The 137,593-nt window shown below is 40.3% G+C and overlaps 17 protein-coding genes across 34 annotated transcripts in view; 8 read left to right on the forward strand and 9 right to left on the reverse strand.

The window, feature by feature from the left end:
* Positions 1–1,684: 1,684 nt before the first annotated feature.
* Ldd (lipid droplet defective) lies at positions 1,685–32,929 on the reverse strand. 3 transcript variants are annotated; one of them, XM_076764522.1, is made up of 50 exons: positions 32,407–32,929; positions 27,005–27,088; positions 26,698–26,921; positions 26,304–26,446; positions 26,105–26,235; positions 25,642–26,027; positions 25,255–25,569; positions 24,940–25,195; positions 24,677–24,865; positions 24,388–24,602; positions 24,059–24,269; positions 23,595–23,956; positions 22,382–22,670; positions 22,107–22,301; positions 21,831–22,048; positions 21,293–21,477; positions 20,688–21,217; positions 20,224–20,616; positions 19,535–20,155; positions 19,204–19,392; positions 19,064–19,146; positions 18,822–18,984; positions 18,579–18,760; positions 17,869–18,492; positions 17,674–17,804; positions 17,286–17,608; positions 17,031–17,223; positions 16,827–16,967; positions 16,432–16,755; positions 15,879–16,371; positions 15,690–15,810; positions 15,440–15,630; positions 15,227–15,365; positions 14,821–15,028; positions 13,866–14,006; positions 12,711–12,900; positions 12,255–12,452; positions 11,454–11,969; positions 11,189–11,373; positions 10,849–11,113; positions 10,688–10,787; positions 10,469–10,611; positions 10,192–10,392; positions 9,339–9,519; positions 9,158–9,270; positions 8,272–9,097; positions 7,812–7,960; positions 7,540–7,722; positions 6,127–6,370; positions 1,685–2,508 (listed from the first exon to the last, which is right to left on the reverse strand). In XM_076764522.1, exons 2-50 carry the CDS (start codon positions 27,065–27,067, stop codon positions 2,383–2,385), a joined length of 12,192 nt encoding a protein of 4,063 aa, XP_076620637.1. In that variant the 5' UTR covers positions 27,068–27,088; positions 32,407–32,929; the 3' UTR covers positions 1,685–2,382. The 3 variants fall into 3 exon arrangements, with proteins under 3 accessions (XP_076620637.1, XP_076620638.1, XP_076620639.1); XM_076764523.1 differs by lacking the exon at positions 32,407–32,929 and adding an exon at positions 31,346–31,687; XM_076764524.1 differs by lacking the exon at positions 13,866–14,006.
* Positions 32,930–36,964: 4,035 nt separating this feature from the next.
* LOC143341306 (glutathione S-transferase 1-1-like) lies at positions 36,965–41,844 on the reverse strand. Of its 5 annotated transcripts, none has more exons than XM_076764149.1 (6): positions 41,732–41,844; positions 38,984–39,145; positions 38,863–38,921; positions 38,650–38,791; positions 37,389–37,556; positions 36,965–37,308 (listed from the first exon to the last, which is right to left on the reverse strand). In XM_076764149.1, the coding sequence occupies exons 2-6, from the start codon at positions 39,125–39,127 to the stop codon at positions 37,171–37,173; spliced, it is 651 nt and encodes a 216-aa protein (XP_076620264.1). In that variant the 5' UTR covers positions 39,128–39,145; positions 41,732–41,844; the 3' UTR covers positions 36,965–37,170. The 5 variants fall into 5 exon arrangements, with proteins under 5 accessions (XP_076620264.1, XP_076620263.1, XP_076620261.1 ...); XM_076764148.1 differs by having other exon boundaries at positions 38,984–39,154; positions 41,732–41,841; XM_076764146.1 differs by lacking the exon at positions 41,732–41,844 and adding an exon at positions 39,837–40,022.
* An 868-nt stretch (positions 41,845–42,712) lies between these two features.
* Positions 42,713–47,624, forward strand: Vermilion (Tryptophan 2,3-dioxygenase vermilion). The gene is made up of 7 exons (XM_076764139.1): positions 42,713–42,996; positions 44,065–44,225; positions 44,352–44,557; positions 46,109–46,468; positions 46,554–46,803; positions 46,916–47,009; positions 47,158–47,624. The coding sequence occupies exons 1-7, from the start codon at positions 42,968–42,970 to the stop codon at positions 47,327–47,329; spliced, it is 1,272 nt and encodes a 423-aa protein (XP_076620254.1). The 5' UTR covers positions 42,713–42,967; the 3' UTR covers positions 47,330–47,624.
* Positions 47,625–47,721: 97 nt separating this feature from the next.
* LOC143341303 (cathepsin O) lies at positions 47,722–51,261 on the reverse strand. Of its 2 annotated transcripts, XM_076764141.1 has the most exons (7): positions 50,931–51,260; positions 49,397–49,535; positions 48,983–49,218; positions 48,769–48,917; positions 48,646–48,696; positions 47,852–48,120; positions 47,722–47,764 (listed from the first exon to the last, which is right to left on the reverse strand). In XM_076764141.1, the coding sequence occupies exons 1-7, from the start codon at positions 51,114–51,116 to the stop codon at positions 47,727–47,729; spliced, it is 1,068 nt and encodes a 355-aa protein (XP_076620256.1). In that variant the 5' UTR covers positions 51,117–51,260; the 3' UTR covers positions 47,722–47,726. The 2 variants fall into 2 exon arrangements, with proteins under 2 accessions (XP_076620256.1, XP_076620255.1); XM_076764140.1 differs by having other exon boundaries at positions 47,722–48,120; positions 50,931–51,261.
* A 553-nt stretch (positions 51,262–51,814) lies between these two features.
* On the forward strand, positions 51,815–53,242 carry Rps3 (ribosomal protein S3). Its single transcript, XM_076764143.1, has 4 exons — positions 51,815–51,962; positions 52,359–52,681; positions 52,759–52,946; positions 53,019–53,242. The coding sequence occupies exons 1-4, from the start codon at positions 51,930–51,932 to the stop codon at positions 53,201–53,203; spliced, it is 729 nt and encodes a 242-aa protein (XP_076620258.1). The 5' UTR covers positions 51,815–51,929; the 3' UTR covers positions 53,204–53,242.
* A 533-nt stretch (positions 53,243–53,775) lies between these two features.
* Positions 53,776–56,257, reverse strand: Kr-h2 (transmembrane protein 33-containing Krueppel homolog 2). Its single transcript, XM_076764142.1, has 6 exons — positions 56,050–56,257; positions 55,458–55,625; positions 55,213–55,394; positions 55,039–55,106; positions 54,793–54,926; positions 53,776–54,721 (listed from the first exon to the last, which is right to left on the reverse strand). Exons 2-6 carry the CDS (start codon positions 55,622–55,624, stop codon positions 54,508–54,510), a joined length of 765 nt encoding a protein of 254 aa, XP_076620257.1. The 5' UTR covers position 55,625; positions 56,050–56,257; the 3' UTR covers positions 53,776–54,507.
* Positions 56,258–58,544: 2,287 nt separating this feature from the next.
* On the forward strand, positions 58,545–61,023 carry LOC143341019 (polyprenol dehydrogenase). The gene is made up of 6 exons (XM_076763523.1): positions 58,545–58,874; positions 59,379–59,486; positions 59,761–59,934; positions 60,034–60,241; positions 60,315–60,513; positions 60,594–61,023. The coding sequence occupies exons 1-6, from the start codon at positions 58,703–58,705 to the stop codon at positions 60,786–60,788; spliced, it is 1,056 nt and encodes a 351-aa protein (XP_076619638.1). The 5' UTR covers positions 58,545–58,702; the 3' UTR covers positions 60,789–61,023.
* LOC143341020 (ras-related protein Rab-30) lies at positions 59,616–65,076 on the reverse strand. The gene is made up of 5 exons (XM_076763525.1): positions 64,457–65,076; positions 64,150–64,233; positions 63,864–64,047; positions 63,650–63,801; positions 59,616–63,571 (listed from the first exon to the last, which is right to left on the reverse strand). The coding sequence occupies exons 1-5, from the start codon at positions 64,541–64,543 to the stop codon at positions 63,461–63,463; spliced, it is 618 nt and encodes a 205-aa protein (XP_076619640.1). The 5' UTR covers positions 64,544–65,076; the 3' UTR covers positions 59,616–63,460.
* Positions 65,077–65,633: 557 nt separating this feature from the next.
* Positions 65,634–76,658, forward strand: Pcf11 (Pcf11 cleavage and polyadenylation factor subunit). Of its 2 annotated transcripts, XM_076763174.1 has the most exons (17): positions 65,634–65,758; positions 66,731–66,957; positions 67,632–67,757; positions 68,033–68,218; positions 68,297–68,536; positions 68,617–68,721; positions 68,806–70,024; positions 70,465–70,579; positions 70,834–72,213; positions 72,323–72,565; positions 72,648–72,997; positions 73,122–73,386; positions 73,495–73,721; positions 73,807–74,048; positions 74,178–74,192; positions 74,744–75,245; positions 75,383–76,658. In XM_076763174.1, the coding sequence occupies exons 2-17, from the start codon at positions 66,793–66,795 to the stop codon at positions 75,715–75,717; spliced, it is 5,715 nt and encodes a 1,904-aa protein (XP_076619289.1). In that variant the 5' UTR covers positions 65,634–65,758; positions 66,731–66,792; the 3' UTR covers positions 75,718–76,658. The 2 variants fall into 2 exon arrangements, with proteins under 2 accessions (XP_076619289.1, XP_076619290.1); XM_076763175.1 differs by lacking the exon at positions 74,178–74,192 and having other exon boundaries at positions 75,383–76,654.
* Positions 76,659–76,806: 148 nt separating this feature from the next.
* On the reverse strand, positions 76,807–78,923 carry Asnrs-m (asparagine--tRNA ligase, mitochondrial). Its single transcript, XM_076763177.1, has 4 exons — positions 78,733–78,923; positions 77,976–78,544; positions 77,440–77,887; positions 76,807–77,362 (listed from the first exon to the last, which is right to left on the reverse strand). Exons 1-4 carry the CDS (start codon positions 78,865–78,867, stop codon positions 77,102–77,104), a joined length of 1,413 nt encoding a protein of 470 aa, XP_076619292.1. The 5' UTR covers positions 78,868–78,923; the 3' UTR covers positions 76,807–77,101.
* Positions 78,924–82,912: 3,989 nt separating this feature from the next.
* LOC143340854 (limbic system-associated membrane protein) lies at positions 82,913–88,756 on the reverse strand. 2 transcript variants are annotated; one of them, XM_076763217.1, is made up of 10 exons: positions 88,583–88,756; positions 87,597–87,694; positions 86,851–87,069; positions 85,962–86,083; positions 85,708–85,849; positions 84,818–84,915; positions 83,770–84,072; positions 83,490–83,682; positions 83,347–83,400; positions 82,913–83,262 (listed from the first exon to the last, which is right to left on the reverse strand). In XM_076763217.1, exons 1-10 carry the CDS (start codon positions 88,624–88,626, stop codon positions 83,108–83,110), a joined length of 1,428 nt encoding a protein of 475 aa, XP_076619332.1. In that variant the 5' UTR covers positions 88,627–88,756; the 3' UTR covers positions 82,913–83,107. The 2 variants fall into 2 exon arrangements, with proteins under 2 accessions (XP_076619332.1, XP_076619331.1); XM_076763216.1 differs by having other exon boundaries at positions 82,913–83,280.
* A 14,612-nt stretch (positions 88,757–103,368) lies between these two features.
* Positions 103,369–116,429, forward strand: Dcma (decima). 2 transcript variants are annotated; one of them, XM_076763895.1, is made up of 6 exons: positions 103,369–103,771; positions 104,091–104,524; positions 104,786–104,952; positions 108,365–108,501; positions 109,583–109,759; positions 113,679–116,429. In XM_076763895.1, exons 2-6 carry the CDS (start codon positions 104,411–104,413, stop codon positions 113,849–113,851), a joined length of 768 nt encoding a protein of 255 aa, XP_076620010.1. In that variant the 5' UTR covers positions 103,369–103,771; positions 104,091–104,410; the 3' UTR covers positions 113,852–116,429. The 2 variants fall into 2 exon arrangements, with proteins under 2 accessions (XP_076620010.1, XP_076620011.1); XM_076763896.1 differs by having other exon boundaries at positions 103,369–104,506.
* Positions 116,430–117,730: 1,301 nt separating this feature from the next.
* Positions 117,731–119,016, forward strand: Atpsyno (ATP synthase subunit O, mitochondrial). The gene is made up of 4 exons (XM_076763671.1): positions 117,731–117,868; positions 118,053–118,097; positions 118,271–118,381; positions 118,456–119,016. The coding sequence occupies exons 1-4, from the start codon at positions 117,836–117,838 to the stop codon at positions 118,900–118,902; spliced, it is 636 nt and encodes a 211-aa protein (XP_076619786.1). The 5' UTR covers positions 117,731–117,835; the 3' UTR covers positions 118,903–119,016.
* Positions 119,017–119,134: 118 nt separating this feature from the next.
* On the reverse strand, positions 119,135–123,232 carry LOC143341071 (WD repeat-containing protein CG11141). 6 transcript variants are annotated; one of them, XM_076763667.1, is made up of 10 exons: positions 122,577–123,096; positions 122,431–122,475; positions 122,108–122,340; positions 121,748–122,035; positions 121,516–121,676; positions 121,305–121,440; positions 120,931–121,234; positions 120,702–120,861; positions 119,667–120,529; positions 119,135–119,578 (listed from the first exon to the last, which is right to left on the reverse strand). In XM_076763667.1, the coding sequence occupies exons 3-10, from the start codon at positions 122,330–122,332 to the stop codon at positions 119,490–119,492; spliced, it is 2,226 nt and encodes a 741-aa protein (XP_076619782.1). In that variant the 5' UTR covers positions 122,333–122,340; positions 122,431–122,475; positions 122,577–123,096; the 3' UTR covers positions 119,135–119,489. The 6 variants fall into 6 exon arrangements, with proteins under 6 accessions (XP_076619782.1, XP_076619783.1, XP_076619785.1 ...); XM_076763668.1 differs by lacking the exons at positions 122,431–122,475; positions 122,577–123,096 and adding an exon at positions 123,122–123,232; XM_076763670.1 differs by lacking the exons at positions 122,431–122,475; positions 122,577–123,096 and adding an exon at positions 123,152–123,169.
* Positions 123,233–125,886: 2,654 nt separating this feature from the next.
* LOC143341431 (nuclear exosome regulator NRDE2) lies at positions 125,887–130,667 on the reverse strand. Of its 2 annotated transcripts, XR_013079596.1 has the most exons (11): positions 130,323–130,667; positions 129,607–130,244; positions 129,172–129,535; positions 128,946–129,092; positions 128,602–128,870; positions 128,189–128,517; positions 127,577–128,117; positions 127,364–127,510; positions 127,114–127,289; positions 126,378–127,042; positions 125,887–126,284 (listed from the first exon to the last, which is right to left on the reverse strand). XR_013079596.1 is itself a non-coding variant. In XM_076764389.1 (10 exons), the coding sequence occupies exons 1-10, from the start codon at positions 130,396–130,398 to the stop codon at positions 126,790–126,792; spliced, it is 2,940 nt and encodes a 979-aa protein (XP_076620504.1). In that variant the 5' UTR covers positions 130,399–130,667; the 3' UTR covers positions 125,887–126,789. The 2 variants fall into 2 exon arrangements, 1 of the variants encoding a protein (XP_076620504.1); XM_076764389.1 differs by having other exon boundaries at positions 125,887–127,042.
* Positions 130,668–132,156: 1,489 nt separating this feature from the next.
* Mocs1 (Molybdenum cofactor synthesis 1) lies at positions 132,157–135,404 on the forward strand. 2 transcript variants are annotated; one of them, XM_076764390.1, is made up of 7 exons: positions 132,157–132,690; positions 132,868–132,985; positions 133,051–133,218; positions 133,284–133,510; positions 133,582–133,806; positions 133,892–134,126; positions 134,455–135,404. In XM_076764390.1, exons 1-7 carry the CDS (start codon positions 132,601–132,603, stop codon positions 135,015–135,017), a joined length of 1,626 nt encoding a protein of 541 aa, XP_076620505.1. In that variant the 5' UTR covers positions 132,157–132,600; the 3' UTR covers positions 135,018–135,404. The 2 variants fall into 2 exon arrangements, with proteins under 2 accessions (XP_076620505.1, XP_076620506.1); XM_076764391.1 differs by lacking the exon at positions 134,455–135,404 and adding an exon at positions 134,248–134,448 and having other exon boundaries at positions 132,161–132,690.
* A 115-nt stretch (positions 135,405–135,519) lies between these two features.
* The window catches only part of LOC143341433 (netrin receptor DCC), a 9,049-nt gene continuing 6,975 nt past the window's right edge, over positions 135,520–137,593 (forward strand). Inside the window, exons 1-2 of the mRNA XM_076764392.1 lie at positions 135,520–136,580; positions 137,364–137,527. Coding sequence (XP_076620507.1) covers positions 136,493–136,580; positions 137,364–137,527 — 252 coding nt within the window. The 5' untranslated portion in view covers positions 135,520–136,492. The remainder of the gene's footprint in view (positions 136,581–137,363; positions 137,528–137,593) is intronic.

The following is a 137,593-nucleotide window of genomic DNA, read 5'->3' on the forward strand; positions in this document are numbered from 1 at the left end:
TCCCGGTCCTCTATACCTTTCCACTCGTTTCGCAATTTCATCCTCAAACATGCCCAGACGTTTCTTATCGGATTAAGGTCTAGACTTTGAGCGGATCATTCACACACTCCACAGACTGTCGTACAACGAGCCATTCGTTTCGTAATATAAATTTCGTATCTGAAATTTCGTTGCAAAATATCGAAAAATAAGTTCGGAAACTTTCGTCCATCGGAGTGTGAATATCCACATTTATTCCGAATTTTCTCTCGTGAGAGATATCGGTTCGTGTCCCGTCGAATTTCAATTTGTGCTAGGAGAATTTGGGACAGTGCAACGAACGCATGAAATACGACCGAGACGAGGCGTAGCCGAACAATTTACCGTCTGTTTTTGCGTCTATTCCAGAAACGATTACGATTCAGGTGCGCCAGCAAACACGACGATATCGGGGAATTAAAGCCCGACAATTCGGTCCCGTCGATAGAAGAAATTTAAACGAATGTTCGGTCATCGATTCGATCTGCTTCGTCCCTAATTAGCCTCCGATATCTCTCCGCGAACCCTCTCTCGCAAGAAGTGTCGGCTGCTAATTGCCCGTCTTTATCGTTTGATTTGAACGCGACCGCAGACGGACGCCGTTTCTCTTTTAATCGAGGAATCATACTTCCGGTAGAAATCGAAACGAACGAATCGAGAGCTTTCGCGAAATACGTCGAAACGATTCCGTTTCTCTATTCGAGGTTTCGCTGACCACGACGGAAATCTTGTCTAGCGTGCTCGAATCGGCTCGTCGGGCAAATCTTCGACAAGAAACGCTATCCCAGACGTTTCTCGATCGCGGGGTTAGGCATTTTTACACCCTGGAGGCAACGATGACGCTCGTTCGCTTTCTAATACGTGGCTTGTTCGAAAACGTGCCATTTTTAGGTTTAAATAGCGATTATTTTTCCGAGGGTCCTAAAAATTGCTGTTTACGGAATCCATGGGATCGTCGTCGAAATTTTGCCAGTTTTAAAAATAGATGTATCTACGCTTTTGCGGAAATTTTGCCAGATTTCGCGTGAACGTATCGACGAATGATTGACGCGACGAGTTCGCCGCTAACTATCTCGTCGACGAGACGCGCCGTTTGCGATTGCCAATCGACATTGATCATTAACATATCATAAACGCGTTCTGTGGCGGTGAATTTGCAGGTCGGTTTCTGTGCTCGATTTTCGCACGATTTCGTGACAACGACCGTGCCTGGTCGCCGGATATCTATGCCTGGATGAATCACGTCGATAAGGATGCGTAATCATGGCGTATCTATAACGGAGAATTTTGCCCCGCGACCGACGGGGAAACGTTTCTCGCATGCACCGGATTCAACCGGTCGAATCGATAAACACGAGCAATCGAACGATGTTAGTTTTCGATGTTGCACCTGCGTTTCACCGGTTATGAATTTTAACGCGGTCACCAGTGACCGGCGCTTAGAACGACGTATCACCGAACTCTCGATCCTTGTTATTTAAGATATAAGATATAGCGATCCAAAGCTTCTCTAAAACAATGCAAAAATTAGAGACAGTTTTAGGAGGCTTTAAAAAATAGAGCCTCCGCATGCTTCGTCCCTGAAAAATAAATTATTAGATTATTGCATTCTGGCCTGTATCGAAGCGTGTTTTTAACGAGGAATTCTGATCCTGGAAATCCTGCGTTCCTAATTGTACGATAAACTTTATTCGTATTATCTTAGCTGTAAAATTGCTTATAATTAAGTAGTAACGTATTAAATTCTATGTACCTACGATTAATCGATACATCCGTCGGCTCAAGACAGGGAAACAGCAGAACGTCGATAAATGTTCCGTTTTATCGGACTACGTGGAAATGTTCAAATAGCTGACCCGATTCCTTCGTTTTATGCAACACGATCTGACTTTATCTTCCATGAAACGAACTCTTATCGGAAATGCCTCTGTGTACGACCAGTCGCATCCTAAAATTACGACTACGGGGTCTTATGCGCGCGATACGCGACGCTTAATTAAAAAGTCTAAAAGAATAATACGTGCTAAACGCACCGCGCGCGCGCCGCGTATCGATTAACGATAACGCGATTTATACGTCGCTCGTCGTGCGTTTATAAAAATTTGTAGGATCACGATAACCACGCGAATCAATAACTATAAAAACTATTTCTCCGTGAGATTAATGGTGCGCTTGTTCGTTAAAACGACAGTTTCAAGCCGTCGCCGTACGTCCAACGTGGCGTAAAAAAAAAAAAAAAGAGGATAAAGCTATCACAGAAGCCATCGCGATACGGATCTATAAATTGCGTACGGCTCGAATTAGATATGGATCTATGATCGGTTACGACCGATATACAGCGAGTCGAACTACACGCGTGACCGATCAAAACGTTTCCATGTGAATGGTGTCCCTGCTGGAATAGGCGTTCGAGATGTTGTTGCTGCTGCCCTGGCTGTAAATCGAGCCGTCGATCTCGTTGTCCATCTCCTCCGAGAAGTTAACGAGGACCTGGGAAATTAAAGTTCTTCGTCAGCTTGGCCCGCGAGCGCGGGAAAGGAAAATATCTGCTTTGGGACGGTGCCTCCTCTCGAGTTCTTTGCTCGTTCGTTTCAGTGATTGTTACTAGAAAACTACACAATTACTCGAGGTTTCCGTAGGCGAGACGTGAATGCATATTGCATTACACGCAGTAGAATTCGGAATATTTTAACCACAAATTCACATTGGATTTAATTTTCAAGAAGAGGGTAAATTTGAGTTGCGAAAAGTTAAATTCGGGACGTAGAACAAACGAAAGGAAAAGAACGCCGGGGGCGGATTACGGAAAATATTGGATTTCACGGCGAGCCAAAGGCAATTCTTCCCGAAGGGAACGAATTCTGTTCGGTGTCCTCGGAATTGCCGCAAACAAGTCCGTCGACGCGCGATTTCTGCCTCTTCGTGGGCGAGTTTGTATGTAAACCGCGTAAACTCGCCTCGTTTGCGGGAGTTTCGAGATTTTTATGGTTTCTCGTCGGAGGGAAAGCGTTTCGTCCTCGATGTCTCCGTTCCATCGAGTCCCTCTTCTTCCTATTTTATTCCCCGTCGCTCGACGCCGGAAACGAGCGTGCAATCCCCGTGCAACTTTCGCGATACGCATTTGCAATAATTGTCAATTTATCCGTCACGATACATTTCACGCGACCAATTGCCAATAAGTTTCGCCGAACAATTTTCGTTCCATAAACGTCGCACGCTGCGATGAGTTCGTGCGACGATGGAAAAATGGCCGCCATTGTGCGTTTCCCATAAAACTGATAATCCGTGTGTCTCCTACAACTACTTTCTACAGGCTTCATCGAGTACAGATTTACGTCGAGCTTAATTAAACGGATATTAAAGGGTTCCTAAACGTCTTTGCAACTCGAAACCTAAACCGAATTATGCGGGCGGAAACTATAGCTTGCCAGGAGACTCCTCGAGACGCGATAAACACGCTCGACGTTACTTTCGATTCGTCCAACAATTAAATTGCTACCGTTCGAGCGCCTTTGATCGCTCGGTTCTTCGTTCGCCGGAAAGAATTTACTTCCTACTCCCTTCCGTCGAATCGTCCGGTCGATCTCCCTTAAAAAGGATTCCCTTTCAATTTCGTTCCTTTGTCGAAGAATTCGTTTCGTTCGCTCCGAGTCCCTTCGAGCCGGGCTCCGGCACTGAAAAATAGCCTGGCGGAAACTATTTACCCTCTGTAACCGTGAAATTTACGTGCGCCGAGTAACTCGACTATTCGGTCAGTAGGCCACGTTCAGACTTTAAGGGTATATTAACAGATAAAAGAAAATTTAACGCCAAGTAAATATATGCACTCGAACTTTAAAGCGACGAATCGTGGAGGAGTACTTGCTCTATCATCGTCCCGAAAGTATTACGTTCGCTTCCACGGTCCCCAGAGTCGAATCCCTTCGAGAATTTATGGGATAAATGGAATCGCGAGATACGAACGACGCTAATACATTCGAAAGAACTTAAAAAGAGATTAGAAGACGAATGACGGCGATGAACGAGTCCAAAGTATCTGAAAAAGATTATTTTCTGTATGCCTAAACGATTGAAATATCTAACGAAAGTACGGTCTCGTTTAACGTTTATTGCTGGGTGCTCTAACGTCTGAATATTTTTGATGCTATGTTTACCAGGCCCTACGATTTATGACGATCGTTCCAAAGTATCACATTTGTTCCACGGTGATTTCGGAAGTTGCAGCAATTCGTTCCGCCGTGTGTTTTATTCGACGTCCGCGCGACTACTGACAAATTCGCGAACATCCTTAATTTTGCTATTAATTTCCGGTACGACAGGGTCTATTTTTGATACATTTTAAGAGACGAAATGGCGGAGGGGTGGAGCAGCTTTAATCGGCCAGTTGATTTTGGTCCGAGCATAGCTCGCGCTCTAAAATAAATAGCAAACCATCCGCGCGGAGCAGCACCGGAGAATAATACAGAGATTGGATTATTCAGCTGTTTTCATCGTTGGGCGAAACCGAATTATTATTCGGCTGGCCGTGTCGTTGGCCGCTTAATTAATATGCCCGCGTCGCCTCGGCGCAGTTAAATCACGCTCCCGCGCGATCGACTTCACCGAGGCTATCTTTCTATTTTCCTTTCATTATCTCCGGGCCATCGTCGACGCGTTATCTCGCTTATCATCGATAAAGTTACGCCGAGGAACGCGACGAGAAGGTCGGACGTTATCGTCGGTCCACCCCTCGAATCGTAGGGGGTTAATTAAGTCCTGGAAGTCGGGGGAAACCCGAAGAAACCCTTCGAGCAACGAAACCTCGATGGTATCGACCCCTCGATCGATCGACGATGATTAACGAAGCCTCGAGGTCTTTCCACGCAATTATTAAAGAGCAAACCCAGAGCGGACGGAAGGCACGGGGACGACACCTTCTCAGACTCGACCGAGACTGAGAAGGAGTAGTCTCTAAGTCGAGTTAATCTCCGGGGGATGAGCTTTGTGTACGGGTAAACATAACCGGATCAACAAATCCCGTGACAGCCGCGCGGGTGTATTCGGTCCGGAATCTTATCTCCATTAAGGAGACGCGAACAAACGACGCGAACGTGATTCCATTGAACGAGGCTAGACCCGCGGAATCTCGCGCTTATTCCAACGCCAGCCACCCTAATCGCTCGGCTATGAATTACTTAAACGTGCCGAGGCTTCGACAAAAATCTCTACAGAGATTATTCCACCTGGTGAATTACCAAATGGCTTAACCGGGACTTTATCTTGGATATTATTCTAGGCGAAACCGAGAGGCATAGTCTACCGTATTTTTAGCACTTTGAATCCTTGGGAAGCCATCGGTGTTGCGGCATTGAAATTCTTCCGGCTCGCGATGGGGGAAGATTAAATAGGATGAAAGTTACTTCGTTACGGGGAAATTAAATTGTTCCCGGGAAGTAATCAATTAGGGAACAGTTTTACAGGGCACCGCGGAGGAACAGTCGGACGCTAGTTGCGATAGGACGAATCGGAAAGCATTTAGGCGAGCTTAGACACAGACGTCGCGCGGATCTGGTCCTCCTATCTGGTCGTGAACCGTACAGACTACACACAAGTGCGAGCCGTAAGACGGCTGGGGTCCATTAATATTCCTCAGGCTAGGTGGGACGTGAACGAGAATCGTCCTTAGTCGAACGGATGGAGGCAGCGTGCACTGGCAGTGCATCATCTGTTGGAGACACCGACGTACTATATTGCACGCTCCCCCCCGGAACTTCATCGATTCCCGTTTGATTCGAAACGTTTGTTCGGAATTGTCCTTCGAACGTACAGCGAGGGATGAAATGCACTCTGACTCGAAACAATTTTCCCTTCGTCTGGACTCCAACGCGTTGACTGACAGACCAAACCCCTCAAATTGTCCACGAAAATGGAACTTTATTCCATTTGAGTGGCAGTCGATACGTTAAGAAAGTAACGATATCGAAATAACTTGTAACTAGTGGATATATGCCTCTATTTCGAGATTAATTCAGAGACGATGTGGGGAGAGTTTGTCGTTGCAAATTATCCTCGAATCGGTGTGTTTAAGACGCTTCGAAGAAAAACTTTTGAAACTTGTGCGACACAAACCTGATCCAGCGAACTTTGGGTCAGCGTGTAGTCGGTGGCTTTGAGTTCCTCGGCCAACAGCTTCACTTTATTGAAGCTGGTACTCAGCGGCATGTCTTGGCTTCGCGGTAGGAGCAGACGCGCCGCCGTGGCCTGCCTAGAAGAGACTATGGCCTGGGGAAGGTACTTCGTCAAGGCTTTCTTCAGGGCCTCGGAGGAAATCGGTTGTCGGAATCGCAGGAACGCCACGTATCCCTCGCCGAACCTGCGAGCAAAGCGAATCAAAAGACATATTACGGGATATAAACGAAGGAAAACGGAACCTCCAGTTCGATAACGAGAGTAATATCAGCCCAATAAAAAAGTAGTTTAAAACATTTAAAGCTTCTGATTCCATCCAATAACCAAACTTACTGTGCGACAGCATCGAAGCAGAGAACGTTCGATGAAATGACGCCAAAGTTCCCCGTCGAGCGAAAATATTTAACGACGAGGGTCGTAAACTCGATGTTTTGAATTTGATGGTATCGTTCGATAGGTCGATATTGGCGCCGAGTATTTCATACGCACCGGGAATACGGCGACGTTTACCTCTAAAAAAAAAGCCTCACAGGCAGGTTCTCGCTATTCAACGTTCTCTGGAGGATGCGGATGGATCGCAGAACGGTAGCCCAGGTTGCACACGTGCTCGAGATATCGTAAATTCTCTCGTGCTCGATGCCACGGAGGAAAGAGAAAACGGTACAGGGGGATCTAAGAGGGACATTTTCCCCCCTCGGAGTCGCTTCTGGAGAGCCAAATGGCGCGCGAGCTAAATATTTATGGCGCTGCACGTTATTCTGGAAAGGCAGTTAAACGGCCGCGCATTACAATGGCTCCGTGCAACGCTGGTAACACGACGCGCATCGTTGTAATAACTGGACGTAATCTCCAGCCGTGCGCTCCCCGGTTTGAAATACAATGGAACGCCGCCCCCGCGCCTGGGGATCGAGCACCGGCGTTCGGGCGTTCGGTGCCTCGGGAAATGATCGATGGAATTAAAAATCAATCGGCAGCACGCGCCCGGGACACCGTCAAATAAATTGTTGCGTTACGAATTTTGCCAGAAAGCCTCTATCGGGAGAACAAACCGACACGAACAATCCATCAGTTGAAACAACATCATTAAAATGCACCGAGTAAAATTAATCCTGCCCGGATACCGGGACGCTGCACGTTCGACTGGAATAATTGAACGCTCCGTTGCGATCGTTAATGGTGTATTATTATCGAATGGAACTTTTCAGTCGCTGAATCGTATATTCCAGTGAACTGTTCCATTCGAACGTTCTCTGCCACGGGTGTCAAACGTAAGCCCAACTTTGTTTATTCTATTCCTAAGCAACAGAGTTGCTCTAGACTTTCTCCTTATATTCAAGCTGTAGGGAAACTTACTTGTGCTTCAGATGCTGCGGCGTTCCTATGCACCTAAGACCAGCTTTGGCAAGAATACCGACTCTGTTGCACAAACTCTCGCACTCCGCCACGCTGTGCGAAGTCAGGATCACGCAGCTCTGGTTCTTCGTCATTCGCCTGATCGTCTTGGCCACCAGATCCTTCGTGGCGGGATCCATACCGCTGCGAGACAAAAATTCAAACATCGATGTAAAAAAAAAAACGACAAAGTCGCTATTGAAATAAAAAATTCCGCTTTCTCGAGGAAGTACCTCGTCGGCTCGTCCATGAGAACCACGGCGACGGGCGCCATTACGCTGAGGGCGGCGCACAATTTCCTTTTATTACCGCCGCTGAGGCTGCTCACCCTTTTGTGCGCGTACTTGAGAAGATCGAGCCTCTTCAGCATCGACTCGACCGCCTGAAACGTTTTTTCGCGCACGTTGAACTCCGTCGAGGGGGAAACAAACGACGAGGATCGTCCATCACGCGTGCACCGCGGAGCAAAGTTTGTCGGTAATCCCGGCGCGAAATAAAAAGGGAACGCGGTAAAGATTCACGCAGCTGCCCGCCGTCTTATATTCCGGTCGCTTTACGTTTGTTTCCAAGTTCGAAACGCGGAATAATTAAAAATACAATCCTCCCCGGGAACTTACTTAAAGGTCCTCGGGAGGAGCTAGCGAGCGTACGCGAGCCGAAAGTTTAAACGTAAATCAACTCTCTCTCTCTCACCTTGGGAACGTTGCTCAGTCCGCAAACTTCCCCGTGAATAGTCAGACACTGATGCGGACTTAGAAAACCGTCTAGACTGTCGCTCTGAGGGCAATAACCGACTTCCCCGTTGCAGAGAGGCCCCGAGCCGATCTGTTCGCCCTTCAGAATGATTCTGCCAGCCGTGGGAATGATCTCCGTGGTCAGCATCCGGAAGGTCGTGCTCTTTCCGGCCCCGTTGGTACCCAAAAGGCCGAAACACTTGCCAGCCTGCACGCCTATGCTCAGATTCTGCACGGCCACGTTGGTCCCGTAAACGCTTCTGTATTCCTTTCGAAGCTTCACCGTTTGCAGAACGTCGTCCGACATGGCGCCCTCCACCCTCATTCTCTCCTTCGAGACATCGTCGTCCTCCTGGACGACCTCGTGAGGACACCTCTGTCTCCTCCAGGTGGGGAATACTCGACATTCGATGATCAGATTGATGGAGAACAGAATGCTGCCCACGACTGCCAGTAGAACGTAATGGAGACCCAGCAGGTCCCAGCTCAGAGGCGACTGATAGGTGTTCATATGGAATTTTTCCAGCAGCTGAGCCGTGATGTCGTTCCGCGATATTTGCATCAAAGCGTCGCCCAGAGCGTATTGCGGGAATATCAATAAAATATTGTGCAAAACGTTTCTCACGTCCTCCGCCGTCTTGGTCTTGCCAAGAATGTCGAGCACCAAAATGGTGGCCAGCGAGGCCACGCCTATGAACGTGTTCACGCAGAAGAGCACCATGTTGGACAGACTCGAGTCGTCGAAGACCTTTTCTATCAGGTGCGAGAACGGTATCGCCGCCCACCTGTGAAAACCGAATGCGTTCGCAAGGGATACCATCGATGGAAATATCGCGGATACTTACGCGAACAGGAAGAGCATGAGGCAAATTCCTGGTAGATTGTCCCTGGCGACGTACGCTGGGAGACCAAAGATCTCGAAAACAATCACAGCCATGAGGATGGACAGGCCAAACACCTGGAAGATCGGGGTCGAATTCAAATTGGCACGCGATCTTTATTCCTATTCTCGTTTCGTCCACTCACGAATAGATCCCAGATTAACGCGGTCGTCCAGTAGGTGACAGGATGGACTCCGGCCAAGAAGAGGATCCTCTTCTCTTCCGACAGACGTTCACGCACCAATTCCTTCGATCCCTGAGCGGCCACCAAACTGAACGCTATTAAAAGGACCAGGGCCACGCCGACGTCCGCCACGTGCTGCAACCTGCGACCAAAATTTTATTAAAAATTTCCTCTGTTTATTCACAGAAAAAACTAGGGTCGCGTAGGTAGCCTGAAACTCAAGTTTTGGACTCTTTGATAGGTTCATTCTACCATCTAACGATAGAAACAATTTTATTCCGCGTTTTCCATTTATATTCCCTCGAAGAATCAACCCCTGCACGGTCGAAACGCTTTGTATAAATCGTACGGATCCCGATATATTTTCCTTGGCGTTGCAGGGATTGTTATTATTAAAATGGAACGGCAAATGCACGCGAAATCGTCCCGGATGAACAAGGTTTCGGTAATGGAACCAACGGCATCCAATTCGAACGTACGATGTCACGATCGCGCGAGCACGGCCGGGTTAATTAAAAGTAAACGCAACACGCGCGATTTTGTTTCGCAGATTTTCCAGCGCGTTCTGTCCGCGCGATAAGATCGCCCGCGAATGTTAATATCTGACCCGGGTAATTGGATCGCGCTTATTGCAATAAAACGCAACAGCGGGTGCAAACGGAGCTCTTCTTGCTTCGTCTTTCGCGCTTTTTAACGTCGACTAAAAATTCAATCCGCGCTCGTATCGACTGGACAAACTTTCGGGAAGAATGAAGAATGTTTTCAACTTGAAATTAAAAGCAACGAACTAGTTTGCACGTAGATCAGAACTTACAGAGTTGTTCGATTCAACTGATCGCTGGATAACCTCAACGGATGATTGAGCGTTGTTAGATGCCCCTGGACGCCGGATGCTCGTAGAATGGCTTCGTTCAGAGCGTTCAGGTACGACGGTAGAGCGTGGTGACCCTTGTTGTTGTACCAAACGACGAATAATGGTTCGCCTTTGGTGTGCGACAACGACCATCCGCCATACCTGTAAACAAAGAAAAACCCAGTCGACGAACCTTGAAATACCAAACGATCGTCAAGGTTTCGTCCATCGAGGATACCTCTTTTCTATGTATTCCTGGTGGGTGGACACTATCCAATCGAGGGTAGGTTTGCCGGGCAAAACTTGCAGAAGACCTTCGACGGCCTGGGACACTCCGTGACACGTCTGTTGGCCGTCCAGGCACTCGCAGGTTCCGGTATCCTAATCGAACATGAATATTTATTTCATCTAACGCGTTCTACTCTCTCAAAATTATTAATATCCTTAATTGTCGTACGTTTGGTAAGGTTTGCCAAGCGCCAGCGTAATCGTCCCCGAATCGATCGTGTAGCTGGAAGGACACGTGTTGCAGGAACGGGTCGTTGCCATTGTCGATGCTGTAGAGAATTCCCAAAATGATTTCGACGACGTCCAATGACCGCTAAACAATTTAATTACCTGTAGAAATGTGTTAGATGAGTGTCGTAGAGTTTCGGTGTGAGAGGCAACGCTGGCTCGTCTCCGGATGGTGGTCTTATCAAAGAGAATCCCATGGCGACTGCGACGAACACCGTAGGCAGGAAGAGACCGGCGAAAAATGCCATCCAATCTTTCCTGAAGTGCCATACCCTTTTCTTCAGCAAGGCCTTGGCCTGTCTAACGGGGGACGGGTTTAAAGAGGGTTCGACGTCGATCAAATCAACGTCGTCGGGCATCGATAGACCTGCGAAACGTCCAGGCTCGTCTATCAAGATGATAGATTTTAAATAAGGTTCTTTCCATGCTGTGCTTCGCGTACCCACGTGCTCGACGCTGCCGACGCTCGCGACGCTGTCCTGGCTGGCTCTGATAACCGACGATCCGCTATCCGCGCGAGAACAGAGGTCCAGGAAGACTCTTTCTAGGCTGTCGCATTCTAGGGAAAAGTGGGAATAACCTAGGATCTTTCGATTGTCTTCCAACGCCTTCGCTGCTTGCGCGATACTAGACAATTTAGGAAATTTAACATTGCATCAATCTTATTCTAGTTCTAGTCTATTTTAATTTAACGTAGATCATCTTACTTGTTGTTGATACCGTTCTTCCCCTGAAACGGAAGCGTGACGACGACCTCCGTGCCAGTGATTTCATTGGTCCACGCGTTGGACACCGCTTCTTCGATCACATTTTTTAGAGTCTCCAACTTCTTCCTCTCGATCGAGTCAGAGTTCCCGTCTCGTTCGCTAGGAAAGGACACCAGGAGTCTGTACCCGCGACCGTGCATCATCTTCAAGGACAACGGGGATCCCGTGCAGAGTATCTTCCCCTTGTGCATCACGACCACCGTGTCGCTCAGCATGTCAGCCTCGTCCAGATGATGGGTCGAAAGAATCACGGTCCTGCCGATTCTGTGCTGATCGATCAGCCGCCAGATCCTGCGCCTCGCCGCAGGATCCACCCCCGCGCCTGGCTCGTCCAGGATCACCAATTTCGGCGAGCCTAGAAACGCTAGAGCCACGCAGAGCCTTCTCTTCGTACCACCCGATAGACGGTAGACTGGCTCGTGCTCCTGTTTGCCCAGCTCCAAGGACGTCAGCATCCTGAGGATCGGAGAATCCTTAGGGGTGGGTCGAAATTTGGGAAAGAGGGTTTTCTAAAATTCAACGAATATGGGGAATGATCTGTACTAAACAGGGTAGAATAGTCCTGAGGAGTAAATCGGGGGTAAGGCTCTGCAAATAACTGCTTCGAAGTGTTATATTTAATTTATTTGTTATGGTAATTGAGTCAAAAGACAGAAGCTTCTCGGTGGATATTCATGAAATTAAAATAAGGTTTTCGATTGTAGAATGGAAAGAAAATAAAATAAAATTTAATCGACTTACTCGTTCACGTTTCGTTGCATATCGCCGTCGTCTTTGGGCCTCTTGAGTTTCGCGTAAAAGATCATATGTTCCCTGGGCGTCAAAGTACTGATGAGTACGTTATCCTGAGGGCAGACCCCTATGTCAGGTTTGCAGTCCTCTTCACCGATCAAACAAATCTCACCGGTGGTCGGAGCCAGCATCCCCGTCAGCATCTTGCTGAAACGAAAGTACACACTCAAAAGACGAGAATGAATCCGGATTCGCCGAGCTCACGGCTTGGAAATCCCGGAATCCGTTTGCTCGCGTTAAAGGGAATGGGTTACAACTTCCCTAAGCGACACGCTCGGAATTTGAGGCGCTAATCGCTCGTTTCACCCCCTAACTAAACGTTGTTGCCACGGTGGTAAATAGGATCTACGGTTTTCCTTTTAAAAAATAATAAAAAGGGGCTAAAAAAATGAAATATTTACGTACATGATGGTGGTCTTCCCAGCCCCGTTTCTGCCTAGAAGACTGGTCACTTCCCCTTCGCAGAGCTTGAGATTAAAATCGTCTACGGCCACAACTTCGCCCTGATCGGTATTGTAAACCTTCCTGACGCCTTCGAACTTGACTCCAGTCTGTTTCTCGTTCACTATCAAGCTGCTGACGTCGCTCTGCTCGTCTGTATACCGCGCGCCACAGAAAATATTGCGTATCTTAGAACCGGGAAATCGGGTTCGAGCGAGAAGTTGCTCGAAACGGAGAAGCAAGCTCTTACCCCTCGGTACAGCTTATCGAGTCCTCGAGGAAGCGTGTTAAAAACGGTTTTCAGCATAAAATCATGCGCTTTGGATAAATTTAGACCCCCGTTCGGGAACCTGGTTCGCCTCGCCTCGAGACGAGTCCTCGCGAGAAAAAGGAACCCGCTATTCGCATGCAACGCCGGGGCCCGCAATTTATATTTCGCGTCTTTGCATAGAAAACTACGGGGAAACGGGGAGAACTGGCGCGATAAAACACAACGTCTTAAATTGTTGCGCGTTTCGAAGGTTTACGTTAAAATCTAGGGGGAACCCGCGCATGCAAACTATCGAGAGGAATTTCCTGGAAACACCCGTTTCCCGATGCGACCGGACCGAAACATTGAATAAATTAAGGCGTTTCGCGCGCGAATTCTCATTCTCACGGAGGAGAAGCAACAACAAACATTTGCATACCCGGCACGATCCAAACATTTCGAATAGCTCCTTCCCGTGCAAATTTTACGAAACGGACGAACGTATAACGTTTATGCAGATTAAATCGCGTTACGTCTTACCGTACGTGACTCCGTACAGGGGGGGTAGAAAAATATCTAGACTATCGGGGGTGGATTCTATCGGACACTGAACATCCATCGAACGAATCTTTCGCGCGAAAGAATTTTTCCTCGAAAGTGTCGAGATTTTTGACGTATTTTCAGCGATCCAGAGGCGGAAGTAGAATCTACCCCCCATGGATCTATAAATTGTTATGAAATTTTGATCGGAACAAGAGGTATCCGAGCGTTTGGACCGTGTAGGGCGAAGCTGGGACAAAACGGAGTATAGAAATTGAAGCCAGAGAGGGTGAAATATCGTGCAAGAGCGAAAAAGCCGAGTGCGATACCTTGGTAAATGGCTGAGGGGTGGAGAACGTCGTTAGTGAAATAGAAGTTGTTGACGAAGGCGTGGTAGCTCGGCTTGCTATAGAGAGAACACGTGTTGGCCCACCATAAGCTACGGGACCTCAAATCGTGAAAGCCCCTGCCTGGAAAATTATTGGCCAATGCTCGTCCGTTTGTAAAAAAAAAAAAAATGACTCACCGGTCGTCGTCGATTTCTTTTGGGGGGGTACACGGTGCACGACCGTTTCGAGGACTCGGGGGATCTTTCGCGCTTCGATACCCGGTCCTCTTGGCTTTTCTCGCTCCGTAGCATCGGTTGCGGTTACACGCGAAACCCTCCCGTGAAATTTTCCGCGGAAATTTACGACGCTGCGAGCGTGAATGCATTATCGTCGCTCCGTTCTCTTTGCCCTCTTTCGCTTTTACCGCGTCATCAACGCGCAGAGGGTGCCGTGAAATTTGCTAAGAAAACTCGAGAATGCAATTCGGGACCGTGCTCAAGAATTCCTGATGAAATTCTCCGGCATGTAACAGAGGGAAATTAGAGCTGGGCTGTTTCGTAAATACATAGATATCGTTGTACGTCATTTTCCTTCTTTTTTCCATCGCCGTCCGTTGTACCGTGCAATTTCAGCGACGCGTTAACGACAAAACAGTAATTGTACGAAGGAGTACACGCGCACAGATTAGAATCCGTTTCACCAGCACCACAAACGCGAGGGTGAGATTAGAATATTATTGTGCGTGGACCGTTCGATTTGCAAAGGAACGACCCTGTTTGTAACAGTTACGGATAATCGTACGAATCTGCGGGGAAAACACGAAACAAAAACGTGAGAATAGAGAGGGTTTGCACAAACATTTTGCAGAACGTGACACCTCCACCGTTTGAAAGATCGATTGTACAGAGTTCCAAGAGTACCTGATGGTAAACGAAAAGCGTCGGCAAGTTTCTACCTGAATTGGTGTATCTGGCGATGAGATACCCGATCAGGGCGTAAATACAACCGTCCAGGGCGATCATCAGGAGCACCAGGCCCAAGGACATCGAGTCTCCGGGGCTGGATTCCTCCCACATGGCGCCCCACGTTAGACCGATTCCTTGCACCTCCTTTCTGGCCGCGTACAAGCAACCGTAACAGAAGCTGGTCGACATACTGAGACACTGGAAATTTTCCATCGATCAGTCCGCTGGATCGCGTGGCACCGCGAACCGGAAGCGAATAATAAATTGTTCTACTCCTCGATGGATAAATCGAGCAAAAGAACATGTTATCGCGACGCTCGCAGTTTGCGGAAATGAATTGTTCGAACGCGTTATGTATCACAGAAACGCTGTTGCGGCGGCGAAACGATAACTTACGATGAGAAGCTTATAACCGAGACCTATAACGGCTTCCATAGCAATGACAATGATGTACGGCATGAATGTCAGCAAAAACATTACCACGGTGGTAATCGCAGCCAAGCTCGCCGAGCTGCACACCGTCGAGATCATGTAGCTGAAAATTTATTCGCGTCCTTTAATACGGAGAAGCGTGTACGGAATACGGGAAATTCGTAAAACGTAGCTCACCAGAAGGTTACGACGGAGAAAGAATAATCGAGCATCATGATCAGAACCAACGAGGGATCGGACTTTGGCAGAACCTTTCCCCCAAGAAGAACCAGGGCGATGGAAGACATTATTATCACCAGCTCCACGAACGTGGTGATGAACCAGGCCATGGTGTTCCTCCATGGTTTCAGTCCCATCACGCTCATTACCTGAAGACCGATCGAAATTTAAATTCACCGATATCGTTGTTTAAAAATTGTTTCCGTACCATAGCGTTCTGCGATTCTCTCTCCCAAACCACGTGTCTGACTGCCGCCCCCACGCACATCATCAGCGCGAAGAAGAAGCATACTTGTATGCCCTGGGACTCGTAAAGAGTGGTCTGAAAACTACAACATCGTCGTTCTCAGATTCGAATTTCGCGAATAAATGGCAACGATTAGAGTTAAACGCTCACGGTACGTCCTTCCAACAGGGATACGGCATCTGTTGCGTCAGAGTCTGCCAATCCTGGTCTCTGTGGCTCTTCGTCTTTATGATAGCTCGATCGACAGAGTCCTGAAGTTGCACGAACCCTCTGAGGTACCTGAGATGCTCGATGAAGCTGCTCTCCGGGCCAGGGATCCAAAATTGGTTTTTCAATCTCTTCGTGGACTGCACGTAGTCGATGTCCATGCGAATCTTGTACACCACGTCCTGGGGCAGTTCGTGCTCCAGCGATCTCCTTGATCTCCCAGAATCTTCCAGGAACACAACACCGGCTAAAAACTCTCGCGTCTCCATCAGGACTCTAGCCTCCGCCTCCATTTCGTCCTCGCTGCGAAACCCTCGGATCCGATCCACCAGCACGCACCCCAATAAATCGTTCAGCATACCGATCATCCCGATGAAACGTTTGGACTTTTTCAGTCGCCACGAGATCTCGCTGAGATTCATATCGGAGAAGCTTTCTGCAAAAACGAGAAACGTCTAGAGAAAGCTGGTCGAATCGTAGCCATTCGGAGACCCACCGCTTTCGAAATTTCCACCCCCGAAGGACTTGATCGCGATCTTCATAACGTCCGAGGACATCATTCCTTGCAGGTCTTTCAGGCTGTCGCTCATTTCCGATAGGTTCACCAACGACGTGAGAGTCTTCTCGAAACTGTCCATCAGCGTCCCGAAGTTCTCCATTTCCGCGAACGTTCCGTTCGCCAGTGTCATAACTTTGTTTATGGCTGTCGTGTTCGGGGCGTAAAGGATCTGTCCGCGCAACAAGGGTTTAACGTAAGACCATATAATCTTCCCGCCTCCCATAGCGATCATGCTTTTGTAAGTGTCCCTACAGAAATCAGCTGCAACGAAGAGCTCCATTTTTATTCGCGTTTCACGATAAATAAATTAATTAAATATCGTTTGTACGTACAAGGCAAAGAATCGAGCTCCGTCTGGTCGGACTCTTTGTTGTTGTCCTCGAGTTTCGAGATGATTTTGTACAGGTCGCTGTTGTCGGTTACCATGGCTTGACCGCACAGCATTTCGCTAGAGTCCTGAAGGAACCTCGAAGCTGCGAAATGCATTCAAACGTTTCTAAGTCTAACAGAACTGGTTCGATTTCGTGTCGACTTACTGGAGACTGGTTGGTCCGCCTCTTCTTTCGAGTTCGCTTGCAAAGCTTCCGCCGCTGGCATCTTCGAGGCGAGTCGATCCCTGAAGAATGGTATCAATTCTGCAGCCACTCCAAGATTATCCAACACCATCTTCCCCTCCACCTCGGTCAAGTTCGCGTTGGCCATTATGTTCTTCACGTTCGCGCTCATTAACTACACCAACAAAGATCACCAAAGTTATCTCGATCAATTTTATCGTAGATCCTACTACTCACAGTTTTAAAAATATAATCAAAGTTCAAGTGCTTGATGAGCGCGATCGTCACGTTCTGCGTCTGCGAGTCCTCCAGTTGACAAATGGCGGAACTGACTTCTTCAGCGGTGATCCGACCGCCGTTGAAGCTCAACATCTCGCTGAGTTTGGTCGGTGAGCAAATTGTATCCTTCAAACTGAGAGCGTTTCTTTCTTTCATGAACACGGAGATCATGTCTATCTTCGCGTGGCTCAACATCGACGCGACGTCGTTCGAGACCCCGACCTTCTCCACCAAATACCTGCTCACCACGTCCCAGTTGTCGAACATGTCTCTGATGACGTCTGAAAACACAAGGATCAACCCCACGATTCTTTCGACCGGACGGAAAATAGCCACGGAATCCTACATTTGATGTTGAGTAGACCCAAGTTCTTGAAGATGTCCATCGACTCCAGCGCGTCTATTATTCTGTAGAGATCGTCCACTACTTCTTTGTCGGCTATGAACGGCTTCACGTCCTCCACGACTTCCTTCATTCTGCAGGATTAGGTTTCTTTTACGTACAGCGTTCTAAATATCGAAAATGACTGGATTCTCTTACCCGTCGAAAAGCTTGTCCACGATCTTGTCCTTCAAGATATTGACCACCCCGTCGACGATGTCTGGAACACCCAGGGCGTCGGAGACGTTCTCGAAGTCTATTTTACTGACCACGTCGAGCAGATCGCCGCTCTCCCCGATCACCACGGATATGTGTCTCAGGATCTCCTTCAGCCACGTCAAGTTCCACGCAGAGTCCATCCGCCAGCCCCTCAGCTCGCGATCTATGCGATCCAGATCCAAGCTCCGCGACAGTCGTTCGGCGATTTCGACCAACGAAGGGTAACCGGTCGCCTTTGGATCGTACTGGAACATTTTTCCCATCCTCTTGGAGCTCAAACGATCGTACAAAACCGTGGCGTTCCGACACTCGAGCTTCGTCCGACACAGGGAACCGTTTCTATCGTTCATGACCGCGTTCACGTTAATCATCGCGCCGGGCAAGAACGTCTCGACGTCGCCGACGTCCGACGCCTTCACCACGTCTCGAACCAACTTCCAGATCGGTACGTAGTTCTCCGCCATTACGGTCAGGGCCTCTATGTTCTTGTGGTTCCTCGCGGTGTCGAGGATGAACACGTTGCTCTGCAGGGAATCCAATATCGCGAGCACCACGGACACGTACCTTGATCGAAATTATTTCTTAAAGCTAATCTACGTCCAAAGGATCGAAACAAAATAGAAAATTCTTTGGAAGACTCGAGCACTTACAGTCCGGGTCTGGAAAAGGCGGGTCGTCCAAAGAACTTGTGATAGCACTGTTGAATTCTGTCGCTGTAGGTCTCGTTCTGGAAATTTACTACAATGTCGACCACCTGGTGCAAGATCTTCTCAAGACTGGACACAAATTCGTCCCTGGTCCGTTTAACGTTCAAGGACTTGTAATTCTGGATCTGGAAGGCGTTAAACATTGCATAGAAATCGCGAACGAAGGCGATGGTAGGTATCCCTCACCATGCTGACAGTTTCATTCCAGCGAAAATCGCGCATCAGAATGTCATGAATTTCCGATACGTGCAATCGATTCAGCTGGCAGAGGAGCTTCAAGTAAAGCTGATGGTTCTTCAGCTGAGAATCGAGGACCTCGAAGAGGAACGTGGAGCACCAGGGGCAGTCTCTGAGGTGGATAAAAGGCAATTTCTATCAACGCGTCTTGTAATAAACAAATTCCGCGGATGCTAACGCGAACGACTTACTCGGAATTCGCGCCAGAATTCAGAACGTCCCTCGCTATCGTCGAGAGTTTTTCCACCACCGAATGTGCGAGAGCTCTCGAGTCCTGTAATAATTCCGAAACGTTAGACGTACGCTGAAAATATGCTAGGTCGAACGTTACCTCTTTCTCGTACTGGGACAAAAAGTCTTTGTAAGTGCCCTCCTTGAACGACGTCCACCACGTAGGAATCTTTGGCTCCTTGAATCCGTCCGCCGCCACTCGAATTATCGTCGACTGAATGTGATCCAATCTTTCCTCCAGGTAGGCGTCGTTATATTCCGAGGACGTGTTCCGCGACGCTCGATTCTCCTTATAAAACCATTTTAAATTCGATTTTCCTTCGTCAAATTGTTCGAAATATAATTATCAACGCCGGCTAGACGTTGCTCTAACATGGTCCAGAGTATCGTGGGAGCAGTTAGATAAGCCAGAAAAAGATTAATGCAATTACCTCGTACTTGGCGTCGAGGGGCAATACATCGATCAACGTCAGCTCCCTGTCGGTGAGAACGAACTTCTGGCAAAAGTTGGTGATACTCGACAAAAGGACCTTCTTCCTGACGAAACTGGGCACGATCAAATATTTGTCCACGTCGCACGGGTGTGCTTTGCCGAGCGCGAGTTTCGCCACGAAATCGGTCAATCTGTCCGTCTGGACGAAGGTGTTGGCGACGCTGACGGCGATGTTCGGCATGTCCTCTATCAGAGTTAAGATAGGTTTCACCTTGGAGTTCTCGTAGATGATCCTAATCTTTTGCCAGACGTCACCGCCGGCCAGCAGATCGATCGTGGCGTCCATAAGCTGGTACATTCTGAACAATTTAACGAAAAAGTCCGGGGAATCCGATCGCTGGGTGATCCATCGACGTACCCAGACCTGCTCGGTTCTGCGTAGAAGCGACAAGGTTTCGTTGGAGAGGTTGCTCCAGGTCGTCGAGTCGAAGATCTTCGATCTGACGGTCAAATATGGCGCCGTAGACGATAGATTCAACGCGGTGTCGGCCAGCCTGGCCAAAGACGAGCTCAACGGCGTCAATTTCGTCAATGTGGATCTTCGTCCTGACACGGCGAGCTGTCCAGGCATTTCTTTGATATAAAAACTGCAAATAGGAAAATTATCGAGCGTTAATTCGTACTCACGTAATACTCTTCGCTGGTGATGGTCCTCAGCAACTGGTACGGATCGAACGAGCATATTTCGTTTATAAATCGTGTCCTGTTCGGGGTGGACCAGTAGCTCGAATTGAAGCGAAAATTGCACATGGTACGTCTTATGTCTTCGTAGGGCAAGAAAGCGTCCACCGTCGCGACGACCGTGCTGAGGCTAGCACCTAAAGAGATCGTTTCCTCGGGATGAGCATCGAGGATTTTCAATAACTGTCGCGCGTCGCCGCTTTCCACGAAATCCCACACGTTTACGCGATCGTTCTGCACTTTGATATTTTGCAAAGCGGTTGCAACGTGAATCAGTGCTTCGGAGACACCCTCCACTACCAGTCGGTAGTTCGTCCACTCGTAGGGCTGCTTCAACTCCTGGAAAAACGAATCAGTAATCTGTGATCCTTTTTTTCTAGGCCTTCGCTGGTCTCTCGAATATCTTCTACCTTGTAAATTGACTTTGTTTTATCGTAGTCCACCAAGCTGCCTCTCAATTTCCGTAGCAGATTCTGCAAATAGGTCCTCGAGAACGGAACCTCGATCGTCGCGTTACCCTGCGTGATGTTATTGACGAGCTTCGCGAGATCGTAGACGTCACCGATCGACGTCATCAAGAACGATCGGTATTTATTGACAGGCTTCCTCCAAACGGACTTCTCGGACATGTATAAGTCGGTGTAGGCGTTGAAATTGTCGGGATCGAGGTCGCAGGTGAAGTTCTTCAAGCTTCTGTACTCGTTGTAAGTGAGACCGACGAGGGAGTCGGACCACCATTCGAACAATTGCAAACAGGTGACGGCGGTGCCGTTGTCGAGCGACTCGACGATTCGTTTGTCCACGTCGGGATCCGATAATCCGGTCGCTAACGTGGCCAAGACGTACGGTAATCGATTGTAATAAATCGCCACGGGTGTACTGCCATTGAATCCCAACAAGGACAGCCAGTTGATGTACGTCGTGCCATTATTTATCGATCCTGGATCGGAAAATAGCGTTCCACGTAGCAAAAAAAAATTTTTAACAACGATTTTAACGATCGTTCGATACTCACTGTCGTGCAAAATATCGGTCGCGACTTTCGCCGACTTGTAGACAACGTGAGCGATGAATTTCGACAGGATGAGAACGCGATCCTTAATGACGATCTCCGAATCCCACATTTCGCTGGCCGAGAGATTGCTTTGGAACGCTGCCACGGTCTTGTCGAGCTCCAAATCGACGTAGAAGAGAATATTTCTACAAAATGTCGTCTCTTCATTCGCGTCCTCCGTGTGATAATATCAATAATCCCGTTGGATTTACCGGGGCGTACTTATTATCAAATAAACATTAATTTATGTAATTTTACTTGGTACAAACCGCACCGCGAAGCGTAAAAGTTTGAATTAATCTCTGTTTGATCGATAAATACGCGCGTGCTCTGGAAAGCCCGATCGATCCATCGATTTTATCGTGTTTATTTACGAGCACACGAGAACGAGAAAAAAGTATGGATTACGATGAAAAGAAATCGAGAAGCTCCGAGCATACAGACCTCAAAGGAGACCATGTTGGGAGATAAAACGTAAGAGACGAATAAATAAAGTTACCTTACGTCGTTTTTAACGTCAGACCATCTCTCCTGGAATACACTTTTAACTTCAGGCACCAGCGACTCGAGATTTTCCCAAAAATTCGGCTGCTCCACCAGAACTACGTCTCTCGCGTCGTTGATCAGATTGTCCAGCTTCTTGACCACACGGCGAAATCTCACGTAACCGTGGATCCAATCGAACGAGGGCAGTTGGACCTTAAAGTCGTCCTGGAACTGATTTTCGCGTGGATAAACGGGGCCGTATTTTATAAACGGAAGTAAAACTACTCACGATATGCCGCACGTTGATTAACAACGGCTGCTCCTTCCATTCTCGTATAAACAAAGCCGGATTGCAAGAGATTCTTTCTATCTCTCGTACTATTTCACGGGTGCCGTTTCGCAATTCCATCGCGGAACCGACGCTTTTCCTTTGTACGCAGGGCCATTGTTTCTCCTGAGATTTGTAATCGTCCAGGACGGATATCTGTAACAGACGTTGCGAGAGAAAGGAAACGGGCGGGTGAACGTAATTTCGGGGATCGAAAGAAAACTGGGGAAACGTACGAGGTGAATCGGTTTCATGGTGATAAGGTCCGCCACGTCGAGTATCAGGGGTGACAGATTTCGGAGGAGGGCGCTGAGGATCATTTCGGTCTGCGGCATGTCCCTCAGTATTTCCGGAAGCCTGGCAGTGTGATTGTTCTTCTGGATCTGATCGACGATCTTCTCGACGTTGTAGAATACCGCCGACGTCGCCCAGCCGATCGCGTGCATGCTCTTCCATCCGTTTCTCTCTTGTATGTTGAACAGCGGGCTCTCCATCACGCTGAAGAACTTGCAGATCAGACCTACACTGCAAAAAGACATAACGTATCGCTAAAGGGATAACAACGATATTATTTACGTCTGAATTTTATTATCGAGTAGCCCGCTCGCTATTTAGAATTAAAATATATTCGATTCGAACAGTGGATAGTTTCGAAAGATCAGCTTCAGCGACGTACTGCTGTTAAATCTAATTTCCAAGGGATTGAAGGGCTTGAGAGTAAAATTAAAACTAAAGCTCTACACAAGGGTAAACTAAATTATTGCATTAAACCAACTACGCTAAAAAGGACGGCAAAAGTACAGCAGGTTAAAGGGTAGATAAATGAAAGAGAATAGCAGTATAGCGATAAAAGGTTTTACAAAGGTTATACGTAGCGATTACCGGAAAAGAAGGCAGCCACGTGCAGAAGCAGAATAACACAATTATAGTGGCAATTAATGTTACAAGTCTTTAATTATGACTGCTTTTAAAATAAAGATGAACATGTGAATATTCCAGGAACTTTTCTTATTGATATGTGACGGGGATCTTGCATTTATGAGCGAATTCATTATTCAAACGACGTTTTGGTTCCCTGCCTTATGACCCCCTCGAGGTACATAATAGATACACTAAACGGTAGAAAATTATACATCTTGCTAAAAGGAACGCGATACAAATACAATATAACGACATATAAAACGTGTACACCGGAATTAGGCAAAATGTAATGTAGTTACATTCGCCACCACGCTATTATACACGCAATAATCATAATTGCGCTGTAATCACGCAGTGTTACTGCCTAATTGCGGCGTAATTATAATCGTAAATCTTTAAAGCACGTAGTAACTGTTCAATTGTCGCGATTACAGTGCAATTGGAGTAATCGGATTACACTTTGCCAAAACCTGGCGCATACTATACAGAATCTATCCCTTAGAACAATTATCTCCATTGTTCGCTTACCTGATCTGGAAAGCATCCTCCACCGCTAGATTGGTGGTCCAAGAGTCACTAAAGTCTCTCTTCAGTTTCTCCAAATTCGCTAAACTATCGTCCGGATCCTTCTGACGCATCAAAGCATCGATGTACCGATAAATCTCGATCGTCTGCGCGTTGAATCTCGTCCAGTCGAAGTCGTTCCCCCTCGGTCTTTTCGCTCCCTTCAAGTTGAAATCCAGCTTGCTCTGCACCGACCTCGAGAGACGACAGACCAGAGCTTTCAACAGAGTGTCGTGCGAGCGCTTTGGAAAATTTAATAAAGCCGGCGGACTCGGGTCCGTGCAGTAGCTTCTGGTGAAATTCTTATACTCTAAAATTTTCAAAACCTGCGGATAAAGATGTTCCGTGCTATGATAAAAAGCTTCTCGCGTTTCGCGATAGCAGAGGTCTCTGAATAATAAATTTCTATTACGCCATCGTTCACCGACCTTATCCCTGTCTGTCGCGGTCAAGTAGAACGCCTCGATCAGCTCCGTTTTGTGTTCCCTGACTTGCTCGACCCAGTCGGTGTTCACCGTTCGTAGATCCCGCAGTATCTGTCCACCCAACAGATCTATTTCCATCAGATCGCCCTTGATCACGTGGAACATGAAACCGCAGCAGACCATCTTTTTCACTATGCTCAAATGGATACCCAGGCTGCACAGAACGCGAAAAGAAAACTGTCAGAGCGAGATTCGATCGACGATCGGAGGTGCTTTCTTTGTTTTATAAGCTCCTCGATAATAGAAACGCCCAACGATTGACAAACGCTCACACGTCCAGTCTTCCTTGCGATTGAGTTTCCTCGAAAGCTCTCGTCCACTTGTCGTTAACCTTAAAAACCGACCAGTCGGGACCCGGTAGGGTCGGTGAGGTCAGGTACGACACGAATCCTTTCACGCTCCTGACGATCGACGTTAGATTCGCTTTTTCGACCGGAACCGGGTGGCTGAACGCCATGCTGGCGGCTGCGCCAAAAGTGTCCATCGTCTGTCGAAATTACTTTCAAAGCATGAGAACAATCGCGAGCCTTTACGCAGACATTAATGGAACACGATGCTTACGATGTTCTCGAAGTTCGTTAGCTCCAAACAGTTGTACACGTCGGAGATGAACTTCTTCCCGGAATCGCTGCAGAGTACATCGCTGATCTGTTTCGAGTCGTAATTCGTGTCTTTAAAATGTTCGAAAATCTCGTCCAACGTGTCGTTCCGGCAAAAGTAGACTTCCGGCTCCGATTCGTTCACGAATTTCTGAAAAGCGCGTTAAATTTCTCTGAACATTGGACGAGGAGCGAACCGTGATATGGAATACAAGGATTATCAACCTCGACAAAGCTTAATTTGGAAAACGATCGCAGCAGCGTTCGATAAACGTTCGGATCGAACTTCGTTAACAATTGTTCCACCGTGGCCCTGTGATTTATAGAGACGTTGTAAAGCCTGTTTTCCAGGTCGTCGTTGATAATAGCCGAGTGGTGAGCCATTCTGATGATGCTCTGCGCAAAGGCGAACGCGTAACTCAAAGAGTCCAGGATGTTCTTCGAAAAAAAGTTCCTGAGTCCGTCCAAAATTTCAGGTGGGCTGTAAACAAAATTAGTAGAATCTCGTTGAATATCTATCGTATTATTTAAGAAGCTCACAGCTGGATCTCGTCCTTGTGGCGATTGATGATCGTTTTGACGAGCTTCGCTTCGCTCTGCAGAATCGCAAAGGTCAGATCCAAAATTTGGGTGAGATTCTCGTCGATCCTTATGTTGGTGAACAGGTGATCCATGGGGCTCTTCAGTCGGTCCATTACAGCGAAAAAGTCGTCGGAAGCTGCAGTTTCTCGATTCCCGATCATCCCTTTTACCAGCTCCAATAATTTATTCAGTCTCAAGAACGCCTGCCGCACGATCGACCAATCGCGATCACTCGAGAACACCGGGTCCAAAACTGTCAGCGCCTTGTCCACGCTGGGGACACATTCGAAAAAATGATTGTTACGCCCCGATCACTCGAGAGATCGTTTCCAAACGAGTACTCACAACGTGAGATCGATCTCCTTGAACGTGACGTTCTTAAAAACCATTATCATCTTCGGTAACCATTGGCGTAGCCTTAAGTACTTCGGAACGTGGTCCTCCACGATTTGCAGATCCAAGATCGTTTCGACCGCTCGTTTCAAGTCCTTGAAGAAATCGTAGTCGCGAAACTTTGCCATTACGCGATCGACCATTTCCAGCAAGCCGGAGAAGTCCAGATGCTTGGACAAGTTCTCAAGGATCCCGGGTATCATTTCCGAGTCGATTCCGCAGAGTATCTTCGAGATCTCGACAAAGTCCTCCTCCCTGGGCAGTATCAGGTACTTCTTCAGGCTCTCCGGCGAACATATCACCCCGTCGATGTTGGACGAGCCGAACGTCTCGATAAGCTATCACGATAATCAGAAACAATTAAATCGTCGGATCATTTATTGGTCGTTTGGTTTTTTTACTCGACGATACTAACGTATAGCAATTTTATGGACGACTCGAACAGCTCGTCGATCAATCCTTCGCGAGCGTACGGCATCTGCTGCTCGAGGAGACTCTTGATCGTGTCGTGATCGTTGAACAGATCGCCCAACCGGATACCGCGATCTACGCAACGAATTCGACGATTTAAATGATTTTTCTCTATGTTGTGCGTCGAATTTCTGCACGCGTACCGAAAAGTGCCTTGATTTCCGGCTTGGTGAGTATCTGAGCCATCGATTTTAGGAGCTGGATACTGTTGGGCATCGTTTTCACGGCGGAAAGGATCGTCTCGTTGCCGAGCATCGGTTGCAGCTCGACGACCAGCGGACCTAGACTGTCGCAAAAATATATTTGCAACTCTACTTTTATTAATAGAATGCATACAAAAGATGTTAACGTTCATTTCAGTGTTATTTATGCAGGGTGCACAGATACCCTGTTGACTCGTTTGCGGTTTGACGAATGATTTGCAACGAACGTTAAAATTTAATATCGAGAGATACCCGGTTTACAGTAAAAATCGATGTAGAACCGCAAACGAGAAATAAAAGTGTCGAGCGTGTTGGTGTTCTTTTTTGGACTAACGTGGCGTTCCCGTAAGAAGGAACCTCTTCGTATTCCGTGAGGGGATCGCACGGGTTTCCGAGGCTGCAAATGAAACTCTGAACGAATGGAAGCAGACCGTTTCGCGGCATCGACCTCGCAGGAAATTGGCAAGTAGGATAGTACTTCGGGTCCACATTGTCGCGGATCGTGTAGAGGATCATGAACACGACCACGGGCCATACGAACACCAGAGCCAATATCCCCTAAACATTCAATTTCGTACACGTCTCTTACACGCATTCCCAGACCTCCGGAAAATGATTTTTAATCGCTGTTAAATAATTACCGGTTGCCGTTTCCGGACGATGTAGTTCTTCCAAAGAAGAAGCCCGATTTGGTCGACCCTCATTTTCACGAGGGTGATCCGAACCTGCAAAATCAGTTAAAGAAATATTCTCATCCGAGTGGTCAATCGATTAAATACACAGATTATTACGATTGATAGATCGCAGAGTTATTACACGCGATTTCAATAGCTCGAAAGGAATAAATCACGAATGGCGATAGTAAATATCAATAAAAAGTTTGACGACTTTTGGCTGGCGCGCGAGATTTCTGGAAAGTCGGAAAGGAAATTCCGAATTCGCGTAACCCCCATAGATCGTTTTATCCCGCCTGGAAAGTTGCAAGAATCTTGCGGAACTCGGGGAAAGTAAGTTCGACGGGGAAAGAACTACGGTTTTTGGCTCTTCGCGACAAGAGTGTATGGGTAAGCTCGTACAAGTTACAAAAATCTCACTTTGTCTTTATGGGAGGCACGGGGTAAAACCGTCGCGTCGAAGTCTCGATTCAACTTCCTTCGTCTTCTTGCGATAAAGTTATTTTCGGTTATGTCGGGATCGTGTACTTTCCGAAACGTTCCATTTCCCAAATGAGAGCAAACAGAGTTTAGTTCGATCGTTAGAATTACTTTTACGAAACGACCTACGCCGAAGACGGTGAAAATCCTTATCTAGATAATGATTTCCAACAACGAACAAAGCGATATACAGGGTGTTCGGCCACCCCTGGGAAAAATTTTAATAGCGGATTCTAGAGGCCAAAATAAGACGAAAATCAAGAAAGAAACTGCGACGCGTTATTTCTTCGCCGAAAAGACGATCAAATTTCTTTTTTTAGCCTCAGGTTTATTAATTTGTATAAAAAAATACACTTCCAGATCGTACGTTCGCGGGAAAATTTGTTCAAAAGGAAAGTTAGATATCATTCACTGTTCAGTCCTCGGCATTTAAACTTTCTGTTACAACATGCTGCACCCATCAACAGAACGTGTAATTTTATGAATACATGTAGCAGAAAATTAGACTTCTTTGACGGGTTCCCATACCTCCTTCGGATCTACCATTTGTAAAGTCATTACCACAGATTTAACTATCGTACAAACTTGTAATGTCACTTGGTTGTACAAACTTGTGGCGTCGCTTTGTAACATCATTGGAACAATTATAACATTACGGTAATGAGTCGTTTCCGTTTACAAAGATAAATGAACAAACAGAAATTTCAGATCGTCGCAGGTTCTTTGAAACGAACCGTTTCAACAATTGTGAATCAAGGGGTTAAATAAAATTTGCTGACACGGTAATGTTAATATTGACTTGAACCGTTGAACAAAGAGGTGAAAAGTAGGAAATGTGACTGCAGAAAGAGAGCATTCATTGCGTGCTTATCGCGCGACGTGTTTGGGTTAGGTCTCTTTGGCCTCGTGCCTCAAATTTACACAAAAACCATAGTTGAAGCATTGTTACGCCCTCTTAATCAGTTCGTGATTTAATAATACCTACTCTGTTCGGCGAAAAGTGCCAATAAATATTAAACAAACGTGCGCAAAGTTCACAAGTCGACGAACGAAGTATACTATTTAACGATACTGTATCATGTTAATACTTTCGACGCAATGGACACTGTAATTGCGTTTTATCCCGAATCTGTTAAACTCATTAGTAAGGTTTATCTAGCAGATTCTGCTTTAGACGCGACGCTATTAATCATTTGAACATTCTGTTCAAACTAATTACGTACTAATAAACTATCCTCTAATTGGAGACCGTTCCGACGATTAATAATGTCACGTCTAAGGCAGGATCTGCGAGATAAGTTGATCGAGTGGATCAAGTTATCGATTTCGTACGCAACGGGACAATTCTGTCTCGGTTTCGATTGCACTCGAGTACTCGCGTTCCACTCGTTTATCCGGGGCCGTAATTTTTCGGCAGATAGTCGGTCGGTTTTTCGAACGGCTTTCGAAAAAAACACCGGCTGCGGGATCCCGCGATAGAGTCGCGCGGAGAGGAAATCGCGATCCATAAATCATGATCGGGAACGGCGAAACCGCGCGAGCGCGCCGATACAACGCGCGGAGGGCAGAACAAATATTTGAAGAGCGTAACAAGCGTGTCTGGCGATACACCGACAACCGGAAATGCGGCTCGCTCTGTCGCGTGCTATGCCCGGGATCCATTGGGGGAAAACGGAACAATGACACGAGCGGATTGCTTTCGGACAAGAACGAAGTCGATGGGCTGGTGCACGCCCGCAACGGCACCGACGCGATTCGCCTGCACTTCCGGGTGAAACGATGAGCCTGAAAGTAAGTTGACGAGCTACACGTATTCCGGTTCCGAACGCGGACGTAACGCGTCGTTTGCAAACATAATCGCACGAAACATCGACGTTTCCAATGAGAACGACTCGACTTTCGATCGGAACGGCCGCCATATTTGATTCTACCTCGCCTCGATCGGGCGCCATTCGTATCGAGCAGTCTTCGATCGATTAATATACCGTTTCCGCGATCGGGAGTACCGGAATTATTTTCTTTCCGGTTTCGAAAATAGACGATTCCAGAAGGCAATATAAGAGAATCATTGATTATTTTGTATTTTGTAATGTAAGAATGAAACAACGATCGTCAGTTTATCTTTCCATTTTGTTGCGATTCCAAAGTTCCGTCGTTCTTATTGGAATCTCTGCGACGATTTTCCAATTTATCCGATCGCGTTCAATTATTGTACACGCAACGTCGCGTATAAATCATTTATTACGTATTTCGCGAGCATCTACGTGACGCTGTAGCAAAAACTAGCATCGACTGATTTATTTACGAATTTTCTCGCGACCGCGCTCTCCTTCCATGTTTTCCTTCAATTATGAAATTAAATCACGGATCGTCGAGCGTGCTCGTCTATTTCACGCGTTTCCCTCGAAATACGAAATAGAAATTAGAGTCCCTGAAACGATCTAAAGAAGGACGTTTAAAAGGCTCCGTTGAGCGAGGGTTGACGGTTCGAAACGCGCAAAATGTAAACGGTACGATTATGCGACCGTATTAGACTCGACGAAGGCGATGTAAAAATTTTTTAAAGAATAAAAAAACATGAAAAACAGTGTTAGGAGTATTTTCAACGGCCTCCAGATCGACTGTCATGCGCAAGCACGCACACCAGCTCATGCTCGTCCGCATACCCGTTATTATTCGGGTTCAAGATTACGAAGACGCAAAGTAATTATTGATTTGGAAATACCTTCTCTACGCTGTTATTTCGTGTAATGACCGGCGTTGCGGATCCGTTTGCGAAAGCCTTGGTGCGCCTCTGGATCGCGACGAGGAGGACGAAGCAAATATTAACAAAATACAGAAACACGTAATCGCGTGACAGAATTCCAGAAGAAAATAAATAAAAAGCGATCGATACGGGATGATTCACGTGACGCAAAAATTGCGGACTCGTACTTTGCACCGTGAATAAAAAAAAACACACACAGACGATTAGCGTTTTTCGAGAACGGATAGGAAAAACAACGCACAAGGAAGTCGAAGTGAAAATTACGTGCGGCGTATCCGATACGTGACCATTGATTAACGTTCGATAATTATTATCGAGGCTTATTAATTATTGAAAGTGTCACGTGGTACGAAACGATCCCAGTCGGACGATGTTTGCATTTATCACGTTGCTCATCGCATGTACTTTCACTGTGTTTATCAATTACGTCGAACACTCAACCCTTCGAATGAATCATTCGATAGATTAATCGTACGATCGAGTCTGACACTCGACGACTTTATTAACGGCATACGAGGCTCGTTCGATGAGTAAAGACAAACGTTATTTTAATACGATTTGATCGACGAACCTCACGATTCACCCATTTTTGGCATAATCTATGCTAATATACGTTCGTTCCAGGTTCCAGTATCTAATCAGCAGCGTAGAATTCTTTGCCTTTAAGGTGTCTATTATCTATTCCCTTTCGAAACCGTCGTTTTTGCGCGTAGCCTGCGGTATGGTATTTTAAATGGCTGCCGTTTTCGTTTTCTACGGGCAACGACAGTGAACGAAAGCGGCATAAACGCGGGAAGACATTCCCCGACTGTTGAATCATTCTCGAAGTACAATAATTACAAAGAACCAAGAACACAGTTTTCTTTCTTCCGGATTTACTGAAACCACAACCTCCTTTTCTATAAAATGCAATCGCTCTATCGTGAAATTCGAGTTCTGTTCATAATTAACACTTTATCTGCCACCCACGTATACTAAATCGCGATCTACGCGTTCGATTAGACACTGAATTTTTTACTACGGTGATATTTACAAAAAAGAGTGACTTTCTACAAACGTACAGCTGCGCGAAGTCGATGAAACGAGTCGAGACAAGCAGAGATAACGTAATTAACGCTTTTTCCGGATAACTCGGCATCCTTGTACGGAAATTTGCTAGTAAAGTTACACGGCCCGATGGCCCGCGGCTATAAGAGGAAGATCCTTGAGCCGCGGATACGCTCGACAATAGATCTTCGCCGTGTTTGGACGCAAAACGTTCGAACCGTAGCACCGAAAGCGTCTATTTGGCCGTCGATCGACGACACCGAGCAATTATAGGGAACAGCGACATCGCTTTTCTGGGAAGTCAAAACAGATTGTACCCGATCGTAGCTGGTCGAGCAAGTTTCCCCGCGCGTAGACCTTGCCGATGGCCAAACAGCAACAAGAAAAAAGGATTCGCGCGCGCAACGACGCGTAATGTTTCGATCATCGGACAACAATCACAAATACGAAGCGTACGATACAGAAAAGTTGTTATTAATGTATCGTTATCATTTAACATCGTTTTTGCGAAATTTTTTAGAAGGTTGTGCTCTTTAAATCGAACTTTGGAACGCTGCAACTCGTTTTTCTCGTTGAAAAATAACGAGGAAAAACGATTTTTCCTTTTCAGAATTGTTGTAATGAAATAACAACTTTGAATTTACGCCTACTCGTCGAGATTCATTCCAGACATTTTGCATTTCGGATTAGCGTTTAATTACTTACGAGTTAAGGTCAGATAACAAACACCGCAATCGGTAAATCAATGAGCAAACAACGCAAATCGATCGACGCACGGCGTGCGATAGAAGTTCTCTGGCCAAAACCGTGTTCGTAAAATAAAATTTTATTCGCGGAATAATGAATCAGAGACTTTAGATTCGTTCGTTAGCATCCGTTTACGTTTCACTCGTAAATTCATTCATAAATTAGAATCCATTAACCCATGCATCGTATAAACCAGTGGTTCTTGACGCGTTGGTCGTCGCTTCGACCCACACGCGGGTTTTATGCATCGTTATTTCGATCAAAGGGTGTCTGTTAAAAGAAATGGTTTCTAAGAACCTCGTTCTGATACGCGATTGCAGTAACTTACGGTCTCTGTGCTAGTCGAGCGCCACAAGTCGCCGCGGATCGATGGATCGGTTTTCACCTTATCGGCGAATAATGCCGTGTGTAATATCACTCGCGCCTCATCGAACCGAGTCGAGAGTTCGTGGAACGATCACCAAACCGAACTGTACACCCTGAAACCTCGCATCGATCACGAGTTTTGACGAATCACTCCGAAACTGGGCATCGAGAACACGGTGCACCGATGATCCACGGGTACGCAACCCTCGCCGAACCTCGTTCGCGATCTAGCAGCGGAGCCCGTACGCCTTCGATCGAACGTTCCCCGGCGAGTTCGAGCGAAAACACGAACCGAAAGGGGACTCGCACCGTCCCAGGGCCCCGTTTCTTCGCCTCCCGACCTTCCTCGTTCCTCGCTTTTTCGTTTCGCGGCAGTGAAACACACCGGCTCGCGTTTGATGCACACTTGGACGACGGTCGCAGCTCGACTGTTACCACCACCGTGATCCACGACCACGTGGACCTTAGCAATGCCTCAACATCCGCTCGTGGATATGTATTTATAGGCCCGTACACACGGACGATCGCTCGCGCGCTCGTGTTTCACGACCAAACGATCCCGACCCGATAATTCAACCATTTCTTTCTTTCTTTTGCTCGAACCGACCTACACTCATATTCGGACCCTGGAATTCTGTTATTTTTTTCTACGTACCCGGGATCAAGATATATTTCATCGTCGAGTCTAGTCAGGGGGAACTATAAAGTTCATTTGCACCGCTGATAGCTATTAGTCGAGAGATCATTCTCCTGTGCAACAATGATTCACATTGATTATCTAACTTTCACTTCCTCTGCTATGCTCGATGGAAGGTTTCCATTCGTCCAAATATATTAAATTTCGATCTATCTGCCCGTAAAACGAATAACAAGGCGGACGAAATCGGGAAGACGAGGGTCCGCGCAGCGGGGAGGCTTCCAGGGAGCGACCCGTTCGACTATTTTTCGATGGAAATGAGAACGCATCGCCACAGGCAGAGACAGTGGATACAAGTTCGCAGAACTCGCGTTCCCACGATTTGAAATTTATATGATTTTAAACGCGACCAGCGCCAAACTTACTTATCGCCCGATTCTCCGAGCGCGTCGCCTAACGATTTTGTTTCGAGCGCTAATTGGATCGAATAAAGCCAGGTTTCTCGCTTGGATTTTTCGATAATGAGCTTCGCCGATGCAATCTCCGTAAATCGTGTTCGAATATAAAAAGACTCGCGTTCAACGGCTCGATGCGTTTAGCAAACGCACGCGATCGCGATCCGAGACAAGCAGGTCGATCGTGCGACCTCTTAGCATTGATATGTTCAGCTAATAACAAGTCTCGTAATTGCTGGTATCGAAAAACTCGAGCCAAACAACATCGACCGTCCGAAGCATAACGATTTCAAGTATCAATTGGCAATCGAAGGGAACAAAACAACCGCTATTCGATCTTCGTTTGTATAAAAAACGAAATATCGCGATAACTCGGTTTCTAATTAATCCCTCATGCTGGGAGATAGTTAACACGTAGCCTTGGGTGGAAAAAATATTAGACCTCTATACCCTCGTGTGACGCAAACGGTGTCCGTTTCCGCAACTCCGTCAACCCGATCTCTCACAATTTGTTTTCATCTTTCCCTCGGCGCTTTCGTCACGATTCGCGGTTCTCGCGTTGGTTCTTTTTATTTGCCAAGGCTCCTTATCTCGTCGGAATAGCTGATATCGCTACCGAGCGACGTGCCAGACACACCGACGTCCGCTGCACCGTGCGAAAAGAAGCGCGTCTCTCTATTAACACCGGCTACGGATGAAAAACCGTGCGAACCAGTTCTTGGAGACAGTTCAAAGAACCTCCTCTTTCGACAGCGGCAGATGGATCGAGCGTTTTCGCGCGACGAATTCGCTAAAAGGTCTGGCCGAAGCAATCCATACGTCAACGTGTCTGTTGCAGCGTCGCGACGCCTCCGTGAGACGCGTGCCAACCGAAAAATACCTCCAAATGGAAGCAAATTTAACCGTCGTCGTTTCTTAATGGTGCGATTTACGAAGGAGGAATAAAAAAATGGAAGAAATTTCTTTATAATTTTAAATAAAACTGACTATATCGGACTCTGCCGTGGCCATGCGAGGGATCTATGAAACGACTGCATTCCCGTTCCGGGGGGCAGGATCAAGAGAGAAATAAAGGACCGAGAGCCAGAGTCCGGTCTTCCGTAAATATTCGCGCGTCTGACAAGTAGCTAGATACCGTATAGAAAGAGAACCAAGGACTGCAAATCATTTTTTTCGTCGTCTCGAACCGGACACGAGGCGGGTAATCCTATTAGCAAAATGGCGAGGTCCTAAAATCCTATCGAGTTCTTTTTTTTCTCTTCGTTCCCTGTGCATAGGCGAATCTAAAAGCACAAAGAAGACGGTGTTTAAAAAACGAGCCAAAAGGCGGGAACCTGTCTGACGGGAAGGCGGCAAAGGTGGCCCCCGCGTCTCGTTTCGTGGAAATAGTGAACGATGGCTGCGCGTGACCGAAAGAAAACAATTGCACCGAGATTTAACAAGCATTGGAAGCATTTTATTTGAACCCAGAAGCAATAACGTCGTACGCTCGATCCTAAAAAGTTAATTGATTCGATAGCGAGACGAGTATCTCGTAATCTCTGATACGCGATAAGCTCGTACGTAATACACATTTAATAATGTGAAATGTAGTTTTTTAACGCGAGGTAATCTCTATATCGATAAACGTACAGCGTGGCAAGTGTCGTAATTAACCGACTTTTCGTACGACGCACGCATTTCCCACGATGATGCTGTTTTCCATACAATGTGTGCCACAACAATGCGCTACACATCTCAGTATTCAGACAGATCGGTGATACCGCGATGTGCGCGTTAATTATTCACTCGTATCGACGCTTCTGTTAACGTGGCGCGCATATATCGAGGCCGCGTCCACCTTCTTTGCGTTCGCGGTTCTACTTCGTACGATTTTTCCAAACAAATTTTTCGCGAACCCTCGACGTGACCAAGTGTCCCGATTATCGTGAAATTATATGCAACGTGCGTGCTTCTACGACGATCACGCCATTGTCGATACGTTATGCAGCAAACAGCATCGACTCGTTGTCAACTCGACGTTGACAAGGGACGAGAGTGATTATTATTCCCGTTTAATCGAAACGGTGCCACCGGTGAAAACTAAACTTTAATTATTATACGCCCTCGTGGCAAATAGAGTATTCCATGAATCGTTCAAATCAATATCGACGTTAATATACAAGGAAATTGCATCGAACAACGCGGCTAATTGGATAGGGACAACGTTATGTGTACACGTTACAAAGACGCGTTATAAATAATTAATATCGTGCATTTATTAGTGTACGCGATGTTTCATCGCGTTGACTTGCTCGATGGACGGTAATTTTAATAATTTCGCCCGGAGTCGGAGTTTCGAGTGCGACGAAGGGGTCGTCGAAGCTCTGTTCGGTGGTTCTCGTTTCTATTTTCGGCGAACGTAACGTGGAAAGGTTCGCGATCCTCCGCGAAACGACCGCCTCGTCCCACATACGAGGCACTCAGTCGGAGAAAATGTACTAAGTAACGCTAAGCAGGAAAATTGCCGGAAGATAGAAGGTATTAATTTACGCAAATTGCAGTCGAACGCGACGGGGGGACGATCGCGACACGAGAGAGGAAAAATAGAAGGATGGACGGTTTCTGCTCCAGCATCAGGTTCAATGTCGACAGTTACGTACCTACGGAATTACGTGGCCACTTCGAAGACTGTCTTCGATAGCGTTTCGAACGAATTCGCGATTAAGGCCTACGCGTTCGATCGCGAGACCGCGCGTTTTGCAATGGTATTCCAATTAAACGCGCGTAATTCGCTGATCGGAGCGGCGAACGTTCGTCCCGGCTTGTATCGTAATAATTATTTAGCGAACAACAGGATGTTGTGCCAGCAACTGTATCTCAAGGTTCCAGACAACGGAATCCGTTGTTTGCTATCCTGGCTCCTTGGAATCATCGAGTAGGTGGCCCAACGATAGAGCGACGGAAGAGAAATATGAACTACGAAAACAAAGGAACACCACAGCGCGATGCGCCATATTAATCAGTGCACGAGTTATCTGCTCTTCCGGGAAATATCGTGTCCGGTGAACGATACGCGCACTCTGTTGACAAAAATATAGCAATAAAAGTACACGTAATCGCATTGGCGATTCGATTTGGCCCTTCTCTAGAATTGCCATTTAAAATATTAACCCTTAAGTGGACAATCACGACCGAATTATTTTACTTAATGTCCATTTTTACCAAATCGGTAAATGGAAATCAACTCTCCTTTGAAGGGTTTAAAAAATAATTAACTCATGGAGGATTACATCAATTTTCAAATAATTACATTTACATGTGCAGGGTGTTCAGCTATTTCAGGGAACAATTTTAATGGACGATTCTAGAGGCCAAAATAAGACGGAAATTAAGAATACCAGGTAAGGAGGTGCTGAAATTTTTCGGTGAAAATGAAAAATTTCAAATCGTCCTAAAAAAATTATTTTCAGTTATGGGGGTCAATTATAATCATTTTTGGTCATTAGACATACCCCCGAAATCCTACGCACTTTCGAGAAAAAAATTCGAGTAATTATAGTATAATTATTATACATTTTTGGTGTATAGACGTATCCCTGAAATCCCACGCACTTTTGAGAAACAAAAGGAAAAAGGTACCGATTGAATGCGTTTAGGCGAGTTTCGCGCGAATGGCAGCGTGCAATTTGGTAACTCCTGGCAAATTCACTTCTTTGTAGCCGGGCAGCTCCTTCTCGCATCTCTGCAGCCAAGCTTTCACGTTCGGGTAATCGTCCAGATTGATCACCACCTGCGAGACGGTTAGAAACAATGTACTCCGCGCCTCTAATGTTTATTTCCACGCGTGACGATCGAGACGTAAACGCTTACGGAGGTACTGGACGCAGTGGCGGAGGAGCACAGGTCCGCGAGGGTGTAAGAATCCCCGACGAGCCACTTCCTACCCTCCAGGCGCTTGTCCATGTACTCGAAGGCTTCTTTCAAGGCCGTCAATCCCTCCTCGGAAATTGTCTTGTGATCTAGGAAGATTATTGGTTTCTACGGCAAATAAAATTAAAGTTCGATAGATCTACCCCTCCAACTCCTGTGAAATAATCCAGAATTGCTATGTTGTCGATGGAATAATTTCCATTTCGAGTGGTAGATTTGGCACCTGGGAACTGGACGCGAAACGTATCGCTACCGTGAAGTAAGACGCGATAGGGAAAGGGTCGTTTGAGAATTTCACGTCGCCACTTTTTCCCTGTAATATTAATTCGAGCCGGCTACCGCTTATAAGCGTACACGTAGAGGGAAACGAGTCCCTCGTAGTTGGCCCATCGCGGGGCAAAAATGCGCAGTTAGCTGACTTTATTAGGCGCCGTAAAAGGTACATAGGATGCACAGGAACATCCTACCGGCATCACATAATGCTCCTGCGCGTATATACGCGCGGAAAGGCGAATAGCATTAACCTCCTTTCGCCTGGCTTAATCGGCAGCCCCGATGGGCTCGCCTTTGTCCATGGAACAAGGCCCCATCGACCAGATACCGGACGACCCAAGTGCCATCCAACCATCCATGGATTCGACGTATCAAATATCATATTTCGTTCTTGGGGAATCCCCAATTTCTCTCTTTAACCCTTAAGTGGATCATTGGGGGCCACAAGTTTAAGCTAATAATTGTTTAATACATTTATCTATTTGGTAACGATTAAGAGAGTCCGCTTAGGCGTTAAATTACGATCACTTACGAAGACTCTCTTCGCTGGATTCCAAGGATTCGACGTATCAAATATCATATTTCGTTCTTGGGGAATCCCCAATTTCTCTCTTTAACCCTTAAGTGGATCATTGGGGGCCACAAGTTTAGGCTAATAATTGTTTAATACATTTATCTATTTGGTAACGATTAAGAGAGTCCACTTAAGCGTTAAATTACAATCACTTACGAAGACTCTCTTCGCTGGATTCCAAGGATTCGACGTATCAAATATCATATTTCGTTCTTGGGGAATCCCCAATTTCTCTCTTTAACCCTTAAGTGGATCATTGGGGGCCACAAGTTTAGGCTAATAATTGTTTAATACATTTATCTATTTGGTAACGATTAAGAGAGTCCGCTTAAGCGTTAAATTACGATCACTTACGAAGACTCTCTTCGCTGGACTGAAGTGCAGTTCTGCGTTGAAGATGAGCAGCTGATTGATCAGGGCGCGTTTCTGCAAGTCCTTGGGATACAACGAATCGTTTTTCGCGTACTTGTCGACCAGGTAGCACGCGATGGCGTGGCTGAAACAATCGATCTATGTATCGTTTCAAAGCAGCAATGTTTCGATCGTTTTCTAATGTAGTCCTGTTACCTTTCCGCAAGTATGAAGCCATTGTCGTTTATCGTTGGGATCGTGTGCTGGGGATTGATCTGACAAGAATGCAGAAAAGTTATAAACTAGTAGGAATTAATTTACACTCCAGTGTACTAACTTTTAAATAGTCCTCCTTCATGTGGTCCCTGCTGGAGAGACTAGTCTCGCGAATGTCCAGCTCTAGCCCAATCGCCTTCGCTGTCAATAGAACTGCACGACATGGTGGACTCAGTTCGTCAGAGTACAAGATGATCTTCGCCATTTTGTCTTTGAGGTATCCCTAAAATAACTAGTAAATTAGAGCGATTAAAATTCTCTAGTCTCTTCCACGGTACACTCGACCAATTAAGGACTACGTCTTCGAACGAAAAGATAATTAAATTTTTCGTATAATTCGTACGAGGTAACTAATTCAACCTGACGTACAAATCTAATTATCACGAACTAAATGCTTTCTCCTCGCAGGCTTTCGTAGAAGCGGAGCTAGAATACGCCTTGAATTAAGCGTATTGAGTCAATTAACCGCAACGTTGACTGTGGATGTGTGCAGCCTACTCGACTTTGGATTGTTCAAAGCAGATCAGCTTCAGTTTCGTTCCAGTTTTCTTTCACTTTTTATCCCGTTATCATTTAGATTCGTTTGTAATCGCCTCTATCAACCTTGTAACCTTGTTATTGAAACGATAAAACTGATAATCTTCTCGATCGAAGTGTTAAATCGTTCGAGAAAGAACGATCGAACGACTACTCGTTATTACATCAAACTTGTATTTCCCTTGTAGTCCCTTTATTATTTGTGTCTATTTAATTTAATGTTAGGTTTTGATTATCTCTTATCGAATTCGAGTTACCGTCCCGACTTATTGTTAGTGAAGAGAATAACGCGTTCGATTGTAACGTTGATCAAAAACAAAACCGATATTATTTGTTCCCTAAATCCTGTTATTTGTATTACATGTATGCACACGTACCTGTCGTCAGACAAATGAAAACGATGTTGCTATAACGATGTATGGAGATATTAATAGAACCACGAATGTTGCGTACAATCTGTTGCGCGCCACGTCAGTCCGCAATAGCGACTAGAATCTCTAGAACGAATTGTTCACCAATCATCGGACAGATGGAACCCGTGACTTTACTATAAAACGAGTAGTCGTTAAACCGGTCTCCTTTTTGTAGGTGGTACTAACGGCCCCCACTTTCACACTCAATGCTAACACGCATAATCCACGCTGCAATTCATCCTTCCTATTCCTTTTCATATTCCATCGAGTCCCTCTCTTTCGAAATATTGAAAATTTCGAATTTTCTATCATACAAATACTACAGGACACCTCAATCATTTTACTTCGCGAAGCAACGGACTCGAAAAGCATTGATTTAACTAGTATCCTCAAGCGCCATTTTGAGAATTGGATCCACGAATTTCACCCGAGCGTCAAGAGATTATTTTTACTTAGACCATTAACTTGCTGAAAAGTCATGTTCATGTCTGAACGTAACAACTGCTCGATAACCGTGAATCTATATTAAAACCTGGTTCGTTTCGTAATTGATCACGCAAAGCAATCAGAAACGACGAGCATCACGCGAGAAATATTTCGACGACTTCCTTTTGGTTTCTTGTACTTGTAGCGCTGCGTTGCGCCGTGTTGAAACTCGTGAGAATCTCGTACGAGGCGTGAAAAGGAAAAAGGAGGGGGCACATTTTGTCCGGGCCCTGCTAACAGTTCTGAATTTTTTTCTCGAAAATGCGTAGGATTTCGGGGGTATGTCTATTCACCAAAAATGATTGCAATTGACCCCCACACCTAACAATATTTTTTTCAGAACGATTTGAAATATTTTAATTTCGTCGAAAAATTTCACACCTTCTCGAATTTTTTTCTAGAAAGTGGGTAGGATTTCGGGGGTATGTCTATTCACCAAAAATGATTGTAATTGACCCCCACAGCTAACAATATTTTTTTCAGAACGATTTGAAATATTTTAATTTCGTCGAAAAATTTCACACCTTCCCGAATTTTTTCCTAGAAAGTGGATAGGATTTCGAAGATATGTGTAATGACTAAAAATGATTGTAATTGACCCCCGCAACCGAAAATATTTTTTTCAAGACGATTTGAAACTTTTGAATTTAATTGTTAATAACTATTTAACGAAGCCTCCATCAACAAATTGGTATTCTTGATTTTCGTCTTATTTTGGGCTCTAGAATCCCCCGTTAAAATTTTTCCCAGGGGTGGCCGAACACCCTGTATAGCATGGGAGGCGACGCCACATACTAATTAAAAACTAAATGGAAGTAGTATCGTGGAACCTATGTAATGTAACTCTTAGTGAAACCAACGATTGTCGTTTGCGCGTCGAAAGCCATTTAAAAAGGTCGCCGATGAAAATATCGCGGGCCTACGCCATTGCGCGCACCTGTTGCGCCATTTTTGCTAGGGCACTGAATTACATATCGACAACGGGTGTAATAGTTGACTATTTGAAAACGTTGCATACGCCTCGAACAAAACATCATTGTAAATAATAAACATGTTCGATGTTACGCAATGTTCTCTACTCTGTATGGATGTGTTTGCGGATTTAAATTTTGCATATCATGGTCGCACACACACCGACATCTGTTGCAACGAAAGTAAACATAGGAAAGATCAAGTACACTATGCAAATAAACGATTACGTACGGAGTGGAACTTTAAGCAATTATAAACTTGTATACTTCGATCGACTAGGTGTTAATTATAAATAAAATACATCGGTATCATTGTGATCAACTACTCTTCATTTTATGTAAGAGTCTACGGTTTGAAATAATTTAAATGAAATATTCTGCGCAAAATGGTGTATTTTTTACCGACAGATGGAGCTGTGGATTTCCGGCGACAAAGAAGGAGCTGGCGATGCCGGGACTATATAAACCGAATGGTCGTTGGATCGGTCGAATCTCCTTTTTATAGGTGATTCTGACACCAGACGCGCATAATCAATGCTACAGTAGTCTATTCATTTGCACATTCCACTGTATATTACTTGTCAGAGTCATGCTTGTTTTAACACTTTAATGAGCGTACGTTTCACACGAAGGCTATTGTCTATTGTTTCGATCTGATGGGAGCTCCCTTACTGTTAAACGAATACACTTTATTGTAAATAATAAACATGTTCGATGCCACGCAATATTTCTAATATCTAAATTTTCCTTATCGCGTTACTTGGGCACAAGAAAATCGATCAGAGATTACTTGGGAGCATAGCACATTGGTACCTCACGCGACACCTATCGCTGAAATCACGTAAGATGATTTAGAAATGATCTTCCTGTCGACATCTGTCGGAGACGCCATAAACTGTCCCATACTATCGAACCACACAGTCCAGTTTTGACGATTTTTGTTTCTAACCCCGATACGATTGGATTTTTAATTACCATATCAATTTAAAGTGTTTATAGAAACAAAATATTACATGTTACAATGTTATTTACGACGATGACGAGCAACGTCGATCACGGGCAACGAGGAACGAAATTTAGACGTTTCGAAGATAAAAATGTACAATTTTCTTCGGTGGATTACTATTTTTTAAGGAAGATAATAAATACTAATCGAAAACATACAAAGCTACTATACTGTTTCATTATTCCCTGTTCGTTGGCGGTCGAATAATATCCATATGTTTACATTCGAATTCACATACCATGTTAGATTGTGCAATGAAAATCTTGATAGATAACAAATGTATTTATAGGAAGATTTTCACGCTTAACAACATTTAAAGAAACCATAATCTTTGATCGTTCATTCACGTGCCCTCGCTGTTGGAAATATAAGAGGGATAGTTTCACCGAGTCCGATGGTCATTCAGTTTTTAGTCGCGACTCAACCACCTCGTCGATAGTTTGTGTCGCTTGTCGTCTTTCGCCGAACCAAACTTCTTTAAACCGAACCGTCAGTGATCGTTTCAATTATTCGATCTAAGAGCAAAGAGAACCGATATCGATCGCGATAAAATCAGGCAACAAAGTGGTTAGGTGTTTTTAAACTACGATTCAATTTGATTATTAATTCGAGGGCATTGCAGTGGCCAAAAAATGGCTTGTCCTTTATCTGTCGGCATTGCGTAAGTAACCGTCTTCCGAGCTACTAATGGTAAACAAATGAAATTCCATCGAATTGTTTTTAAACTGAAAAATAGACAAGACTCGACGTGTCTATATCAATTTGCTAAACTCGTATATCTTCTCGTATGTCTATTGACCCTCACAGGCCCACGACGGGCTGTTATTAATGGAGAAATTAATTAACTCGATAATTAACACGTTCCATGCCGGATGGATTTTTGGTTGCTTTCCGTCCACGCCGTGTGGGTCGTATGTGTCACATGCTATTAAGTTCAATACTAAATTGCACGTATTTTTATTGAAACCTGTTACTTTAATGGCGTTTCTTTTAATTAGAATATGCAGGGTGTTCGACTACCCCTGGGAAAAATTTTAGAGGAAGATTCTAGAGGCCAAAATAAAACGAAAATCAAAAATAACAACTTCTTGATTGAGGCTTCGTTAAAAAGTTATTAACGTTTCAAGTTCCGTCAGTAATGAATTTTTTTCTCGAAAATGCGCAAGATTTCGGGGGTATGTCTATTCACCAAAAATGATTGCAATTGACCCCCACAGCTAACAATATTTTTTTCAGAACGATTTGAAATATTTTAATTTCGACGAAAAATTTCACACCTTCTCGAATTTTTTTCTCGAAAGTGGGTAGAATTTCGAGGGTATGTGTAATGACCAAAAATAATTGTAATCGACCCTTGCAACCGAAAATAATTTTTCCAGAACGATTGGAAATTTTTTAATTTTGTCGAAAAATTTCACACCTTCTCGAATTTTTTTCTCGAAAGTGGGTAGGATTTCGAGGGTGTGTGTAATGACCAAAAGTGATTGTAATCGACCCTTGCAACTGAAAATAATTTTTCCAGAACGATTTGAAATTTTTTAATTTAATTTTTTATATTCTTGATTTTCGTCTTATTTTGACCCCTAGAATCTCCTGACCGAACATCCTGTATATCCGTAATCTGAAATCCCTCAACCAGCAGTTCTGTGGGATTCTTTGGCAAAGAAACTATAAAACTGATTGCAATAAAAACTTCAGGGTACATTTATACGTGTTTCGGTAACTTTAGGGAGGATCTCGATCAAGATGGCGATCAATTGACCGAGGGTCCGGGTATGCTTTACAGCGAATATCTTCGTTTGGACAAAATCCTGACCGCGCAGAGATTGTTGAGCGCCGAATATAACAAAGAAGTGCACGACGAGCATCTGTTTATCGTCACTCATCAGGGTAAATATTATCTGGTTGCGTAATTCTCTGTTTTCGCGAACTAATGGCTCTTTCCCGTTGATAAGTAAATTAAATATTCTTCGCGTCAGGGACAGTATTTCTATGATCGTGCGTCTTGTGTCGCAGCATACGAGCTTTGGTTCAAGCAGATCATCTACGAATTGGACTCGGTGAGAATGCTCTTCAACCCGGAGACCAGCGACTACGACTCTTTGAACAGTACGCCGAACAATCGTACAGCTGTTCAGAAGAATCGTCTCTCCCAGGTTCTGAACGAGTCGAGAACCCTGGAGATCTTGAAGAGATTAAACCGCATCGTCCTCATTTTGAAAGTAAGCGACAGAAAACGGTCGTATTGTACCTTTTGCTTCCACGTTTAAACCGACCAGAAGTAGGAGTTTAACCGTTAATATTTTTGGTAACGGTTGGAAGAAGAAGTAGCGAAACAAGACTTTTCCCGCGCAACGCGAACCCATCGATAGGTAATCCTATGCTCGGGGAATCGAGGCCAGTGGCCATACGTTGACAATGACAGTGATGGGAGGAACGTGAACGACCCTTAATCGCAAGCCAATTAGGGCACTATTCATGACAAGGGTGTTGATCCGCTGTGGTTACTCTAATCGAATTTCTTTGAAATACGTCACGCTCTCAGAGGCCAGCGACACACTGTCTCACATCAAACATATTAAGCTGTAGTAAGAAAAGGAGCCTCGCGTCTTCGACCAAATAAACAAGAAATAATTCTAGATCGCTGCAGGAATGCGTAACGCGACCGCTATTGTCGCGACACGATACGAGAGAACCAGCTTCAGATGCCGTTTGCGCCACTCTTTGCACGACTCTCCGATCAGGATGTCGACGATTGGGAAATCATTCTCGTGGTATCTACTCGAGGCGGTCGCATCGTCGTATATTTCTCATGACCGATCGTCGATGAAAATCGAGACACTGTTTTTCCCGTTCGTCCTCCATAGAGCGTTAACAAACGGGTCAAGGTTCCCGGCAATACGACACTTTTTCGTTACTGTTACTTTTCTGCCTTCCCCACACTCCCACCCGATTCATGCCGGAATAAGAAAGATTGTGGGAACTGCAGAAATAACAGTGAGATCTAAGTAAGTTAATACCGCTAGATGATACGCGACACCCCGCACTGACACGCATAGATGAGTTAGGTAACAAAATCATGGCACTCTTACCATACCACAGAATGCAGGTGTGGTCGTCGCCTTTTCTCGTCTGGTTCCGTTAAAAAATCGCGTCGCAGGGTCAAGTAGGCAGGATTTCACGTGATCTACAATCGCGACCTCCGAGATGATCGTACGGACGACGGCAGAAATTTACCAATTTTGGGAATCGAAGCTTTTTACAGGTCTTAAGGGATCCGAAACGTAGAACTATCTAGCCTAGAAAAACGATAGAAAATCAACCCATTCTTTGTCTATCGGAAACGATAACGGAAGAATCGCGGTGCTCGAACGGACAGCGTTGAAAGTTTCTTACATCTGTGTTTCCAGTGACTAAGAAATGCGCATTACGGTTAATAGATCGCATATGTTAGTGGTTACGCTTCTTTCTGGCGCGGTAGACGCGTAAGCGTGGCAACCATACAATTGCGGGACTGGGTGTCTCTTAGACGTGGACACTCTAAGATCGATTGCGTGTCTGCGTCTAAAGACGCGGACACAGTAACTATGTATCCGCGATAGACTTAAAGGATTAAATTCACGTCGAAATACCCTCCAAAAAATCTGCGTTTTTACAGAAACAAAGTGAAGCAAATTTTTTTTGGGGGGACTCTCGCGTAAGCTCTGAAAGCCTTATTTACTCGTACGTAGATTAACGCGAGGAACGATGTCTGTTATTTTTACTATTTGCAGCTACTGGTGGACCAAGTGACGATTTTAGAGACCATGACGCCGCTGGACTTCATGGCGTTTCGAGACTACCTGTGCTCCGCCTCCGGTTTCCAATCGCTGCAGTTTCGTTTATTAGAGAATAAACTGGGCGTGAAGCAGGAGCACAGGGTCAAGTACAATCAGAGTTACACGAGAATCTTCGGACGGGATCCGAAAGCCATCGAGGCGATTAAACGCTCGGAGGAAGAGCCGAGCCTCAGCTGTCTCGTCCAAAGATGGCTGGCGAGAACGCCGGGCCTCGACCCTCACGATTTCGACTTTTGGGGAAAGTACAAAAGCGCCGTCGACAAGCTGATCGCCGAACAGGAACAACTAGCCCGAGTAATCGTTTGCTTTGAACGTCGACGCTTTTCTAAACCGTTGGCATTGCCATCGAGAATCTTAACGTTTGGCATCGTTTTCGCAGAAACAAACGAAGGAGCAGCTTAGAAATTATTACTTGTCGAACGTGCGCTCGCGACAGGCAGCCTTCGACACGGTCTTCAGCGAATCTCTACACAACGCGCTCGTGTCGCGGGGGGAGAGAAAATTCGCCTACGCGGCCCTTCAAGGAGCCGTGATGATCACCTTGTACCGCGACGAACCGAGATTCAGTCAACCGCATCAGATTCTAACCGCGTTGATGGATATCGATTCCCTTATCACGAAATGGAGGTGTAAGAAGAAGCATTCAACCATTTATGTTTAGAGAGGAAGATAATCGACTTAATCTTGTTTCAACTATATCACCGTGAAGAATTGAGGAATCAACGTTTTTGTATTTTCTAGATAATCACGTTCTGATGGTTCAGAGAATGATCGGATCTCAACAACTCGGAACCGGAGGATCTTCCGGTTATCAATACTTGAAGTCTACTCTAAGGTAATGTATCAAAGATATGAAACAACCCGTTAGGTCCCTAGTATGCATCGCTGCACAATGTCGATACTGGAACAGAACAAAATTTATTACATAAGAGACATGTGACTGGTAAGAATGTGTTTTACTTACTTTCGTGTATCGGTAACAGTGACAGGTATAAGGTATTCTTGGACCTGTTCAACCTGTCTACGTTTTTGATACCTCGCCATATGATCCCGCCGCTGACAAAGCAAATGAAAACGAAACTGTCCATTGCCTGCAACGGATGGAATCCGGACGACAATCAGAACAATTCTGAATGTACGCTCGAGAATACCTAAATGGATGAACATACATCGGCAATGATAAGGCGATTAATAGGTTTACCAGGAAATGTTACTTTTAGATATACGTAAACAATAGAAAGTAAATATTAAGTCGATAACTTAAATCTTTATTATACTCTGGCACTTAGAGTGTATTATAACGTCTGTAAAATTATACAAATGGTCGCGTAGATTATCGTACAACATGATACTAATGTAAGGATTGCGTCGTAACAATTATCGAATATGTAGTCGTACCAGTGTTGTCGTTGTTAATGTTATTGTCGTTTGCGAAGATATCCTGATTAAAGAGACACTTTTACGAAATCTATGTACATTTAAAGTTTAATACAAATACTTCATTCGAAGCAAAGAGTACCTTAAATATTTTTATTCGTGTCGGTGAATCGTTTTAAAGGACATCCAACGATGAGACCTGATTCGCTATACCTATTAACAAAACCAATTCTCTGTGTTAATATATTTGTAAGGTATTTCATATTTCACGGGGTTCGCAAGCGTTAAGATAAATCGTACCACATAAATTACTGCCTATTCCTATGTACATGTAGCCTTTATCTCCAAAGCTCGATCCCCACGAATTCTTGATGATGTAGTGAGGTATACTAGCCGATTTGTCGTACCCTACTATCTGTACAGCGTGGTTCAAATTATCAAAAGCGCCATCGCAGTGATATTGTATTACACCGCCCAAGTAGTTCTGCCAAGATAAAGCATTCACTGCAGCCGCTACTGGTCCGTGAGTAGCCAGCGTTACCAGCAGCTCATCCTCCGCGTCTCTAAAGCTAACATCCGTTAAACCTTTAATCGCCTTAACGACAAACACAGCAAGTGATTATTACTCGTTCTAAGCAGCAGCCATTTTTTAATATTAAGCTTAAAAAGGAGGCTGTTCGTCGTTTGGTAGGACGATTGTTCAAAAAATGGAAAGAAAAAATTCAAATTCTGATCCAGCGATATTCGATTAGTCGAATCGAATAGAGTCGAGCATCGTTTAAATAAATACTTGTTACTTGAAGAATGTAAATAAATTATATCTACATAAGACAATCTTTAAGTAATTTCTTTTTCGCGCAACCGTTTTGTTCGATCGAAGAATGCAACTGTATGTTAAGAAAAGAATGTAGCATTTACGTTCTGTATGTATTCAATGACACCGAGTTCTTATTAACAAGAATAATGCAAGCTAGTCAGCTTATGTAAGGAAACGTTTACCGTTAATTGCACGCGAAGCGACTCGAAGATGCGATTCACTAAACGGGATTCACCATACGTTTTACTTTGAAATATTCGAATTTAAAGTTTCTTACCTATCGCACGTGAAATCTTTTATTCTTATGCCAGACTCTTTGTCCAATGTCCTGAGAAAAACATTTTGATATTAATCTTTGCCCATAATACGAATAAAATACATCTTATTACAATATACTCACTTCCCCAATTGACACGTACTCGTCTTTCGCGTAAGCGGATAAGTGGATTCTTGAAGAATTTTCGCTTTCGACAACAGCAGCCACGCGAGTAGGCTGCATACGTCCCCTCCCTCGCATCCAAAATTACCATTTTTCGCGCAGTCGATCATCTGTTTTAAAAAAATCACAAATTATTGGAAAATGGAAAATTTATATCAGTCGTCCGATAACTTACTTCTTGCACGCTTAGCGAATATAAAGTACCATTTTTGATCGCAAACATCGACTCGATGACTTCGACGGTGCTGAATGCCCAACAAGCCCCGCAAGATCCCTGCCCTCTCACAGGAGTAACGACTCCCTTCTCCCTCCAATCAAATTTTAAGGGTATATCGGCCGATCTTTTATCTCGATCGGTTCTGTGATGCGAATGGTGATGTCGATGATACGATGCATTCACGTGTTTTCCCCCTAATAAATTATTCATTTACATATAAGACGTATTTTGTTATTGTCTTTCCGTCGGCTTCGTTGCGTTAGCTGTATGAAATTCATACCATAGATCCTGATCGTCGTGTAACACGTGAACGAATTTGTTCGACTATATCTCGATACGCATTTTCATATAGTGCATTTCCAAATGTCTCACCTCTTATGGGGAGGTCAGGTAGTAGTGTTCGCGCCAAAAATTCGTCCTCCAACATATCAGAGTACACGGTCAGTCCGTAATACGCACTCTCTTGCGAAGATCGAAGGCCATTCATTTTTTCTATGTACCGTAACGATCTCTGTAATGAAGACACATCAACCTTTACACGAGCAATGCTTTTGATTATATAAAAGACGAGTCGAGCATCCTTGTACCGTAGAAAATAACTACGTGCATACTAGGTGTTCGGCCACCCCTGAGAAAAATTTTAATGGGGGATTCTAGAGGCCAAAATAAGACGAAAATCGAGAATACCAATTTGTTGATGGAGGCTTCGTTAAAAAGTTATTAACGATTAAATTCAAAAATTTCAAATCGTTCTGGAAAAATTATTTTCGTCTGCAGGGGTCAATTACAATCATTTTTGGTCATTACATATACCCCCGAAATCCTACCCACTTTCGAGAAAAAAATTCGAGAAGGTGTGAAATTTTTCGACGAAATTAAAATATTTCAAATCGTTCTGAAAAAAATATTGTTAGCTGTGGGGGTCGATTACAATCATTTTTGGTCATTACATATACCCCCGAAATCCTACCCACTTTCGAGAAAAAAATTCGAGAAGGTGTGAAATTTTTCGACGAAATTAAAATATTTCAAATCGTCCTGAAAAAAATATTGTTAGCTGTGGGGGTGAATTGCAATCATTTTTGGTCATTACACATACCCCCGAAATCCTACCCACTTTCTAGAAAAAAATTCGAGAAGGTGTGAAATTTTTCGACGAAATTAAAATATTTCAAATCGTTCTGAAAAAAATATTGTTAGCTGTGGGGGTCAATTGCAATCATTTTTGGTGAATAGACATACCCCCGAAATCTTGCTCATTTTCGAGAAAAAAATTCAGTACTGTCGGAACTTTAAACGTTAATAACTTTTTAACGAAGGCCCTCTCAATAAATTAGTATTCTTGATTTTTGTCTTATTTTGGCCTCTAGAATCCCGCATTAAAATGTTTCCCAGCTATGGCCGAACACCCTGTATAGATTAAGAGAAATCGAAAAATTGAATGTCGAACATCATTGTAAGTGACGAATATGATGTTCCTCTGGAGCTTGTAAAGAACCGTGAACCCGTACTATCTCTTTATTTAAGTAGTATTTACGTCCGCTACTATCATAATGATATGAAAAGACAGTCGAAAAGTAAACGCGAAGTGTCTAATGAGTGCAAAAGGACTAGGATTTATCGACGCTCAATACCTGCCTAACAAAAACTTTCATAATCGATTATCGTACGTGCAATCTCAGAAAGATGTCTCGAGTGTTCTGAACGAATGATTTTCGCAATCTCTTAACGATTAAAATGACTTATTCTTATCTAATTAGATATGGAAGCTGTGGATTTTGTAAACGAGAAAACAAGTAAGAATGAAAGAACGCGAACTCGGACGCGAACGCGGGAAATTTTCCCGCGTATTTTTACTAACACATATCTAGCATTTTCGTGGACCGTAATCTATTTTACGACATACCTTAAACCGATCGAACCTTTCCTCATATTCTGCTGGATCGTTTCTGTAAGATTTATTGAAGCGAGCGACGTAATTCTTAAACAGCTTAACATCCTCGATGTTGGTATCAGGCCCCACTCTGATCGGTATTACCAGAAAACATAAACCCACTATCAACACTGTAAGAGCTATTCTTCTCCACTCCATGTCAAAGGCATACCATCATTCTGATATACGGTACACTTCACGGCAGATCACCGTACGCATACACAAATAAATTCTCGTTGCATGACTCAATAAAGTTGTGTCTGCAACGTGAAGCATATCTCGTTGTGCATGTGTGCGCGATAGTACCAGGACCGTAAGAAGAAAATGTAATTATCATAGCTCTACGATGCCGGTTAGCCTTGTTACATTTTACAGAGAAAAAAAATGAAAACACAGTATTACATGCAACTTCCCGATATTCGTTTGTATCTACTTTGCTCGAACAATTCCCTGTTGCTCAAACTTTCTCATCTTTTTGTTCGTATGAAATAGTAGGAGTTAACAGCATGCAATTAATTTGTTTTTCGAAATTTTGAAAACATTTGTTTTATCAGACGAATAATGCATTGAACGTATAGCTTATGAAATTCATTCGATGTTTCGTTGTTCATATACATGTGTTCAAGGAATTACTGTAACAAATGTGCTTTAAATATTACAAATACTCCACGTAAAGGAGTATGTGCTCTACGCTTGAAATGACTGAGGTCTCATAACCTCTATTTAGTTAAGCCTTTATATTTAATTGAAAGTGATGCACTAGTGACTCTAATTTAAATGTTTTTTCTCTTTAAAAACATAAAATTAATTTTTCTAATAAGTAACTACATAAAATGAAGTATTGTAAGCAATGTTTTCTTCTATAATAAATATTGTTTTGACTTTGATGTGGCGCTCTATGCAAGTTGGGATACTTCCTCTTCCAGTTGAGTCTTTTGGATTTCGGTTCCTTTTGTCGCTCCAGCCTAAAACATGGACAATCGTTCAATTTCAAAGAAGAGGAAGGTTGGTGAATTTTAGCAATCTGTGATGAGAATTTTTCAAAAATATGACTTACATTGTATCAAAGAAAGCAAGAAAGGGAATATTTCACCAAAAAATACGAACATATAACACGTGAAAGTTATGGATGATATGGATGCTTTCAGCTGTTAACTATTCAGTTAGATGCTTGAATTCTTCACGTTATAAACATTATAAATGTGTTATCTTCGTGTGCATCGAAATAATTTTCATTTATTATCAAATTAAATTAAATACTCTAGTAGAGTCGCGATAACATGAAATATTCGTTTCATATATGTACGTGTCAACAAACACGTACTTTTAGGTTAACTCGTCTTTATTTATTGGAAGCTGGTTGGAAGAATTTATATTCATTAATTTACATCTTATTTTCAGTTTGTCGGAGATGGAGTTTTCAAAGCAGAGTTAAACGAATTTTTAACCCGTGAACTCGCTGAAGATGGATACTCAGGAGTAGAAGTACGCGTGACACCGCATCGTACCGAAATTATTTTGTTGGCGACGCATACACAAAGCGTTCTTGGAGAAAAAGGCCGTAGGATCAGAGAATTGACTTCTGTAGTACAAAAACGGTTCAACTTTAAAGAAACACAGAACATTGAATTGTATGCAGAAAAAGTTGCAACCCGTGGTCTGTGTGCTATTGCTCAAGCAGAATCCCTGCGTTACAAATTAATAGGAGGACTCGCAGTGCGAAGGTTAGCTTTAAAATTTAATTACCATAAATAACTTGCAAACACCAATTATAACGAATAATAAACATAATTATTTTTAGAGCTTGTTATGGAGTTCTTCGTTTTATCATGGAATCTGGAGCAAAAGGTTGCGAAGTCGTTGTCAGCGGTAAATTGCGTGGTCAGAGAGCCAAATCGATGAAATTTGTCGATGGATTGATGATTCACTCCGGAGAACCCACCAATGAATATGTTAATACTGCGACGCGTCACGTACTTCTCAGACAAGGTACACTTTTAGATGGCTGAAATTGAAAACGGAAATAACGATTTTAACTTTGTAACACTCTTTTTGTATTAGGTGTGCTTGGAATCAAAGTGAAAATTATGCTCCCGTATGATCCTCAAGGCAAGACAGGTCCAAAGAAGCCTCTTCCAGATTCTGTATCTATTGTTGAACCAAAGGATGAAATATTCCCTTCACAACCAGCATCTGAAGTGAAACCATCAAAAGATATGCCACAAACAACACCACTTGCAGTGTAATTTATATACAAATGACAATAAAATAAACTTTTAAAAGAACATTTTCCTTCTCAGTAATTTGGATTTTAAGACTGAGAACTGAATAGAATACGTTCACGCTCGAGAAAGGACACTGTAGGACTAATGACAAAGTCTAGGCTGACTATTGCTGAATAACATCGGTACGGTTATGTAGTAATTACCGGAAAGGTCGGGGCGCCGAGAATTCGCGGAATGGAAAATTTGTGTTGCCACGTCAAACGTAAACACGAACGGTAACCGGTGTACCTAGGGGGTCTTCTCCCTCTTGTTTCGTCAGCTTTTCCTTCCGTAGTTTCGATATATCGATTCTCGATTGCTACATTGATTTTAAATACGCGTGTAAAAAACAAATATATCACCGCAAAAAAATTTAAATACAATAAAAATAGTGTATAATAATAGTATAAGACAAAATATTTATTACTGGTTTTTTATTTATGAAAATTTCACAGATCACGCTTAATCGTACTAATTATTTTGTACCATCTTTTAAATAAAATTCAATGGCAATAGAATGATCAGCCTAAAATAGCTTGTAACAACAATTAATATTGATTAACTAAATACTGTTTTATTATGAAATTCACAAAATGACCCATATCTACAACAAATAAAAAGATGGCTTATCTAATATTATATATTAACTATACTTAGCGCGCTTTGAATATTTCTTGGGAAAAGTGAAGTGAATATGCATAAACGGTAATTAAATGTTTTTTAAATGTATCGAAAACAGAATAATGTGGAACAATATATAATGCGAGTTTACCTTGGAGACATCCACTTGTTTATAAGTGTGCAGGAATGTTACAATAATTAAAAACATATACATGCAAAATAGTAGAATAAACTAATGATATTCGTTATACTGAGATTGTTATGCACTCGTTCGTGGAAATTTAGAATTATGTAATTAAACTCTTGTTGCGTTATCGATAGTACGGATTATAAAATATTAAAAATTCGATTACACAATCTGATCATACAACTATTTTTGAGTTTGGTAAATAAATTCTAAATCTGATCTAGTAATTATTTGTATGAAATGTTTGTAAAGATATCACTATTACTTATAACATTTAGAAATAAGTAGACATTAATCGTAATTTCAAAATGTTATACTTTGATTGTTTTCATACACTTCAAATGATAATTCATAGGCTTGTTGCTTTTGATATTTGCACTTGTTTTATCATTCAATTATGCTGTATGAAATTATTATTTCATGAACCCTAAAACCCCAGGATATCTAACTTCAAAACTGTTTTATTGAAAATTAAAAATTACTGATGAACTGGAACCATCTGTTGCGTGAGTAAAAGTAGACCCTGGATCATCCGCCGTACTATTTCTGGCAAAGATTGTCTTCTTGAGATTGAACTCAGCTTATTTCTAAGTTCATGGAATACTTTACGGGTATATGGATTTCTTTGTGATTCAAGACGCGATTTTAAGAACTGATAGTAAATAATAGGTGTCAGTAAACCAGCACGGCCCCTGTAAAAAGTTAACTTCGTAAAATGCATTAAAAATATTTATCTTAAAAAAAAAAACATGTTAGTACTTACGTAAATACTAAGAGAACTGTAAATGGCAAAATAATTATTTCTGATAATGCACACAGACGCAAAATGTTATGTGATTGGAAATCGAGTAAAGATATGACAAGCCGTGCTGCCCACCAATTATTCTGTCCTAAACACTTAATTAGAAGAAGACAAAACATCAGTAATCATAACAATGACTATACATATCTTTCAATGCTACTTTAATGTTATAGCACTAAATTATATAATGCAAAATCTTTTACTTACATTTAGCAATGTCTGCGAATAATCTGTAAAATGCATCAGTGCAAATAAAAATATGGGGGTTAACACCACTAATCAATTAGTTAAGGAATAAGAATTTTGAATTATACCCATATAACATGTTTGTCAGAGACAAATTATTTCAATTTACTATGTAGTATCAAATATAAAGGATACATGTAACAGGAGCTGCATACAAGAATATCAAGGAATAAAATAAATAATGAAAGGAATCTTCAAAAAATAAACTTTCTAAAAATTGTCTATTAACTTGAACACGTGGCACTCTTTGGTGAAGCCGTAATGCACTTGTTGCTGCACTACTCATTAAGGCTTTGTAATAAATGTTATAAGGATTGCTAAAAAAAGAAACATAAAATTAGAATTTGCAGACTTGTTTTTTGATATATATAATAACATACCCAAATATAGGAATGATGTAACCAATAGTAAATATAATAGTAAAAAGTCTTGTAATCCATAATGCAACTTTAATCTTATTGTCAATAATGTGTAGCTTCAAAGCCAGCCAACCTCTTTCTATTTGTGGAGAATTATCACCTGTACCTGTACTTGAAGTATCTGCCATGCTATGTATTGACAAGAACAACTTATGTAAAATAACGAAGAATTACATTTTCAAATTTAAAAACATCTATAAAAAGTGTACACAATGTGTATGTATCTAACCTAATCAAAAATATACTCGAAAAGAATCTTTTACAGACACGATAGTTATGCAAATCGCGTCCTGTTTTCTAAAGTGAAAGCAGCTAATTCAGACAAGACATTAAAAGTATAACATCCTAAACACAGTTTAGATAGACTAATTTAATTACGACATTACAACGATGTCATACTAACACAAATTTTTAACAACGTTAAACGGTAAATGTGATTAGAGCTTCAAATTTTTTTAAAAGTCTAATTAACCGAATCCATCGATTTCAAACTTTTAATAATCGTATTTGTAAGTCAAATAGAATCAATGGTAGTAAATTAAAATGAACTTACTTCGTACAGAGGTAAATCAAATGTTCGTTTACTTAGTAAAAATTTATATTTTTACAAACGAACGTACGAATGTAAACTTTTACGAATTTCGATCAGCTAGAGCGCATCTACACGCAATTCACTACCCACATATGCATGTACTCTACTACGCATATACCACAATATACTAGTGTACATATGCCTTAATAATTACCCTGAGTTTCGTTTTTAAGATTTCTAATTTCTCTGATAGATGGTGCGAATGATTTCCTTCGCCGTGGCGATATTGCCTGAAGTTTACCAAGAGAGGGCTACAAGTTTACTGGTACATGAAAACGCGCCTTAAACGTTCAACTGAAAGTAACATCATAGAATACTTAGATAGAGGCGAAACTCTATTACTATTCGTGATCCTGAAAGTCGAATTTTAATGCACAACAGAGTAATGGCGGCTGGTTCTTTGCAGCAGATATTTTAAAAAACAATAGAGCCAGAGACTTTATCTATTTGAATGTATAATATTCTCAGAAAACATTACATAAGTCTAGATTGTAAAAATGTATATTTATAGTTATAATTTTATCAAGATATTTACGATGCATTAAATTCAATCAAATTTACGATTTACGATTGAAATTAAGTACTTTGAAAGTACATGCATAAATGAATAATTGATTGGTTATTATTTTCATTTGATTTATGAAATATTCTTATTACAGTTGTTCCTCATTTGAGCTTGCCATATTAGTACATCGATATCTGATTTTTCACATTGCAAGGAACATTTCTTATTTCGTATTATGATATCATTGGTCTTTACAATTACAAAATATATGTAAATAAGAAACATGGAACTGTAATACAAATTGTATAGACATGGAATAAGATACACGTATTTTGTGAATACATCACGATTGATAATGGTAATGAATATTAATTTTAGATACATATGGAACAGTATGTGACTTAATCTAATACACCACATTGATATTCTGTAGCCACCTGATGACTATTTATGAACTAACAAAATCCCAGATTGTATGTAACCCGTTGTGCTTGCTCGTAGAATCAATTTCAGTAATATCGCATTATTTTGTTATTTATTTATCAAAAATATAGGTTTTTCATTTCATTCGTTATTATTCAGTACCTTTAAATTAAGACAAAAAGTATTGTGACTTTCAAAACCTCTATCTTTATTTAGAAATTCGATAATTTAAAAAGAATGTTTTGGAAGCTGTTATACTGTCACCCCTAAAACGCGTTTGACCGAATTAGTGACACCCTAATTAATGACAGAGCTGATCAAGCAATACCAAATTGGAAAACCCAATTTGGTATTGTTTTCTTAACCTGAAATCAAGTTATGCGTTAATGAAGTTCGACGATACGTTTGTGTTGAATGTTTATATAAATCGTAGGTATTACATACTGCAATAGTAAAATCTTGCACATGTAATATACGAATACAAAATTAGGTTAGGTGCATAAAGACTGTAAAGTTTCACTTCGAAATCCATTCAACTATTTAGACGGAATTGTATTAACAAATATATCTCTACGTACGAACTTTTAGAAAATAAGCTGTCGTGGGACAAAGCCCTTTAGTGGTGTAATTCCGCCAAAGGGTTATAGCAGGAAATAAATAGTAGTTTATAGCACTATCCCTCTCCTTACACGTTACAAAAACTTTAAACATTAGAACATTCTAATGATTATACTCTATATTAGGTAAAAATAAAGAGCTGTTCCTCGCCGGAATTTTGTAAATTTGATAACTGATGAAACCAACTATATAGCAAACATCAGATAAAACGCAATTTTCCTATGCTTTTTTTCTTCTTTTTACTGCGCTCTATGCTCCCAAGCTAACTTTTTGTCGTTACATAAAGTGTCGTGTTCGATGTAATATGTTATTTTCAATGTAAATATTGTCGAAATATACATATACACACGCTTATAATCATTTCTTAAAGACCCTTCCACTCATTTGATAAAAATGTTTTGCTTAAAGAAAGTTTATCCGAAAATACATTATATTTATAACGTTAATAAAATTTGAGAAAAGGAGCAAACAGAACAGAGAATAACTGATACTAGTATCGTTAAAATTGGTTTACATAACGTAAATCTGACCTCAAATCCAAAAGTATTACATATTATAGTAATTCTTGCGTAATTACACATTTACAGTTTACGCGTGTACTGTTGCTATAAAAGCCCCATGTACGTGGATCAATATGAAAAGTAATAAGTACTTAATAATATGTTATCTTTAGTGTAGCGAGTAGTATGTTTAAAAACAGCAATTATGCGATCAAAGTTAAGTCATATGTTACCCTGATAAAAGTAGATATTACCTTATTTATACATATTATCGTTTCGGTAACGAGTTAAAGATTATTCACGATTAACGTAGATACGGTAGGAAGGAAAATACTTGGAAAATACACCTTGTAGAATACAGGTGCGATTCTTTTGGTATAACGGTAGAATCTTCCGTTCGAGACGAATGGAAAAGTAGCTCAAGACTGTCTGGGGGTAAAGAGTTCTTGACGTGTCCGCTTAAGTCAGTTCTTTACTAGCAAACGTAACATTAGCATGACGATTAGTCTGTCCTGGGAATTGTATCAATTAACACTCTCCAAAATTACGGAAGCTTAATTTCAGAAGCATGCTATTCATCGGTTCGATTTGCGCTATAATTACAAGCATTTTCATGTATCTTAAACATCGCGACAATTGGTCCGTCGCGATCAAACGTTTCATCATTAAAGTGAAATACTTTATACTAGGTTTTAAAGAAGTAATCAATGATGTTATGAATGCAAGATATAACAAAACTGGTAAGTAATTTTCACGTTTTTTTTTTTTTTAACTCTTTTTCGTTATTTAAAAGACGTTGTTTAATATTTAAAATGATATTTTAAATGCTGTGTTCATTCTATATTAGTTCAAAATTGAGAAACGTTCCGTCGATATACGTTCCCTCGATATTATTAATAATAATAATAATACCCTATATATTTTTGCTTTTTATAATTATATACATTACATGTAAAATAAATATGTATTTAATAGATAGTAATAGTTATTTAAATGCGTATAAATTATATTTCTAAAATAATTTACAATTTAAATGTATTACATCAGTTCTCATTGACATTTTCTATTTTAATTGCAAATTATTTTATGAATGCACTTCATATGCAAGTAAATGCATAATTTTGACTATTATGTTCCTGAAATGAAAAATAAAAATATCCTTATATTAAACATGAATAAAGACATTTATGACAAAAATAGAAGACTTAAAATAAAATGAATGTTATATATTTTTTTTTTTTTAGATTCTTCACCTCAATCAGGTAGAATTGCAATTGTCACAGGAGGTTCTAGAGGAATTGGTGTTGATGTAGTTAAAATGCTATTACAACTTGATATGGAAGTAATAATTGGTATGGCTATAAAATATTTAAATTCTTGAAATTATTCTATTTTTTCATGATCTGTTGATATCAATAAATAAATAGAATAATTAATATTAGTCAATTTATTTAAATGTAAGAAAATCAAAATAGACAAAATCAGTCTTAAGTCCAAACTTGTATTCTAATCTAGAATATCCACAAGCTATCTAAGTGTATTTATATTTATTTACATATATATTTTGTAAAAACTAGTATAGTAATATTACACACATATTTAATAATTTTAAAACATATTTTCCAGCTTGCAGAACACCTGTTGCTGGTGAGCAAACCATTCTGAAAATTAGAGAATCTGGTATTACAACTGGTCAAGCAAAAGTGTATAAACTTGATAATTCTTCTTTGGAGTCTGTAAAACAATTTGCTGCAGAGATAAAAAAAGATTATAAACAAATTCATATTTTAATCAATAATGGTAAGACACAATACAGAGTTTGCACTTTTTTCCATAAATAGAAACAGGTGTATGTACAGAATTATGAAAGTAAAGGTAACATTATTTTGATATTTATAGCTGGTGTTATGTTTTGTCCATATCAGGAGACAATAGATGGTTTTGAACAACAGTGGGCTGTGAATTATTTATCACATTTTTTATTGACAGCCCTTCTATTACCATTGCTGAAAACAGGTGGTCTCCCAGAAAAAACCAGTAGAATTGTTAATGTTAGCTCATGTGCTCAACTTTTGGGTAAAATTAATTTCAGTGACATTAACAACAAGTATGTATTACCATTTTATCTAAAATGACTGTATAATTGATGTATTTATTACTGAAAACAATTCTTTAAACAGAAATAAATTCATTACGGAAGAAGCATATGCACAAAGTAAATTAGCACAAGAAATATCCACAAAAACGTTGCAAAATCTCTTCAAAGAGAAAGAGTATAATGTACAAGTTTACTCTGTACATCCAGGCATAGTATTTACAGATCTTTTTGAAAATACTTATATTTGGAGGTTTCAATTTTTTTTCAAACGAGTTTTGAAAGTAAGTAGAAAACAAGATACATTTGTTACACATATTTATAAACATTCAGTGATAATAAATGAATATTTATTTATGTTTAGACTCCCAAAAGGGGAGCTACTTCTATTGTATATGCAGCTGTGAACAAAGCAATTGAAAAATGTGGTGGTATATACATCAGTAACTGTCGTTCTAGTCCTGGTCACCCAGATGCTTTGAATTCATCTATTCAAAAACAGTTACTAGAACTATCTCTCAAACAAGTGCAGCTAAAAAACATTCTCCAGTACACATAACAATGCTATAAACTATTAATGTTGGACATTTTGTATTTAAGAGAAATACTATTTATTACAAATTAGAAACTAAATAAATTTGTACATTAATTTAATTACGTACTTTCAAAAAAAACAATTTTATAAACAAATATGTGTATAATACTATTTTGTAATTTATTTATTTGTATTGAATATTACTAAGCAAATTGATAACAATTTACAATAAACTTATATAATACAAGAGTATTAAAAATCTTGTCAATGTAAAAAATGTATAACATTGTACCTCTTGAAACCGTTTCATTTTTACGTTGATTACTAATACACTAGTTCACATAATATATTAGGTTGCTCGGAAAGTTCGTTTCAAATTTTCTACATGAATTCAAAATACAATATTTTGTTTACCGAATCCTATGACCTTGGCCCATATTTCGAGTAACTGCACGATACCTTTGCTCTAAAAAGAAGATTCTTTGGAAAAATAAATCCAGCTGATTTTTAAGCCCTTCCAAGAATCCGAATTCCTTCCAAGATCGAGAGAATACGATGGATGAAATAAGACGTCCCAGTCAAAGTCCAATAACTTTTGTCGTACGAACATTACGCGAAGATAGTGAATTTTTTGATTCTCCACTTTTCCATTCAATTAAAATAAACGTATGTAATGAATAATTAATAAAGCCCGTGAAGTTATATTAGTCAGGAGCCAGGTAACACACCCAGGAATATTTGTTTATCACCATAGCAACCGGTTACAATAGCAACGCGAAGTGTAGAAATTTAAAAACGGACTTCGGGTAATATGAAACGAACTTTCCGAACAATCTAACGTATTAGGTGTACAATGAACACATGAAATAAGTTAATTAAAATGGAGACAACTCGTAAAACTTTTCTCGCACATCATAATCTCGGAAAATTGCAACAAGTGTTTTTTAACTAATACAACACCATTTATTATTTAGCGTAGCATCTATTTAAACCTTGGAATTTGATTAATAGAATTTTTTATACTCAAATTATGTACTATATTGTTTCCTTTTTTTAGAAAGTTGAATTAAATAATATATATATTTAATACCGTCTATAAGATACATATGTTATGATAAATTTGATGTTGACACGAAGTTAAAGATGTATCATTTTACAGTTTTTTTTTTTGTCCATACACGAACTGATATGTTTTTATCAGTATAGTTTTATTACAAATCTTTGTTCATGTTTCGTATTTTTTAAAACTTACAGAATAAAATTATTAACAATGAACTGTTATTACACAATGACAGTAATTTAAAGTTCCAATTTTCTGTTGAAACTTAATTACATAAGAATCATAATAATTCGAAATATATTTAAATAAGACATATACTATAATTTTTAACCTTAACAGAAAATTGCGCAAAACGTACTATCATTTCCCACGCTATAATTAGAGTTTAATGTTGTTACAAACTGTTTGAACTACAGATATAAATATATATATCTATAATATTTGCAATTATAAACAATATTATTGAGAAGAATATCCACGTAGGACCTTATTTTACAAATTTTAGATTTGTTTTATGCTGAATAATGGTAAAAAAAGGAAAATTGGTATAAAAAATAAATGCATAATGTGTTCATAATTACCTGATAAAAAAACAGTTATTGAAAATACAAAACTATATCAACTTATGTATAAGTGTTTTATATTCGAAACATTAAAAAGTGTAAGGACTAGAGTAATGTGTTAATAAAATTGTGTTATTGTTACAACAGTACGAGCAATAGTAGACTTATCTTATAAAATATAAATAATAATAAAAGATTTATAAATAATAACATCAGACAGTACACAGATGGAACAAGCAATAATTATCTGCTGTTTAAAAACCATAAATAAAATCTTAAACAAATACAACAAAACTTTGGCTGTGTAAATGCTGCTAAGAGAATCTGTTAATCATGTGCACTTATCATAAGTAGTAATAATAATCGATGTAAACAATTGTTAATAATAGTTTTGGTAAATTATTGTATGTTAAAAACGTATAGAATTGTTTGCTTTTTAATATCAAGCATTAGTAGATCTTTACAGCAGTGTAATAAACACTTATAATATATGTATATTGCACATTTGAAAAAATCCTGGATAATATTAGGCTTACAATTTTTAGTAAAAACCTTATATTCACTGTGATGACCTCGAATTCAGTCATCAAATATGAAATATCTATTTGTACTTTCCGACACAACAAAAAATACTATAAAAAATATAGCATAATTCCGTTCATGGAAACATTATTAAATGCCTAAACACAGGCCCCCTAACTTATTTATTATTCACATAGTGCAATCATGTAAAACCATTAACGAAAAGATTTCTTTAGTCGATCTTTATGAAAACATGCTATTTTATGAACAAATATTTATCAACGTACTTAAAATTCATTTTAATTTTAAGTATTGAATACTTTTTGCAACAAAACTGTCGATATAATCTGTATGATATAACACTAGATACTAACATATAATATCAAAGATGTGCTAATATTAGAATCTTCTTTTTTTAGTTATGGAAGATTGACTAGTATCATGTTCAATCTTCATCCTCTATAAAAACTGTTTTGATAATGTTCTACGTACATATTTAGCAACTAAAATTATGTGTTTATGGGTGAATTAATATTACATATAAAAGCTACTTAAGAAAGTCGACTACAACCACAGTTGCTTGTATCACCAATTGATGTTGTTTTTCCATTTATTGAAGTTGTATTTGTTTCATATCTAGGTAGTTCTTTACTGCGTGCTTGCTAAAATAATATATTCACTTATCTACAATTAAATTCTTAAATAAAAATTTCCTAATAAATAATGTATTGCGCGATTACCTCCATGAGTTCAGCCGCTATTTCCATGAACAACCGTTCTACATTTTCTGCTTCTTTAGCAGATGTTTCTAAAAAGTACATTCCATGTCTCAGTGCAAAATCTTCTCCAACATGTGTTGGTATTTCTCTGTCTTCACGATCAATTTTATTACCTATCAATTAATCATATACAATTAATACATATTAAATTGTTGCAATATCATGAAATACTTACCCACTAATATCCTAAGGACTTTATTACTTGCATATTCTTCAATTTCACGTAACCAATCTGGTAGACAATCAAATGTAGGTTGACAAGAAATATCATAAACTAAAATCAGAGCATGAGCAGATCTATAATAACTCTGAGTTATTGAACGAAACCTTTCTTGTCCAGCAGTGTCCCAGATTTGAAGCTAAAAGAAAGTTGGTATCAATTACATGTAGCATAGAATTATTCTAAAAAAGTATATACAGATATGTTAGATGAATCATAATGCATTACATCATGCGCATACCTTAACTTTCTCATTTTCTACTTCTACAGTCTTAATCATAAAATCAACACCTATTGTTGCACCTTGACCAGGAGGAAATAATCCCTATAAAAGGAACAAGTATATTAATAATTAAGAATGTATAATACGAACAGAGAAAATTTCTTAAATGTACAATTTAGGGTGTACAATTGAAGTACTGCAAAAACAGATGGTATTGCTCACACAGAAAATCGTACATAAGATAATAAAATTTATTTATCACTCAACAACCTTTCGACTCATTATTAATAGTAAATAATGTGAAACCGATCAACAATATACATACCTGGGTAAATCTGCGCACGAGGCAAGTCTTGCCGACGCCCGCATTTCCTACGAGCACAACTTTAAAGAGAAATTTATAATCCTCCATCACATCTGTACCGCGTTACGGTCAGAAATCCTGCATAAAACTAACGACACATTTACGAGCAAAACCCGTATAATTTTCTCAATTGTTCACTCCGACGAAGATTCGAAATCTCGTAATATGCTTCTTCTAACGAGACACACTTTTCTTTTCGATCATACGCAAGAAAAACTTTACGGCATTATTCCTCGATCGTAGTTTTTTTGTAATTTACTGAACACACGGCGGTCCATATTCACAGAGTAAAAATGAACGCACACTCAACAGAAATCGCGTACGCCTTTCCAGACTTTCTGCCATTCTGTCAAAATGACGTTTTCACCTGTCCCCGCCATTGAATCATGACGTTATCACGATTTAGAAATCATAAAAAATTCGTGAGATCACGCGCGAATAGATTAATTAGGAAATTATTCGATGATCGTGAATTCTCTTTCGTTTAGAAATTCTGACACATCATCCTATACTATCTGTAATATCAACTTACGAACGGTATACAAATAATCGTTCACGCGTTAAGTTCAAAAGATATTTCCATCTACATATTTTGTAATATTATGGTTCTGGACGTTGGTAAGCGTGCTAGAAACGGTAACAAACGGTTTGAATTCAAATTCTTGTTTGTTAGAAAATTTATAGCAGCCAAGTAAATAACTCTGAAAGCTAATTGCGAAGTTATTTGACGCAGAAGAAATTTGACGATAGGATCCAAAGTGAAAAAAAGAGACAATATACTAACATAAGGATTAAAAAGGACGTTCGTGAATCTAAGGAAACGTTTTGACGATTAAAAAATTTGACGATAGAATCTGATTTAATGTATAGTTTGAATTTTATCGTGTTATTTTATTGTTTGATTAAAATTGCACTTGAATGAATCGCGACGATGAGAACTGGACCGTATTCTTCTATTTTGCTCGCTAGCGACACACGCGGATATATGTAGAATTCAGCTACTACTAAGCAAACTGTTATACTGCAGTTTACAAAAGAACTTACCATTGGTGCATTACTAAAATTCAACCGACAGAGTAAGAAATCTGACCAATCGAGATGAGCGTTATATAGTTGTAATCCCGTTAGAAGGTACAAAGGAATGGTAGCCATTTTACGTGGATATCCCGTTCGGCGTAAGCAGTAGTATCAGCGTGATTATCGCAAAAAGTCAAAATAATCGTGGTTCGGGATATTTCTGTTTTTCGAAATGCGTTAGAAAAGGTAAATGTTTATTAGTGTTGCATATCGGGTTCTCGGCAATACCCGTTGGTAGGACGCGAAGATATAATACCGAATGTCGTTTAAGTTTGTCCGACGGGCGTTGAGAAAATCCAGATGCGTGTTAGCTATTCGTGTACACTTAAGTATTTGAGCTGAATTTCTAAACGTGCGTGGATATTACGATAATGGTGTAATAAAAAGTAGTTTAAAATGCGTAAAACTATCAAGCAAAAAAAAAATCAATATGTGCCCGCGATCTATCAACCTTTTGTAAAAAGGTTCCAGATAATATTACATAAATAGAAACAGTTAACTTACTAATTTCTTCTTATCAACTTGGGTCCTGTAAGGTCAATGATCTTGCCGATTCCTTTCGGTATAAACTAAATCTTGATAAATCGTGAACGTGTTTAATCATTTCTGCCCTACATATTAGAATTCGGTAAAAGTGGAATAGCCTAACCATAGAAATTTAAGAATTAGTACACCATACAAAATTTTGTACCACTTTCTCATTTCATTCTAAATTCGTTTTATTCTTCACCAGTCCATGAATTTTGTTATGATGCAATGAATACGCAATATGAACAACAATGTTTATTCTGCTATTTGTTAAGTTACAATATTGATAATTTGTTAATGCTGTCTAATTTTTTAGAACATGTGTATTTAACTATCTGAATTGTCAAATACTTTGTACTCCTAGTAGTTCTCATAATTTAATATGTTTTAATTAAACTTAAATTCTATGAATTTTTCTTTAAGAACAATTTTGTAACCAATCTTTCAACTATGTTAAGAAATAGAAATCATTTAAATTGCTTCCACGAAAAACGAATTAATAAATTCTTGTTGTCCAAGCTGATATGTTATTTTAATAAAAAGTCAGTCAGTGATATGTGTTAATTTTCTTGCCTTCCTACAATAAAAATTATATTTGTTTATTTAATATCTGTTTTCTGTGTGTCACAGTGTAATTACAACTGTCAAGTTGACGAAGATTTGTTGCACATATCAATTGGCAACACAACACCATGATGTCAACAAAGTCTAAGGAGATAGCAGATGAGTATATCTCATCACTGTCGGATTTGACCATCAATAGCAAACCTTTGATTAATATGCTCACCATGTTGGCAGAGGACAACATTGAACATGCATCAGCGATTGTTCAAGCTGTTGAGAATCATCTGCAAAAGGTTATCTATCTATTGTAGTAACCTTAGAATAATATAAATTGTTTTGTACATTACAAAATATATCATTATACTTATGTTGTTGCATACTCATTTAACATTAATTATTTGTTGTTTGTAATAGATAGCAATATTGCAAATTTACTCATTTTGTTTCTTATGTGGATGTTTTGAAATATTTATTATCAAAGTGCTTTGTTTGCTAGTATTAGTAAAATTATGTTTCAACCCTTCTTTGCTTTAAGTATAACACACATACATAGAAGTAAATAAAAATAAACACAATAGAATGAACTGTAATAAACTGTGTAATGCAAAATATTGCTTACAGGAAGTATATATAGACATTTTTAACAATTTACTCAGCATGTAAATTTTATATAGATTTATATAAAATTGTATAATAGCTTTTTATATTTACTTTGTCTTAAGTAATAGAGAAGTGTATATTGGAGAAATGTTACTGTAATTTAATATTGAATATTAAGTAAAAGCTACTTTTGCATTGTTATATTCTACAATCTTTTATTATATGTACATATCTTTTTTCCTCCTTTTACTTTTAACAAAAGTTATGTATGAAAAGTTTTGTACATGTGTAACATAGTATGAAAAAAAATTTGAGTTTATTAATATTTTGAATCAAAATATAAATAGAATATATTCCGTTTTTATAGGTGAGAAGCGACATCAAATTACCTGTTCTTTATTTAATTGACTCAATTGTAAAGAATGTGAATGGAGCATACTTGAATCTCTTCACACAAAATATTGTTAACACTTTTTGTGGAGTGTTTGAAAAGGTACGTTTTTAATTTTTTTTTTTATGTAGAGAATGTATATATTCGTACATTTATATATCACTATATATATATTATTATCGATTATACTTGTATCTTACAAATACAAGTATATTGTATCTTAAGACTATTGAACTCTGGACGACCATAAGATAATTATTTAGTCAATACTGGGTCATTGTACTCTCATTTCCTACAACTTTGTACATATAGACGTTTTCTATTGTAAGGAAATGTGTAGAAGATGCAAAAATGGTAATGTTTATGTAAACGAACAGGTGGATGAGAATACACGAGCTAGTATGTGGAAACTGAGACAAACGTGGAACGACGTATTTCCTGCAAATAAGTTATTTTCTTTGGATGTACGGGTGCAAAGTATTGATCCTGCTTGGCCAATCACTGCCTCTCCTACTAGTGTTTCTTCTGGATCTATTCACGTTAACCCTCGATTTTTCTCGATGGTAAGACCTATCAATTTTCATATATTATGTATTTATAAATTATATTTTGAAAATAAAAATCTTCTAAATTATTTCCAGCCCCAGCAATCTGCAACATCAATAGTAGCACAACCAATTGTAGCGCCTGTTAAGTTGCCACCAGGTGATCCCGTAACACCAACAGAAGCTGCAATGCGGGAACAGGTATTAAAAAAGCAACGAGAGTTGATAGAATTACAGAAGAAAAAGCTCGAGTTAGAACTACTTCAGGCTAAGGCAAATTTAGAGCAGCAACAACGGCAACTTGATAAACAAGCTGGAAATTTGAAAGCAGAATTGGTAAGTAAAGATAATCGTAATTCTCTGATTATATTATTTGTAATGTAACAGATTTATATATATGTGTATTTATTTTGCAGGTTGCAGCAACAACCCACGTTACATCAGGCATGGAAACTATTTCGCAAGGAAAACCGGTCGCACTTAACGTGCCGTGTCAAGCGTCAAAACCAGTAACAAAACAGGTAATTATTTAAGTTATTATTTCTTATATTATCGTTTTCTGTTTAGTTGTACACTATTTATAAATATTTCGTTTATGTTTTAAGTTTCCAGCAGCAACTGCTTCGCTTCTGAAAAATGCAGGAACGAACAATGGTCCACGAATCGCACCAGCTAGTAGTATAGCAGTAGCATCAGCTAAACCTGTGTCACGCGATCCAAGAATAAAGACTACTTCGGCTCAAGATGTACCAGTTCCAAGCGTGGATCCTCGGCAACGAATAAGTACATCAAGTCAAAAGGATACCCGGGGTGAAGGCCAAACGCAGCTAGCGGCAAATACAAACACTGTACTTTCAGATCAATTAAAACAGCAGTTACTTTCGAAACAGGCTGTAACTAGCACTATCAACAAGTCTCCGACAAATCTTGCCGGCTCCGATACTGCGACGATAAACGCTAGTAATAACAATAATGCTAATACGAACCTCAACAATAATAATAACAATAAAAATTTCAGTGGTAACGCAAATAAAGATGCTGTGTCGCATCGAACAAGTCAAAAGAAAGACCCTCGATTGTCTAGTAATAGTAGTGGTAACCTAAACAGTAATAGTTCCAAAGGTTCTCAAAGTCTATCTGTGGGTAGTAATAGTTCTTTAACGTTATCTGCGAGCAACAGAGGAGGTGGGAGTAACGATTCCAAGTCGAAAGACTCGAAGGGCTCGAATTCACGGAGTTTTTCATCTTCGACGATCGACAAATCTTCCACTTCCTCGAAATCCTCGCATAGAAAGATAGGTAACAAATCGCGTTCTAAGCAACCTCAGACATCTCCGAATAAGATACCGAAAATTGACAGAGACGTCAGCCCTGTTAGGTCCAAATCTCGTGAAAAAGACAGTGGAGACAGTTCGCCATCCTCGCGCACCTCTCCTCAATCCTTTCAAACCTCTAAAAACCGAAAGAAGAATACGAAATCGAGAAAGCGTAGTCCAAGCCCTCCGTATAGAATCCCCAGGCGTAATGATACAAAATCCAATTCAAGTCTAAGTAGTTCCGGTGGTGTTACTGAGGAGGAGCAATCTGGTTCATTGATAGTGTCTCCTCCTCATCCACCTACATTTAAAGAAATTCGACCGAATGCTAGACAAAGAAATTATGTAAGGCGAAACAAGGACGGCAGTCTTAGTCCCGAGCGGTCTCCAGTAAATGCTGGAAACGCTCAAGCTTCTGCGGAGCCGACTTTGGAATCATCCAGCAAAGATGAAGACTTGAGAGCAACGCTACCTCTTCCAGGTGCAACTGCTTCTGTACCGGAAAAGAGTGAGTTAATAACTTACATTCTTGTACATGTACATATATATCTTATAAGCCACTTGCAGATAGAATGTATCGAATATTTTACATTACTTGATGGTGAGTTAACTTATATGATATGTAATCATAGTGTACACAGAGATCATTCTAGCTATTTTGCTTACATTAATGCTGTACTTTATTCTAAATACGACACCAGGACGGTTTCAGCCCTAATAGCAATTACAAGATTTTAAAGGGTGAAATATAAACATGTTTTATTTATAAGTAACATGTAGTCTTTGTTCCTATATTGAGCAAAGCACAAATTTATCATTTTTCAAGATATAAAACTAGCATGCAAAGAGGATACAAAGATCCTATATGCTGGTAAAACTGAAAATATGCGTATAATGCTCGATACGGAATACGTGAGTTATTTCATCTTATTTTGACATCTTTTTCAGAAGAAGACTTAGATTTGCGCGTATTGCCACCGCCAGTTAATACCAACAAAAGACAAAGTTCGGAACACATGGAATCATCTTTGATCAAAAAAACAAAGGCCGAGAAATTTGACGCGTATGTATCTTTATTCTATAACGTGAACTTCTTTTTTGAACTCCACGTTATGAGTCTACTAGTGTGAATTTCTACCGAGACTGGGTTGACGGATACTATCGAATGTTTCAGTTGCATTCTACTTCTTTACTAAACTAACATTAACGAAAAGATACCGCATGTAACAATTTTTATATTTGTTCCAGTTATATAAAATTGTGCGCGTGAAAACATCAATTCGATGTATCATCAATTGATCTTTTTTGAATTTATAGATTATTCGGAAATGAAGACGTTGATCTACGAACATTAACCCATCCTAAAGCTGGACGACCGCCCACACCACCTCCACCTGTGATATCGGGTGAAGATGGTAAAGATGGTTGGGCAAAATTAAAAACACCGTCAAAGAATGACAGAGAAAAACAGGCTAATAACACTGACGATAAAAGAGACAGTAGAGATCGTAACAGAGACAGATTGGGCAGGCTCAGGCTTTACAATAAACTTCCGGATGATCCAAAAGAAAGAAGAAGAACACTATCGAACGAAGACCAAGACAATAGACCAGGGCGAAGAGGTAGAGAGAATGATAAACCAGAAAGAAACGAAGATAGAAATATTGAGATAATAATGAAACAGGCCGCCGAACAATTAAACCAAGGTTCGATTACCAAGACACAATACAATATTCTTATACAGGAAGTTTTACACATGAGCGAAGATCGCAAATTAAGAGCCGCACAACGGAAAGAGAAAGAAGTAGGTTCTATTGTTTGGGAAAAAGGCGTAAATTTGGATATGGCTGGTGCAGGCGATCGTGCATCTACTTTCAGTCCTTCAAGCGATAAAGAAGTAATGAGAAATAAAGATCACCCTATTCCAAGAAATCCGAATGGTCCAAGGTGGCAAAGTCAGCCATGGCAACAACCAGGACCATGGGCTCACCCACCAGGACCTCCTTACGGCCCACAAGGACACTTTAATTCCGATTTCAGGCCTGTTGGTCCATGGCAAAATCCAAGACACTTCGGTCCCATACGACCCGACTATCAATATCATGGCGGTTTTAACCATAATCTTGGTCCAAATCCTCGTTTGGGACCTGGGATAATGGGACCCATGGGACCCAATGGACCACTTATGTCGAACCTTTTACCAAATGGCCCAATCGGTCCAATGGGTATGCCTAATCCACCGGCTATATCGTTACCAGGAATGAATGGACCTGGAATGATGATGAACAATGGACCAATATCGAATCTTATGTCAAATCCAAATATACCTCCCTTGAGTGCAACAAGAAACGTATCGCCGAATTCATCCTCGAAATATGACCTTGAAGAAGGTGATCAGAATTATTCTACGACAATGATGAAAAATCAAAATCCTCATAGCCGTGAATTACCACCTCCAGATTCGAAATTATTGGACGAAGTCGCGAGAGATACAATGAAATCTATAAACATTGACAATATACCACGTGAAATTAGATATTATGGACAAACTGGTGTAGTTTTTATGAATTGGGATGATCCTAGAGAAATTGGATTCCAGAACGGTATAAGACGAATTTTAATCGATGACAAAGACACTATCACTTGTGCATTTAACGATCAATACAAAGAATTTATGTACGAAGGCGAAGTTCATAGGTATGTATTCAAATATCATAACATTGAATTCTACTCTACTTATGTTTTATACTTTCAACTCGTGAAATCAATAAACAGTATTACCGGACTATTTTCTTACTATTTCTAGAATTAAATTAGGAGCACCTACGAGAGAATTGTATGTCGATGACCGGTGGTATGAATGTTATTTCGGCGGTATGCCTGTAACGATAGATCTTGGCGGTAAAAAGGTTAGTGTCAAGTTGGAAGGACCTCCGCCTCAAGTAAAGATTGGTACCGTAAAGAGAACAGACTTGGTAGTTGCCAAAATTAATCTTATTATTAATGCCCGAAATATGGTTCCCGTCTTTCTGGATGCGAAACCGCAAATGTAAGTTGCTTTCGAATGTTCGCGAGCTTTAAAACAACATAAAGTAATTTCTTAGTACGCTAAGATCAATGAATTTTTACAGATTTGAAATCGAAGGAAAGCCACATACACTTGAGTTTATAGACTCATTGCAAACAGTTCTTTTGAATGGACGTCCGTTTAAAGTCGAATTTGGAGGATTGCCTAAACCTATTATTGTTAGGGATAAGAAACATTTTATACGATTTTCGGTATTGCCAAGAGGAGTTCGTCCGGGTTACGTTAAGATTACAGGTATGAGAGGCGAGGAACCTATCGAGTCACCACCTACTCCGCCTCTCTTAACACAGAAACCAAAAGTAGATACAACCTCCGCGCCAACGCAGTTCTCATCCGTCGAGTCAGAATCAACGTCACAAGATGGTTCTGATCTTAGAACGACTCCCAAACCGGGTAAATATTGTGCTCATAAAACTATATTCTGCATACCGCGTATCTTAATGTTTGGGCGTACGCATAGTACATTTTTCTATGCAATATTTCATTAGTCTTGTAGCGAAAATTCCCTTTGTTACAGATTTGCAATTAGACATGTTATCTTCGGTTTTGCCATCTGCGATGGCGCCGGCGTCTGGATTGTCATATCAAGCTGAACCAGCGGAAAATCCGCCTCCAGCTGCTCCAGCATTATCTTTACCACTCAATATGAACGAGTTATTCCAGCGATTAGTCGAAACCGGTATTGTACCGAATCTATCGGAACAAAAGAAACACGAAGAAGAAGAAAAGAAAGAGCCAGAAATTATTCCCGTTTCGTTCGATAAACCAGAGACACTTAAAGTGTAAGTTTAATGAAATAATTCTTTATTAGAGGTGTGCGAGATCGAGTCGGGACGCAAGTTTTACTCTTCGTATCGCTTTCGAACACAAAATGCTTTCTTTTTGTGCAGTAAACAACCGGCTATCGCGGCGGCATTATACAGTGGTATGCAGTGTAGTTCCTGTGGTGCTAGATTTGCACCTGAATTGGCAACTCGGTACAGCCATCATTTAGATTGGCATTTCAGACAGAATAGGCGAGAAAGAGATTCCGCACGGAAAGCTCATTCTCGACCTTGGTATTACGATGTTAGCGATTGGATACAGTTTGAAGAAATCGAAGATCTGGAAGATAGAGGTAGTGTATTTTATAGTATTTTTATATTTTACCATTATTGCGTATAGAAGAAATATTAAATATATTTTTTCACTTGAATCCTTAGCACAAAGTTGGTTCGAAACGGAGAAACAAACGGCAGATACGGAGGGTGTCGCTACGGAAGATTCTCCTCAAGAAGCATTACAACCTAGTGTTCCTACTGGATCTGACGAAGATTCCAGATGTCAAGTGTGCCATGATGCATTTGAACAATTTTACAATGAAGAGAAAGAGGAATGGCATTTAAGACCTGCAATTACTTTCGAGGAAAAGAATTACCATCCACTGTGTCTCGATGACTACAAGGTTAGCTTCCGCGTTTTATTCTGTGTTAGGTTTTGCGTTAACATTTTCTATCGTATTTTCAATTACTATATAGCCGGTTATAAATTTATTAACGAATTTTCCATTTGTTGCATTCTTGCAAAAAAATAGGAAAAGAGTCTTGTGGTATGTGCTTCTTAAATAATTAATATTCATATATTGCACTTGCAGAAAGTTTCTTCACGTATAGATATAGTGGAAGTAATTAGGCACTGAAAAAACGTAACGTAAATGCTGCAATATATTTTTAGTTTTTTTCTCTTAGTTTTTCACGCAGTATTTATATAGAGAGATATATATATATATATGTAAAATTTGATTCCTTTTTGTCATGTGTTAACTGTTAGCAGTTTGTAGATGAGTAGAAACAAAGGTAATGATGGTAAAAATATAATTTTATAAATCATTTATATGCACTTGATCAAATTAGAAAATGTTCCATTACTTTCACATATATCAAATATACTATTGCATTGTCATATAAACGACTCTAAAATATCAGTTATTTGTGTACATCTATACATTTTAGAGAATTAAGGTAACGGAGAATTTTTCGTTTGCGTAACGTTTTGTTGCACGTTTTAATAGTTATCAGTAACAAACACTTTTTAGTTTGACTTCATGTTACTTATCGAAATCGAAATTGCTAATACCGTTCTGCTTTTTCACGCCATTAGAGAGCTTTGGAAAAATCTGCGTTAGCGCTTGAGGAAACGATTGAGGAAATGGAGGATGAAAAGAAGATCACCGATGAAACGTCTACAGAAGAAAATAAGACTGAGGAGTTAAGCGTAGAGGCGTTAAATCTTGAAATAGATACGATAGAAGCCCCCGATGAAATAGTGAAAGATAACGCGGAGGAAGCAGTGTTCGAAATAGAAAATACAGACGAAACTATGGTTGTAGATGATAATGCAGATATCGAACAAAACGAAAAAGAAAAAGAACAAGAATTAGGAGACAACAGCGAGGAAACTGTTGACACTGATAATCTAGAAACAGAAGTTGCACTCGCGACTATTGAAACAGAAGAATGCGAAACAGAAAGTGTAGATAAATCTTTCGAAAATATTAAAATTAAAGAAGAGCCGATCGATGAGCCTGAAGAACAACTAGAAGAAGAACAATTCGACTTTACCAATGTAGAAGTTAAAGAAGAACCTGTAGAACCGGAACCAGGTATGTATTGTGCATAATTAATATCGTCATATCAAACAGTACTTCGTTTTATCGAGTAATGTTGTATCATAACCCATTGCTATCTATCGTGTAGTATAATAATTTTTTTTAAATTTGTAAAATAATTTTACGATTAGACCCCGAGGAGAGCATAATTACTGAACCTGCAACGGCTGATACGACGTACGCTGCTGTGAAAAGTTCCATCGATGGAAATGTAGAATTAGATTCCACACCTGCAGCGATTCCAACAGCTCCGTCCCGAATTAAGATTAATATTACGAAAACATTGTGTATAAATAAGGAACCAGAAGAATCAAAGGAAAAACCTGTATCCGAGACACTTGCCGAAGAAATAGCAGAACCTTTGGTGCCTGCGTCTATCAAACCTGCTTTGCAAGGTAGAAAATTGTCTAATTTACCCCCCGTGGAAAGAGGGCAAGAATTATCAGGTCTTTGCTCGATTATGTAAATAGTACCTGTAATATATTCAAAATAAGTCTGCATGAGAGTTGTGTGGTTTGAATGTATTTTATGTTTAGCGCTACTTAAAGGACTAAGTATCGATGTATTTGTACATCACATTTTTGTGCAACTTATACGACCTGATGCGAAGTGCTTACAGAATTTGTTTTCATTTTTTTTCTTCTTTATTTTTTTACGTATAATTAATTTTTTTGAATTTTACATATTCTTTTGCATTTCGTATACTCGTTTTTACTTGTCTATTTTTCGACTGCCAATACGGTAAGAAGAATCAATCCTATTCACTTTTAGACGTCACGCCGTATAAGTTAAGGTTTACGTTGTAATGTATGAAAGGATAAGCGTATGCGTGTGTTTAGCTTTTTCTAATTTTAATTAAGGCGAAAAGAGAAGAAGAACTGTAAATATTTAATGTAATCGAGACGATTTAATTAGAGTGAGATAGTGTAGTAGCATTCCCAACACAAGAAGTGCAATCGCATTTTGTGACAGAAGAATGTCAAAAATGTAATACTGATGTGCACAAGGTTAATTAAGAATTTCATACTGTTTGTACTTTGTAAAAATATTCGAATGGTACTCGATACATTGTTTTCTAGACGTGTCAGCTCTGTTTTGATTTTACAAAACACGAAAATGAGGTCCTGCAAGAAGTAACGAGAGATTACCCAATTCAGTTAGATGTACAAATTGTGTGATATAAAATTGTTGATCATAATGTACATAATACCACCATTAAAATAATCGCGACGATATTGGGTAAGGAAGAAAAAAAACAGTTACTACTAGAGGATTATTTTGTTGTATAAAAAAAAAATCTTGTTGATTATTCGGGGTCTGACTGCCTTTGGTTGCTTATTTATGATCCTAAATTTACCTTTCTAAAATATCCCTTATAATAATTACCATTATTAAAAAAAACTTTAGAAGTTTAAATTTTCAACTATACAAATATTTGAACAAATAAAAAGTATTAATACAAAAAGTTACTCTTTAGTTGAGATTTGTCTCGGTATTCAATAAACTTATTTTTAGAAAAAATAAAAAAAAAAAGTATTATTAAAGTTACTGTTTACTCCTTGTCCTTAGTATAGTAAAGCTTTGTAATATTGAAAGTTGAGATATTAAAATACACCTAATAAAATTTGTGCTTTCTTTACACATCTGAGAGCAAGCTTTCATTTAATATTACCTTTGTGTCCTTAAAATATTAGATATATTTAGCTACAAAATGTGTGATGCCTTATTTAATCTATTCGTGTTTACTTTACTTTTACTAAATAAAATGGCTTTCATTTAGTATTCTAATAGTACATAATAGCTGTTATGTTTGGGAATAATCAAGTAGACAACAATCCTGAAATCTTTATTCATAAATTGCAATTATGAGGCCATCTAGGAAAGGGAATAGTATCCTTAATATTTGATATTCCCAATATAGTTTGTAAAAACCTTTCAAACCCCATTCCAAAACCACCTGTTGTAACATTGCCATATTGACGAAGTTCTAAATACCAAGAAAGATTAGATGTTAAAGGTAATTTTAATTTTAATTTTTCATAATCATCTTCACGAATACTCCCTCCTACTAACTCCCCTACATCAGGTACTAAGAGATCCATAGCAGCAACCTTTAAAGGAAAGTAAACTATACATCCAAAGTGCTCATTACTTAAAAGCATCACATTTCTTATTTGAAATATCTCACCTTTGAAGTATCATCATTACATTCTTTCATATAAAAAGGTTTGATCTCTTTTGGCCAATTTATGACAAATGTTGGAATATTATTGTTATATTCTACTAAAAATAATTCATGTTCCTTTGTCAATGGATTTCCATATGCAATAGGCTGATTGAATTGTTCAACATTATTTTCTAAAATTTTAATTGCATCATCATAAGTTATACGTATGAACTTTTGATTCAACCAGTTTGGTTCATGGCCACCAATTGAATGAATATCAGAAGTACAGTTTTCAATCATATATTTAGTAACATATGTTATCAACTGTTCAACTTCATCCATTATATCATCAATATTATCAATAAATGCCATTTCAGCTTCTAACATGTAAAATTCAGATAAATGTAATCTTGATTTAGAATTTTCAGCTCTAAATGTTGGTCCAAAATTATATACCTTTAAAAGAGCTCTGAAAAAATTTAACAATTTGTGCATACTTTCAAAGCTTTATATTCTATGAGCTAAACCTTGTTTAACAAATCTTTTAGTTTAATCACCTTGCAACAGTTTCTAAATGTAATTGTCCAGAAACTGTTAAGAAAGTTCTAGTATTGAAATATGATTCATCATCTGAAATATCTTTCTTTTCTATGCTTTTCAATAGTTTTGCAGAATGTGGTTTTACTAGAAATAATTCACCTGCACCCTCACAATCATTCGAGGTTAAAATTGGAGTATGTACATTAATAAAATTTCTAGATTGAAAATAATTTGCAATAGCTGTAGATGCTAAATTACGTAATCTTAATAAGCTTGAGAAACTTTTAGTCCTTGGTCTTAAATGCAAATATTTCCTAACATAGTCATCATTATATACTTTTCTTGGGGCAAAAGGGTATCCACCCATAACATCACATGTACCAATTACTGTAACATCATTTGCATGTAATTCAATACTACCATTTTGAGCAAGAACTAATGTTCCTTCTGCTTTAATGCTGCTTCCATAACTTAATTCATCTGGTTTCTTATCTTTCGGTATAACAATTTGTAACATTTTCGATGATCCGTCGTTGAGATCAACGAAAACATTGTTTTTCATCTTTCTAAGTGCCCATACCCAACCCTATATTAATAAATTGTTTAATAATTAACACCATGGACACGAAGATATACGCGTTTTCAATCGATAAAATATAGACAAAAAGAAAATTCTAGGTTTATTCTAACGAACCAATCGTACTAAGAAAAAGAAATAGATGAGTGGACAATGAAAACTATCGATGTACCAAAAAATAATAGAGCACGGCTAACCTGTAGTTTTACACGTTTTCCAACATCTTCATGGAAAGAAACATCAGATATTTGATGCATAGTGTGACTATTGCACTTAGAAACATTGAGATTTACGAATAATCTTCTTATAATTTTGGAAAACATAAATGACATTTTGTTTGCAATATTACGGAAGCTACACGACCATACACGACTAATTACACATAGCAAGTATGTACCAGCAAATACAGTACACCCGATAATACAGATTCGTACCACGCGAAGGCAAAATTGCGAAGCTTTTCTTTCTTTCACGATATAGGGTAAAAGAGCCATTTACTTCCAAACTATAAGAGGTATATGAGTAGACCTTTCATCCAATGTATTTCTTCGGCCCATTTTTATGGGGCTCTAGAGCCCCATTACCATTTTCATGTAATTCGCAACATTACCAACATTACAACTGTTTGCCGATCGATACTAATTCAGTGAATAGTTTCTCAACTGATGAGGGCGCTACAATCACCTCCGAATTTTCCGGTCGGTAAGGCAATTGTTCGAACTGATGTACAAAAGGACATGTTTTAACAAAAATTATCGAATAGAAAATTAAATACTACAGATATGGAGGTTATACATATGTGTCTTGATAAATCTAAAAATTGATTCATAACAGTGTTATCAGACGGTAGACCGGTGTCCAGAGTAAGTTTACCCCTCCATTTACACACACCAATTCACAGCCATGTGTACGTGAGCTTAGGTGCTTTGATTTCGAAACAGCTGAAATCCGATTTGTGTCAACCTGCATATGATTTTGAGTCTCACTGCCCAGGCATTTTTATTTTCCAACCCATGTATACCTATTACACATAAACGAGGTAAAGAACAGACCTATCGTTAGTAGGATGAATGCTATCACTGTACCATGAGTGTTTTATAACATGAGATACACTCTTTCAAAGTGGAACAAAATGTTAAAAAGATCATGCATCAAATTGTAAGGGGATCCTCGTAAGAAGGCTTTAATCTTCGTATTTAATGGGTCAATGATCAACAATGACTAACTTATGGTCACTGGTGGTCAACAGTGGGGTTGACATTAAGGTCAGCGGTCCAGTGAAGATCTAGAAATGGTCAAGAGATGGGACCAATCGAAATAGTATTGTTCTCTAGATCAAGCGGTTCTTAACTCTCCACGTTGATACTGTCTCCCCACTCTTCGACTTCCCTACTCGAAGACTACCGCTGGACAAATTCTTCAGTACCCCTGGAGCATCCAGGGGAATCGGGTCTCGCGGGCCAAAGTCAGGCCATTCGTGCAGCGCTGACCACTGGGGGGACCAGGAGTGACCAGGAGTGACCAGGACTGACCAGGAGTGACCAGGACTGACCAGGACTGACCAGAACTGACCAGAACTGACCACTACTGACCAGTGCTGACCAGCGCAGATCCGATTACTGACCACTACTGACCACTACTGACCACTACTGACCACTACTGACCAGTGCTGGACGGTGATGAGTGGTAACTATCCTATGTACTGACAACAAGTAGTAAGTCCCCCCCACTTATTTATATTTTATTATGCTTATTTGTTTGTTTGATGTGAATTCTACTTTATGTTCCTATCTGATTCTATTTGGTTATTATGAATGTTCCTTTTCTCTGTTTCTATTTTTACATTGTTTGTCGAATTTATGTTATTGCTTTGATATGTGTAATATTGCAGGATATAATAATGTATGTTCAATCATATACTGTATTTGTTTCTATACAGTATCAGGTATTTTTATTCCACTGACTAGAATAAGATTTTTGTGGTTACGTTCTTGCTCGAATTCTCGTAATAATCTGCGGAGGTACTTTGTTTGATTCTTTTATTCCGTTTGATTGTTTGGTGTTGATTCAATTTGGGGTCTCGATCTAAGTTTTTTTCATTACTATGAAAGTTCATTTTGATATGTACAACACTGTGTTGATTCAATTTGGGGTCTCGATCCAAGTTTCTTCCATTATTACGAATGTTCGTTTTGATATCTCTAACATTGTGTCGATGCATATACCATATTTGTTTCGATGACACTGACTAATATAAGATTTTTATTTTTATGTTTCAGCTTAAATTCATCTAATATTTTGCTTAATTTCCTTCCATATCTCACTAATGTAAATATTAGTTTTGATTTCAGTTTAGATTAATCGCAAGGACATCGAGGGAGTATGCCACAACCACCGGGGGACTTCTAATTCCAGGTTGATTAGTCTTAAGCTTCGTCGCGAATCTTAAAATTAACGTCGAAGATTTCTTTATTGTACATATTTTCGCGTTTTACCAAGCAATTATTCAATAAGTAGCTTCTCGTTTTCTCGTTCCCTCGTTCCTAGCTTCGGTCACCGCTGTTTCATCGATTGAAACATGTGATCGGCCGTGTATCTGGTCCGAAAGATCTAATCGCCTTCCCTTGGTAAGCTTGATTGAGGGAAAACGGCACTTCGCTGGAAGGTGTGGAGTTTCCGTATTCTGCGGAAACGCATACCTTCCAGCGGAAGTCGACACCGTCTCAGGTACTCTCTCTTTGTCAGACAGCCTAAGTCGGGTCCTTCGGGCTCCCGGCGGGTTGCGTTGGAGAAATGGAGACCTCGATTCGGAGTTGCAGTTCTCTGTTTTCTTGTTGAGATCGAGTTAGCAAGGGCAGTAGGTTCGATCCTCGGATCCGCTGCACGGTTCAGCATCGCGTCGCGTCGCGTCGCGTATCCCACGATTTAGCTTCATCCCTCTTTTTAACCACATAATTGCTTGGTACAACTAAATCAAGGAACTTTGTTTCCTTCTATCGTCCGAATTTTAGCTTCAACTTGACTAGACTTGAGCTTCGACGTTAATTTTAAGTCCCTATTGTATGCGTCTCCCAATATTGCCAAGTAATTATTTAACAAGTAGCTTCTCTCGACTCGTTCTCTCGTTTCTTGCTTCGGTCACCACTGTTTCGTCGGACGAAACATGTGATCGGCCGTCCAGTTTGTCCGAAAGATCTAGTCGCCTGCCAATGATAGATCGATTTCTAGAAATAGAAATCAATCTACCAAGGGTAGTGTTGATTCGATCCGAAGATCTGCTGCACGGTTCAGCATCGCGTCGCGTCGCGTCTCCCATAATTTAGCTTCATCCCTTTTTAAACGAAATAATTACTTGGCACAACTAAACTAGAAGATCGAAGGAACATTGCTTCCTTCTATCTCTCTAGTTTAGTAATCTAGCTTCTAAGGATGTAAAAGGGAGATCGATGGAACTTAGATTCCATCTATCTCCCTTCGGGTCTCCACTCGCAGCAACCTCCACGTGGTGAGACCTGGGTAATATTATTTACCGTTTACTTAATAATCGTATTGTTCTTAGCTGGGTAATGCAATTATTAATTAAAAACTAAATAATATTAGCAAATTGGCTGCGATCCGCCTTGCATAGGTCATCATGAATATAGAGCTTCTTCGCTAGGCTAGTTTTGATTCTCATTGATTCATCAAAGATTCTAGAATATTGTCACAAAGTATACGAGTAGATCTTTCACCCAATGTATTTCTTCGGCCTTTTTATGGGGTCTCGAAACCCCATTACCATTTTCGTGTCACTTGCAACATTACCAACAGATTTAGAAATGAATTTCAATCCTTGCATAGTCAACTCACATGTATTTATGCACACACTACAGCTGTCAGCCCATCAATACTAATTTAGTGAATAGTTTTTTAACTGACCCCCATGAGAAGAAGACGGTAAAATCACCTCTGAATTTTTAGGTCGGTATGGCAGTCAGATTGGGCCACGAATCAATCAAGCTTATATTCGATATTTGGATGACAGTGAATGGTAATAAGCGTTTCACAGATTTTGTAATTACTGTCATGATAGTAGATAGGTATTTGTTCATAAAAACAAAACTGTACTTACTGTCATCCCTTACTTGCTGAGCTCCTATACCATTTCCGGATCACTTCCAACGTTATCGGTTCACACTGGAATTCGAATTTAGCACTCTTAGTGTTTAGAATCGAAACTAAATATTGGGAGAATTTAATTATTTCGGAAAAAATCAAAATTAGATCACAGGAGTGGTACAGGAGTGGTGAAACCTGGTAATCGATGTTACTCGTGGCGAAGGACTTTCGTCGAAGTCTAGAACGTTTAAATGATTTTTCACGAAAAAGGGAGAAGCGTAATGTAAAAATATATATATATTTTGAGTAGCCTCGAAATACACTGGACGTATTTGTTTTGTGAAAAATGTATAGGTTCCAATTTATTTACAATCTTAAAATGTACCAACTTTAAGCTATACAATTTTACCTTGATATACTACACGAACTACTTTCCTCTCCTGTTATCCTATAGCGACCATTCCATTAAAGAGCTTAATTTGTTACACGTAATGACGATAATACTTTATACAAGTTTTTTAAAACCTCACTGTGCACGCTACAAATATATAATACAGGTATCATTGCTATTACCCCTCCTTGATTGATAGACGATCCGCTTATGCCAGGCCCAAACGAATAGTCTTTTGCTAACGATGCGAGTACCACTGTTAAGAAAATGATTTTAACCATGCAATACGCTAACGTTTTTTTAACATTAAATGATAGTTTACCTGGCACGAGTTTATCTTCTTGTATCGCGTTCGTCATATAGTTATCTCTGTCGGCTGAAACGTATTATTGCAGATCAGGGGAACGCGAGTGCGTCGAATAACCGCGTTTAAAACAAAGAAAGTCACTTGTCTTCGTTACTTACGAGCACCTTCCGTCGCGAATCGTATTATTTCCGACGATTTGCTCCATCCGTAACGGTTTTTCGACAAAACGATGGCTTCGTAGTGGGTCGCTTCTTCCAATCCCGTCAAATTAAAGGAATACGTGTGAATAAAGCTATTGCCATCGTGGCCACTTGGTATATACAACGTATGCCATTCGCCAGGAACACCGTTCTGAACAGAGGGCACAGAACATTCGATTAAAAATGGAGTTCGACGCGGACAAAGCATATAACATATCAAGAAGTATCGGACCCTTACCCTGTATTTACGAAATCTGAATTCGTATTGGACGATGGGACTGTAACTGTAGACTTCCCAAACGAAATTGTACGAGGTCTTCGAGAGGCTGTGCGAGGTCTTTTTAATCGTGGCAGGGTTCGCAACACCCGACAATTCAACCGCCGCTTCGGTGATTCCCAAGGAATTAGAAGCCCTGCAGAGGTAGAAACCATAATCCGTCGTCCTGACGTTCCTTATCACTAAACTGTGATCGCTCCCGGCGTTGTGCTTCACTATTCCCGACGAATACTTCACGCTCCTGTTATTGAAATACCACTCCACCTACGGGGAAAGAGTTTCCCATAGTAAGAAGAGACTGAGACCAATCGTACCGATATTTCGATAGTTCGGTTTCTATAAGGGCATAGTACTCCTGACTGGACGTCTGTTATAAACGTATCAGTTCGAGGACTAAAAGATTTTCCCTGAAAGTTCGCATAGCTCGATATTATTTCACATTCTGTTGAAAACACAGAGGTTTAAAGAGAGAAGCGTCGTCGAGATCACGATGACGCAACCGAGGAAAGTGCCTGGCGTCAGAATGCAGCGATACTCTGAACTTTACCCGATCAAGAGAAGTCCGGAGAAACGCTTTGTCAGCTTACGAGCTTATAACCCTAGCGGGTACTTTTCGCGCGGAGGAGTGTCGCGTGTCACGTTTCCCGCGAATCGATTTGTCACGTGTTTCTGCTTCGGAGGTATATCAAGCTCGGAAGCTGCTTTAAACGCGGGTCATTCCACGCCGAATCGATCACTTCTTTCCCCGGTGTCAGGAATTTTCTTCAAATTGAAAATGAAATAATTTAAAAGAAAGAAATCGTTCTGGCAAAATTATTTTCGGTTGCAGGGGTCAACTACGATCATTTTTGATGAATAGATATACCCTCGAAATCCTACGGACTTTCAAGAAAAAAATTCCTTACCGAAAGTGTAATGTGTGACCGGAAATGTGGACCCCCGAAATCGACGATTTTCACAAAACCTGTTCCCGCAGAATTTTTATCTCACGCTTTGTAAAATTGCTTACCGTTGCCTCTGGCCACGCAGTCACCCCGCAATTCAACTGCACTCGAATCCCAGGTGGTGCGTGCATCCAGGTTTTCGACATCTCGATTCTGGGCTTGTCTGCGTAGTTTTCCGGGGGGGGGGGAAAAAAAACATAAAATCGATCGCGTGATATTAGAAATGGCATTGAACGCTCTGCAGGGATGAAAGTTTAAATTTTCATCGGGAAATACGCGCGTTTGATTCCGAAACAGGCCTAATATTTCATCCGTTGTTCACCGTGAACATTTTCGTGGCTTTCAAACTAAACGAAGACTGGACAGGAGAACAAAAATTTGAAATAGTCACGAACCTGATATTTTCGAAATAAAACGTAGCAATAATTCAGACGTTCAAAGAGAAAGCTCGTCTGAATTACTTATGAAACGAGCGCGTGCTTTCGCGGATGATACAAAGCGCGCTTTACTGCATCAAGCGCGGAACGACCTACCAAATGTAACATATTACATTCTTGGAACGAAATTTTCGTAACAGAAGACAATCGTTCCAGTGTTATTGAAACACTTCCGTAATCCGTCACGACGATTATTAATATCACGAGGCTCGTTATTGCCAAATAAAAAACGTCTACCGTCAGCAAACTGTTTGACGTATTCGTAACGTCGCATGGTTGCAATTAGATCTTACAGACGTTCGATCGGAATACTAAAGAGAGGAATGCTAGGCAATTTCCTAATTTAATTAGGACCGTTTAAGAGCGCATGCAGGATGGCGTACGCGATTACTTCCGTGCGTACCGACGGTCATACGTGACGTTAATTATTAATGCAAACGTAGGCGCACCGTGAAGAACTCGCAGCACTTCGGAACGGACTTAACAAAATTACGCGCAATGAAGCAAACTTTACTCACATCTGATGAACAGATCTATAGTCGCGCTGGCGGGTTCGCCGACGTCGTTGTTCGCGACGCAAGTGTAACGCCCGGCGTCGCTGGGACTTTCAGCGTGAAATTGTAGACGAGACCTGTCGTACAAAAGTGGTATCTCCCCGTCCTGTCGACGAATAAATATTTTTACCATTTTTAATATTCGACGCGTGTCCACTCGCTATTTCTCGCGGACTGGAAAATTTAATTACCGTCGGATGGAGGGAGATATTGATTACCTTATTTCTCCAGGAAATGATAGGGACCGGGACACCTTTCGCCACACACGCCATGTCCACTTCCTCCCCTAGGTTGACTTCCAGCTTACCGGATTCTGGCACTGGACGAACAGTGGGCGGATCTGCGAACATCATTTCCGTTCGACAAACTTTTCCTTCCCGTGCTTATTTATTCCTGACTCTTTCTACAATGCAATGAGAATCGTGACGTCTGATAGTATTAACTGGACTCAAATCGGATGTTCGTGACGTTTATGCGATCTCGTAAAAATGCGTGCTTATCCAAGAAAAACTAAACCTCGTTTCCGATCCCACGGGACACGAAAAAAACCGCAAAATTCAATTCCACGGGGGATTTGTCGGACCGAGGGCGCGTCTTCTTATTTACTATGGATTTCGTTGACCTTTTAAAACACTGTTATATTCATCCTTTTCCTAAATCGAACTTCGGCTGCATTTTATTGAATATTTTTTTTGGATCGCATTGATTTATTGCCAAAGGAATCTTATCCCATTTTTACGTACGGCGAGATGGAACCGAAATCCTCACGGTCGGGAAAATTCCACGGGGAATTCCGTGGCAAAGTAAAGTTTCCTAAATCTGTTCGCGGGTCGACGCGAAACTTAAAGGTATCCTTGGATCGTCCATAATTTCACAGCGACGACGATACGCGATAGAATCGTCCAGCTACGTTGTAAATGGCAATTAGCCGCAAAAATTTGATAATATCAAATAGTTCGTTCACGTTAAACGCGCCAGCAACATCATCTTGATATTTATATGTTTACATTTCTTCTCTTTCCATACATTATAGAATTGCTATGTTTTCTCGATTACAACACGCCCGAGCTATCTTTTTGTCCGGGAGTGTAGCTCCTCCGTACTTACACATCACTTCGATCTCGTGTACTTGAGTGGCGTATCTCCAGGGAGCTGGTCGAGACGCCTGACACACGTATACCCCGGTATCGTTTCGTTTCACATGGGAAACCTCTAAGCTCCTATTTAAGTACATTCTAACTCTTTCGGGTGGTACATGTCGCGGCTCACCGCTGTCGGCCAAAAGGATGCCGTCCCTCCACCACCTCACCATGGTTTGCACCTTATCTGAAAAAACGTGTGATATATTTTAGAGTATTCTACATTAAATTGCCTGTCTAATTAGGCATTTACAAACGACGCTTGTCGGTAGTATAAGCTTGCACCAATATCTTTGGACAAACGGCACCATTAACGTGCCACGAATGCATCAGCTTGCAATTTAGCGAACACCGAAGCTAACCGTTTCCCCCGTCGATCTAATCTGACCTTAATCCTGACCAGATAGAGTATCGAGGCCATAGTTCGCCAAGTAAACTTGACGTTCTTGGCGGGAACTAAAGGGCCAAGTACTTAATCCGAATAAAGTCCTTAATTCGCGTCGATCTTACAGTCGTTAATCGTCTTAACATGCTCGATCTTGCGCCATAGTTGCGACATGGCAAAGCAAATGTCTGACGCCTAATCCTATTAACGAAATCACCGCTGACAACGGGATCGATCGTACGAGTAAATTGTTTGTACAATCGCTCAGTTTCCATGATTAATGTACATTGGATCCTCTTATAACACGGTGCTCCGAAAAGACGACTCACCGACATCCTCGACGTAACACGGAAGTAAAACCGTGTCGTTTTCGAACGTCTTCACCGTCGTTGGATAACTTTTGAAGCCATTGTTTACCGCCGCGCGACTGCCTGCAACAACAACGTACAATAAATATTCGGAATAAGTTAGTTAATTCGTTTTTATTTCACGTTTTAAGTGTTCGGTGAATTTTTGACGGTCGTGTGTATAGAATTCGTACGCGTTGTACGCAGGTGTATCGAACGCGTTGAAATTTCACGGAAAGATCATCATGCGCAGTCATGTCACACAGGGTACGCGTATCAAAGGTTTTATCAGGCAGGCATACATATACACAATCCCGACTGTCACTGGTTTTGAACGAAACGACAGCGAAAAAAGGGGATCGCGATCTGATTTTTCCCGATTGCACTCTGACCTATCGAGGATAATACTTTTCAAACGTTTTTTTAAAACAAAAATGTAAAGGTAACATCGAACCAAGCATTTACCATTTGCCAATGCTACGCAATAATTCACGACTAAATTTGTCATTCCATTCTTAAAAATAATTAAATAATTACAATTCTGATATCAGCGAATGAATCAAGTACCTACAATGAAAGTTTCACCGAACGTTTGACTTTATTAATTTACGGTTTCATGCATCAAATATTCTCCAATTAGCAAATAAAGTGGGTACTTCTTACGGTTCGTATATGAAAAACACATATTTCACTTGATGAAAAGAGTTCCCTTGTTAAACGTTAAAAAAATAATAATTACGTTGAAACGTACGAAAGCAGAAAATGTAACATGAATTCATTTCCGTGAATTGAAATAAGTGGACTGGCAAACAAGATCACCTACTATGTGTAATTGTTTGAAACAAATCTTTCGAAAGACGTAGAGAATGAAAACTCCACACTCTTCCCAATCAAATAGCAGTGAGTATGCATTAACGAAATTAAAAAAACTCTTGATATTTAATAATATAAATATATATAGCTTCCACTTGCCTACGATAAAAATGCAAAACATCCAACCAAAGGGCACCATGTTATAGAAACATGTATGTACGTTTCGACACTTCTGAACCACAAAATTAATTTAAAAAAAAACGACGATTCGAAATCGTACCGTTTGCACGCGTGAACTCTTCGACTTTTCACGAGACACTGATCTTGGCTTAAGATGGTGATCGTATTCCTGCGATCTTAACGCGCGCGCACACTCGCACACAATGTGACACACGCGTCTGTTCACACACACTTGACGTAGCGTGTAATTATGACCAGTTGCCCATTGTGCGATTCAGGGATGCTCATATCGCGACCCACCAAAGTATTTTAAGCGCCACATTGTCTCCAAAAATGATCTAGAACTCCATCTTCGGTAGTATCGCGATCAAAGTATTCAAATTTTTATAGCACAAGTGTTTATTTTATGCAGCAAGAGTATAGAGGCACAAATAGTTTTATAGCTTCCTCTAACTAAATTAATATTAACCCGTACGAGCTAGTACTATCTACCAATTAAAAAATGATTAAAATTTAAGTGACAAGCTTTAGATCGAAAGTTGCATCGTACCTGAGGGGTTGAAAGGGTGTTAGTATCAGTTTAGAATCGGTTATATAAATGTTATTTGTTCTTGAGGTTTTATCTGGAAAGCGATGGAGTTATTTTGTAACATTTATGGAAAAATTGAAGCAGGAAAGATCTGCTGGTTCAATTGAGAACCGTCGCACCCTATTGCATCGCCGCCACTGTGTATACATGTGCATAGGGTGTCCATCTACCAACACCAAAGGCATTCTTCTATAATTTGTTCAATTTACGCACCGACACGTTCCATACATAGAGTCATTCATCGAGTTATCCATTAAATCGTTAATCTAATATATGAATCGACGGCACGTTTTAAAAAGAGGCGATAAACCGTGAACCCCCTTTGACGATTGTAAACAAATAACTACCACCGCCTGCATTCGTACGTATGCACACTTCGAAAGACAACAGACAGGGTCTCGACTGATTATTAAAGACAGAGATTGAGAAAAATACCGGTGGTTTTTAATTATCAAATATTTTCAAACTGTTTAAAAATGCAAGATAACGCGATAAATCTTCAGCGCTGAATTCGATCGTCTTCAGCGTGCGGAATATTCAGAATTAAACCAAAGGGAACAATGCGAATAATAAGTCATTAACAACTTGAAAGTGGTTCGAAACTAGGAACGGAACTTTTACATAAAAATTACACGTAATTGCATTTTAATTTTTCTCGTCCCACTGAGCCGAGTTATTGCTTTACCGAGGCTCGGATAGAACGCTCTTAATTATTTAACGAACTTTTTCACCAAAAAGTGGAAATTTTTTGCCCGTACCGATGACGCGTACCGAAATAAAAAAAGAAATGCTTTCGATGTTCTTCGTTTCCGAGAATTACCCCGGTTCACGTTTTCAGAGGCAGCTTGACCCCCATACCGAGGATTTTATACTTTTATTCGATCGATAGGGTAGTTTACAATTTCCACGAACATCATAATAGCTGTGGTCACGCGGTTTCTCCAACCCTGTTTAACACATTACTGCTCGGCGACATATAAATACAGTAAACTCCCCTATACGTACCCCTATTTCGCAATGACGTTCAAATAATATCTCTAAGACGGTTGGAGATCCAAAAAAAATTCTCTACAATTTTAATTCCATTATCCTGTTACTAGTGCTCGAGAAAACTGCAGTTAAGTGAAACGTTCAGACTGCAACGGAAGACCCGTTTGAGCATTTGTTATAGCTTTATTGTTTCGTAACTCTCTTAAACGAGAAATAAAGTTTGTACGAAAAGACGGTAATTGCTTATGACTCGACCCAACAGTTAAAGTACCCGTCGGTTGTCGACCCCTGCCCTATCGGATTCCACCACAATTTTCCCGACCATTGGCAGTTTTCCCAACCGCAGGAGCGTAACGACCGTAAATATTTATGATCGCAATTGTGTAGGAGTGGAGAGAAAAGAAGAACCGGAGGAGAGACAGTAGGATTCGAACTGGAAGACCTCAGGATCGACGACGAGCCGCTTTTCCAACGTGCCACCCCGTTGAACCGCTCTTATCCTGTTGTTCTAGACTCCTTTTTTCCTTGGGTCGGGAGTAGTCGATCCTAGACAATGAAATTCGTTCTTACAAAGCGCAGACGGGCGAATATCGTTCTCCGGAGCCGTTTGTTTTCCTCTCTTTCGCGTACCATCCAGCTGCCGCAGACAAATTGTGCAAACCGCCGATGGCGACGCGCCTTCGCCCCCTTTTTTCTCACACCGGAAAACGGCTACATTTTCCTCCCGCGATTCAACCGTTCTAGAACGATGTTTGTGTTTGCGTTTCCTCCGTTTCGTGCCTCGTTTCCAAGTTTCGTAGGCCACGTTTCAATCGCGTAAAATGCTTTCCGGCTAAGAAAGACGCGTCGGCTTTACCCGAACGCGACCCCTTTTCTTCTCGAGAACCGAAACTACAGGGTGAACGTTCAAAATGACATCTGGCGCGGCACGTTAAGACGTTTCGGATACCGTACACGCTAAGCAAAGTGCTTATTGAACCGAAAGGGGGGCACTTTAATTTCTTAGATGCTGGGATAATATTTTGCCCTCTGCCTAGGGTCGGAACCCCGAGTGTTCTTAATGTTTGGGTAACTGTGATTTTGGGGCGCGATAAAGAAAGATCGGTCTGCTCTAAAATGGTATTTCTTAACACTTTCTTAATTATACGAAGTGTGGAGAATCACGTGCTACATGCACTTTAACTGCTTCATTATGCTTATCACTGGGATGATCGAAATAACTCGCCATTCGAAGGAGCTTTACGCGATTCCGGCCGCATTGAAAGGCTGCTGAAGTATGGCGCGTAATAAGTGCTTCGTGCTATCCGGGTCTATGAATAATGCATGCTTCGGTCGATAATTTCGGTTTAGATCCTTTAAATCTTTCGAACGCAGCGAATTATGTTTAAGAGGTTGGACCTTGCTTTTGCAGCGTGGATTATTTCACGGTACTCCCCTGTTGATCGCTTATGCGTCCCTCCGATATAATCCGCGGCTTATACGCGTATTCGATACTTCCGGCGGAAGAGTCGTAAGGAGATACCCTGTGATACGGTCACTTTCGAATGAAAAAAACAGGGAACGAACGAAACGGAAGGCCAGAAACGCAGAGACAGAATAAATCCGTCTCCCTGCCTTCTCTTTCGAATCGCGTGCACGCGTGGTCGTGCGAATCTATGTGAATATGCTTAATCCAAAGTGAAGAAGGCACTTTAGAGCGGTCCTCAATTATCTGATACATCCAGTGAAGTGGCATAGAAGGCCTGTTAAAGTTAATTGCAAAATTTGTTTATCGGGAGGTCAACGAATTCTAAACGCATACTCGGTTTTGCGACATGTCGCAATATTGTCGCGAGAAATTAATAGGATAGCTATTTAGACGATGATAGAAGCGTTACGCGTCGCGTAATCTTACGGCTCGTTCAATGTTTTTGTCAAAACATTAATCAATGGTGATAAAACACGCTTATTGCCGTGTTCCTGGCGCTGGTTTATCGTTCTAGTTCGCGGCTGACACTCGTACAGAAAATTGTACGCTGTCATCGGGCATTCGTGCCGTGGCAGACAGTGACTAAAAACTCATGGTTTAATTAACGCTAATTCACCGAAGCGCTAACCCCAAGCGAGACATCGTCGGTTGGAGCGTGTTCACGGAGGGCTCAAAGGAATATTTGCTAGTTAGGGTCGGAAATGGGATTAATTGCGCAGGTCATGCTGGTACACCGGAAACTTTTTGCCCACCGATGCATAAACGAACGCGGTTAATCGTTCTAGCTAGAACTCGCGCGTAAAAACAGTAACGAGAAACATCGTCCGAAAAATGACAGCAAAGCGAAACATCCGAACTCACGGATCCCATTCCAAGCTTTGGATATCCGAAACCTTGGGTTCCTCTAACGTCCAAATCGTTCTTTCTTTTTATCTTTACCACGACGATAGATTGGTAATCGCGTTCTGCCTTTATCAACGTTTTCAGCTCGGCAACGAAATACGAAAACACAAAAACGAAAACAGAATCTCATTTCTGGAGCGCCCAACGCTGCATGACTCGACGCGAGGATTATTCGATGAAAAACGATAGCCATTTGTATACCGTCACCTACGCGACAGGCGATTGTACCTCGCACGCAACAAATAATAATAATTGAGCCCGAGGGACAGGGGCAGGGGAAAAAAACACGTATGGGGAAGGACGGACCGTCTCTACGGAAGTCGTTCGCGTGAAATATTTGGGGAAAACGAGCCAATTAATTCTCGTGAATTAACGCAATCCCTCGGAGCTAGATTTTATCAGTGTCCCGGGCTAAACGGGCCGTTTCGTAGCAAGTGGCAACGCGAGCAATATTTTGAGTCGCATTACGCGTACGCGTCATCGCGCATCATTTATTCGGAATACCGGGCTGCGTGCCTGGCATAAAAGGGAATGCCCACGAACGAATAATGCGATTTGAATAATTTCGAACGGTCGATGTTCACTCGTCGTCGAACGTCTCTTTTAAACACCGACGTCCTCGGGTATCGTTCGCTACGGCCGAATAAAAATTTCGCCCGACGAGGTAAAATGTTTTAAAATCGTATGTGTGCCCAAGGAGTGTACACACGACAATTTACCTGACCGAGGAAAATAAACACGAGTGGAAAAGAATAGGGAAAACGGGACAACGAACGGGGATGGCTCGGCCCACTTTTCGACTCGGAAAGGTAGAAAGATCCGCGAGTGGAAAGGTCAGCTCAAAGGAGCTCCTGCACGGAGTTGCGAAACCAGGCACGTGCGATTTAAAATACGGATAAGAACACGTAGAAACGACTTTAAACGAGGAAATAATTACTCGACCCTAGGACGAATGTTATTTCCTTCGTCGAGACGGAGAAAGTTAACGAACGTCGTCTTAAAGACGCAATTGTTGCAGAGGAGCTAATAAATTCATTATCAGGTTCCTCTCCGTTTCATTAGGGGCTAATGATGTCTTCGAACAACATTGTTTACGTCCGAGAAACAGACGAACGTATAGTTTACAATTGATTTTTAGCCTTCTAAGTCAGACAAAAATTAAACAACGACTGCAGACTAAAGCTCACTAGCGATACTCTGACAATTTATGGCTTTTTTCCCAGGGATTCCACGAGTTTCGTCAGAGGGAATGCACCGTTTCGTCTTTTCCTCGAGCAAACAATACACAAAATATTCGTTCATTCTCAGATTCGCGCCAGTCTTTTCATGCAGCCGGTCATTAATGTAAATTTCAACGCGTTCCATATTCATACGTGGCACGTACGAATTATTGCACACTGTTTTCGCGACGCTGATAAGTTGAAATCTTCGTAATTTTACTATTGTTACTGCCATGTTTTATTCATAGAATGTTTCGCTATCGGCGCAGGTAGGAAACGAATGCGTAATACGCTGCTGGAAACAATTTGTGGACCGTGTTTCGGGGCAACTTCGGAGGATGAACGAAATTGTGGGGATAGAATGTCTGACTTGCCTAGAATTTTGGAGTTTTGAAACTATTGGATAGCTTGCTGAACGATTACATCATCGGAGTAGGCGATCTTCTAAGTATTACGAGCAATTTGGTCCAGAGTTGGGAACTATTTAAATCTGATATCGAATGATCTATGAAGAGTAGCTTTAGATATTGGTAGTTTCTACGAAGGGAAGCGTAAGTTTCGACGCGTATGGGTTGTGTATCCGCGAATTGGCCATCGTAATCACTCAAGTGCATAATTCTCTGACTATAATATGGGCTCGAGTGATTCGTTGTCAACGTTACGTGATTGTACTCGAGATTCGATTACCCGCGGTACGAGCTAATACCCTGAAGCGGACTTCGGGAAGTTCTCGATTACTCACTTTGTAGATGTCCGATTAATTTGTCTTTGTAGCGATCTGCACGCCCTGCCGTTTACCAATATTGGACAGGGCACGTGCACTATCGTTCAAAACTTTCCAAGTATTGCCGGGTAAGAAAAGACACAGCTTGGCGCAATTTTCGGCAAATTTTCAACATCAATTTGCTTCCTACGTCGAATGCATTTATCGTTTATAACAATTGGATAGCCTAGTGTAATTAAATTCTCGACAAACGAGACGATTGACCTTTATTTGCTGCTAGCAATTAAAATCGTTTCGATTTTTTAATTCTGCGCCTGTGCATCGGAAATTGTACCAAACGAGAAAGTTTCTAAATTTAATTTTCAGCAAATCGCGTTCTAAATAATTTTGCCTGATATTTTAATACATATTCACGGCTGCGTTTTACATCTACTCAGAAACTTAACGATGAAGTTACTACGCTGGAAAGTTGGCAACTATATTAGGGGTTCATCGAGAATTTTGGGGGATGTTTTCAATAATTCATCATTGTGGTAGAAATCGTACATAGTATATAGACTGTTGCGAGAGCTTTGGAGTCTACTTGTCTGTCGCTGCTGAATAACTCAACGGCCCATTGTAGTTACGGTGGCGGGATGATTAATCCGATGCTTCACGGTGACCATGTTTGTCAGAGCAAGAAGCTTATGACATAATAAAGGCCAGACTACTATGCCAAGTACAGGCCAATGTACAGTAATCGTCGGAGAATTATATAGAAACGACCTTTCCCTCTTCTCTGGAGCCCTTGAATGCTAGACAAATTCTACAGAAATGTTACCACCGTCATTATACTAGCTAAAATTATGTCTTTCCATAGATTCACGGAGAGAAGCTATATCTTTAAGACGCTCATAGAAACAGGAAGACGTCACAGGGAAAAGTTAAACGATTTAGAATGGAGCATGTTCTAGCTTTTTAGTAAGGCCAGACGGAACAACGAGGAACATTAGAGCGGCCTTTGCTACGATAAGAATCGGTCGAGAGTCACCGTTGCGTCATTGCCTTTTACCCGATGATTCTTTCACGGATATCACGACAAATTGAATCGCACGATCATCGTTCTAGACTAAGTGCCACAGTACGGGAGTAGCTCGAAAAGGAGCTATCGATCGCCTTGGAGAGGACAAGGCCGAACTATCGTGGGAATTCTCGAGAGAGACGTGTCCTTTTAGCCTCCAAGTTATCCTTTCGGTTGGTCCCAAACTCTTTTGAGAGTCACGTTGTTCCTTAGATTATTCAGGGAATTCCATGATTCGATTGGTCGTTCAAATATTTACGGACGCCAAATAACAGTTCCTTCGAAAAAGTCGGTTTCCCTTTCGTTTTCTCCCAGTAAAGGGCTTCGAAGATACGTGCAATGTCATTTATTAATATTTATGATTCTGCAAAAATATCAACGTCCCTAGAACTCGAAGAACAAACGTGCCAATCAACGAGTTAACGAATCTGTCGCGGTTCGTTGAATGATCCGTGCAAACGATGTTCCTCGATGACGCGGCATAAACTTAACCACTCGTCGTTTGCGTCCGCACCTTCAACCGGAAGTAGGAATTCTATTCAGTCGTGGATATACTCTGGCTGCGATAATTCCATATACGGACTTCCTGGCGGCTAATTTACTTGTTTTCCCCAATCAAGGAAACTCGAAACTGTCTGTAAACACTGGGAATTCGTGTCATAGAGATCGTTAGAGAATTTTCGATCCCCAACTCTCTCCCAGCGGAGTACTTCCGTCGGCGTTTAAAAGTTTCCAAAGATGTCAACCTCCACGCTTGATCTCGAAAACAGCACGGTTCTTGAATGTTTCAAGAACATCTTTCGACGAGTCTTCCCTTCCTGTTTGATTATTCACCTCGTTTACAAGTCGCTGCGACGAGAAAACATCAGCTTCGGCGTCGTTTTAAAATTCCCTCTACGTGTTTTTCATATTTGCTCAAACTGTGTTAACGTGGCGTTCGTTAAGGACCCACGCACGATCAATACGACGAGCGTTAAGAAAAATAACATTTGTATATCATTTGCCTTAAGAAGAGTGGCAGATTTCAGTCCAGTTTCTTTCAAGACGCTTGCTATTATTTTATTAGACGGTAAGACCTCAATTAACTGGCTTAATGGGGAGACAGAGAACTCGAATGAACGAAGGTCCAACGGATAATTGAGGTCCCAGAGAAAATAACTAAATACGTATTTTTTAAACACGATGGGCTTTCTATTCTTAGACGTATATCCTTTTATGAATGCTCACGCTCGTGCACGATAAGCTTTTTCTCTCGGATTGTACGCGTCATTCGACTGTGTCGTCACTCTATTCGACCTGCCAGTCTGTCTTCGCCAGTCGATCGCATTTCCAACCTCCGCACTCGTTTCGTCGGATTTACCTTTTATCTTTCCTGTTATTTTCATCAAGCGTTTCCTCCTCGTCTTGCGTGCCACCGTCGAGATCCCGTTCCGTTTCCGAATCCACTGAGCGGCGACGATCGCTTTCCTTCCTGCCTCCGATTGACCCAGTGACACACAAATTCAAACATCCCTCGTTTTTCTTTCGACTCACTCGGCCAGTTTCATCCGCCTAGTTTCACGGAAACTGGATCCCTACGACCGATTCGTATTATTCTTTTTTCTCGCGACTCCCTTTCGAGAATTTCTGTCGGTCACGGTGACCGCGACCGATTGACTTCCATCGACCTAATTACTTTTTCCTGACCGGTTCATTCTTCCGTTCGACGCGCGTTTTCAAAGGCTCACGGTCTATCCGCGGTGCGACACCGGGTCTAATAAATTCGGAACTTCTAGTGCCAACTCCCACGCAAATTTCCATACTATTACTATTGTTGGTGTCGTTAACATGCAGTTCTCGCTTGCAAAGGAATACCATATGGAATTTGTACAGAAGAAAAAGGGCAAGAAAGCAGACTCTGCCTCTGTGACTTTCGTGGTCAAAGGGCAACCGACGAATGGTCGAATAAAGAGTCTTTGGTTCCTCTTTGAAACGCAGCATACCGAATCCTGCGACGATTTTCTCGTCCGCTCGCAGCCAACTTTATCGTGCTGTCCTCCAAGTTTCACGCAACCCCGATTTCATACCCCACTTACCCCCACTTTTTCTCTAGTTTCTTTCCTCCAGGTATATAACTTTACCGTTAACCTGTACACGCTATCGTTTTTAGGCACGAACCTTTCGCTCCCTCCTACGAGCGTTCGATTGCGTTTTACTTCCTATTGCGATCGTTCCCCGTATCAAGCCTGGATCTACCGAGGGGATCAAAACGATTAATTTTTAGTACATTTTATATTTTAAAATTTTGTACGGCCCCTACGTTAGAAGCAAATGCACTCGAGTCGTCGGTAGTTCTAGCGTTAGTTATTTTTCGTCGGAATCTCTCCTCGCAGGACGAAGTTGAAGCAACTTGGAATCCCAACCGGTGATGTTCTCGAAACTTTGGGCAAAGTATTATCTGCGCGATTTGTCACGGTTCCGTGGTTCTACGCGTTCAATCTTCCTTACCGCTCGTAAATAGTTTAACGTCGTCGTCGCGCGAATTCGTCCACAGTTTTTGTATCGCGGAATCGATGATAAAATATGCAAATAGGCCGCGAGGGAGGGGGAGGCGGTGGGCGTTGGAGCGTTTAAAAAATTCTAGAAATACCGCGCCGGCAGAATGGTGCCAAGCGTCAAACGAATTCGCGTGCAATTAGTTCTCCGCGCGAAACGTTGTTAGCGGAGCACGATTAAAAACCCGAAGCCGGTGCTCCTTGGTCGGGAATATTGAAATTTAAGAGGATAACCGGCAAGTTCGTTAATGTTTTTTTTCTCCCCCCCCCCCCCCCCCCGCGATTCAACGTGGAAACGATTTCGTGGTTGATACGTCTGCCCGTGTGTATTTTAGCGCGTCGACAGCCGCGTGACCTGCCGGCGGGTCCTTTTTTAAAAAGAATTTCCCGTCGCCGTGCCGACATTTCGGTAGACGCGTGAAAAATAATCGGAATCAAATTGGAAACAGCCCATTTAATTACGATACCAGTGACCAGTACTTCCATCACTGACGATTTAACAAATATGCTTTCGACAAGTAAATAAGAATAATGTTAGAATTGGTGGTTCGGTGACAGTAATTGGGTCTTTTACCCTGCATTGACCGTGTTGCGTTGCGTTTGTACAGTAAAGGATTTGCACCGTTTAAAAAGAAACGAGAAACCCCGCGCCGATGGTGAAATTAGCATAGGGTAAATACGGGTTGGCTGTAATCGAAACAGCCAGTCGAGACGTTTCTGGATTTCCATTTCCATCGTGGCCTACGACTCTCGATTATCGTTGACCGGCGTCCTGATTTTTAATGGATGCAAAACGAATGCATACATGCACAGCGACATGCAAATCGCGGAATACAACAGAGTCGTCGCGTTTTGCCGTGCGCGGCCGCTCCGATGAAATTCAAAGCGGAAACGAAAATCCGGATATTCCTGGGAAAGATCTACCCAAAGAAGATTAATTTCAGTGGAACATCCTTGGCGTTTTCAGGTTCGTTCTTTTTTCCCCTAAATCGAGGTGGAAAGTGGGGGGTGGTGTTTCTTCTTAGGCTCGTTAGGGAACCGCGTTTCCACTTGCGGTTTTGTCCCCGTTAAACGGGGCAATTACAGTCGCGAGTCGATGTAAATGTAAATTCACATCTGGCGTCGATGTACGCGTCGACTGAGCATCAAACGTTGGAAAATCGGGGCTGGTGTTGATGGAAGATCTACCCTTGGTCTATTAGTTTCCGAAATATTGTGACAAACAGTCTGAAAATACGTCAGTTCGTGACAAACGGCCTTAACGCGTTGACTGGTGTGTCAGTCGGATATGAATGGTACATAAAATTCACAAGAAGCCGTCCGTTTTCGGGCGACGCTCATATTTTATCGCGTCACGAACGACATTAGTCCGTATTTCTGTCAGAGCGCGATGGGGGTAATAATATAATGGAAATAATTACGAAAACGATGAATATAATTTATCGATGACACGTGTACGTGTTAATTGTCGCGTCTCCTATCAAAGTGGATTTATACGAACGTCGAATGAAAGTGATATTATGAAAATACCAAACTAGACTCGTTGGAACTAAAATTATTCGACGTAAACTTGATTGGCATTTGCAAACACGTTTATAAAGCTAGGCGAAATCGTGTTCCCGTCGTTATTAAATGAGTATCGAATTACTGGAAGGTATTGGCTTCACATTTTCGGTGCTTCCGTACCCCTTAAATCGAATTACTGTCGAAATCAAGTAGTATAGTTTAGAAAAGGTCAGGCGAGTGGCTCGTTCGACGAGTCCCATTTCAGAAATTGATTTCCGTCTCCTGCCTCGGCGAACTTTATATTTTCGTGCTTTCAAAGATTAAAAGTCGCTAACGCCCGGGTAAGTAAATGGGAACATTTTAATATAGAGGAAGGAAATAAAATATAGGCTTCGTCTTTCGCGGATCCGCGCTAACACAAACATCACCGTCTGTTATTCCGATTTCATCTTACGAGGCAAGAATATTGAGTAAATCCAGAAGAATAACGTCATGCTCTCCGTATTATTCTAAACGACTAACGATATGTTTCCTGTCGCACGCCCGGAGGGGAAATCACAATATTTCAGACAAGAGAAAACGTCGCTCTAACTCGCTAAACCTCGCAAAAGCGATGCCCTCTCTTCTCTGAATAAATTTGCGGCGAAAATAAAACCGTGCCCAATATTTGCGCGAGAAGAAAAATTTCATTCTCCGTGAAGTTTTGACCGCAAAGATAGATATCAAGGTTTCTCGTACAATTTTTAATTCACGCGAACAGTTTACCCCGCTATCAGAACCGTCCAACTCCCGAGAGAGCGACTGATTTATTATCGCACGAAAATATAAATAGCGACCGGTTTATTGAAAAAAATAATGCGTAGAAGGGCGTTCTGTCCCAATTAAAACTTTGACGGAATCCTGCTGATCCGGCGTTAATCTTCACACTTCGATAAATTAATTACACGTTTTCGAAATAATCTTTCGTTTAAAACGGGGATTGTGTTTATTGGCGCGATAGTACCATTGGCGAACGTCGATATCCTGTGTCCTTCGATACCGTGGAAATATATTTAATACGATTGCCAATAAATTACCGGGGGAATGATATGTAATGACACAGGGGCATAGTTGTCGTTAATAAATATCAACAATAACTCTCGAAGATCTTGATCTCGCGCTACATACACGTTTTAATTCTCCCTTCAAGAGGAGTGAAAAGTTCTCGGAGCGGTTTCCGATATTCTGCACGACCTGCAGAGACACGCGAGTATTCTCTTCAGGGACGTTGCACAAGTTCCCCTAATTCGAAGAAACAGTTTCGTAAATTCTGTGTCTGTTCGCCTCGTGTGATACATCGTGAAAGTTACGAGGAAAAAGTTTCGAAATTCGAACAAAAGCGAGAAGAATCTAGGTCTCCCAGTGGAACCATTGTGGCGATGCAATTACCGCTACGATGCGACCGAAAAGATGGATAACGCGGATCGGTACAGTTCTATAACTGTCGCGAGTTCGGGGATTATTATGAACTAATGGCGACAGCAACTATTACCTATTGTAATCGATCGACGAGGTTCCTGCCGTTGGGCAGAGCTTCGCGGATCGTTTGATACATGCTTTTAATCGTACAAGCACCCAGTGATGCTGTTCTAATGCGAAATTGGCCTGTTGCTACATCTCTGTTCCACCCCCTCCGTTTTGTACGCAGATATACCTGTTACTTCGAAGTGCAAAACCATTTAGCTACTTTCGATCGGATAAAGAGGTATGTACTCGTTCCGAGGCGACGATCACAAGCGAATGTTCAGCGCAGCTGTTGCATAAACTACCTACATGTACGTTATTTATCGTATCTGTTGAAGCATCGTTTCGATTAACGGTTTGTAAAGCCGTCCGACACAGATGACTCCACTTGTAATTATTAGGTCGTCCCGTAAGCTCGTGCCGAATTTTGCACTAAAATTTCAGGCAATATTTCAAACGCAATATTGAATTTTATGAAAAACTGCGATAACCTTTCCCTTTATTTGTTCACAAAAATTGTTTGGCATTGCGCCAATTACTGATCCATACTATGTAATCACGAATAAATATTTACTTTCGTTTATCGATTTCTAAGCTTTTCGGTGAGACCGATTAAATATAAATTATAGCAGCTGAACCTCGGCTTCAAACGGACTAATAAATCGTTCGAGGATTAATGAAAGGCTGACACGCTGCAGTAGTATGGTGCCTAACGAGTCAGACAATCGCTCATAGAGAGCGTCGAACCTATCGTCGATGGGAACGCTTCTAAATTTGTGGTTTCTCATTTTTCAAGAACTAAAATATGGGATCGTCAATACCTAGAGAATATATGAGATTTTTTAGCAATGGCATTCTGGACAAAGAGAATAAAATCAATTTTTCAAACATTAACAATCACACGTTCTATTGTCCCCTCGCTGTATCATAATTCTTTAAGCATCCAAGCAAATTATTCCCGTTCTATCGCGAAGACACGTAATAAAACGTATTCATCCGTAGGCTCGGAACGTTATTACCGCCCTTTCATTTACGTTTCGCGACTTTGTTCCGGCAGAACGGAAACAATATTAGTCTCGTTTCTACCGTAAACTTTGCTTCGCCTTCGGGAAGTGCGAAAATACATTTTTCTCGTAAAAAGGAGACTAGAAATTCTTTTTTACGTCACATTATCATTTCCTGCTGCGTCGTATTTAATTTTCACCGCACGATGAATATTAGAGTACACTTCGTAGCGAAAGGCGGAGGGAAAGTAAAGACGCGAGAGACTCGTTGATGACAAACTACCGTTAATATGGAGGACAAATACGAGCGTGACTGTCCTTAACCGTGTATCGAAGGTAACGCTGTGCGTAAATGATATTACGCGGTATACGTATCTGGTAAATGTTCCACGTTAAGTGGCTTGACATTTAACAGCATGCGTTGTATACAGGATGAATCGTTGTTGGCGGGCATAGCTTCGGAGCTTCAATTCTGTACCACGAAATAACGCAAATAATTTTTCTGAAGACCTCATCATACTCTGCATGGAAAGCTCGCTGATTCCATTCAGACTTCTTCTCGCGATTCTAGAGCAAAGAAGAAATTGTTAGAGAACTTTGGATTTTAACACCGTCTTAGTAAAGTCCATCTGTCATCGTTTAAAAGTTTGCAAGGATGTAAACCCGAAAAGTTAGTCATTTCTTTGCGCGAGACTTTTCCTATATATCTCCCAATTAAAAAAAAAAATTGTATATCTTCTATTTTCAGCGATTAATAACCCTGATACAATTTCGTTATTCCAGATTCTCGTTTCCGTCTGCAGAATCTTGAACGGTATCGTCGCTTGTGGGGAAGCACCCCCCGTATTAACGTTTATTGATAATAATTATTTGCAAATACACGTCAAGGCCACGCACGAAGCATCAGCTGAAAATAGCACGGTGAAGTTACGTTTGTACAGTTCGCGCGGAAAATTATGAAAACGCGGAAACGTCCGTAATTTCGAGACACGTTCGGGGAAAACTCCCGTTCGCGCGAACTTCTCTTGGTCGTTCTGGCGTTGCGAAATTCGCTGGCGAAATTATATGCCCGCTCGTAACAAAACACCCTGTACATGTCGAGGGATAGCAGGAGCGAGAACGCGTATGTGGTATACGGCGACAGTAGTGGAGTGACGGGTCAAGTCAGACATGCGCTCTTAAAGAGAGAAACGCGGCAGCGAAAGAGCTCCGGAGCAAAACCCACGTTTCAGTTTGTCGCGTGTGCTGGCACGGCGTGGATATCGTCCTGCGGAAACGTTCGTCGAAGGATGTCGTGAAAAGTTACCGAGAATTCGTCCAGGAACGCGAGTTCTCACGTGGAAAGATGAAGCCAGAGCGGAGAACGTCGGCGACGAGGTTCCTGTCGAGAATACTTCGGTCAATTCATTCGCGCATTTTGCCCCATCCTCATCGTCAGAAGTATTAACGACCGAACGAAGGACTCTTTTAATTATCGTCTGCTTTCAAGTTTCTCGTTAATTAGCTGGTATCCCGTTTCCCCCGCTCGCGTTCGAGAGGACCGACGGAAACGCCGATTTAAAAAGTTCCCGGGACGTCTAGCGAGTTCCACGGTTTGTTTTCGACGTCTTTACGGATACGTCACCGATTTATCGTCTATCGAAGAAGGAGGTTCAGAGATAATGTTGGTATCTTGATCGTTTGTTCAAATACTGCTCGACTTATAAAAGAAACGACATCGCCGATTTATCTTCTACGGAAGAAGGACGTTGTGGGAAATGTATCATAGTTACTGTGCGCTAAAACGTCAGTTCGAGGGTGAAAGAACGATACCGACGAAATTGTATCTAGATTCGAAAAGTTCGCGGGTCGTCTAGCGAGTTCTACGATTGCTTAGGATCGATTAAATGCTACTCGATATTTTTGAACCATATGAAAGAAACGAAACATATATCACTGATTCCTCTTCTATCGAAGATCGTTGTGGGAAATGTTGTTCGCAGATAATGTCAGGCTGAGACCGTTTGGAGGTGGGAGAGTGAAACCAATGAAATATACGTTTCTCGGACGGATGTACGTTTCCGTGAGGCACTGTAACCAGAAAGATCAAACGTTGACATGGTGTTTTCTAACCGTGAACTGAAATCAAATAAAAACACGTGACTGTGAGAGTTAATATCGGTATTTAAAGCTCGGTATTCCCGTTGCCTCGTCGGTGTTCGCGTGGCAAACAACTTGTTATATTTACAAACACCGTCGGCGGCTCTATTGTTAATTGCCTCGCGGCAATTAGCAATCAAACAGCACACTCTGAAACGAAACAATGACGGAATCGCCCGCACCTTCGGTCAGCAACACTCAAACGCAGACGCAAACCACGAGTCACGCTCAAGCGCAAGATGACAAGAACGAGAAAACGGTAAAAGTGATTTTTCTGGTAAAGTAACACCTCTTTTCATTATTGTATTTTCTTAGTCAACCGTCAGTACAGCCTACTTTCGATAAAATATTCGATGCTCGTTTCGGGACGAAGGACAGCTATTTACTTTGTTTCGTTTATCGTTCGATAATCGTCGAACGCGTAACAAATTACTCGGTACATCCCCGCGGACGGTTTAATCGTCGCGTTTGTGAATATTTGAGCAACGCGGAGCATCGAGAAGAGGGACTAATCGCGTGGTTCGTTTTTCTTCCGCAGCAAATACGGGATATCAACAACCAAGTGGCGCAATTCCGCGACCTGCTGATAAATATCGGACAACCACGAGACTGTCCGGAACTCCGAGAAAAAATTCGAAGATTGCGTCGGAATTGCGTCGAAGCGTGCAAAAGCACATCTGAGCTCATACTGCCACAAGTACGAAGGTACGTAAACTTCTCGTAGACTTTATTTTCCCCTAACCCATTCTTCCGACGCCGTTTTTCAACCCTTCTTCAATTTAATCGAACAACGAGCCATTATACTTTTTGTATAAGTTCTCAAATCACCGTACTAATGACTTCTACACAGTTTGATCGTAAAGGGAGCTTTTTATAATACTGTAGAGCATCCAACAGACAACTTTTACGTCAGATTTCGATTGCAATCGTGAATCGAACAATTCCAAACCGGAGACTTTGACGCTTTTCGGAAGAAGTGAACCGCGAAAGGGCGAAACCGAGAAAAAATGTCGAAGCGATCGGGCCTGCAGCCGATCGTCGATAAGAAGCACCAGGAATATAAGAAATAAAGCAAGAAAGAAAGGGAAAAGGGGAAACCGTGGCGGTTGATTAACCGGTTTACGTCAATTACGCCGATCGAACGTTAAACGAAGACGTCGCGCTGAGCGAATTCGAATTGCTTCCGGTTAATGAGATTTTAATTAACACGGTAAATAGATTGCTACGATAGAAGCCGGCCGGCCACGATCGCGAACATGTTCGTGACTGGTTTCCATTTCTGCCGCGTGATAACCGACGATTTTCGCCGACGATACTCTAAAACACGTTATCGTGAGCCGGAGATCCCTAAATATTGTAAAAGGCATTGTACGCCTCCATTGTGAGCGAGGATTTATCGGGCTTATTACGGCCGCGTATGTTCGGCTGAATCGCGTTTAATTCACCGTAGAAAAGAAAATTCGATCCGTCGTACGTAACGAGTTCTTTCTATTTATTGCGTTAGTACAATAACTATTCTCAGACGGTTCAATCGGTAGCGATAATTCTATGGAAATAAAGTCGAAGAAGTCTATTCATAATACGTGACTGTGGTACAACGATGTTACAAGATTATCGTTCTTTCTTTAGAAAAACCACGATGGGCACAGTATGGCGAACGTTCTCCTTTTCGATACCGTTCGTAGCAAAGAATGTTATCAATTCCGCAGAATTGGTCTTTCGGAGAACAATGGCCGAGGTCCAATCTCCGAGGATTTTCCGGCCTTTGAAAAATTTTCTTCCGCGAGTTCGTCGGTTCTAATGAAAATCTAAATGTTTCATGGAGTTCCTTTCTCTTTCGTGTTCTCGTTAATTCTTTCTACCCTCTCGCCGGATTCGCAAAGGGCAGAGAATGAACGAACCACGAAAGTGCAACTTCTCCGATGCAAATGCATTTTTCAAATTTGCCCGCGAATCTTACAAAGGGTACCGGTCCCTTTCGTTTATCGTGTCGTGGGTCGAACGGCGACTCGTTAATTGGATCGAATACCGCCGGAGGCCCTGTTCGAAATTCATGATCAATTATTTCGACCTAACAGCGGCATTATTAAATACTGCATATTCGTTTATCGTGCATTGTCCGTTATATAATAGCTTAATTATAATGCGTGTGCGGAGTCGAGGGGAATTGCGTGTACACAACATACGCTTACAACCACCCCCGCACCTCCCCACCCCTTAAATCACATAACGTTGCTGTGTAATTTGTAGTTTCAAACCGTCAAACACGCGTTAATTGCGATTCAAGAGTTGCTTAAACATTCATTTCGTCGAAATTGAACGCGCGAACATCGCTTACGCTTTTCATCCGTTGCACGGTTCTTTTTTTTTTTAATATCGTACGAAACGTATTCCACGATTAATTACTAAGAAACGTTCAAGAACGTTCCATCTATCTCGCAAAAAGTTCCTCCGACGCTTCCGCTCGATACGATAATATAAAATAATAAACGTAGTATCTGATACAACCTATCTTACGAAATCACGGTGTTTCTGTATCGATTTTATGACCATGTTGCACGAAAGCTCGTTTCTGCTCGTGTTTCTGCAAAAATTTGCCATATTGCCGGCTACAAACTACCCTTTCTTGTTCGCGTCGAGATCGCGATTAACCCTTATGGCAATAACCCGGCACTAGGGTATGGGAAGTTCTGCATATTTAGAACACCAATTTTTTTTGACGATTAAAAGAATTACTGTGATGGATAGGAGAATAAACTTGCATCGTGGAGAAACTAGTAAACTTTTATGTTTGAAACTCCCAGCAACAACGAAAAACAGAAAGTGTACGAAACTTTCGTCTAATTGAAAACTGACATAAAGCAACCACAACGCTATTTCAATTCATCTTGACTTTATAAAATAACAAAAAAAAACAAGTATGTGCCATAAAATTTCACTTTGCATCAGATTTATTTAAATAGGACGTTCATGACGCCCGGGAAACTTTGTTGTTGAACAGCCGTGAACATTTTGGTTACTGACATAAAGGTTACCAGCGATAATCCTGGAACACAAGGGAGTTTCTAAACCGCGACACAAATCGAATGGTAAGAGCAAGTTATGCGAACCACCCCCGCAGTAAAATACAAGCGAGTTGGCATTAAGGAGAAGGAAATTAATGTCTGTACTCGCGATACGTTTTATTAGATTTTTACGATACTTAAATAATAGTCGTTGCCCGAACGAGACCGAGAAATTCGCATCTTTCGTTCCGCGAAACCAGGGTGAAACGGAGGGGTGAAACGGAGGAGCAATAAAACTCGACGTCACGCGACACGTTTTGCAACCACACTTTGAGTATTGTCGTTCGATTCTTTTTACCTCCGTCGAGGGAACTACGGGTAGAAAAATGGGAAATGTTTTCCTCCCCGTCAATTTGGCTATTGTTACACCCTACGGATGATTGTTTCGCGCGGAACGGTGACGTTCCTCGTTAATTCCGTCATTTTTCCTATTTTTCCTCTTCGCGATTGAAAGGAAGCGTCGAGAAGCTACGCGGAGCAGGCTTGTTACGCATGAAACACGTTTTACATTCGAATGGCTGTTGCCACTTTCGAAATTAATAGTACACCTTAGTTAATGACTTACGATAACGAAAGGTAATGAATTTCATCGTGAAAACAACTTACATACGTGACAAGGAAATATACAGTAAAAGCTGGGTCTCGTAGATGGTTTCCGCGCGTCTTTTATAATACCTTCGACCTCGCTGCTATAAATCCCTGGATACTACTATATCTGTAAATTTTATAAAACGAATAATACTTGTATAAAAGTAAAAAAATATTAAATAAATAATATAAACACAAATAATATTTTGACTGGTCTGATAAGAATAGGTATGCATTAAATATAGATAGTTTCAGCGTTGATTTTTCGAGTAATTGCCTTGATGCGCCGTCTAATGAGACTCCGCCCACTTAACGCGATATCAATAACGGTCAAGGAACAATAGGGAACAGTAATAATTACCGGGGAGAAGCAAGGCCGGTTGTTTTCAGGACGCGACGAAATCTTTAACGAGGCAACTTCCACGGTGAACGTAATACGCCAACGAATGACGTCTGCTTTTCAGGACTACGGACATCGGGATCCCAGTGGACTGTCCGAATTTGATGCTTCTGTTCTACGTCATTCAACTATTCCTACGCGAACTCTGCAAAAGTAAAAATCTTATCCGTCTGGTGCCCATGGACATGACTGAATATTATGGTAAGTATCGAGAATCTTTCGGTACAATTTTCAAGAACTAGTCGGGTTGAGGTCGCGTCAGAAGTCGTTCAAATAAATTGACAATGAGGCCGTGACACTGTTCATGAATGTTATACACCGTCGACCCGGTGACGAGTCGTCGAGTTCAAACTGCGACGATAAACTATATTTCGCGGCAACTTTAATTCGCGGGAACAAGCTCAGCGAGGAACGAATCTTCGCCGAGAAGAATAGCTGGCCGTATGCTGGCATTCTTTTCGCGAGGAAAACGGATTCCGTATGAAAAGAACGCTAGTTAGCGCACTATGAAAGGATTTTTATCGTTTCATGTAACGTCACGGTTATCCCTGCTGTAATTTCGTTCGTCGAATACTGAGAAGAAAGAATGCGCCGTTAGCGGGTGGACGACGATTTTTGTCATTTCAAAATTCACGGCGATTATACTAGTCGGCGCACTTGAAACGTCGGATTTTTATAACACGCAAATGTTTGCCTCCGATTATCGTTTGTTGTTTTTAAATCTGAAACTCTTTTTACGCGACAAACGTTTTCAATCGGCAAAAATGAAGGTCGCCGAGGCGACAATTAAAAATCCTTAACAAAACATTTGATAGAAATTGTGGAAAATAAGAGTAGAACCACGAGGTTCGAAAAAAATCTTAAAAAACCTAATCGAGAGCATGCTGAAATTTTCTTCGCTTATTTGGTTCACTGTGGCGTTTAATTGGGACATGGGACTGCAGCATTTGGCATTAATTCTACGTACACGCAACCGTGAAGGGTAGGAAGATTGGTTTTGCGTGCTCTTCTCTCCGCAATCCTTTTCAAAAAAACTTGCCAACAAATTTCTTCTTGAATTACGACGCTATTTCGCGCGTGAAAACAACGAAGTAAGTTCGTTGGCAAATTACAATCCATTTTAACAACTTTATTTTAACGAACCTATTATGACGCAAATATAAACACATTACACGCGATACGACGATAAATAACATCACTTACATTTTTTTTTAATTACTTCGCGGCATACTTGCGACAGTTGGGACCGCGCAGGGTTGAACTTTTTGTTTTCCCGTTTCAGAATCTCGAACTGGCCCGTCCAAGATCGGCAACGCGATCTCGCAGATTGTTCTGTGCGCGCAAATTACTCCGAACTTCTACGAGGAGGAGCTGTGCAGCATCAAAAAGGATTCCGAGGAAATTCGAGATCTGATCAACGAACTGCAAGAGTTTATGCCCCAGTCGGACGGCGATATAGGTAACGTCGTATTTTCCTCTACCGTCATCCCGCTTTTCAACGTTCCCGACGCGTTTGTATCCCTTTGGTGCCGTCTTCACGAGCCACGGTCGAATTTATCCACGATACGGAACTTCACTTAGGACAATTCTATGCCCCTCTGAAACTGAAAGAGTTCTGTATCCACTGAACATAAATCTAATATGAATATTTCTATTGTTTAAAGTTTCAATAGCGTTCGAGTATTTTATTCTACCGTACTACAAACGTCTATTGGTTACCAAACCGTAAACATATCGCGCGGACGTCTATCGAAAAGATAAAAGCCCTCCTCTGTCGTCCAGAAGAGACGCGAGTATTTTCTGCACAGAGGCGTTAGTAGAAATTGTTTGCACCACCGATAATCCGGAGAGTCTTACAAGAGAAAGATTTTTAGGAGCTAGACGTTACAAAGTATAAAAAAACAACGTGTTGACGCGTCGACCATGGCGAGTGTCCTATCCTGGAACGACTCTTTTATCGAGCTTTACTGCAGCGAATGAGAAAATAAGCGATAACGCGTGATGGATGATTGTCTCGTCGCTGTTAAAAATCTTCCTCTTGCAGGAAGAGTTCGTTGCACGTTCCGATGGGATCTGAACAGCTCTGAGCTTCGAATAGGTTTAAAAAACTTGGAACCGTTTCAAAGCTGAGACTCGAACAGGCCATCGCCGGTACATTCTACCCGTTTACTTCTCTTGAAACGTAAATGCGGCTGTTAACTCGATCACGTGTTTCCGCTAGCGCATCAGTCTGTTTACCCTCTAATATCTTTTCCTCGCTCGACCTCTTTATCACCTCCTTCCTATTCCTCGTCTCGTCCTCTCTATTCAACTACCCCTAATCGGGTTACTCCAGAGGCCAAGGTCTGGAATTTCAAAGGAGAACACGTTCTCCTTCCTCTGTCTCCGTCTGTTCAACTATGACTCTGTCTTGCCACCTCGGTGCTGGGTTCTCATTGATTCAACGGAACAAACGTATTACCTTCCGACAGGATAAAGTTCGCTATAGAATTATCCGACGGCGGTGCTGGTTCGATTCTCGGCCGGACGGCGCAACGGTGACCTTAATTATTTGTCGATATAATGAGAGAATTCAGATTTGCTTCCCGCTAGCCGGAGGGGAGCGTGAACCGTGCGGCGTATTCCTTCGATTGAATATTAATGGTAAACTCGAAACTTTATCGAGGGGGAATACCGCCGGAGGGACCGACGGGGAAAGAAAGAACGGGGTTTGACATTGAACGTAAATCGGGTCAAGGTCGAGCGGAAACGCGGACTTCCTCCTCGGCGTTCCACGGCCGGGAAATTCACGCTCGAGAGAGAACGCGCGCGGGCGTACAGAGGGAAATAAGAAAACAAAAAGGATCGTCCAACTTCTGGGTAAAATTCCCGACTGGGAGGGCCGTCGAGTTTCGTGCACGCTGTACCGAGAGAATTCGTCGAGAAAACGGCGCGAACCGGGGGCGGGCACAAGTGTAGCGAAACGCGAATAAAAACCGTCGACGCAACGTTGAATCCTCGAGTGTCCCCGGAAAGAAATACACTGCCATAAGCATCCGAACATTTGGTCCAAACGTTCTCAATCTTTGGAATATAATAATAACGATCCTTTACTGCCTAATAGTAGATGGTTCGACGTTTAAAATGACCTCAGGAATATCGTTGTGCTACTACTTTTCACCAAGTTATAATAATTCAAATACCGGCAACGTTTCTAATACTTACTGACCGGCAGTGTAGATCGAACGAACGCGAGACGCGCGAGCGACAATTTGAAATTCGTACAAAGACCGTGTGTAGTATCGTCACGGTTTCATGCACACGTGCACCGACGACAGAGAAATAAATATTGTACGCGATGAACGGGAAACGCGAGGGGTATTATTTAACGTTAAATGGAGATCGGGTCAAGGATAAATGGAAACGCGGAAACCCGTTGCCGCGTTCTCCGCGGAAACGAGAATTCGCCAGGCGGGAAAAAGGGTGGAGTGGAAAATCGAGAGCGGAGAGGGAAATATGCCTGACCGCGAACCGATAAAGCAATTTAAGCCGCGATTCGGAAAACAATCGCGCCGGACAAAGTCCGACAAAACGTTTCTAACGACAGAACAACGGACTTGTGTGCTCGAAATGGCTGTCAGAGACACAACCCTTACTTCCAGGGTGGGAAACTTCTAGATACTGGAAGACCGCGAGGCGCTGCAGTGATTCATCCTAAGGCCCCACGTTTCACCTACAATTTAAATAAAAAAATTAGTACGGTGTAGTATTTTGGCCTTGATTCTTGTCGAAATGAACAAGGCGCGGACTATTTCGGGTGAGATTTACCGTTTTTTGCCACCGAGATCTTGCGACTGGACGCCATTGGACTTCTTACGCGACCACGTTGAGTTTCTTGTTTGCTCCACCGAACCGCAAACTGTCGACGATCTGAAAGCAAACATCCATCGTGTTATTGGCGAGACACCGTGGTTCTTAATATTATGAAAAAACTTTTTCCAATTGTCCGATTATTCAAACATCTGCTCCACTCGACAAAATACGAGAGAAGACCTTACTGAGCGTCTCGAGAGACCGTATACAACCTATAGGCCGCAGATTCTTCGTCCCTGCTTTGTTCGTTCTCGTTTCGAGTCCTCTGTTCGTCGTGATGAAATTAATATGTACGCGTACCGACCAAGTATTATCGTTGTGGAGCGCGACCCGGGGTCAAGGACGCCCCAGCCATTTCATTTTTGCGCTCATAATGCGGACGGGAGATTTCCGGGAAAAACGAGCTCCCGTTACTCGAAAAGGGCGCTCGACAGGTGAGGGAAAAAAGGAGTAAACATCGCGGAAAAACCTCCGGTGACCGATAAAGCGAACGCGAGAGCCGCTCTGCGATCAAAAGAATCCCGGGGGCGTTCGCGTGATTTTCTTTTTTCTTTTTTTTTATTTAACGTTTTCCGAAATACTCGAAACACTCGTGCTCGCCGAGTTTCAACATTCCGCGTTGCTTTAAAGCCGCGCACGAAAAGAAGTTCTGCGTTAGGCGTCGCAATTTATCGCGCGGTCGCCGCGTCGAAGGAGTTAAGCCCTCCTTTCATCGTACTTCGTCGCGAGTCGCATGATTTTTCCGTATTGCTTTCCGTGAAACGACGTTACGACTTCCTCGAAGCTGTCTGGTTAATGGTGAGGATATTTCGCGCACGAGGGGGCTTACGCGCGTCATACTTTACTGCAATTTGTTCAATAATTTTTCGCACTTTTACGGCGCAACGAACACCCTATAATACGTTTCTATACATAAGATACCGCTTCCCGATCGTACCTTTCGCAACATACTCTCTTTTTGCTCTTTTCCGTTGAAAATTCTACCGCCTCGCGGAGGAACGTTCCTTTGACAAATCTTGGGAATTCATCGGGTACGCGTTACAAAACTTCGCGACGTCCACGTGGGAAACAGGTCGTTATAAATTATGGCACTGCCAATTTAGTTGTACAATTTAAGTCTGTAACGTCGAACAATTGCAAAATTATGGCATCCCGTTGGTTTAGATATTTCTGCAAAATTCCCAGAACGATGGGCAGAGTTCAGAAATTTGTTTCCGAAATAACCGATTGAATTTTTCATTACATGTACTAGAACTTCGACGCAGCTTGTTCCAATTTTGTTTAATCAAATTGGTCAAACGGTATTCGTTTTAGCGACGGCGGGAAAAGTGTCGCGGAATAACACGAATTAACGCTACCTTTGAACTGGCCATGAAAATACGTAGTGGGATTGATGGAATCTCGGTTGAAAAAAGATCTGTCGCAAACCCTTTGCTCGCCAGGATTTATTTAACCGTTGGAACGGTAATCTGTCCTTTGTGAAGACTTGAGCAAAACGGAATTAAAAGAATTCTGTACGTTTGCAGAGAAATACGCAGCTCTACAGAATCTCGGAAGTAAGGGCACCCGAACCAACGGCAAACGAGCACATCGACGAAATCAAAGCAACGACAGACCTAGTAGATCCACTAGACAATCGTCCTACTTTCGTGGGGCTTTGAATCTCTTCTGCTGCACTGCGAGAACCAATTATGTTTAAATTAATCAAACGCATACGTCTGTCCGCCAAAAGGAGGTGAATCTTATTCCTTCGACGCATGGATAAAACGTTGTACACGTGTGTTCAACTTGTAAATAAAACCAATCGACAAGTTGCTAGCACAAGTTTGTTACGGCGAGTAAGAATAGACTCTGCAGAAGAGTTTCTTCGATCCTCCTTTTGTAGACTGGGAACACGTAGAAACCGAAGGGAGGCATTCGTGATTCGTAAACGTGAAATGTTAAACTTCAACTAGTCGATTTAGTCGATAAGAACCTGACACAAGCTTTATCTAGTTCGTAAGTACAGATCTATAAATATATACATACACGCAAATATATACACACATTTCTGTAAAGCGATTATATTTTTTTAAGAGAGTTTAATTTACAACGGAATCGTTCGTGGTTGAATTCTATCGAAATTCGGTGAAACGATGAACTTCTTGACGAATTATTACGTATTTCCTATTTTCTCGTTTGTACCGATAGTCGTGACATGGTATTTAAGTACACTTATAGGGGGAAAAATGGTCAATGTTAGAATCGATTATTATAGACTTAACGTTGTCATTCGTTCGCCGAATTATATTCAAGATCTAGGCACCCGTATCTTTGTATAACAGCTCTACGAACTTAATCGTTTCTGTTAACTGGTGAAACATCGTTTCGAAAAGTTCATAAATTAACTTCAAGGATACAGGATACAGGTGAACATGACAAGCTCAAATTTTACATTGAGTACATATTGTTTAAAATGTTACAAGAACTCGTTGCATCGGAAAGTAGAGAACTAAATGCCAATCAAATTAGACGTTAACGATTCCGATATATTCTCGTACGCGGACCAACGTGAACCAGATGTTGCTCTTTTACGCAAGAGCGACACAACTAAATAATTCTCAACTTTGAGATTTTAGATACTATGGACCTCAAAAGTAGTATATTTCTGTGATAAATAACGACGTATTTTTAACTTCATTGTTTTCATTATTACAGTACAATCATTTTCTACATTTTAAGCTGAAACTATGAAAATACCTCGTCTGAAATATGTACACTTTTTGAGTTATTTTACTCATACAAGATACAAGTAATGTAATTCTACACATGGTTTATTTTAACGTTTAAATATATTATAATTTATATTATAAGTATGGAAATATTGTTTAAATACAACAATTCCGGAGTATGTACTGTAGGCAGAATCTGCTCGATATCTCGATTACTATCGATTCTATGAAAACTGTGTATAGACCAAAAAAGTTAAGAAATTTAATTTCCAGCAACTATTATTGCATACATTTCGGCTGCAAAAGCAACGGTAACCGAGATAAAGTACACTCTATGGTTGTCCTTCCGATTCTTTCTTCCGACAGAAATTTTGTAATGTCATGTACCTTAGACTGTAACAATAAGTCGGATTACTCTATAGACAAGCTCCAGGTTTCGTTACAACTATTCCAGTCATCTTCCATAACTCAATAAAAATAGACAGAATTGCATTTTATCTGTATAGATGAGTTTTGAAAAAGAAAAAAAGATATATGTATATACAAAGTCTATATATTCAAACATCCATATAATATATGTTAAATTAATCTACGGACAGGGTGTCTCGCGTAAAGTGTTACTGTCGTATCGAAGTATTTGGATACCGAGTATCGGTAAATTGAAGTATTGATACATTAAGGCACTTTAAACATTGGTACATTAAGACCACGGAGTTACTCCATATTTATGTATTTGGTTATTTGGATGTTGAAATTTTGGATATTTTAGTTGTTGAATTTTGTATATTTGGGTGTTTATGTATTTGATTATTAAGATAGCTTGTAACGCTATGTAAGGCAACCTGTACATGTATATGTATAGTGATCGTTTCACTGCTATCAATAAAGAGTAATCTACTATTATTACTCAAAATACTAAATGTAAAGTAGGCACGGCACAAACAGTAGAAAAAGTACCGTTTTGGCATACGCTGAATAGACATTAACATTATATTAATGTTAATCTGTATTTCAGCATCTGTAGTTCTATCGATCTTGTCGGTGTCAGAAAATATTATATCAATAGAACATTTCAGAGATGTAAAGACAAATGGAATTTAAAAACTTGAAATATTTTAACAAGATGCTACCGATACACAGAAATAATGTTTTCAAAATTACTCTAGTACCTTCTTGAAATTTTCCAAGTCTCGTCTATTCTAAACAAGATACTTTAAAATTTTATATTCCAATAGAGACAAAATACAAAAAAAAAAAATTCTACACATTACTAAGTCCATATCGCTAAAAAAGAATCGATTAAAATGCAACTTCTTACGTTTCATTAAAATATTCAATGTTCCATATATTATTATGCGATGCAAAAATTTTCTATATTACGATATTACATTTATTCTTCTATCTTAAGGAACTATTTTAAATTTACAGCCGATTAGTTCGGTATTACCCGCGATGAACAATTCTTCGTTGTTTGTATATAACGATATAATGTTATAATGTGCATAAATAATAACGCACAATATTTATGTATGCATCGTTTAAATAAAATATATAAAATATTGAATACATTTATCGAAATTCATTCCCAAAATGAACTGATTCGTATTGTTTATTCCTCTTAATTTTACATAAATGATAAACTTACGTTTTTCGTTCATGTTAAATTAAATCGTGTTGGTATTAAATGGCATATAATAATTACGCAATTTCCATGTTCTATTTAACTTGCATAGAAAACTGTACGCAAATGCAATAGCAACAATTCATAGTGATAAATTTGTAAAAATTCAATAATTATTACACACCTAGAAATATGTAATCGCGATCAAAATGCAATAAAATATGCCAATTAATTCCCATTTAATTTGGCACTTAATCGAAATCGATTATAAAGCAAATTAAAAAATTATTTATTATTTAATCTCAACATTGATATATCAAGCTTCTAACAAATAGTAACTTGATAAAATGATAAATATATATAAAAAATGTATAAATGTTATTTATTATAATAATATATGTATATTAAATTTTACCAATCCTTATTAGACGATTTGAAATTGGCGCGATTTGAATGTTTCCTAGAGTAATTGCGTCATGCCGGTAGCTTGCTTTTTATTCGAATTTCAATCAGACACTGCTGCAGAAATAAAATACAAATTAAAATCAAATGCATTACAGTAAAGATATTTAATCATCATTAAACAATAATTTATGTACAAGATGCGTAACTTCGTTTAGAAAGATATAATAAATCGACGTCGGTTAGATATCGAAGAAAACGCGCGCACCCGATTCAGTTTTTATATAAAAACGTATTAATATTACACTCCGATCTTTCGCGAAGCTTATATTTCGAAGAGGAATAGGAATGCCTCAGGTAGAAACCGTGGATGCAAAAAATGGATAATATTGTCCGTAGAGTTTCGAACAACTCAAATTCACCTCCAAAAGTAGGAGTGGGAGAATGAGAATTTCTTGACGAGAACAGCGGGACACGTTTGAACGTTTGAATTATTCGTATGTTTATATATTTCCAAATAATTAAAGAGTTCATACGATTTACGTGATTGGACGTTCATATTGCAACACCGAGATACAAAATAAACTGTAAAAACTCACAAGAATTACATTTAACGTCACGCGTTGTGTGATGCCCTGTGTGGAACTGATGTGTTCTACGAAATTATGGCGGCATACTGGGACAATTCCTCAGTTCAGCTACGCTATCTATGTTACTAGTAATAACCTCTGGTCACCATAAACCTAAAGGCTAGTTTAGCTGTTCAACCACGTCTAGTAATTTATTCTGGTCTGGCATTATGCTCCCTCTAGAGATGTCGCTTTTAAAATTAAAAGGGTTGCGTTCATTGCTGCAAACGTTTTACAGAGTTCATGTTATGTAATGGTGAATGCATAGAATAGTATAAAACCACATTTGTCGTTCTAGATTTTGTATGAAGTGTTATTGAATGACCGTAACAATGTCTTTTAGCAGAATAATCGTAAGTTACCGTAAAACTTAATTTATCATCATTGCTTATATTCAAAAAATATGTAACATTGATTTTTTGACACTAGAACAAACTTTTGTGACAACCTATTTGCTATATTAATAGAATGAAAACATTGATAGCCTTGTTTAAAGAAAATTCGACAAGATTACCAGATTACGTTACTTTCTTACAGATACGATCATTTTCGTGCAGCTCTGCTGTCCAGCAAATGGTTAAGGTACACGTTTTAAAAATATATTTAATATAAAAATTATGTAACTTGAAGCAAACCATTTAATTTGTATTTTCTAATTCATTGGATGACAGTATATCGTTATATATAATAAACTTAAAATTTTTTAATAATTTAACATCTGATAAAAAATAGCAATATTTCTATGTTTTGTCAAGCCTCCAGTCCAAGTATTTGGATTAGAAGGACGATATGCTGCAGCACTTTATTCAGCAGCTTCAAAGCAAAAGACACTGAACAGTGTTGAAAAAGATCTTGTTAAATTCCAAGTATGTATATTAAATAGTACCATAATTAACAGCCTTTGTGATAAAAAGAAAAAAACATTTGTGTGTCTTATTAGGATATCATGAAACAAGATCAAAAGCTGAATGAATTTGTGAAGAATCCAGCAATTAAACGAAGAGAAAAAGTAGAAGCACTTAAGGCTGTCAGCAGTAAAATCAATCTCTCTAAAGAAACTGCAAATTTGTTAAGTTTGATGGCAGAAAATGGCAGACTTCAGAAAGTGAACAATGTAATCAATACATTCAAATTATTAATGGCTGCTAGTAGAGGTGAGGTTGTTTGTGAAGTTACTACTGCAAAACCACTTGATGCAGATATGAAATCTAAGCTTGAAGCAGCTTTGAAGGGATTCTTAAATAAAGGTGAAACTATTCTACTTACTGCAAAAGTTGATCCTTCCATTCTTGGGGGAATGGTTGTATCAATAGGTGACAAATATGTAGATATGAGTGTTGCTAGTAAAATTAAAAGATACAGCGATGTTATTACCGCAGCCGCGTGATCACATTTTACGATATTCAGTAAAGTGAGACAAGATAACATACTCATATAGACGTTCACGAGAAATGTATATCATAAAACAATAAATTATTCCAAATCAAATTATTCCTATTAAGATGGGTCTTGTTAACTTATTTTGTAAATCCTACAATAAAAATTAAGAAAGAATTACTTTTTTATTATTAATATTTATTTTAATGGTCGAAGTATAATGAGTTTGATAATAAACGTGCTGTATATAAATACAATGATTTCAATCGCGGATAAGATTCAAGAAATGTTTGCATAACAGTAAAATAATTTAATTTATTTTAACACCAATACATACTGAAATATCATCAAAAAACTTATTTTTATTGGCAACATTATAAATTTTGTACTTTAAAATACTATTACAGTCATAAATTAAATATACTTCTGCGGAAATTTGTATTATGATCAAAGTAAAGATTACTGCTATTCTCACCTTAACTGTTAAAGAATAGTCTACTTTCTCTAAAATTTGAAAGCTTCTCTACGCATCAATGATTTTATCAAAACAACATACATACTATTTTATAGTGTATAATTTGCTTTTTCAATGTAATCTTACATTGTAACTGAAGGTATATCATTTTTCACTACGACCCAATCTTCTTCCTCGAGCTTATTTAATGAAATAGATTCTATTGATAAAACTGAAAATATAAAAATATTAAAATATTTTCATTTTTTGTCGCAATTGTCACATACATTAATAATTAATTGTTATATAGTTATAGTTACCATGGAATTGAACTTCTAAGTCATTCTGGTCTTTTTCTGGGTGTGGCTGTTTTCTCGTATCGACATAGTTATTATGTAATAAAGGATCGCCTAATTTATCTTGCAAAAGCTTCTTCCTGCATTCACCTAAATCTTCTAATTTTTTGAGTTCTGTTCGGTAACTAACGTCATCTCCAGAGTCCGTATCTGTATGATCGCTAGGCTCATTATATTCATCTTGCTGATTATTACTCTCTACCTCTAAAGAATCATTGGAATCTATTTTACAATTAATGTACGTAATTGTATCAATACATTGAGTTACATTTGAGTTAGTAGTAGTAGTAGTAGTAGTAGTAGTAGTAGTAGTAGTAGTAGTAGTAGTAGTAGTAATTTGACTGTTTGTCATGTATTTTGATAAATCTAAATCTAAAATATCAGCTAACAGTTTTTCTTTATTTTCTACATCACGTTGAATTAATTCAAGATTTCTTTCAGACTCGAACACAAACTCGTCATCGACACTTAGTGTTAGTAAAGAAGAATGCGTCGTCTTTGCGTCATTAGCGTTTATTTTATCCTTATTCGGGACAGACATGTCATCAACATCGGACAACGATGAACAATTTTCGTTTCCATTTATTACTTTATTACGTGATTTTTTAAGTTTTCTCTTTGGGGTGAAAACGACATCTTCGAATTCTTGTTGACTAATTTTTTGAAATATCTGACTTCTATCATTCTGTTTGCCATTCTGTTCGGTATTTTTTCTTACTGAAGCTTCATTATTTAAATGCATCGGTTTTACGGGCGGTATTTCTACAGCTTCTTCAGCATGAACAACCGAAGTTTCATCAGTATCAGCAGTAAGAATTGGCGCAATGCTGGAAAGCAATATTTCCCTTTAAATAAATATAGTGCTCGGCTGACAAGAAATCCTTTAATAGACATGCAAATCTGACTGTCCCCGAAGATTTCTAATCAGCGAAACACAGTACTTCGCGTATTACGTGTACTAATAAAGTGCAAGTAAAATTTTATCATTTTACATCTTACCCTACAGACTGAATGATGTTAGATGGATTAATTTTATGAAACGGAATAGCTGGAACTATCGCGCTTTCTTTTAGTTTAGAAGTTAATTCTAATATACCATTTGTAACAGGTTTACTAATTTCTGCAAACGACGACAGTGGATCTAATGTATTTGTTGCTTCTGAAAATTTAATAATTTGTTTCAAGATCGGATAAAAAATTAAACAAAATATTAAAAAATAATATTTACCAGACGAAAACATATTTGTTTCGGGATAATATGAAATACGTATGATGTTTCTTTCTCCTTCCAAAACAAATATTTCATCTTTAGTACAAGCAACATCAGTAACCCGACGTAAGTCCGTTACAATGGACGTTATAGCAATAGTTTGCGGATTTACTACGTATATAATGTCATCGCTATACGTTATTAATAAATCATCACAAAAAGGTAAAATAACACCAAATGTAGGTTCTCCACGATTTTTTTTTGAGCTCTCTGGTGCCGGATTTAAAAGTTCTACTTCTGTATGACCAGATCGAATAGCATCCTTAAAAATATATGTCATTACAAGAATTGATAGAAATAATTTTAAAACAATAACACATTTTTATACAAACCTTAAAAATAAGCGTTTTTGATACAGTTCCAGTTTTGTCTGCTTGCCACAAACGTAGTCCAGGCCTGCTCGCATAAATTACCGATTCTTGTACGTAGTTTTGTCGACAGCCAAATATTGCTCCTAGTTTTCCTAATCTGAAGAATTTAATTGTTAGAAAATTCTTTTGTGTACAACATTATGACCAATTACTTACTAAAATTGGTACTCACGTTTTACGTTCTTTTTGACCAACTTGTGTTACCTTTCCATTCTCATTTTTATTTACTAGTATTGTACGTAATGTTGTTGAAACCAATAATAAACCTTGTTGATAACTCAACTGTACAACTGCATACTTTTCATTCAGTAACTCAGATGACTTTGACAAGTGCTTTCAAAAGTTTATAATAGAAATACATTATAAAAACTGTCATGTAGCAATATTTATTTTCTATTACATACCATGTAAAAATCAATTTCAGTCAATACTACTAAACCATCCTGATCCCCACTAAATAATTTCATGCCATTTTTTGACCATTCAACTGTTGTTACAGCACTGCTGTGCAATCCACTAATACTGTATCGTTCAACCTGCTTTTTCTGCTTTGGTTTCAGACTATCTGGTAATGAATCTGGTGGATTTTTTGGTATTTGAAATACAGTTACAACACCTTGTTCATTACCAGTAGCCACCATATAATCCACAGTCGATATTACTTGAATACAAGTAATTTTTGAATTTACATTCTAAAAAAATTACATCACTGTATATATAAGCATAAAACATACAATTTTTTAAAAATTCATTTTAAGTATTACCTCACATCGAAGTCTTTGTAGATCTTGTTTTTCTCTGTTATACCAATATATTAACCCATGGTTAGTTCCAATAGCTAAAAACTCAGGCAATGCATCAATGCAGGTGAAGTTAATATTATATGTAAATAGCCCATTTTGGATTTTAGCTGGTATTTGTTGAAGGAGATTAGCAAGGGGAGCCCATTCTCTCAAAGGGCCACCATCTTCACACATAGGTGTTGTCATTGTAAATGCTATATTCATAATTTTATCATATAATTTATATTGAACTTATATTTAATAAATCGTATGTATTAAATATAACATAATTGATGGCATCTCACACAAGGTGTAGAATATGAAGAATTTGCAAATAACTTTCCAAACCACTGTGACATAAAATTACATGATATTATACCACATACATAAAATAACTATTTACAATACGGTCATGACAAATTGTAGCGGAGTGTAGCGCATATTAAATTACCTGTTTACTGAAATATGATTCATAGAAAGAGTTATCGAATTATTACGATATTATCGGATTACGTGGCTTTCATTATGCTACGTAAAATAATAAGCTTTCACTAAACATTATTATAATAACTTCAATATCATTCGATACTTTGATAATCTGCAGTAATTCATTAAGTTGTTACATACTTAAGTATGTGCACGCCTTCGGTTACCATAAACCACATCGTGCATAGAACAGACACAAGTCTGATTTTAACAAAATATTAGTGACATTTTAGAGTTTATATTCACAATTAACATTATACAATAACTTCATATGCATTGTAATTCGATTGAACACAAATACAATATTAAAATTAATATACAAAACATAATATTCGAAAAATTACCAAGAAATATTCTTTACAAATGAAGAATGCATCAAATATATAATGCAAAACTATTGAGAACTGTTTTCTATCATCTTTTCAACGTTATCTGCTAAAATATCAATTATTTTATTTCTATAAAATACCACGCAAAGATGTCAGATTGAGCACCGGGTGCACTACTCACACTATGTCAGATCATGCGACGTGAACTCACAGAGTTTCGGAAAGTTGACAAAGGCAAACTGAACATGCTCTCTTTCTCCGGAGCTACCCGACGTAATTCCGCATCGCCTCGTGGGAGCCGAGAAAGCCGCCCAAGTTTATCGTGGAATAGTTGGTTCTTTTCAACGATAGATGGCGCTTATTTTCCGACCTCAAACCCCCTGGTGCTAAAACGCCCAAGTTTGTCGTGGAATAGTTCGTATCGTCCACGCTAGATGGATTTCTCGACAAACTTGGGCGTTTTAACACCAGAGGGTTTGAGGTCGATAAATAAGCGCCATCTAGCGTTGAAGGTAACGAACTATTCCACAACAAACTTGGGCGTTTTAGCACCAGGGGGTTTGAGGTCGAAAAATGCACGCCATCTAGCGTCGCAGATAGCGAACTATTTGACAACAAACTTAGTCGTTTCTGAGACTCTTGAAGGAGAGCAGTCAGTTTACCTTTGTCGACTTTCCGAGATACAACAAGCTCACGTACGTACGCGTGATCTGTCGTCACTGGTATAAACGAAAGATGCCAGACGAAGCGCCGAGTGCACCGTGGACACGTCTCATGGGAGTTAAAAAAGGCAGGCTCACATTTGCCTTCTCGCTCTTGAACAACTGAAATCCGATCTCACGTCAACGGCATACGATTCGGAATCTCGACTGCCCAGGTATTTTTACTTGCCTTTCCTAGAGTTCATTACTGAACTCTGTAAATTACTCCTGGTTTCTATTTGCCTCTGATGACCTCTGATGACCAGTGCTTATATTTCTGGCAACCTATAACGATTACTACTGACTTCTGCTAACCTCTGTTGGTCTTTGCTGATCTCTGTCAGCATGTGCTTGTCTCTGCTAAACTTTCCTGGCCTCTGCTGAACGCTACTGACTACTGCAGGTATTTCTGATAATTTATAACGATTAATACTTACTACTGCATGCCCCTACAAGTCTCTGCTTGCCTGTGCATGCCTTTGTTGGACTCTGCTGAACACTGCTGACCACCCCTGATGTTTCTGACACGTATAACGCTTACTACATGCTATTGTTCGCCCCTGCTGATCTCTGCTTGCCACTGCATGCCTCTGCTCGTCTCTACTGACCGCTGCTGACCACCCCTGATACTTCTGACAACATATAACGCTTCCTATTTGCTACTATTTGCCCCTGGTGATCTCTGCTTGCCACTACTGGCCTTTGCTGACCACCGTATATATTTCTGGCAACGTACAACGATTACTACGACTCCTGCCTTTGTCAGCATCTCCTGGCCTAAGCTGGCCTCTGCCAACATCTCCCAACGTCAGCTGACCATTGTCGATCACTGCTGACCGTTGCTGACAACTTGTGACATGATATAATATAATATAATATGTTTATATGTATTAAAGTTTTGTATAATGTAAATCTATGACAATAAATGATATAATTTCAAAGAATGCTATATGTTCTCATCATTTCTACCTTTCCTTTCCTCTCGAAACCATTCCCTTAGTTATAAGATACGTGCTATCTCTTTCCCTACCATCCCTCCTGATAACAAAGTCTAAAATGGACATAAAACCGTCAGCGTCTGACCTATGGTCGATTAGAGATACTTATTCATTCATTCAGTAAACGTCAGCTCCCGTACTAGATGCCAGAGATACAAATTTTCAAGTCTAAAATGGACCTGAAACCGTCAGCGCCATAGCTATGGTCGATAGGTAAATGCCAGCTCCGCGTACTAGCTGCCAGAGGCAAAAATTTTCAAAGTTCCGCGGAAAAATTTTAAATTTGCCGCCGCCTGGGCTTTCTCACAAGCGCTCGCTCGAGCCTTCGTTTCTATATATACACTCGTTAACCCAACTCTAAATGGGCCATTTCATGACATGCCTTCCTAGCAGCAACATCTCCCAGCAGCAGCGGAGCCGGGCAGGAGCTGGTCCTCCCCTGAAGGGGAGGGGGGGTCCGGCCAGGTCTGGCTGGCGGGGGCCTCCTCACCCAGTGGGAGAGGGGGGGGGGGGGTTCGCTGCAAAATTTTCGGGATGTTCCTTCCCGAAAATTTTCTAAGTTCCACAGCCGGCAAGAGACAACAACAATGGGCGGGAGAGCGGAGAAGGGGGCCAGCGACGATCTTCCAGAAAAATTTCTAAGTTCCACGGCTCTGGCAGGAGAGAGAACAAAAACACTTGGCGGAAAAATTTCAAAGTCCCACAGCTAGCACGAAGACACCTGGCGGTTGACGGGCTGCCGATGTTCATCCAGAAAAATTGCGAAAGTTCCCGGGAAAGATTTCACAGGGGAGGCCCTTTAAAATTTTTGTCGAAAAATTCAGGCCGGAATTTTTGCCGCTGCCTGAAACTTCCGAGAAATTTCAGGGTTTCCGAGAAGTTCCAGGGATTCCGAGAATTTTCAGGAATTCTTAGAAATGACGTCATTTCCAGGAATTCGCAGAAATTTTCTGGCGGCGGGAGATTTGAAATCTTTCCGAAGAACTTAGAAAATTTTTAAAGATACGGAGTGTCGATCGAGTCTTATAACTAAGGGAATGATTTGGAGAGGGAAAGAACGGTAAAAAATGATGAGAACAGATAGAAATATTTTAAATTATATCATTTATTGACATAAATTTACATTACACAAAACTTTAATACATATAAACATATTATATTATATTATATCATGTCACAAGTTGCCTGCAGCGGTCAGCAGAGGTCAGCAATGGTCAGCTGACGTCGAAAGATGTTCGCAGAGGCTGCCAGTAGCAAGTAGTAATCGTTATACGTTGTCACAAGTATCAGGAGTGGTCAGCAGCGGTCAGCAGAGGTCAGCGGAGGTTGGCAAAAGTTAGTAGTAATCGTTATACGTTGCCAGATATATACGCGTTGGTCAGTAATGGCCAGCAGAGGCTGAGAGAGGTTAACAGTAGCCAGTCGTAATCGGTATACGTTGTTAGAAGTGTCAGGGGTGGTCAGCAGCGGTCAGTAGAGGCTAGCGAAGGCTGGCAGAAGTCAGTAGTAATCGTTATACGTTGCCAGAAATATAAGCGGTGGTCAGCAGAGGCTGGGAGAGGCTAACAGTAGCCAGTCGTAATCGGTATACGTTGTTAGAAGTGTCAGGAGTGGTCAGCAGCGGTCAGCAGAGGCCAGTGGAGACCTGTTGACGGGAGGTCGGATATTAGTTGTTCAAGAACGAGAAGGGAAGTGTGAGCCTTTCTTTCTCGACTCCCACGAGGCGGTCCGAACTTACTTTGGGCAGCTTCGGTGAATCGAGAAAGGGGGCATGCGTCAGTTTGCCTTTGTCGGGTTTCCGAAACTCCACGAGCTCACGTATGCGTGATCTGACATAGTGTGAGAGAGCACTTTCGGTGCCTTTCTGGCATCTCTGTCGTGCGGTAGAATTGATAGAACATGCGTCTGTTAGGAAGTTCGTCGTTACTAGTGTCGCCGTCGATGCACTCAATTATGCCAAATCTGTCCACACTGGTTGTCTTACATATTCGAATAATTCGAGAAAGAAAGGTTATTACTGTTATTATATTAGCTTTATTTATCTCTTTTTTTTATATAGTAATTACTATGTATAACCATATTAAGAATCATGTCTTCTAAGTTAATATAATCTCTTGCTATTTACATAAACTTTGAAATGATGATTAAAATTAACCGCGCAAGATGTCTAATTCTTCGGGTGTAACGTGCATTCTCAATTCTTTTTCTCGTATTACATCTTGAACTTGAGTAAGAATTTGGGGTGCAACTTCAGCCGCGTCAATATAGATACTTCTGGCCCAAGGACATTGTGCTACACTTTCATGATATACGTCTTCTCCTTTTTTTTCGCATAAATTGTATTCTCTGAGAAGAAGCATGTATAATCTCCATAATAGCGGACAACATCTAGTTGTCGGTGCTCTGTAAATTAATGATATTTTTTTACACGTTTACACATAAAATAGAAAAGATTAAAAAAAAATTAATTGTACCTTGTAAGAGTTTGATGAAAATGTAATAATTTATTTATCGCTGCATTCATACTGACAGAATCGTTACGTTCCTTTAAGAAATGGATACGCTTACGACTTGCTAAACACATAGCAAATGCTCTCCATAATTCAAGTTTTGTCTTTTGACTATTAAATTTCCAAATTGGTAATTCACTCTGTTCGAGAAATATTACAATTAAAATTTGGTACGTTATACTTTATAAAATACTCTCTTTGTACTTATGTTTACCTCTATGCATGCTAATATTGAGAGGGCGAAAACGTTATTTGGATATAAATTTAACATATCATCTAACACAGTTTTTAAAATACTTATTTCTTGAGTTTTTTTGCAATATAGTTGTAAAAGTGCGAGTTGGCTTTCAAATAATATTTCCTGAAATAAATATAGTTTATGCATGATGAAATTTCTGTCTTAAATATAAAAGTTTAACTATAGTACCTGTATGTAACGGCATCCCTTGTAATGATTTATGGCATCTGTAAATATGCTCATTATTTTACCAATATCGAAATGTTGTATGTACAAAAGGTATGTATAACATACAATCGTATCGCACTTTAAATTTGGTAAAAAGTATGTGTCTTTTTCATCTTCCATAGAAACTTCTTGCAAGAAACTTTTTATGCAATTTTCTAAATATTCTGATACGAGTTGTAATTGATTTTCACCTGTCTCAGGTATCATTTGTTTAATCGTATTCAATATTCGCTCTTCATGTGTTTCTTTATATGTATCGGAGTTAAGCAAAGTTTCGATAAACGTTCGATACAAGCTGAAGAGTGCGGCCCTTTCATCGAAATTAAGAATTGCTGAAGGGCAAGCACCTTGAGATTGAATTGCTGTTTCCAAAATATTCACACAATTATCGAATCTTCCCATTTCTTTTTCTATTAATGCATATTCTTTGTAGAAATGTAAATTATTTCTATTTTCCTTTTTCTTCAAGAATTCCTTTAATATTGTTTTTAACTTTTTCCCTCTGCAAGAAATATCTAACATACATATCGTGCAAGTTATTAGTTATGAAAAATGAAGTAAAAGGAATCTTACTTATTGTCATATTTTAAATGTTCGTCTTTACGAAGAAAAATAAGCAACCTTTCAAATCTTAACCACCAAATATATATACTTGTACGTTGCAGAGCAGGTAAATTTTCGGCAATTGTAAAAAATATTTCGCGTATAAAATCTAAGTACGACTCTTGCGCAGGATGAAACATAAGATACTGAGGGCCTGATGTTATACCTCCTTCAAGTATGCCATCCAATAATTGCTTCCTTTGACTATGGCCAGTCATTTCACCTGTTACAGGATAGGCGAACGGAAGTAACACTTCCGAAGTTTCTATTCCCCATTCAAATTCTTTTAAGGATAACATCTGAAAATATGAAAAATATTATATACAATACTATTGATCTACAATATGAAGTAGAAGATATAGACACCTTATTCGTATGCATACCTCTAATATATAGTCTCGAGTAGGTAGAAGTGGTACTTTGAGTAAAAGTAGTGCATGTATTGCCATTCGAAAGTTCAAATTTCGCGAAAGTATAGGATGGACAAAATCCGCGACATCATCTGGCAAAACGAATCTTCGAGAATCACCAGCTAATTCTAATTCATCTCTAGTGACACTGATCCAATGACAATTTTCTCTTAATGATTCTGTTCTTTGCCATAACTGATTCAGTGGTAGTCTTGATATTAGTATTACTTCTTCCATTCCGACTACAAATTAATAGTAATATTAAGATTAATAACATACTATTTATCTGTTCTGTAATCAATTATAATATTTCGTACTTAATTTTTTTTCATCTATTGTTTTTCGAAAGGATAAACTGTCTTTACTTAAACTAAGATTCAAACAGAGATTCAAACGTATCGTTTCCCACATTTGTTCCCAAAGTCCGGTATGTCTTAGAAATGTTAGGCACCAGTACAGCATTTCTATTTATGTAATAAGTTAATTATTTTCATTTGATTAAATGTAATAACAGTTTGGAACAATTTGTAATTTGTTACGTACGTAATAATCGTTCGTCAAATATACGAGGATTTGTCCTAGCTTTTTGTTTTAGAATACAAAAACACTTTAAATATAGATCTAAAACTTTTGGTACAGTGCACATTGCTACTGAAGACTGTGTAACCATGATAAATTCTTGCCATAAAACGATGTTTCCTGAGTCCTTAGTAACTAATGTTTCAAGTTGCCTTGAAAGTTCATCGGCTGGAAAGAGCTCTCCCATTAAAGACAATTTTAATTTTAATAATTCTATAGATTCCAAATTTTTTTCTATAGCTTTCTCAACTATAGATAACTTTTTTAACGTTGTTGCTCGACAAACATCTTTCATAGTTTGATATTTTTGGAAGTATTTCAACGTGTCCTGCAAGATATCCTTAGTGTAAGTATGTAAGTATTAATAACTTTTAACAAATTAATAGATAGAGAATATACCTGAAATTCAATATATTCAACCCATAGGTTAACATTATTTGGATTGTCTGTTAATCTTTCATTATATTCTTTAATTTTATTTTTCTGTAATTCTTCTAAATTAGTACACCACGAAGGGGTACTTTCATCGTTTTTAAACGTATTGGTAGTAGAATCTTTTCTAATAATGTTATCTTTCTTTTTAGCTCTGTCTACAGAATCAATGTTTTTAATGTAATACCTCTCGTAACTATCTTTTTTTGGTTGCTTGAATGAAACGAAACCAAGAGAATTTTTTTCAATATCATAATATGGTCTTACTCTAGAACAAAGTGTCTTTACAGTATTATTTCCCTTGTCTCTGTATTTATCTTCAAAATATACATTTTCCACTTCTCGTTTATATTCTGGTTTTTTTACTTTTTCATGGGCATGCTTTTTTTTCTCTAACTTCCTCTTTCTGACATATTTCTGTGTTTTTCTTTCTTTCTGTATATGACTGTCATTATTTAAAGTAGTATTGTATGATACCTGTTGTTTATCTGGACGAGTGGCTTTGTTTATAGTTTCATCCGAAGAATCTGAAGGAAAATCAACAATATTCTTTGACGAAATACGTTCTAGGCAACTAACATTGTACAACCAACTGGCTTCATCTCCTATAAATTAAAATAAGTTCATTGTAATAAAAATAATATCGTAATATATAATGATTTCTAATAAATGATATTGGTAACCTTTTAAAAGATTCTCCGATTTATTGGAATTAGGTGATTCATCCTTGTCAGCGGAATAAGCAGGAAACAAAGACATGTCTTCTTAAATTCGTACTGTTACAATCGTTGACAAGTTGCATTTCACTTTCTTTACAGGTTATGTGTTAAATGCATGTAAACAACACTTCAATGCATCGTTGTTAAACTCACAGTAATGACAAACAATAGATACGTGGAGTATATTTCACTATATAATCTAATTAAGTTCTTCAACCATTTCTCTATGCATTCCTTTGTGTAATTAATAAATTATAAATGATTACTGGAAGCGATAGTTATTTCTGTTATTGTCCTAAAAACTGTCAAAAATACCTGGCGCCACCTGATATCAGGGATTCGAAGTACAGGTCCCCTTACCCCCCAAGAAACGGTGGCAATGTATAGTATCGCCATCTAATATCAGGGATTCGAACTGCTAAACTCGTGTCAGGATTACAGATGGTATACGGAGTACAGGTCCCCTTACCCCCCAAGAAACGGTGACAATGTATAGTATCGCCATCTAATATCAGGGATTCGAACTGCTAAAATCGTGTCAGTATTACAGAATTCCCTCACTCCTGGTACTTCTATTCCGCAGTAACTTAATTATTCACTAATTACTCATTTCCTGGGATTAAAATATGAACTTTTAAAATTGAAGAATATAGTATAGACCTTGAAACTATAGTATAACAAGTATAGACTTGATATTGATTAATAACTATTTACTAATGCATGGAATGGTTCCACAGGTATTCTTGAATGTTGCCAAGGGTCTATACTATATTCTTCAATTTTAAAAATTCATATTTTAATCCCAGGAAAGGAGTAATTAGTGAATAATCAAGTTACTGCGAAATAGAAGTACCAGGAGTGAGGGAATTCTGTTATCCTGCAGTTCGAATCCCTGATATTAGATGGCGATACTATACGTTGTCACCAATCCTTGGGGGGTAAGGGGACTGTACTCCATATACCTCCCATACATTCTGACACGATTTTTTAGTTCGAATCCTGTTCTTAGATGGCGATACTATACGTTGTCACCAATCCTTGGGGGGTGAGGGGCCTGTACTCCGTATACCACCTATATATCCTGGTACGATTTGTTTAGTTCGAATCCTGTTCTTAGATGGCGATACCATACGTTGTCGCCAAACCTTGGGGGGTGAGGGGACTGGACTCCATATACCTCCTATATATCCTGACACGATTTGTTTAGTTCGAATCCTGTTCTTAGATGGCGATACCATACGTTGTCACCAAACCTTGGGGGGTAAGGGGAACTGTACTCCATATACCCCCCCATAACATTCTGTGTTTCTAGCACGATTTTTTGAGTATGAATCCCTAATAGCACATTTTATGAATAAATTAAATTGACGAGTAATATGTTACAGCCCCAAAAATGTATATATTAAATTTGTTAATCAATCACTGACGAAAAAAGTATATATTTTAGAGTTTCGACGAGACAATCAAAACGAATTAGTATCTATCGAAACATGTTTATGTTAATCCTCTGCTATTTCTTATCTCTCTGTATCTCTTTATCAATGTCTGTTTATTAAGTAAAACAAGGGGAACCAGGCAAATGAATATTTGTCGTTAGTAAATTTAATACGGGAGACTTATGTCGGATTAAGTTTGCAAATTGATAATGAAAACCCGAATAGGTCTTCTGGCATTACGGTTCGATGCCAACAAACCACATTTTGATACGTATCAAATTGGCGGCAAAAAAATTTATTATTCATTATGATCTAATAGCAGGTCTGCAGTTGCATTCCCATAAATAGTAAAACAGTAGAAGCATGATTTCAGCGACAGAATCACAGTCAAATGCGGAGGTAGATGACTATGAATCCGTCGCTTGGCGCCATTTAACTCGAGTCGGCTCTGGGTTCTAGAAAATACATGCTACGTACCATTAAATAGTTTACGTGGCAAAGTATTGTAATTTGAAGCATGTTCAAATTGCTAGATTGATACGAGTTATCTTAATGATGGTTGTGTCAAGCTCAAGGACGTGGATGAGCGATCGTCGTCGCTGTTCCAAGAATGAATTTCAAGACACAACGCATAATACAGTTCTAATAAAGCTACCGAATAGATGAGTACTTAACGGCACCCATCTTGGAGATAATTTCTATAAGTTTTTCATTTTTTTATGTAGGAACAGAATTGTATAGAACATTTCTTATTGCACGCAGAGGTTACAAGTTCTTGCGTTTTCCACTTGTTACGTGCCATTTAAATGTTTCGTAAGGTACACAGCGTTAAAGCGATTCTGAGTGCTGTGCATTCATCTACAGAAGCATTCACTGCACCAAATGCATCACCTAGAGTAAGTGTGTTTTAATAATAAATTACCAATGACATGTTAAAGTTTGCATAGCAGATTACATAAACATATTATGCATACCATATGCTGGGTTGTTACTAGGAGTAATATATATTTTAACGAATCTAACCTGTATATTTGTTATTATTTTTATATAGATCATTATTAATGGTGTTACAGGTGCAGCGGTTTAGAGAATTATTAAATAAAAGCAGCGACAATGATATACTCACGGATTCTTTTGGAAGGCATCATACTTACTTACGTATCTCTGTCACGGAACGTTGCAATCTTCGATGTAAGCAGTTGTCAAGCAATATTTACAATTTTAAATAATTTACCAAAATATTATACTTGTTATAGGTTTGTATTGTATGCCAGCAGAAGGAGTTAAGTTGACAAAAAATGACAATATTTTAACAATAGAGGAAATAATTAAAGTAGCTGAACTATTTGTGAAGGAGGGTGTATGTAAAATACGATTAACAGGTGGTGAACCAACAGTTCGAAAAGATATTGTAGATATTATTGGTAAATAATTTCCTTTCTTATATGAACAGTTTTTGCCCTTTAAATTACAAAAATACAAATTACAGCTGGCTTGAAACAGTTACCTGGCTTAAAACAAGTTGCCATTACTACCAATGGTTTAACATTACCACGTCTGTTACCATCCCTTCAACGAGCGGGATTGGATGCAATAAATATTTCACTAGATACATTGAAAGAAAATCGTTTCGAACAGTTTACTCGTAGGAAGGGCTGGCCTAGAGTTATAGCTGCGATAGACTTGGCTATCCAATTGGGTTATAATCCTACAAAGGTGAGAAAATGCTAACAAGAATCTTCATAAAATTCATAGATATAAGTAACTTTTATACGTATATTTTTTAGATAAACTGCGTGGTAATGAAAGGTTTTAATGACAACGAGTTGATTGATTTTGTAAACTTAACGAAAGAACGTCCGGTCGATGTGCGTTTCATCGAATATATGCCCTTTCAAGGGAACAAGTGGAATGAAAATAAAATGGTTTCTTTCGATACTATGAAAAAAGCGATTAGAGATACGTATCCGGAGCTTCGACGTCTTCCGAACGAGTACAACGATACATCTAAAGTATGTAGAGCTTAAACAATTACACTTAAAATAGAATTCAATTTTATGCGTATGTCGTTGAAAGAACAGTATCTCTTTTGAACAGGCATACCACGTCCCTGGATTTGTAGGGCAAATCGGATTTATCACGTCGATGAGCGAACATTTCTGTAGTTCGTGCAACCGATTACGAATAACTGCAGATGGAAATTTAAAGGTCTGCTTGTTCGAGGGGAAAGGAGAAGTGTCGCTTCGAGATGCTTTACGCAGTGGAGCGTCTGACGATGTTTTAAAAGAAATGATCGGTACTGCGGTGCGACGTAAAAAGAAACAGCATGCCGGTACGTTTTATCCTTAATCCGCAAATACGGACTTTCGCGATGTCTATCGCGAAAAGATTATCTTCCATGCTATATTTGTAGCGATAACGTTTCTATGTTCTCGATAACATGTGTGTTTCAGGAATGTTCAATCTATCCCAGATGGAAAACAGACCGATGATACTGATCGGGGGATAGTCGATTGTTACGGAAGTTTCGTATTAGTGTATAAAACGTTAATTTTTCGACGGTGTGCGTACAAACGTTATCGCTCGATCTGTTACTAATTAACGAGAAGCTTTATTTTTATAAAGTCAAAAGGTTTGATATCGATTACTTATGCTTACAGTTGAAAAGAAACGCGTACACGTCGGAAGATATTTGGGGCGCGCGGTTTATCGGTTTCAGAATTGCACGAGCGTAAGAATGTTCTCGTCGCTGTCGCACGTGGACGAAAGTGGCAAAGCGAGCATGGTAGACGTGGGTTCGAAAGCCATAACTAAACGTATCGCGATAGCGAGAGGATTCGTTCAGGTCGATTCGGTTATAAGCAAATTGATAGCCAAAAATAACGTTAAGAAGGGGGATGTGTTGTCCGTAGCACAATTGGCAGGCATTATGGGCGCCAAACGTACGCCAGATTTGATACCATTGTGTCATCCGGTTTCGTTATCTTATGCAAACGTGCAATTACATTTAAACGAAGAATTGTATCGAGTGGAGGTTACGGCGGAAGTAAGATGCACCGGAAAGACTGGCGTAGAAATGGAGGCCTTAACGGCCGTGGCTATCGCGGCATTAACAGTTTACGACATGTGTAAATACGCGGCCTCTCCGAACTCGATGAAAATAAGCGACGTAGAGTTGGTTTCAAAAACTGGTGGTACAAAGGGTGATTTTTATAGAGATTAACCGAGTATTAATTACGATAATAACATATCTTTCTACCGTTTGTGCGTATGTCGAGCATTATAGTTGACGAGTGTCGTAGACTAGAGTACTCGATACTATATTACGGGACATTTGGTGCTTTTGCATTTACATATTTTATCATTGATTCGATTGTTACAACGTACAAATTTTATTTCGTTATGTATCAATATACGATGCAAAGTTTGACATAAGTTTACATGTAATGACGTATTATATAATGTACCTGAACGAGTATGGGAAATATGGGAATTAAAATTGTACTATGCGTGCTTAACGGTACTATATATTTTCGTTTATCCGGTGATACAATATATTTTGTATGTCTATAAGAACCGACACTTTATTCCTCTATGTGTACGATCATTTTCTGATCATGTTCTTAAAAAATTTATGTAACAAATGATAATATACATATTTATATTGTTCATAATGGTGTGGAATTATTACGACCAACCTTGATTTCCCTGAAATTAAATAATACAAGCTTTCTAGGGAGATAGAGGGTGCATTTTTATTTAGTTTTGTCCCGTGACGTCCTTCTCGTGTCTCTGACCGTTTCAAAGACGCAGCTTCCTCCCGGTTGCACAGGGCACCCTGTACGTGTCTTCAAAACCCTTCGATCGAGGGGTTAAATTTTCCCGGGGGCGTCTTGACAAAGTTTAACGCGATAACGATGCAATAAGGATCGTCCCTCCGATAAAGCGAAACCGAGACGGTGAAATTGCAGTCGCGACGAACGGCCAAGTTAGATAAGGACGATAAGAACACCGTCGAGCTGTCGGCGCAATCGCAACTATCGGGAGCATCGCGAGGCGCCACTGCACCCTGATTGCAGCTTTTTCGTTTCCACTCGGAACAGCTTTCAGTATTTCGAACGCTGTCGAAGCGCGCTGTTCCCGAAGCCGTTCCCTTCGCCGTAGTTCCGATGATCGAGCGTCGAAAACGTTCGCGTACCACGAGACGCGTACGACTTTTCGCGCCGTTTCCGAATTAAAAAAAAAACTATCGCGCGGAGGGACTCCTCGTTTCGACGAGAGAAAGAGAAAAAGAAAAAAGAAAATTAGACGTTCGCCAAAAGTATCGGTTCGTCTTTTTATCGAAAATGGTCGCTGGTTAAACGCGATGAATCGAGCGACGCGTCCCTCCGCTTTGATCGTGGATTCTGTTTGTTCGACGATCGTGATCGTTGTCGCGGGATCGGCGAGAAATGTATAGTAACGCTGTTGAGCGTAAACGTTCAAACGTCGTGGGTGCAACATCCGTTCGTTCGCTGTCGGTGGAGAAGATCGGTTACGCGGACACGTCGAGGGGATTCGTCGCGAGACGGTGGACGAGGAACGGCAACCGTCGAGGGATGATCGTGCAGCCGCCGATTGATTTCGGAGAGTTCTGGGAATCTCGGAGAAACAGAAGGGGTAGCGAATAAAAATGAAAGAGTCTCGTACGTAAAAAAAATGGCACCGTTCCACGGCATGGCCCTTATACTGCTTGGAATCGGGTACCTGTTACACGCCGAACCGCCGTCCGGTCATCGGAACCTAGGTACAACCACTGTCAAAGTGTACAGATCGAAAGCAATGCACGATTAACGGTACCGTCGTCCTACCGATTTCTTTCGATTTTTCCATTCGAGATCGAGTCGTTCATTATTAACCGATCGGATGGGACCGGTTACGTTCGCGTACCGGAAAGAAATTCTGTGCGTCGCGTTTACGTCGTTTAACGAAACGAAGAGTTATCTGGCGAACGAGGTCGGATCAAAATGGTAATCCAACGACGTTAAAATTTCTTGAATCACCGTTTATATAAATTAATGTAATACGGGCAACAGCCACGGATTAAACGATCCTTTCAAACGATATTCGCGTTCGACGTGAAAAGAATATTTTAAATAAAATTTTAGCGAGCAAAGAAACGTTGAAAGAGCCTTTAATGCTATTTCGTTTCGAACTTTTCAGAGCAAACTTACCGTTTTAATCCCATCTTCTGGAGTCTATAATATATACATATTAATAAACCTGTATCACTAATATAAGGTTTATTTAAAATAAAGTAAACTGTTTCCGCAACGAATCACCTTTAAATCGCCTAGTTGCCCGTAGAACAGAATTTGAAAACGGTGCCCAATTTCTCGACTATTCGAAACCCGCGTATCACAGTTCTTTTCCCCCGTAATTTGACAAAGGGTACACTATCCGTTTCGAAGGTTGTTCCCGAAAGTGTCGCGCGTCGTATATCGCCGTATTAAGCAGTTTCGTTGACAAAACGCGACGGATACGAAAGCTTCCCGGTGGCTCGTTCAAGCGTGTGATACCTGAATTTTAGCGGTGCAACGGCTCGACGACGAGAAGCTCGACAAAGCGGAACAACGCTCGCATCGAGGGACGAAAAGGACTTATTTTTTCAAAGACACGTCCCAAAAGGTGACCGCCATTGTGGGACAAACCGTTGTGCTGTTGTGCCGCGTTAGGAACCTGGGCAACAGAACCGTGAGTTTTGCGCTTGCATCGAAATAATAATAGCGTATGCCAGCCATATCAAACTCGTTCGGGCTC

Source organism: Colletes latitarsis, chromosome 4 (genome assembly GCF_051014445.1).
Source record: "Colletes latitarsis isolate SP2378_abdomen chromosome 4, iyColLati1, whole genome shotgun sequence".
Taxonomy (NCBI): Eukaryota; Metazoa; Arthropoda; class Insecta; order Hymenoptera; family Colletidae; genus Colletes; species Colletes latitarsis.

What these genes read in the sequence shown, in the direction of transcription:
- Ldd (XM_076764522.1), bottom strand. Translation starts at nt 27,067, where the DNA reads ATGAGGGTCGACCAAATCGGGCTTCTTCTTTGGAAGAACTACATCGTC. An exon ending in CCGCGACAGACAGGGATAAG is followed by an intron (nt 23,957 to 24,058) that starts GTCGGTGAACGA and finishes CTTTATCCGCAG; the next exon opens with GTTTTGAAAATTTTAGAGTA. An exon ending in CCCAAAGTTCGCTGGATCAG is followed by an intron (nt 2,509 to 6,126) that starts GTTTGTGTCGCA and finishes TTAATTTCCCAG; the next exon opens with GTCCTCGTTAACTTCTCGGA.
- LOC143341306 (XM_076764149.1), bottom strand. Translation starts at nt 39,127, where the DNA reads ATGGCGAAGATCATCTTGTACTCTGACGAACTGAGTCCACCATGTCGT. An exon ending in GTCCAGCGAAGAGAGTCTTC is followed by an intron (nt 37,557 to 38,649) that starts GTAAGTGATCGT and finishes TATTTGCCGTAG; the next exon opens with AAACCAATAATCTTCCTAGA. An exon ending in CCACTGCGTCCAGTACCTCC is followed by an intron (nt 37,309 to 37,388) that starts GTAAGCGTTTAC and finishes ACCGTCTCGCAG; the next exon opens with GTGGTGATCAATCTGGACGA.
- Vermilion (XM_076764139.1), top strand. Translation starts at nt 42,968, where the DNA reads ATGGCTTGTCCTTTATCTGTCGGCATTGC. An exon ending in CCTTTATCTGTCGGCATTGC is followed by an intron (nt 42,997 to 44,064) that starts GTAAGTAACCGT and finishes CGGTAACTTTAG; the next exon opens with GGAGGATCTCGATCAAGATG. An exon ending in GTTTATCGTCACTCATCAGG is followed by an intron (nt 44,226 to 44,351) that starts GTAAATATTATC and finishes CTTGTGTCGCAG; the next exon opens with CATACGAGCTTTGGTTCAAG.
- LOC143341303 (XM_076764140.1), bottom strand. Translation starts at nt 51,116, where the DNA reads ATGGAGTGGAGAAGAATAGCTCTTACAGTGTTGATAGTGGGTTTATGT. An exon ending in AGTACGTGTCAATTGGGGAA is followed by an intron (nt 48,697 to 48,768) that starts GTGAGTATATTG and finishes TGTTTTTCTCAG; the next exon opens with GACATTGGACAAAGAGTCTG. An exon ending in AAAGATTTCACGTGCGATAG is followed by an intron (nt 48,121 to 48,645) that starts GTAAGAAACTTT and finishes AACGGATGTTAG; the next exon opens with CTTTAGAGACGCGGAGGATG.
- Rps3 (XM_076764143.1), top strand. Translation starts at nt 51,930, where the DNA reads ATGGACAATCGTTCAATTTCAAAGAAGAGGAAG. An exon ending in CAATTTCAAAGAAGAGGAAG is followed by an intron (nt 51,963 to 52,358) that starts GTTGGTGAATTT and finishes TCTTATTTTCAG; the next exon opens with TTTGTCGGAGATGGAGTTTT. An exon ending in GGAGGACTCGCAGTGCGAAG is followed by an intron (nt 52,682 to 52,758) that starts GTTAGCTTTAAA and finishes AATTATTTTTAG; the next exon opens with AGCTTGTTATGGAGTTCTTC.
- Kr-h2 (XM_076764142.1), bottom strand. Translation starts at nt 55,624, where the DNA reads ATGGCAGATACTTCAAGTACAGGTACAGGTGATAATTCTCCACAAATA. An exon ending in GTATGCAGCTCCTGTTACAT is followed by an intron (nt 55,107 to 55,212) that starts GTATCCTTTATA and finishes CTAATTGATTAG; the next exon opens with TGGTGTTAACCCCCATATTT. An exon ending in ACAGTTCTCTTAGTATTTAC is followed by an intron (nt 54,722 to 54,792) that starts GTAAGTACTAAC and finishes AACTTTTTACAG; the next exon opens with GGGCCGTGCTGGTTTACTGA.
- LOC143341019 (XM_076763523.1), top strand. Translation starts at nt 58,703, where the DNA reads ATGCTATTCATCGGTTCGATTTGCGCTATAATTACAAGCATTTTCATG. An exon ending in TGATATGGAAGTAATAATTG is followed by an intron (nt 59,487 to 59,760) that starts GTATGGCTATAA and finishes CATATTTTCCAG; the next exon opens with CTTGCAGAACACCTGTTGCT. An exon ending in TCATATTTTAATCAATAATG is followed by an intron (nt 59,935 to 60,033) that starts GTAAGACACAAT and finishes TGATATTTATAG; the next exon opens with CTGGTGTTATGTTTTGTCCA.
- LOC143341020 (XM_076763525.1), bottom strand. Translation starts at nt 64,543, where the DNA reads ATGGAGGATTATAAATTTCTCTTTAAAGTTGTGCTCGTAGGAAATGCG. An exon ending in TCGTGCGCAGATTTACCCAG is followed by an intron (nt 64,234 to 64,456) that starts GTATGTATATTG and finishes TTCCTTTTATAG; the next exon opens with GGATTATTTCCTCCTGGTCA. An exon ending in TAGCGGCTGAACTCATGGAG is followed by an intron (nt 63,572 to 63,649) that starts GTAATCGCGCAA and finishes ATATTATTTTAG; the next exon opens with CAAGCACGCAGTAAAGAACT.
- Pcf11 (XM_076763174.1), top strand. Translation starts at nt 66,793, where the DNA reads ATGATGTCAACAAAGTCTAAGGAGATAGCAGATGAGTATATCTCATCA. An exon ending in TGCTTCTGTACCGGAAAAGA is followed by an intron (nt 70,025 to 70,464) that starts GTGAGTTAATAA and finishes CATCTTTTTCAG; the next exon opens with AAGAAGACTTAGATTTGCGC. An exon ending in AAGGCCGAGAAATTTGACGC is followed by an intron (nt 70,580 to 70,833) that starts GTATGTATCTTT and finishes TTGAATTTATAG; the next exon opens with ATTATTCGGAAATGAAGACG.
- Asnrs-m (XM_076763177.1), bottom strand. Translation starts at nt 78,867, where the DNA reads ATGTCATTTATGTTTTCCAAAATTATAAGAAGATTATTCGTAAATCTC. An exon ending in GAAAACGTGTAAAACTACAG is followed by an intron (nt 78,545 to 78,732) that starts GTTAGCCGTGCT and finishes TTATTAATATAG; the next exon opens with GGTTGGGTATGGGCACTTAG. An exon ending in CATTTAGAAACTGTTGCAAG is followed by an intron (nt 77,888 to 77,975) that starts GTGATTAAACTA and finishes AAATTTTTTCAG; the next exon opens with AGCTCTTTTAAAGGTATATA.
- LOC143340854 (XM_076763216.1), bottom strand. Translation starts at nt 88,626, where the DNA reads ATGGTGCCCTTTGGTTGGATGTTTTGCATTTTTATCGTAGGCAA. An exon ending in ACACGAGATCGAAGTGATGT is followed by an intron (nt 86,084 to 86,850) that starts GTAAGTACGGAG and finishes TGATGTTCGCAG; the next exon opens with ATCCGCCCACTGTTCGTCCA. An exon ending in AGAAGATAAACTCGTGCCAG is followed by an intron (nt 83,281 to 83,346) that starts GTAAACTATCAT and finishes TTTTCTTAACAG; the next exon opens with TGGTACTCGCATCGTTAGCA.
- Dcma (XM_076763895.1), top strand. Translation starts at nt 104,411, where the DNA reads ATGACGGAATCGCCCGCACCTTCGGTCAGCAACACTCAAACGCAGACG. An exon ending in CGGTAAAAGTGATTTTTCTG is followed by an intron (nt 104,525 to 104,785) that starts GTAAAGTAACAC and finishes TTTCTTCCGCAG; the next exon opens with CAAATACGGGATATCAACAA. An exon ending in CCAGTCGGACGGCGATATAG is followed by an intron (nt 109,760 to 113,678) that starts GTAACGTCGTAT and finishes GTACGTTTGCAG; the next exon opens with AGAAATACGCAGCTCTACAG.
- Atpsyno (XM_076763671.1), top strand. Translation starts at nt 117,836, where the DNA reads ATGACCGTAACAATGTCTTTTAGCAGAATAATC. An exon ending in TGTCTTTTAGCAGAATAATC is followed by an intron (nt 117,869 to 118,052) that starts GTAAGTTACCGT and finishes ACTTTCTTACAG; the next exon opens with ATACGATCATTTTCGTGCAG. An exon ending in AAGATCTTGTTAAATTCCAA is followed by an intron (nt 118,382 to 118,455) that starts GTATGTATATTA and finishes GTGTCTTATTAG; the next exon opens with GATATCATGAAACAAGATCA.
- LOC143341071 (XM_076763665.1), bottom strand. Translation starts at nt 122,350, where the DNA reads ATGAATATAGCATTTACAATGACAACACCTATGTGTGAAGATGGTGGC. An exon ending in TACAAAGACTTCGATGTGAG is followed by an intron (nt 122,036 to 122,107) that starts GTAATACTTAAA and finishes TAATTTTTTTAG; the next exon opens with AATGTAAATTCAAAAATTAC. An exon ending in CTTAGAAGTTCAATTCCATG is followed by an intron (nt 119,579 to 119,666) that starts GTAACTATAACT and finishes TTATATTTTCAG; the next exon opens with TTTTATCAATAGAATCTATT.
- LOC143341431 (XM_076764389.1), bottom strand. Translation starts at nt 130,398, where the DNA reads ATGTCTTTGTTTCCTGCTTATTCCGCTGACAAGGATGAATCACCTAAT. An exon ending in CAATATTAGCATGCATAGAG is followed by an intron (nt 127,290 to 127,363) that starts GTAAACATAAGT and finishes TTTCTCGAACAG; the next exon opens with AGTGAATTACCAATTTGGAA. An exon ending in TTTCATCAAACTCTTACAAG is followed by an intron (nt 127,043 to 127,113) that starts GTACAATTAATT and finishes ATTAATTTACAG; the next exon opens with AGCACCGACAACTAGATGTT.
- Mocs1 (XM_076764390.1), top strand. Translation starts at nt 132,601, where the DNA reads ATGTTTCGTAAGGTACACAGCGTTAAAGCGATTCTGAGTGCTGTGCAT. An exon ending in CACCAAATGCATCACCTAGA is followed by an intron (nt 132,691 to 132,867) that starts GTAAGTGTGTTT and finishes ATGGTGTTACAG; the next exon opens with GTGCAGCGGTTTAGAGAATT. An exon ending in AGTACAACGATACATCTAAA is followed by an intron (nt 133,807 to 133,891) that starts GTATGTAGAGCT and finishes TCTTTTGAACAG; the next exon opens with GCATACCACGTCCCTGGATT.